Genomic DNA, 117,502 nt, shown 5'->3' on the forward strand with positions numbered 1-117,502 from the left:
TTGAACCTTGATTCTCCCATCTCTGCCTCCCAAGTAGCTAGGATTACAGGCATGAGCCACTGTGCTTGGCTTAGGTGTGGGGAGAGAATCAGATCTATTTGACCTTTCACCCCTGTATCTTCTGGACTTTCAGTTCTGTCTCTCTGTAGCAGAGAGTTGTGAGTGAGCGAAACCACAGCTCTGTTTCACAACAACGCCCCACTGGCTTGGCCAAGGGCTGCTAAACAAGCTTTGTAAGGTCAGTGACCCCTATTTTTAGGTCCTTAGCTTTCACAGGTCTCTTTTTTAGGGGGGTGGGGGGGGGGCTATTGGGGCTTGAACTCAGGGCCTGAGTGCTGTTTCTTAGCTTTTTCATTCTACTGGCATTCTACTCTGAGCCACAGTGCCACTTCTGGCTTTGTGGTGGTTAATTGGAGATAAGAGTCTCACAAAGGAAGTGGTACTGTGACTCAAGTGGTAGAGCATCAGCCTTGAGCTGAAGAGCTCAGAGACAGTGCCTGGGCCCAGAGTTGAGACCCACAACCGACACCACCCCTCCCCTCCCCCCAAAAAAAGTTTAAAAGGAAGGCTTTTTAGGTGGACGCTAGTGGTTCATGCCTGTAATCCTAGTTACTCAGGAGGCTGAGATCTGAGGATCACAGTTCAAAGCCAGCCCTGGCAGGAAAGTCCATGAGACTCTTACCTCCAAGTAACCACCAGAAAACCGGATGTGGTGCTGTTGCTCAAGTGGTAGAGCACTAGCCTTGAGCTGAAGAGCTGAGGGATAGCGTCCAGGCCCAGAGTTCAAGCCCCAAGACCAAAGAGTCTCACAGACTTTCCTTCCTGATCTGGTTTTGAACCACAATCCTCAGATCTCAGCCTCCTGAGTAGCTAGGATTATAGGCATGAGCCACCAGTGCCCGGACGGTGGCTCACACCTGTAATCTTAGCTAGTTAGGAGGCTGAAATCCAAGGATTGTGGTTCAAAGCCAGCTCAGGCAGGAAAGTCCATGAGACTCTTATCTCCAAGTAACCACCAGAAAACCAGAAGTGGCACTGTGGCTCAAGTGGTAGAACACTAGCCTTGAGCTGAAGAGCTGAGGGACAACTCCCAGGCGCAGCGTTCAAGCCCAGGACCAAAAAAGAAGCTGAATGTGCCATTTCACACCTATAACCCCAGCACTCAGGATTCGGAGGCAGAAGGATCACAAATTCAAGGCCAGCCAGGGGTACATGGTTGACCTTGCTAAAGACATCAAAAGGATTCAGGACAAATATAAATATTGACCTGTGTGGCAACTTTCCTTTCTCCTCAGGCAGCATTTTTTCCCATTTGAATTCCCCTAGCAGTCCAAGCAGGCTGTCTCCCCGGGATTGTAGTGAGCAGCATGGCATACAGGTGTAAATATCACCTTCACCTAGGCTGGCTTGGAGCCATGATCCTCCTGATCTCCACTCCCTGATTACAGGTATGAGCCACCACGGGCAGCCTGGATTAATTACACACGTTCATTAAACTTCATGGAGGTTATGTGGGACATTCTCCAGCTCTGAGAGGTTCTAGGTGCAGGAGTGGAAGACTCCTCTTTCACCCGAACTGGAAGCTTTAGTCAGAATGGAATCAGGCGACAGTGGCTCATGGACTGTAATCCTACCTACTTAGGAGGCTGAGATCCAGAGGATCACAGTTTGGAGCCACCCTAAGCAGAAAAGTCTATGAGATTCCATCTCCAAAATAACTAGCAAAAGGGAAGGCTGGAGGTGTGGATCAAGTGGTAGAACCCCAGCTGTGAGCAAGAAAGGCATGTGAGAGTGAATTCACTCAAGTGAGTGGGGGGAAAAAAAAAACTTCTAAAACAAAATTAAATCCAAAGCAGAACTGGGTGCCAGTGGCTCATGCCTGTCATCTTAGCTACTAGAGAGGCTGAGATCTGAAGATCAAGGTTCAAAGCCAGCCAGGCAGGAAAGTCTGTGAGACTCATCTCCAATTAACCACCAGAAAACGAAAAATGGCACTGTGGCTCAAAGTGACAGAGCACTAGCCTTGAGCAAAAAAAAAAAAGAGCTCAGGGACAGTGCCCAGGCCCTGAGTTCAAGCCTCACAACCACCACCACCAACAAAAATCTAAAGAAAACCTGAAAGATTTGGTGAAGAAGTTTCTGTACAATTATTGAAGGACTGACCCCCACTTTTGTTTTTTCAGGTGCATACAGATACCAAAGATAAGTGCAGCCTGCCTGACACCAGCAGGACATCTCGCTAAGCCTGGCTGTACACATTCCATCATAGGCCCAACCGAAAAGCCCTCCACCTTCCTTGACCTAGTGGCTTTATCATTAACCTCTGCCTCCTTGCTCAGACCTCATAAAACCCAGCTCCTGTCCCAGCTCTGACACACAGCTCCAAGCCCACGGGATGGCTGTGCCCCTAGCTTCTCTTTCTCAATGAACAGTCCTCGCCTGTGAAGATTGAGTCCGGCCTGTTTCCTTCCTCTCTCCTCCATTTTCCTAACAATTATAATTTATTTATTATTATATTTGTTGTTGGTGGTGGTGGTCATGAGGCTTGAAATCTGGGTCTGGGCGCCGTCCCTCAGCAATTCAGCTCAAGGCAAGCACCCTACCACGAGAGCCATAGTGCTACTTCCTGTTTTCTGGTGGTTAACTGGAGGTAAAAGTTTCATGGACTGTCCTGTCCAGTCTGGCTTTGAACCATAATCCTGAGATCTCAGCCTCCTGAGTAGCTAGGGTTATAGGCATGAGCCACCAGTGCCTGGCTTAAATTTTTTTTTTTTTAATTATATGAGTTTGATGAGCTACCAAAGTCCCAATGTTTAAAAAAAAAAAGCACGTCTTCAACGTTCTAAAGTCTGGGTGTCTAAGACCAAGGTCCGAGCAGGGTTGGGTCCTTCGAGGCCCCTCCCCTTGGCTTGTGTCCTCACAGGATCTTGCCTCCAGTCTAAGTCTATGTCCCAATCTTTCCACTTCTCATAAGGACACCAGTCTCCTTACAAGACCCACGCTAATGACCAGATTTTAACTCAATTTCCTCTGTAACGACTCTTTATCTCCAAACCAGAACTATAGTGCACATCTATAACCTCAGCAACTCAGAAGGCTGAGGGGCAGGAGGTCCTGGGGTTTGAGGCCAGCCTGTGCTGCTCAGTAAGATACGTCTCTAGATCTGGTTTTTTTAAGGTTCTGGAGTTAGGACTTCAGTACTGAATGTGGGCACCAATGGAGGGATATAACTTAATTCAAGCTTATTTTGCTCAACGTCCAACAAAAACCTTCCAAACTATAAAAGTGTAAGTGGGAGATTTCATCACAATTTTCCACTGCCTTCATCCTATCTCTGCTGTTAAATCACTGAAAAGCCTCAGCGTTTTAATTTGACATTGGATGTCTTAGAGAGTTCCCAGATGCTCCCAGTTTGAGATCTTATTTTCTCAGAGGCAGCGGCTTCGGCTCAGCTCTTAGTCACCGCAGGCCTTCTAGAACACTCTGTGCGGCATCTGCACACTTGCAAGGGCCGGGACCAGGACAGGGAGTTTTCTGAGTAATCTGACTCCTCACAGCCTTCCTCCTCACGAATGGCTGAGCTGCTGGCTTCTTCCCAGAAATAGGTGATGTTTTACGTCGGAACTGGTTTTGGGAAAAGTTGATGAGACGCGTCAAGAGATGATGAAGTACAGAAAAACAGCGCGGGCTGAGTCAGAGGCGGGGGAGGACTTCCGCGAGCCGCCGCTGGGAAAGGCACCGCGGGGCTGGGGGCGTGGCCAGCGTCGGGGGCGTGGCTCGATCCGCAGGGGGCGTGGCTCTCGCGGCAGGGCAGGCTCCGCAGCGGCCTAACCTGACTCAAGGCCCTGAGTTCAAATCTCCATTCAATCCCCCCACCCCCAGAAAGGAAGGAAAGCCGGGCGCCCGCGGCTCACACCTGTAATCCTAGCAACTGGAGGGGATGAGATCTGAGGACAGCTGTTCAAAGCCAGCCCGGGCAGGAAAGTCCATGAGACTCTTATTTAGTCCATGAGATTCCAATTAATCACCAAAAAGCCGAACGTGGAGGTGTGGTTCAAGTGTTAGAGCGCCATGTTTAAGCAAAAAAGGTCAGGCATAGTACCCGGGACCTGAGTTCAGGTCTCAGTATCAGCACACACGCAAAAGTTCTTGTTGAATGTCTACGCTGTGGCAGTTGAATTATAACCTCCTAGCTACAGTGAAGATTCAGGAAGAGGTGCAAGATCAAGGTCGGTGCATAAGGCAAAAAAAATATTAAAAAATAAAATAATGTTTATATCTATCTATCTATATGGACACTTTTTCCCCCGGATCCTGTAGCCAGAGTATCACAAACCACTTCGAGTCTCAAGCCAATACTCTTCCCCGGGTCCTTGTTGCTACCTGCCTTACCGTACCTCGCCCCGCCCCACTCGCCGAACCGCGGATGTTTATTGGCCAAGGGTTCTCAGAGCCACGCCCTCTTTGTTACCCAGGCCCCGCCCGCGGAGGGCAGCTACTGCGCCGGCGCAGTCGGGACCCCTGGGGTCCTCCATACCACCGATCTGGGCTCCTAGAGTAGCCCCGAGTAGGCGCGCGCGTCGCACCCGGAAGTGCTGGCGCCTGGGCTCGGGCATCGTCGGTGGGAGGCTGGCGGCTAGTTCCTACATCCATCCATCCATCCATCCATCCATTCATTCACTCAACAGAAGCTTGTGCGGTGGCACAGCCGTAAGTGAGGCGGGCTGTGCCCCCTTAAAAGGCCGAGGGCCAGGTGACGGACCCTGGCCTGGCCCTGCCCACCGTGGGGGCGCGGACCCCGGCCCGGCCCTGCCCGCTGAGGGGAGCCGGGGCTGGCCAGGCATCGCAGGTAAAAGGAGCCCTCCGAGCCTGTGGGGTGCGTGCGGTCCCCCGAGGTGAAGCTGGAAAAGTAAGTAGGGGCGACTCGGACGGGCTGCGTGTGCGCGGTGAGGAGGAGCCCCCGTTCCCGCGGCAGCCGGGAAGGGGTGTGGATCTGCACTTCGGAGCGGCGACGAGCCGTCGAGCCTGGGCTGCGCGGGAACGATCAGGAGCCTGCTCCCGCGCTCGCGTGTGTGTGATGGTGACACAAATCAGTATAAGGCTACTGGCTTCTTCCAAGATGTGTAAACCGCCATGACAGCAAGGACTCTTCTCTGTTTGGTTTATGCTTGGCACATAGTAAGTAAGTCCCTAATAAATGTCTGTTAAGTAGTTGGATGAGGGGCTGGGAAGGTGGCTCAGTGGTAGAGTGCTTGCCTTGCATGCATGAGGCCCTGGGTTCGATTCCTCAGCACCACATAAGCAGGAAAAAAAAAGCCGGAAGTGGTGCTGTGGTTCAAGTGGTAGAGTGCTAGCCTTGAGCTGAAGAGCTGAGGGACAGCGCCCGGGCCCAGAGTTCAGGCCCACGACCAGACCCCTCCCAGAAAAAAAGTAGTTGAATGATGGATGGGTAAGTGGATTGTGTGTGTGTGTGTGTGTGTGTGTGTGTGTGTGTGTGTGTGTGTGTGTGTGTGTTGGTAGCCAAAGCTTGAACTCAGGACCTCATGTTCTCACTTGGCTTCTTTGCTGAGGGCTGGTGCTCCACCACATGAGCCACACCTCTAGTCTGGCTTTTTGCTGGTTAATTGGAGATAGAGTCTTATGTACTTTTCTGCATTGGCTGTCTTTGAACCATGATCCTCAGATCACAGCCTCTTGAATAGCTAAGATTTATTTCAAGCATGACTTGAAATCTTGACGAAACTTCACTGAGTTGTTAGGAGAAACTGGGAAGTAGGGGTGACAGATGAAGGAAAATTGGAAGAACACAAGTAGTTCAGTCCTGGTAGTAGGGTTTTTTTTTTTTTTTTTCAAGCATTCCTCCTGAGCTAACCACTGATACAAGCTGAAAGTAAAGAAACCTAGAACCCACTCCACCTGGAATGGACTCCAGAGAGAAAGCCAGAATCTGCAAAAACAGAACAAAAATCAGTCCTAGATTGTTTTCTCAGCACCCCAAAATGTCAGCTTCCTTTCTGCTCACCCACATGACTGAATTTAACAAAAGCATAATTTCCTTTTGAATATTCTCACCTACCTGCATGAAGTCATAGGGCTGATTTAAAGCTTGTATTTTATTGCATTACTGTTCCATAATTGAATAAAACCATCATGTGGTGTTTTGTTGTTTATTTATCTTCTCCGATAATTCAGGAAAAGTAGCTTCATGACTCCTTTTTTAAAACTTTGTATTGAATATTTTGTCAAATAAATTTACTCAGCCAAATACTTTCATACCATACTGTATATTACTTTAAAAATGGCCAGGCACAGTGGCTTATGCCTGTGATCCTAGCTACTCAGGAGGCTGAGATCTGAGGATCAAGGTTTGAAAACATTGGGGCAGAAAGATATCCAAGACTCTTATCTCCAATTAGCCAGCAAAAAGCCAGAAGTGGAGGTATGGCTCAAGTAGTAGAGCACCATCCCTGAGGAAGAAAGGTAAGGAAGAACATGAAGCAATGAGTTCAAGCCCCATACTGGTATGCAAAATATTAAAATTAAAAACAAAAAGATTTCTCCTTTAAGCATGGAGCTCTCTTCTCTTACCTGCAGTGGCAGCTGAAATTAAGCAGCAGGGAAGGACTCAAGTTCAAATTCCAGCATCTCTGCTTCTAGCTCTGCTTCATTGGGAAGATGACAGAACGTTCTGGAGCCTGAGTTTCTTCAGAGTTCAAAAAGGAGCTTAAAATGGCAACTTTTGTGCTAGTCACAGGTGGCTCAGTCCTGTAATCCTAGCCATTCTAGAGACTAAGTGTTAGGAATCTGCTTTGTTTTCCCAACTCCCTGTTTTCCCATGGCATGGCCCTCTGAATATGCTTCCCCCTCCTCCCCAGAGGGACCTTCCCAGAATTTTTTTTTTTTTTTTTGCCTGTCCTGGGGCTTGAACTCAGGGCCTTAGCATTGTCCCTGGGCCTCTTTGTGCTCAAGGCTAGTGCGTTACTATTTTTTTGGGGGGGGGGGTTCAGTCGTGGGGCCTGAACTCTAGGCCTTGTCGCTGTCCCTCAGCTCTTTAGCTCAAGGCTAGCGCTCTACCACTTGAGCCACAGCACCACTTCTGTTTTTTTCTGCTTATGTGGTGCTGAGGAATCGAAGCCAGGGCCTCATGTATGCAAGGCAAGCACTCACCACTGAGCCACCTTCCCAGCCCTTTACTACTTCTTGAGTCACAGCTCCACTTTTCTGAGTAATTTATTGGAGATAAGAGTCTCATGTGGACTTTTCTGCCCAGGATGGTTTCGAATTGTGATCCTCAGATCTCAGCCTCCTGAGTAACTAGGATTACAGGCATGAAGCCACCAACATCAGGCCTGGAATTCTCCCTGGAATCCTGTCATCTAATCCCAAATGATATGAATCTAAATGTGAACACACACACACACACACACACATACATACACACATCAGCCCCAATTGACAGGCGCCTGAGTTCCTGAACCACAACCTGCACTGTAGGTTTGCACCACAGGTTCCCAGAAACAGACCTGTGTAAAACAAGTTCAGCCTCAGCAAGCCTCAGTACCCATACCAGTACCACAGACTTGCAAGGCAAGTCCTAAAACTCTTTGAACTCTCCAGCTCCCTGCAACCTTACCCCCACCCATGATCTTACTTGACGTACCCCCACTCGTGCCCCCATTATGCCTCAGATCTCCTAAATCCTCAGGTCACCTTGGTGTCCCTCGACAACCTTCATTCAAGTTGATCTGGTCTGTTTTCATTCTTCCTGCCTCTCAAATCCATCTTTTTCTCTGAGATATGAGGATGGAGGTTCAAAGCCAGCCCTGTCAGGAAAGTCCATGGGATTCAATTCTCTGATTAACCACCAAAAAGCCAGAAGAGCTGTGACTCAAGTGGTAAGAGTGCCAGTCTTGCAGAAAAAGCTAAGTGAGAGCCTAAGCCTTTGCAAACGTGACAGGTGCTTGGACAATAACCTAGGCAGGTACACTGACCTCTTTACTATTAGTGCTTTTGCCCATGTTTAAACAGCAGTCTCTGCCCATAGGGAACTTCCATTCCATGGAAAGGCTGAGTCAAGGTGAAAAGACTGCAAGTCTAACGAAGCATCACTTCACTTCCCCTTGCTTCCAACTGCCTTCCCTCTCCGGTAGACCCAAAGATGGTAAACCCAAAGACAACCCTGCAAGAGACAAGTTCCTATTGTAGTGAAACTGAAGTCCAGGAGTCCCAAGATCTCCCCACCACTTACCTCCATGTGCAAATAAAGATGGAGAAAGGCAGAGAAAGGGGGTTTTATTGCACACCATTCCTGGGAAGACATTGCTTCAGTACAAGAGTGTGGGGGTGTACAGACATTGTGTTCAGGTTAAATAGGGAAAATGAAAATGGGGGAGGGAGTGAGAAAGGCATGTATATCTCAGACAGTGCTAGGTCACTGGTCTGGCCTGGTTAACCTTTGTCTCAGTCTTTTCCTCAGAGGAGGTGGGGGAGAATTGTAACTTTGCCATTGGAATGACTGGCAGGTAGTCCTGAGTTTTTGGTTGTTTGCTGTAATATGCTAAGAAGGCTTTGGCTGTTTGAGGGGAGGGTTTGACTTCCACACAAGAGGCTCATTTGTGAAACTTGGAGTTCAAGGTGATTGCAAAGGGACTGCAGCACAGAATAGGTCAGATGAAAGGACACAGACAGCCGGGCGCTGGTGGCTCACGCCTGTAATCCTAGCTAGCTACTCAGGAGAATGAGGTCTTGAGGGTCCTGGTTCAAAGCCAGCCCCGGCAGGAAAGTCCGTGAGACTATCTCCAGATAACCACCAGAAAATCCAAAATGGCACTGTGGCTCAAGCGGTAGAGCGCTCAGCGCCCAGGCCCAGAGTTCAAGCCCCACGACCGACCAAAAAAAAAAAAAAAAAGACACAAAGTTAGGGGGCTGCAGTTCATCCACGGGGCTCAGCGCTAGCATCTTTCAAGTTTTGCAGATGCAGTAGTGATTGCTGTGCTTGGGCCCATCTCCTGCTATGCATGTGACTAATATCCCGTCCTCTATCCTGCGTATAGAAATACCTGCCCCAGGTATTTCGTTGCAGGCAGCGGGTTTCTGGGGATGTCAGGCTGCTCCCTACAAAGATGCAATCCCGGCAGGGTTTTCCATCCCAGGTTCGGTCCCGGACTTGTGGGTTGGGTCTGCCGGCCCCCAGTGCCGGCTGGAAGCAGGAGGGGCGGGGTCGCCCGGGCGTGCGCACTAGCGCCCCCTGCGGCAGGGCCGACAGGGGCAGGCGGGGCCGGGCCAGACTGGCTGCATCCGTCGGGTGCCGGAAGTGCCTCTCCGCCCCTGCACCGGACCATGGAGACCGTGGTCCTGTAGAGTCCGCGGTGTGAGGACTGCGGGGGCGGCGGCCATGGAGGCCGTGCTGAACGAGCTGGTGTCTGTGGAGGATCTGAAGGTGAGGCCTGGCCCGCGGAGGCGAAGGGGAGAATGGTGGACGGGTCCCGAGCAGAGTCCCGCGAAGGCCAAACTCACTCCCAGCCTCTGCTTTGCCCAAGGCAGTCGAACTACGACTCCCGGCAGCCTCTGCGGCGCGAGCTCCTGCCCGAAAGGCGCTCCTGGCTCTAGAGGCTGCTGGGAGTTGTAGTTCTTTCCGCCTCCGTCCGAAGGCCTGGAGTCGGGATCTGGGTTTGCAGAGCTGGGCGTTCCGGACGTCCCTTAGGGGTGAGACGGCGCAGTGCCGAGCTCCGTCCCTGCCGTGTCCCCGGCCTTGCAGCCGTGGGAGGCGGGCCCTGCCTCTGCTCCCGGCGGTCGGCTGAGATGAAAGCGCGGGCGGGCCCGGGCGCCTCCCCGAGGACTCGGGTGTCGCGGGCCAGGCTGGCGAGTTTACGGTCCCGCTGCCCGGGCGGTGCCTGGAGCCGCCAGCAGGCGGCCGCGCCGCCGCGGGGAGGGCGGGAGCAGAGCCGCGGGGTACCAGGCCCCGAGGTCGCGGAGGGGAGGAGAGTGGCCGGCACCTCCGGTTCTGAACGGTCGCCCCTCTGCTCTCCCCTCCTCTCCTCTCCTCCGGCAGAAGTTTGAAAAGAAATTCCAGTCGGAGCAGGCGGCGGGCTCCGTGTCCAAGAGCACACAGTTCGAGTACGCCTGGTGCCTGGTGCGGAGCAAGTACAACGATGACATCCGCAGAGGCATCGCGCTGCTGGAGGGTGAGGCGCCCTTCCCGCCTGCCTGCCTCGGGCTGGGCGTCCTCGCCATTGGCCTCCCTCCCTCCATCTCAAGCGCCGGACCCTACCTCGCAGCGCAGTCCCTCCGCAGCAGTGCCCAGTCAGTCCGCCAGGATGGCTAGAGCCGGCCCTCCACAGCCACAGCTTTCACACTTGCAAATTTATAGTAACCTAAGAGACTTTGAAGAAAGAAAAAAGACATGCTGTCTACTGAGCATGTACAGACATTTCTTTTTGGGGGGATGGAGAGGGGGGTCCGGTCGTGGGGCCTGAACTCTGGGCCTGGGTGCTGTCCTTCAGCTCTTCAGCTCAAGTCTAGCGCTCTACCACTTGAGCCACAGCGCCACTTCCGGCTTTTTTTTTCTGCTTATGTGGCGCTGAGGAATTGAACTCAGGGCCTTAGGCATGCAAGGCAAGTGCTCTACCACTGAGCCACCTTCCTAGCCCCAGACATATCTTTTTAATGCTGAGGCTGAAGCTTGAACTCACTGAGGGCCTGGGCACTGTCCCTGTGGTTTTTCACTCAAAGCTGACACTCTACCCCTCGAGCCACAGTTCTTTTGGTGGTTAATTGGAGATAAGGGTCTCATGGACTTTGTTGCCCTTGATGCTCAGATCTCAGCCTCCTGAGTAGCAGCTAGGATTGCAGGGCCTGGCAAGTGTCTTTGTTAATGCAAACACAGAGCCTACACTGGCAGTTGGGTTGTTCAGGTTTCCCTGATGGAGCTAACCAGTAGATGTGGTCTGTAGTCATCGATAGTCCAGCTGCAGGCAGTGCAGACCACTAGAAAGGATGCAGAACTTCTTGGGTGCAAGCTCTGGTCCCCAGGGAAAGTCGGGGGGGGGGGTCACTCAGGGAAGATGAGTTAGAGAAAAGGAATCACATCCTTTTAGGGGCCAGATGGTCACTGTTCTCAGTCAGCAGATGGTGAGGCCAGTGACTGTAGTAAGATGCACAGCAGAGCTACCCTTTGCGTGTTTTTGTTTCTTTTGATTAAAACAGGCTCTCACTGTAGCTGGCCTTGAACTCATGATCCTCTTCATCAGCCTCCTGAGTACTGGTATTAACAAGAGTGTGTCACAATGCTTGGCAAGGGTAGAACTGCCTTTGAACTTCTGTGCCTTGGTTTCCTATCGGTTCACAAGGATGCACAGCTATCAGTGATTCTGGGATGCATGTCACTGGGGTGTTGGGCAGCCCCTGCTATCATGGAGACGCAACGTCAATGGGAGGTGGAAAGAAGTCTATTGGAGCACCCCATTAAGAGAAGAGAGGCAATTTTTGCTTTCTTTTCCCTCTTCCCCAAGAGCTGCTGCCCAAAGGGAGCAAGGAGGAGCAGAGGGATTATGTCTTCTACCTGGCTGTGGGGAACTACCGGCTCAAGGTAAGGCCCTCAGGAAGGCCACCCGTGGGAAGCGGGCAGGTGTGATGCAGGTGACAGTAGGCAGGCCAGGCCCCTTGAAGGAAGGGTAGAAGATCAGGATCCTGCAGGTGTAGGTCCGCCGTTATGTCGGGTGCAGCCCAGGCCCCGTGCTCTTATCTCCCCTGGCTTATCAACCCCACGCAGTTGGGTCGTGGACTCTACTCCATTGGGTGGGGCTGCGGTGAGGGCTGGGACAGGGAGGAGGTGAGGGAATAGTGGGCATAGGAGAGGAGCCTGGGTGGGGCAGGCAGGGTGCTGGAGTCCACGCGTGCCCACGATGTGGGGCATGTTTTCCCACGAGTCCAGGAATATGAAAAGGCGCTGAAGTATGTGCGAGGGCTGCTGCAGACGGAGCCGCAGAACAACCAGGCCAAGGAACTGGAGCGGCTCATTGACAAGGCCATGAAGAAAGGTGACAGCCTCAGCCTCTGTGTGCCCTCCTGGGCCCCGGCTCACCCCAGCCTCAAGAAGGGGTGCACCCATTCCGCCTCCTGACCCCCTCTCCCTTTCTGCAGATGGGCTAGTCGGCATGGCCATCGTGGGCGGCATGGCACTGGGCGTGGCGGGCCTGGCTGGACTCATCGGGCTGGCTGTGTCCAAGTCCAAATCCTGAAGGAAACTGGACCTGCTCCTTGGCCCCGGGCACCTGGGAGACTGAGGGCACATGAGGGGCCCTGGCCATCCTTGCCAGCCTTCTCGCTTGTCATCTTTTCCCCCTCTCCCCCTATCCCCCCTCCCTCTGTGGCCTTCCATCCCCCCCCCCAAACTGTGACCTTGAGTGTAAATAAACGTAGGCCATGGGCCGTGGCTTGCGAAGCTAGAGTCTGATTTGTGGGAGGGGTGGGCTCGCCTCAGGCAGGTGTTGGTCACCCTCAGTCCTCTCCTGCCCTGGGCCCCCCGGCTCCCGCCCTCTGGGCTGCTGTGAGCCTCTGCTTTGTCCTCTGAGCTGCCCCGCCCACATCCTTCCTTCCTCTCCTCCCCCCTGCCCTTCCGTGGCTTTCTGTGGCCCGGCACCCTGTCCCAGGGGAACGGTTGAGATTTACGGCCCGGGTCTCCTCTCACCCACTCAGCTGCCTCCAACATCACCTGTGGAGTTTTCCACACCAGGAGGCCCCCACTCAGCTTCCTCCCAGGACTCCGCCCTTCCCTCCCTTTGTCTCCCTTGCCCCCCTCCTCCTCCTCCTGAGAGGAAGGGGGGGCAGGGAAGGGAGCCCTGGTGTGGGGTGGTGTGTGGGAGAGGTTGGGGCCATGGGGTATCCCAGTTCAGCCTGTGGAATGGGAGGCCCCACCCAGCCCACTTCGCCCACACCCCCTGGTGCCAGGCTCTGCATGGGCCTGTGTCCTCGCCGCATGCCTATCGTTCCACAGCCTGCCACGCCACGGGGGGCGGGGGTGGGTGGGAAGAGGCACCTGACACTGGAAAGGGGCTGGTGATGGGAGGATGGGCACCCCACAGGCACCCCATTCCCCCTCCGACGGCCCAGGTCCTGCACCAACCTGTACCTGTGACTACCCTGCCCGAAACAGGTGCTGGGCCTGGCTTCCAATCCATCATCATCAATATAGCAGGTGACAGCCGTTGGTAACAGAATGAGTTAGGCAGAGATTAGCCACACGCCCCTGGGCAGAAAGACCTAGCTCAAGACTCAAAGGTCAGCTCCCAGAGGAGGGAAACCCCAGTTGGGGCAGGTGGCTGCCCTCAGCCCTGCAGCACTCAGACAGGGACTCGGGGGGCCACTAACAGGTGAGGGCTGTGATCCCTGGAATCACAAGCCCTGGGCATGTAGCGATTGCCAGCCCAGGGCCCCCCAGCCCCCTTGATAAGGTAGCATCTAGGCTGTACCCAACTCGGATCCCCCAGCTGCCTACCCTTCACCAACCTGCTTAGTCCTCACGTGACCCAGCACCCCAGGGCTGGCTGTGCCCAGGACAGGCAGGGAGACAGTCTGAGGTGGGCTTCTTTGGGCACTGTTACCTTTCCCCTCTTTGCCAGTCCGACTCCATTCTCTGACCTCCTGTGAAGTCTGAGTCAGAGTTGGCCACTTCCCCTTGGCTGCTGATGTCTCCCTTGGGGCGCTCCTGCCCAGGCCGGGGCTGTCTGGCCTGGCGTTAGTCTCCCAGCAAGTCTACTCCCCCACCTGGCAGGGCGGGGAGTGGGGCGGCCCAGAGGCTGGGGGCGGGGATGGACTTTTGGCCATTTATTCCCTCCATCTCTTGTCAACAGCTGCAGAGCAAGCGGGGCTCGGCTCATTCCTCTGACCTGTGGGGAAGCAGAGACCCAGAAGACAGCGGAGAACCTAGAGACAGAGCGGACCTGAGGAGCTGTGGTGGGCAGGGCTCTGCAAGTCCTCCCTGGCTGGAGTCCCTTGGGGGCCCCCCAGGGGTGCTGCCCTTGCCCCTCTGTGGGGCCGCTGCCCCAGGGGGCCCTGTTGCCCAGGATGTCTGTGGCTGTAGAGGCCTTTGGCTTTTTCCTGTCAGCCCTGGGGCTGCTGATGCTGGGGCTGACACTGCAGAACAGTTACTGGCGGGTGTCCACCGTACACGGCAACGTCATCACCACCAACACCATCTACGAGAACCTCTGGTTCAGCTGTGCCACTGACTCCTTGGGCGTCTCCAACTGCTGGGAGTTCCCATCCATGCTCGCATTGTCCGGTACGGGACCCCTGGGCGTGGCGGGGCTGTGGGCATCAGGGATTCAAGCTCTGGGCCCTCGACGGCCACAGCTAGGAATGTTCTGGGCACCATCCGGATGTGGAATAAGGCCTGGGTATACTTGTGCCGCCGCCTGGAGGGGCCAGTGTGGCTCTAAGTCAAGCTCCTGCTGCTGCTAGCTCTATGCCCAGGCCACGCAATGGTGCAAGCTCCATGCCTGCCATTTGCACCCTTAGGACAGACGTATGGGGCACAGATGGCCATAGTGATGAAACCCAGTGTGTGGGGGCACTTGGTACATTTGGGGTTTCATTCTAGGCAGGACTGCTGGGGCTGGGGGTATGAGGCCATGGCCCAACATGGGACTCTGGGTGGTGGATCGACTGCCAGTGTCAGTGTCCTACCTGGGTGCCCACAGCCGGGTGCCCGGCTGCCCTGCTGAGCTCCACAGGGCTCTTGGTCAGGCCTGGCTGTGGTGGAAAGGGGGGCCAGGCAGGTGCAAATGCTGGCTGCAGAGGGCTGTGTGTGAGCATGTGTGGGTAATTGGGGGGCTCATGGTGGTTGATGAGGTTCTTAAAGGGCTGTCGCCTGGATTGTGAAACCTCTGATAGCTACACGTCCTCCTACCTCTGGCTCAGCCCATTTTTCCTGCCCTGAAAGACATGGCCCTCAAATCTGAGGATCATGGTTCTAAGCCAGCCCAGGGAGGAAAGTCCAAGAAACTTTTCTATTAACCACCAAAAAGCTGGAAGAGGAGTGGTGGCTCAAACACTAGAGTATTAGCCTTGAGTGGAAAAAGCGAAGGGACAGTGCCCAGAGCCTGAGTTCAAGTTCCAGGACTGGCACAAAACAAGATGCCCTGAGCATCTGGGTGCCCAATGCCTGCTGACTCCTGGGTTAACCATTCAGCCTTCTGTCCAGGACTGTGTATAGACACGCCCCTCTGCTGAGTTGAGGCCAGTGAGGGCCGGAGGCCCAGAGTGCTGTGTGGTGGGAGGGATACACAGCCCACAGCAGCCCTGTGTGAGGACATTTACCTGCAGAGCCTGGCACCCAAGGGGCCCTTGGGACGCTGTGAGTGTGCAGAGCTGGTGTGCAAGGGTACGGGTCTCCTTACCTTCCCCTTGGCCCTTACCTGTGAACCCCCTGTCTGCAGGGGTGGTGGGCACAGAGGCTGGGCATCCCTGCAGTCCTGGAAGCAGCTGGAAGGAGCTGGGACTCTGGGCTGTGATGTCCTGGGGAGGGGGCCAGGCTGTCACCCCTCCTGGCTGTATCTGCAGACTCCTCCAGGGGGGCACAGAGTTGGTGGGGGACTCTGGGACTCTGAATGGCTTCCTAGAGAACTTTGTCCCCCCCCCCCCCCCCCCGCTCCCCAACTTGGGCCACTTCACTTCTTCCTGGTAGGGATTCAGCCTTTCCCCTTCAACACATGCTTGGGCCCCACCCGGGAAAGGGGTGCAAGGTCCTTGAGAATGCTTGGCAGCGAACAGAGACAGGAGGAGTAGCAGAGACAGAAAGGAAGCGGCAGCTGCTCTCAGTGTTGAGAAAGGGGAAACTAAGGTATCCTAAAACTATGAACGGATAGGTCCTGGGCCAGTATCCCACCTTTCCAGATCAGAAACTCCCCTGACCCTCTGCCATGGGCCCCTACTGCCCCCTACTGGTCATTCCAGGAAGGAACTCAGGTCCTACACTAGGCACTGGTGGGGTTTGGAATCAGGAGTGAGGTTAAATGGTTTCCTGAAGCCTTGGCTCCCAACAAGAGGTGATTTTTACATTGCCACTGCCATAGCCTGCGGGAGGAGACTGGCCAGGGGAGAGGTTGCAGAGGTCTAGGAGGGTGTTCCCAATAACTGAGTATGCAGGTGTGCCAGATGGGACCCCGTAACAGGATAACAGTGAGGCAGAGGGGGGCCTGTGGTCTTCTAGGGACTGGGAACTAGAGGGACACAGGTGCCTGGGGCCAGAGGGGCAGCCCCAAGGGTAACAGCTGTGCCCCCACCCCCTCTCAGGGTATGTCCAAGGCTGCCGTGCCCTCATGATCACTGCCATCCTCCTGGGCTTCCTGGGCCTTGGCCTAGGCCTGCTGGGGCTGCGCTGTACCAACTTTGGAAACATGGAACTCTCCAGGAAAGCCAAGCTGGCGGCCATCGCAGGCGCCTTGGACATCCTTGCTGGTAATGGGGGAGGGGGAGGGATGATCTCTCTGCCTTCATCTCTTTGTCACCTTCCTTTTGGCACTGCCATCTGGCCTCCCTGGCCCCCTCCACCCTCCTCTGTTCTCAAATCTCTGGGGAGAACCAGGGGCTCCTATGGAGTCAGGTGTGAACCAGCTGGTGGCACTGACCCCAAAGCCAAGTAGGCCTGGAGAAGTCGCACTGCTCAGGAGGCAGAGCTAGGTCAGGGAGGGGTGCATGTCACCTACACTGGGCAACACGCCATCCATTCTGGGCCCATGTCTCCCATCCTGGTCCCTCACAGTAAGCCTGGGAGGCAGGTGGGGATATGGTCAGAAAGGCGACAGCCTGGGGTTGGAGGGCTTTGTGAGGCCAAGCAAAGGACCAAGCCCTGGACCTTCAGGATGCCTGGGATTGGGACCGGCTCCAGGCCCTAGGGGTGAAGAGTGAACAGGGCAAGGTGGAAGAAGGAAGGCCGTGGGGTGGAGGGCCCCCAGTGTTGGGACAGGGAGTGGAGTGGGAGGAAGGGATTGGGTAGACACATGCCCCCCAACCCCCCCACCCCGGCTCCTCGCACTAATGCAGCCTCCTCCGCCTCCCAGGGGCCTGCGGGATGGTGGCCATCTGCTGGTACGCGGTCAACATCACCCAGAACTTCTTCAACCCTCTGTACAACGGGACCAAGTGAGTGGGAAGCCGCCTGCTCCAAGGTTGGGAGAAGCACCCCACTTTCCCCCCTCTCCCCTGCTTATTACCACACCCACCCCTTCCAGGTATGAGCTGGGCCCCGCCCTCTACCTGGGCTGGAGCGCCTCCCTGCTGTCCATCCTGGGCGGTGGCTGCCTGGGCTCCAGCTGCTGCTGCGGCTCCAAGGAGGACCCAGCAGCCCGGTGAGGAGGGGGGACAGGATGAGGAGTGATTGGGTGAGGAGGGGGGTGGGGGATGGGGGACGAGGAGGGGGGATGGGGTGAGGGGGCATGAAGAGGGAGGGATAGCTTGAGGGGGTGGCGGGGAGCAGGTCCCTCTGTGACACGCCACTCCCACAGGCCCAGGCTTCCCTACAAGGCATCCACGGTGGTGATGGCGCCTGGCCCCTCAGATGAAAGCGATATTAGCTTTGGGAAATACGGCAAAAATGCGTACGTGTAGGTGTTGGAGTCTCCGCCTGTGGACCCCCCCACCCCTGCCCAGTGGGGGCAGGGACCCCTTCCCCGCCCAGGGACCAACAGCCCCTTAAGAACCTCAGGGAAGTCCTGCCCACCCACAGCCCTCACTCCTTTAGTCTCCTCCTCCCTCCTACTCCAGCCCCAGGGAGGGTGACTCTCATCCTCCGGACCCTCCCAGGCCCAGAGGGGCTCTGGAGAACTCCCCTCGGGCCCAGTGGTTGGAGAAGTCCCTCCTGTGTGCATCCTATATAAATGTATAACTACGTGCATCTATAAATGTGTATTATGACTGCCAGAGCTGCCCACTGCCTTTCAACTTCCTTCTCCAGCCCAGCAGTGTAGCGATTTCACAGTGGGGCCGAGGGGCTTGTGAGCATGGGGATGGCTCAGGATGTGGGGATGCGCGGTCCCACTGTGTGTGCAGCAGACTGGCTGGGTCTGGTGCAGGTGCATTCCTGAGTCCAGAAAAGGCTGGGGGGCAAAGGGGGGCAGGGCATGGCTCTATAAACAGCTCAGACCCAGGAACTGGGTGGTGGGCACGCTTGTCACAGGCAGGCCCAAGTGAGTACCAAGTGTGAGGCTGCTAGATAGAAGCTGGCACCCAATGGAAGCCTGAGGCTGAGGCCCAGGCCCATGCGTGTCCCTCCCCCCTCAACCACATCCTAGTTGGTGAGCAGACCCTCTCCTCTCCCCACACCAGCCCTCCTGCCTCCTGCCATCCCTTCCACTCAGGAAAATGATGGAGCACCCAGCTCTCAGGTGTGTGCCTGAGTGCAAGGCCTGGTCCCCTTGTCTTCACCCATCACATGCTGCACAGCTGTGTCAATCTGTGGACACACTGGCCCTTTTCTGCTGTGCTTTCCAGACTGTTTTTTCTTTTATTGTGTGTGTCAGTCCTGGGCCTTGAACTCTGCCTCAGCACTGTCCCTGAGCTCGAGGCTGGCACTCTGCCACCTGAGCAAAAGCTCCACTTCTGGCTCTTTGCTGGTTAACTGGACATAAGAGTCTCACAGACTTTCCTGCCTAGACTGGCTTCAGATTGCAATCTTCAGATAGATCTCAGCCTCTGAATTGCTGCAATTACAGGCATGAGCCACCAGCGCTCAGCATGGCTGGTAACTTGCGGGGAGCACCTTGCATCCTGACTTGGGTATACAAGTAGTGTCAGCCCCACACCTGGATTATCCTTAAACGTGCCACAAAGTGTGTAGCCCTCCCACCCTGCGCCTCCCACCCCGCCACAGGCCTCCTGAGAGAGAAAGAAGTCCCTGGGTGGGGACAGCCTCAGATGGTGCCAGCATGAACACATAGGATCTCAAGAGTAGTTCACTCGGGTCATTTATTCAAGAGACGGCTGAGGAAGTCCAGCACCTGGGACGGCCAGAAACTCCTGTTACAATAGGGGCCGCACAAGCGCCACCGCTCCACAGGCCTGTGGCCCCAGGACAGGCCCACTGACCACTCCCCTCTGGCTAAGTGCCAGAGGACAAAGACAGGATCGGCTCCTCAGCGGAACCTCTGAGCCCCGACCCCCACCCTCACCCCACTTCCTGGCCACCCAGTTCTCAAACCATTGGGTCTCTGAAATGCTCAGAGAAACTAAAAGGAAACAGACAATTAAAAAAAAATAGAAATTGATAACCAAGCAAAGACAGAAGCTAGGCATTGTGCAACTGTAATCCCAGTGCCTGGGAGACAGGAGCTCAACTTTGAGGTCAGCCTGATCTACATGGCAAGACTCTTAAAAAAACAGTAACTAAGAAAAGCAGTGTCTTGGCAGGGGAGTGAGGGAGTGGTGGCAGCTGAGTGCGGATCTGTCCTGGAGAGGGATGGGGAGGTGGGGGGAGGGACAGGGCAGGGCACAGAGCAGCAGGCAGCCTGTGGCCCTCACACAAGGTCTTTATTCCCATAGCAGCCTGTGGGCAGGACCAGCCCTGGTAGTCAGTCCTAGTCTTCCTGGGCCAGGCGGCCTTCCCTGCTCAGTCTTCCACTCCTGCCTCTGTCTCTGCATGGTGATGAGGCTCCGCCCCACTCACACAGTCCACTTCAGACACCTGTGGACAGAGGAGGCCAGGGGAGGAGCCAGGACTCAAGAAGCAGTGGGGATGGGGCAGAGCAGCAGGGGGTGTGGTGGTGGGGCCCCAGCTCACCTGGTCTCCTGGTGGGTGCCCAGACAGCGCACGGTACAGTACCGGGCACCACAGCTCACGCAGGTGTAGGGGGACGGGAAGCCACACACGGCGCAGAAGGGGCGCTGAGGCCGGGCCGGGGGTCCCGCACAGGCCGTCAAGTAGTTGGGGCCCTCAGCCACACTCAGGTTCTGCAGAGAAGTGCGTGACGCTGTGCTGACCGAGGCGGCTCTCTCTTTCTGTGTCCAGGTCTGTCCAGGCTCCCTGCTTCCTTCCAACGTCCCCCTCCCCCTCCCAGCCCCTCTCTTACCTGCTCCTCCCCCTCCCCCTCCCAGCCCCTCTCTTACCTGCTCCTCCAACAAGGCCTGGAAGTTCTTTCGGAAGCGGAGTTTAAAATGATCACCTCGGGTTTTCTTCTTTTTCTTTCCTGGCAATGAGTTTAGGTGACACATGGAGGTGGCCACCAAGCCAGGGATACCCCTGCCACACCTCCCTGCAGCCACCTGACCCCACTTCTCCAATCTTGGTCCCTTGTTGTTCCCATCCACCCCAGTCTAAGGCTTGCTTCTCCAGCCCCTATTGTACACACGAGGAAAACTGAGGCAGACAAAGGGGAGAGGGGGTGCTATCACATAAGCCAATCACTGGCAGGGCCAAGGGCCACTAAAAGGCCCGCTCCCACCCCAACCCCACACCTCAACAGTGTCTCCTGGAGCCTCACCTGTGTCTGCGTCGTCATCAAACTGGGGCAGCCTCTTGGCGAGCTGGGGAAGGCCAGCGTGGGGGTCGTCCTGGAAGTTGTCATTCTCCAGGGCCTCGAGCTGCCGGTCAATGCGGCGCTGGCGGGCGGCTCGATCCAGCACACGCCGCTGCCCAGGGTCCTGGGAGCGAACTAGATAGAGTGGGATAGAGAAAGTTCTGGGCCAGGCACCAGTGGCTCATGCTGTAATCCTAGCTACTCAGGAGGCTGAGATCTGAGGATCACAGTTCAAAGCCAGCCCAGGCAGAAAAGTCCATGAGATTCTTATCTCCAATAAAGTACTCAGAAAAAACTGTAGTGGCGCTGTGGCACAAGTGATAGAGCCCTAGCCTTGAGCACAAAGGGGCTCAGGGACAGTGCTCAGGCCTAAGTTCAAGCAAAAAGAAAAAGAGAGAGACAGACAGAGACAGGAAGGAAGGGAGGGAGGGAAGAAGGAAGGGAGGGAGGAAGAAAGGAAGGAAGGTAGGAAGGAATTTCTGGTAATCACACTAGTGGCTCAAGTAAGCCCAGCTACTCTATGATCTCAGCCTTAGCAGAACAGTTCACTAAATTCCTCCCAAATAATCAAGTAAAAAGTCAGGCTGGAAGCATGGCTCAGTCATAGAACACCAGCCCAACAAGCTTGAGGTCCTGTGTACAAACTCCAGTACTTCCAAAAGATAAAAAAATGCACCTCTACCGAACACACATAGAATTTCTGTTCTTGTTATTATTTCTAAGTAATATTGGGATACTACTGACGTCGATAGCATTTGCATTATATTAAGTATTGCCTGTAATCTAGAGATTTTTAAAGTACAGGGAAGGAGCCTCTATGCAAATATGACAGCATTTTATATTGGGGCCTTGAGCACCTCAGAGAGGTCAGTACCATAGCAGAGCGGTGGTCTTGGAACCCATCCCCTAGGAGCACTGGAGGGGAACTGTACTAAGCTCTTTACCAGGCATGGTGGTGCACATTTAAACCCCAGCCTTGGGGAGGTAGGAGCAGAGGATCTTGAGTTTGAGGCCAGCATGGCCTACCATGATGGAACACTACCTTAAAATGAAAAAGAGGGCTGGGAAGGTGGCTCAGTGGTAGAGCGCTTGCCTTGCATGCCTGAGGCCCTGGGTTCGATTCCTCGGCATCACATAAACAAAAAGAAAAAAGCCAGAAGTGGCACTGTGGCTCAAGTGGTAGAGTGCTAGCCTTGAGCTGAAGAGCTGAGGGACAGCGCCCAGGCCCAGAGTTCAGGCCCCATGACTGGACACCCCCTCCCCCCCAAAAAAAAAAATGAAAAAAAGAAGCCAGTGCTGGTGGTTTATGCCTGTAATCCCAGCTACTAGGGAGGCTGAGATATGAGGATCATGGTTCAAAGCCAGGAAAGTCCATGAGACTCTTATCTCCAATTAACCACCAGAAAACCAGAAGTGGAGCAGTGGCTTAAGAGGTAGAGTGCTAGCCTTGAGCTGAAGAGCTGAAGGACAGCACTCAAGCCCAGACTTCAAGCCCCATGACCGACAAAAAGAGAAATAAATTTAAAGCACAAAGTTTTGGTCACATCTCTGTATTTCTTCCTTTGCAAAGGTCAGGCAGTGCCCAGGTTCTGAAACTGCAGGAGTTTATGGTCTAGTCAGAAGAGAAATGATTAAGCAAACAGGTCCAGTGCTGCAAGACACGGAAGCACAAAGCAGGAGAGAGCACAAGAGCCTTGCTTTGGGGTGGCCGGTCAGGGATTTCTAACAGGTAAATCTAGGCTGAAGCCTAAGTCTTGAGCAGCCTGGGTTGGGGAGAAAGGAGAATGCTTAGGCCTTGGTGCCCTCTTGCATGAGGGAAGCCAGAATGGAAGAATGGGTGTCTTTTGTAAGCCCATTGGTATTCAGCCTGGCTGGCTGTCAGGTTAAGGCAGGCCAGATCTCACAAAGTCCTACCTTTACGTATGTAAAGGGGTTGGGATCCAAGGGTTTCATAAAGATCAAAGGAGAGCCAGCTGGAGAAAAGGGTGATATCACTCAATGTATTGCAAGTCAACCCACAGCATTCACACTTTTATCTTTTATTAAAACCTCTAAATGTAGGTCTAGACAAATCAAGATTCAGTGAATTAGAGCCAGGTGGCAGGTGCTGGTGGCTCACATCAGCAATCATAGCTACTCAGGAGGCTGAGATCTGAGGATCACAGTGGTCCAAAGCCAGCTCAGGCAGGAAACACCATAAGACTCTTCTCTCCAATTAACCACCAGAAAATAAAACGTGGAGCTGTGAAGTGCTGGCCTTGAGCAAAAAGAGCCCAGTGACAGCACCCAGTACCCATGACCAACAACAAACTAATTTCCTCAGGTGGCACTAGCCACATGTGCCTCATTTCCCACTGCTAACACACAGATAAAGAATAGTCCCATCATACTAGAAAGTTCTGCAGGACGGCACTTTTACACCACAACTGCTTTGCTAAAAGATGAACACATGAGCTAGGTGCCAGCGAGCGGCTCATGCCTGTAATCTTAGCTACTCGGGAGGCTGAGATCTGAGGATCCCGGTTCTAAGCCAAGACTGGTCAGGAAAGTCTGTGAGATTCTTATCTCCAATAAACGACTCAGAAAAGGCCAGATTTGGTGCTGTGGCTCGAGGGGGAGAGCGCTACTCCGGAGCAAAAAGCTTACGGACAGTACCCAGGCCGAGTTCAAGCCCCGGGACAGGCAAAAATAAAACAATTCTGCTGCTGCCACACGCCTTCGTCCCACGCCTCTGAGGACCCGGGTGGTGGCGCCCTCCTGCCATCCAGGAATTGAAGAGTTCAAAGCCAGCCCGGGCTACACAGTAAGACCTTGGCCCGAACAGCCTTCGGTGGCTTCTCCACCGTCTCTGCGTGGCCCTCTGCCCAAGGCACGTCTCACTCCGCCATGCAAGAGCGGATGCGCAAGTCCCCATCCCAGAAACTCGGTTTGGGGGAGTCTTTTTCCCCCACTGCATCCGCAGCCAGCGCCGGGCCGGAGCAGGAGTGAGAGGCTCGGGGCTTCCCTGCTGCCGGTAAGACAGTGAGACCAGGAGATCCCAGCTAGGTTTGCACCCCGGTGACAGCGGCAGGAGAACCGCTGGGGATTCACGTACCAGAAGTTTTCTTTTCCACCATTTGTGCAACACAGCGGCCGGAAGAGCCCACTGCGCATGCGGACTAAGCCAGCCAACCAAGCGGCGGCAGAAGCACGCTCACTTCCGGCGGCGCACGCGCAGCACAGCCTTCCCGCCGGCTTTCCCCCCCCCCCCCCCCCCCCCCCCCCCCCCCCCCCGGCACCGCCTGGCGTTCCCTCGGAGACCGGAACGCTTCCCGCCATGTTTTTTAAGGGCAGTCCTACTTCCGACCTCAATATGGTTGCCCCTCCTTCTTGAAGGAGCCTCGAGATGGGTTAAGGAGATGGTGCCGCTGGCTCTGCGAGCCATGTTCTTTTCCTTGGGTACTTGTGAGAGCGCTTTTATAAATGAGGGCGGCCCCCGGCGACGAGCTCCCCAAGCCCAGCGAGGGCAGGGCGGGCGGGGGTGGGGCGCGGGCCCCGAGTGGGCACACCGCGAGGGCCCCGGCGCGCCGTCCCGCCGCGGGAAGGGCGCCCCGGCCCCGCGCGCCGCCGCCCCGCGCGCCCCGGCCCCGCGCCCCGGCCCCGCGCGCCCCGGCCCCGCGCGCCCCGGCCCCGCGCGCCCCCGCCCCGCGCGCCGCCGCCCCGCGCGCCCCCGCCCCGCGCGCCCCCGCCCCGCGCGCCCCCGCCCCGCGCGCCGCCGCCCCGCGCGCCGCCGCCCCGCGCGCCCCGGCCTCACTTCCCGTCTCCGGCTGCGGCCTCGTGTCCACGGTGCCAAGCGGCCCGCGAGCCGCGGACCCCCGGCCCCTCCCCGGCCCCGGCCCGGCCCCAGCCCGGCGCCCCTCTCCGCGCCTCGGGACAATCCTTGCCTTGTCTCGCCGCCTGCATCTCGGGTTCTCCGTGGCCTCAGGCTACGCCTTTTTTCCAGGGCGGAGCCCCGGGCCTGCCCCGCTGGGCGGCCCGGATCCCGCTTCTAGAACCTTCCCAGCAGTCGGATTCCAGCCCCGCGTGATCCTGCGCTCAGCCCCCGGCCCGCTGCCCACCATGGCCGCGTGCGGCCTGCGACCCCGGCTCCTCCTCCTCATGCTGCTGCCGCTGCTGCTACTGCTGCTGCCGCCCCCCACAGTCCGTGCCTCAGCCTCCGACCGGGACCGGCCCCGGGGCGGGAACGTGGTCAACCCCGGTGAGAGCCCGAGGTTCAGGCCTCCCCTACCGGTCTGGAGCGCTGGGAGGACCCCCCGAGGGCTCCCGACGCTCCTCGCCCCAGGGCGGGAAGATTTAAGAGGGAATGGTCATCCTAACTATCCGGAGGCTGAGATCCGAGGATCACGGTTCGAAGCCAGCCAGGAAAGGCCATGAGACTCTTAGCTCCAATTATTTACCAAAAGGCCAGAAGTGGAGTTGTGGTTCAGGTGGTAGAGCACAAGGCTTGAGCATAAAATACTAAGGAGCAGTGCCTAGGACCTGAGTTCAAGCTCAAGAAACAAAGGGTGGGGGGGCCCTAGGGGAACTGGGGAGGCTGGAAAGCAGAAAGAAAAGGACAGCATGGAATTAGGGGAGCGTGGGGAGCAGTGGGCAGGTGGGCCTCAGATATTTGTTCCTGACTGATGACAGAGAAGCTGTTGGTGATCACCGTGGCCACAGCAGAAACAGAGGGATATTTGCGCTTCCTGCAGTCTGCAAAGTTTTTCAACTACACTGTGCGAGTGAGTCAGGGTCCCGGGGAGGGGGCTGGAGGCTGTGTGCAGGGGTCCTCATAGTAAATCTCCTCAGTGTTGTCTGTGCCTGAACCCCCTCCTGGCATGGCCGGTCTCTCCCACAGACCCTGGGCCTGGGACAGGAGTGGCGAGGGGGCGATGTGGCTCGGACAGTTGGTGGAGGCCAGAAGGTCAGGTGGCTAAAGAAGGAAATGGAGAAGTATGCAGAAAGAGAGGACATGGTCATCATGTTTGTGGACAGGTCTGGAAGGGCTGAGGGGGTGGGGTGGGGAGAGGAGTGAAGAAAGCAGGGAGGAGGGAGCTGTGGTCCCTAGCAGCCTCCTGCTCATCCTCCCTTTCCTTTACCAGCTATGATGTTCTTCTGGCGGGCAGCCCCTCAGAGCTGCTGAAGAAGTTTATCCAGACTGGCAGCCGCCTGCTCTTCTCCGCAGAGGCCTTCTGCTGGCCCGAGTGGGGCCTGGCGGAGCAGTACCCCGAGGTGGGCTCTGGCAAGCGCTTTCTCAACTCCGGTGGTGAGTGACAGGGGGCCCAAGGCTGAGGAAGGGGCCCAGAGTTGTGGGTGGGATGTGGGGTCCTCTAGGCCTGAGGCTGGGTCAGGTCCTAGGGACCCTGGGAGGTTTGGGGTCAACTCCTCTTCCACCTACCAGGCTTCATCGGTTTTGCCCCCACCATCCACCAAATTGTCCGTCAGTGGAAATACAAGGATGATGATGATGACCAATTGTTCTATACTCGGCTCTACCTGGACCCAGGGCTGCGGGTAGGGAGGATTGGGGGAGGATTGTCCCTGTAAGGGGAGGAGGGGGGCTCGGGCTGAATGGGAAAGAAGGTTTAGAAGGGGTCAGGCTGGACGCTGATGGTTCACGCCCATAATCCTAGCTAGTTAGGAGGCTGAAATCAGGATTTCAGTTAGATACCAGCCTATGTGGAAAAATCTGTGAGACTCTTCATTTCTAGTTAGCCAGCAAAAAGGTGAAAATGGTGATTGTGGTAGAGCACTAGTGTTGAACAGAAAAAGCCAAGGGAGAGTGAGAGGACTTGAGTTCAAGCCCTGGTACCAGCCCCTCTCCAAAAAAGAGAAGAGGAAGAGAGGATTGGGAAAATGTAAAGCATGAGGAGCAGGGCGCCCTGCGCTCTGTGGTTAACCGCCCCATCTTACCCCATCCAGGAGAAACTCAGCCTTAATCTGGACCATAAATCCCGGATCTTCCAGAACCTCAATGGGGCTTTAGGTAAGGAGGAGGCGCTGGGGGTGGGAAGCAAAGGGCCCTGCTTCTGGCCAGAGCTCCTGGTGGAACTCAGCTGGTATCCACCTGGCCTGCGTGTATACATCTGCGTACGCACACCTGTTCCCTTCAGCTTCGTGTTCACATCTGTGTCTACCTCATCTGTACATGTGTGTATGTACCTGTGTGTACCTCGCCTATATATTGACATCTGTGTCCCTCACCTGTGTATCCACACTGTGTACACCTCACCTGTGTGCTCACACCGGGTGTACACCTCACCTGCATATTCACACCTGTGCACACCTCATTTGTGTTCATACCCGTGTACTCCATCATCTGTGTATTCATACCTGTGTGTATCTCACTTGTGTGTTCTCACCTGTGTATACCTAACCTATGTATTCACACCTGTGTATACCTTATCTGTATGTTCACACCTGTGCACACTTCATCTATGTGTTCATACCTCTGTATACCTCACCTGTGTGTTCACATCTGCGTATTCCATCACTTGTGTATTTATACTTGTGTACACCTCACCTTTCTATTCAAACCCGTGTACACCTCCTGAGGTCCATCATGCTGCAGTGAAAACATCTGTCGGGAACATGCCGTGTGCTCAGTTATCCAAGAGCTTTAGGTCCTTGGTCACACCCTGTATAGCACAGGATCCCATGAGGGAAGGCCCCCCCAGGGGGAGGGTCTCTGGCTGTCCATCCTGAATGGATGCTTGGGGAGGGGAGGCAGCTACAGCCCATCCCAGGTCATTGCAGATGGTGGAGCTCTCTAGGGTGGCAGCAGCCTGCCCAGACCTACAGAAGAGCACCAGCTCCATCTGAACCACAATCATTAGAAATCACCCTATGTTGTGTGTGTGTGTGTGTGTGTATACATGTGTGCATACACTGTGCCAGTACTGAGGTTTGGACTTAGGGCTCAGGTGCTGTGGCACTCTCCCTTAGCTTTTTTGTGCAGGGTTGTTGCTCTGCCACTTGAGCCACAGCTCCACTTCCTACTTTTTGGTGACTAGTTGGAGATAAGAGTTTCACAGGCTTTCCTGCCCAGGCTGGCTTCAACCTGTGATCCTCAGATCTCAGCCTCCTGAATAGCTAGGATTACAGGCATGAGCCACCAGCAGCCAGTGACACCCCATATTTAGAAGATCCTGTTGCTTTCTTCCAGAGAAAAGGAGTCTAAACACCCTCCCCCCCCCCCAATTTCTTTCCCCAGATGAGGTGGTCTTAAAGTTTGATCGGAATCGTGTAAGGATCCGGAACGTGGCCTACGATACGCTTCCTGTAGTGGTCCATGGAAACGGCCCCACGAAGGTGCCCTCCCTCTGGCCTCTGCCTCTGCCAGTCCTGAGCCCTGGTTGTCCCCGGCCTCCTCTTCCCTGCTGCTGGGTGTCTGTGGACATCTGGGCCTTGGCTCACCACCGCTTCCCCTGCAGCTGCAGCTGAACTATCTGGGCAACTACGTCCCCAATGGCTGGACGCCCCAGGGGGGCTGTGGCTTCTGTAACCAGCATCGGAGGACTCTCGAGGGAAGCCAGGTGAGGCAGGCGCGGTGGGCTGTGGGAGCTGTCATGAGAGCTTGCCAGGTGGGGCCAGGCAGCGTGCAGGGACCCCCTGAGCCCCTCCCTTGCTGTGCTCCACAGCCTGCGCCCCGGGTGCTCCTGGCCGTGTTTGTGGAGCAGCCGACCCCGTTCCTGCCCCGCTTCCTGCAGCGCCTGTTGCATCTGGACTACCCCCCCGACCGTGTGGCGCTCTTCCTACACAACGCTGTAAGATGCCGCGGCCTCCGGGGGACCCCCTGCACCCCTCACCCACCTCGCACCCTCACCTCCCCTCTCCGCATCAGGAGGTGTACCATGAACCGCATGTCGCCGACGCCTGGCCACAGCTCCAAGACCACTTCTCAGCCGCGAAGCTGGTGGGGCCGGAGGAGGCGCTGGGCCCCGGGGAAGCCAGGGACATGGCCATGTGAGCAGCGCTCCCACCCCACACCAGGGCAGAACCATGAGGCCGTGCTTGCTCTGTTCCTTGGTGGGGGTAGGGGTCCCACCTGTCCAGCTGACCCTTCCTCTCACCCTTTGGCACCCACTTTGGCTCACACCACCTCTGGGGATGGGGGGGTGGGGTCTTATCGCTCTCCAGGGACCACTGCCGGCAGGACCCCGAGTGCGAATTCTACTTCAGCCTGGACGCCGATGCCGTCCTCACCAACCCACAAACCCTGCGCCTCCTCATTGAGCACAACAGGTCTGTCCTGTTCAGCCTGAGCCTCTGACAGCGAGCACCGGAACCCCCTCCACCTTCCCCCTCCACCTTCCCCGCCCCCTCAGCACCCGCATCGGATCCCTCTCCCCCACCCCGCCATAGGATCTGAGATCTTGGGACGAACCTCATCTTGTCTGCAGGAAGGTGATCGCCCCCATGCTGTCCCGGCATGGCAAGCTGTGGTCCAATTTCTGGGGGGCCCTGAGCCCCGATGAATACTACGCCCGCTCCGAGGACTATGTGGAGCTGGTGCAGCGGAAGCGAGTGTGAGTCCTGCCTGCACTGTGGCCTCTGCTTGAATCCCACAGGCCCTGCACCTTCCCCAGGCCCTCCCCCCTCCCCCCGACTCTGGTTGGGACTTGTGTGCTGGCCATGGCCAGCTGTGGGGTCGGGCCTGACCCAGGCTTTGAGCAGCTCAGCTTGCAGGGCTGTGGGGCCTCAGGCTCAGCCTTGGGATGCGCTTGTCTGCAGGGGCGTCTGGAACGTGCCCTACATAGCCCAGGCCTATGTGATCCGCGGGGACACGCTGAGGACTGAGCTACCCCAGAGGGACGTGTTCTCAGACAGCGACACAGACCCCGACATGGCCTTCTGCAAGAGCCTGCGGGACAGGGTGAGTGGTCAGCTGGGGAGGTCATCGCGTGTCACGGTCCTCACATGCCACCGTCAACCATGGAGGGGGTCTCCGCGTGTTACCTGTCCTCACATGCCACCGCCCCCTAGGGCATCTTCCTCCACCTCAGCAACCAGCATGAGTTCGGCCGGCTCCTGGCCACTTCCCGGTATGACACAGACCACCTACACCCCGATCTCTGGCAAATCTTCGACAACCCTGTGGTACGTGGGCCCAGGGACACGGCTGCAGGAGGGGTGACCCTGGGGGAGGTGGCCCAGGGGTGGGCAGGAAGAAGGCTCCACTCAGTGACTGTCCCCACCCAGGACTGGAGAGAAATATACATCCACGAGAACTACAGCCGCGCTCTGCACGGGGAGGGCCTGGTGGAACAGGTGAGCCCCCAGACCCTGACCCCTGCAGGCCCCCAAGGCCAGAGCCTCGGGTACATTGCTGGGCTAATGGTCACTGCGCCTGCCTTGAGGCCTGAGGGGTTTCTACTCAGGTGAGACTAGCGGAGATAGCGGGAGGCGTGGCTCAGTGGTAGAGTGCCGGCAGCAAGCCAGAGGCCCTGCATTCAATCCCTGTGCCATCAAATAGAAAGGAGAAACGAAGGCAGAGCAGATGGGCCGCTCACTGCCACCGGGGGCATTAATCAGTGATTCTTCTCTGTCCACTGAGGACACAGGCACTCAACCTTCCATCCTGTCCGGAGAAGCCAGTCCCAAGCCCGAGGCCAGGCTGTGTGGGTTGGCTTCTTCAGGACAGATTGTGTTGTTGGCAGTGAGTTTGAAAAACTCTGTCAGGGATGCTAGCCCCGGGCCCCTCCTTTCTTCGCACACAGCACCGCACTCTTCCACACTAGCCTCTCCCCTGCAGCCCTTCTTAGGCCTGGCCTGTTCCCCAGCTCCTTCCCTCTCCTCTCTGGCTCTCCTCCCTCCTCTGTCTCCCCCTCCCCCTCCCCTGAGCCCTTCCCGCTGCTGTCCCCAGCCCTGTCCAGATGTGTACTGGTTCCCGCTGCTCTCGGAGCAGATGTGTGACGAGCTGGTGGAGGAGATGGAGAACTTTGGCCAGTGGTCAGGAGGCCGGCACGAGGTGAGGGCTCTGGGAGAGGTGGGCCTTCATTCATTCATGCATTCATTCATTCCTGGGGTATTTCCAGGTACTTTGGTGTGGGCAGCACAGGTTCTGTGGACAGGCGTGGGAGGGCCAGGGGCTTTGCAGGAGGGGGCACTTACGGCCCAGCGTGGCCCTGCAGGTATGGGGGGCTGTGCCCAGGGATGTGGGCACTCAAGGCCTGCTGCCCGCAGGATTCAAGGCTGGCTGGTGGCTACGAGAACGTGCCCACCGTGGATATCCACATGAAGCAGGTGGGCTACGAGGACCAGTGGCTGCAGCTGCTCAGGACCTATGTGGGGCCCATGACCGAGAACCTCTTCCCAGGCTACCACACCAAGGTGGGCTGCCACCCCGCCACACCCCAGCCTCTGCACGGAGCCCTCTGGCATTCAGGGTAACATGGAATCTGGTCCTGGGTTCAAGATACTACAGGAAACAGCCGCTGGGCACCAGTGGCCCATGTCTGTCTTCCTAGCTACTCTGGAGGCTGAGATCTGAGGATTGGGGTTTGAAGCCAGCCCCGGCAGGAAAGTCTATTAGACTCTCATCTCCAGTTGTCTACCACAAAAGCCAGAAGCAGAGCTGTGGCTCTAATGTAGAGCACAAGCCTTGAGGGGAAAAACCAAAGGGACAGCACCCAGGTCCCCAGTTCAAATACTAGCACACACACCAAAAGCCCCCCATTCCCTCCCCCCACCCCCACCCCAGCCTTCCTTGCAGCTTCTCCCGTGCCCCCTATAGACCCGGGCCGTGATGAACTTCGTGGTCCGCTACCGGCCAGATGAGCAGCCCGCGCTGCAGCCCCATCACGACTCCTCCACCTTCACCCTCAACGTGGCCCTCAACCACAAAGGCCGGGACTATGAGGTGACGCCTGCCCCGCCCTCAGCTGGGCCTCTTCCTACTCTCCAGCTAGGTGTGGGCAGCTTCCCAGGGTGCCTACTGTCCTTTGCTCCTGTCCCCACCTCTCTTCCCCTCCTCCCCCTCTCCATGTCTACCCCCATAATTGCTGCTGCTCCTCCCCTCCATGTCTGCCCCCCTCCTCCTGACCCCTGTACCCCCCCATGCCCCCCCCTGTCCTCCTGCTCCATATCTGCTCCCTCTCCTTCTCTAGGGAGGCGGCTGCCGTTTCCTGCGCTACAACTGCATCATCTCGTCCCCGAGAAAAGGCTGGGGGCTTCTACACCCAGGCCGCCTCACCCACTACCACGAGGGGCTGCCCACGACGCGGGGCACGCGCTACATCATGGTGTCCTTCGTTGACCCCTGACACTAACCACGCTGCCAAACTTGCCCTGCCATTGTGCCTTTTTGGGGGGCCCTGCCCCCATCCTCAGAGGGTTCTATCCGTCTCCTGCTTCCTGACCCTGAGTCCTGTGTGCCTGGGCCGAGACGCCTCACCTCCTCCCCATCTCTGGCCCTTCAGGAAGCTCCTGGCATCCCCTGCCCTCCCCACCACAGCCGGGGGGGGGGGAGTTCCAGGGGGCTCCCCGTGTATTAAGTTATTACAGTTTTTCAGTCTCCCTCTCAATAAAGGAGAGTTTGTAAGTGGTGAGCTCATGACATTGGCTTTGGGTGGTCTTGCATCCACCTCCTGCCTCTGCCACCCACAGCGGGGGCCCTGATGGACGTGGTTTTGGTTTTGTGCCCATACTGAGGCTCGAACTCAGGGCTTTGTGCACTGAAAAGCTTGGCTTTTTCCACTCAAGGCCGGCACTCACCACTTCCACTTGAGCCACAGCTCCACTTCTAGCTTTTTGCTCGTTAATTGTGGATAAGAGTGTCAGAGTTTATGTGCCCAGGAGCTTCCGACTTCTCACCTCTCAGCTTCCCGAGCAGCTAGGAGGGCAGGTGTGAGCACGGGCGCCCGGCTCCTGCTTGCCTTCAGAGGGATGGGGGGAGGAGCGGAGCCGCTCGCTCCTCACTGCCAGCCTGGAAAATGCATCAGACGGGCTGAGCATAGGAAGGGCAGCACGGTCAGGTGCAGACGAGAGGCCCCCATGTTTTGTCCTGGCCCCCACTTTGAGGAGAGTAGGAGGGCATCTCTCTGGAGCAGGGCTGCTGGGATGGGTGTGTGTGTGTGTGATGGGTGTGTGTGTGTGATGGGTGTGTGTGTGTGATGGGTGTGTGTATGTGATGGGTGTGTGTGTGTGTGTGTGTGGTGGGTGGGTGGGTGTGATGGGTGGGTGGGTGTGTGTGATGGGTGGGTGTGATGGGTGGGTGGGCGTGTGTGATGGGTGGGTGGGTGGGTGTGGGTGTGGCAGCAGTGGGAAGTCCTGGAAGCCTGGCTCCTGTGGCAGAGCCTCTATGTCTGGGTAGAGGCATCCCCAGGAAGGTTCCAGAACTGGAATGTGGAGTAGGTCCAAAAGGAATGAGAACAGATCTGGGTCTCCAAGGAACCATGCTGGGGCCCCTCGAGGCCCTCTGGGGAGAATAGACCTTGCTCCTTTGGTGTGCCTTCCCCAGCCTTGCACTTAATATTCAATTTGCCTCTCAATCTTCCCTTTTGGAGGCCTTTTAATCCACCCTGTGCAATATGTCATGAATATTTGTCTTAGGCTTGGGAAGGTGGCTCAGTGGTAGAGCGCTTGCCTTGCATGCATGAGGCCATGGGTTCGATTCCTCAGCACCACATAAGCAAAAAGAAAAAAGCCAGAAGTGGCGCTTTGGCTCAAGTGGTAGAGCGTTATCCTTGAGCTGAAGAGCTGAGGGACAGCGCCCAGGCCCAGAGTTCAGGCCCCACGACCGAACCCCCCCCCCCCCAAAAACAGAATATTTGTCTTAAAATTCAAAGCCACAAAACAAAATGTTATGGGGTTAAAAAAAAAAAAAACAAAAAAAAGCTGGGTGCCTGTGGCTCACACCTGTCATCCTAGCTGCTCAGGAGGCTGAGACCTGAGGATTACACTTCCAGGCCAATCCCGGCAGGAATGTGAGACTCTTTATCTCCAATGAACCACCAGAAAACCAGAAGTGGCACCATGGCTCAAGTGATAGAGTGCCTTCCTTGAGCTGAAGAGCTGAGGGACAGAGCCAGGCCCAGAGTTCAAGCCCCAAGACCAACAAAAGTAAAAAACAACACCGAACTAATCTTGCCAAATTCACTCCCTGTCAGATTGTTGATAAATATCTTATGTAAATAGCTTTTTTTGAAAAGGAAATAAAATCAGCTGGAACTGAAGAAGTGTGACGTGGAAGTCTGGGCATGGTAGTGCACACCTGTCATCCCAGCGTTAGGCAAGGCCAGTGCGAAAGGGTTGTGAACTCCTGCAGTCTGGCCACATCAAATACATTTCTCAAAAGGTAAATAATTTTATTTATTTATTTGGTCATTTGTGGCACTTGAACTTGGGGCCTGGGTGCTGTCCCTGAGCGTTTCTGTTCAAGGGTAGTACTCTATCACTTTGCCCTACAGTTCCACTTTTCTGGTGGTTAATTGGAGATAAGAGTCTCACAGACATTCCTGTCCTGGCTAGATTTGAACCGGGATCCTCAGATCTCAGCGACCTGAATAGCTGGGATTATAGGCATGAGCCACTGGTGTTAAACATATATATATACAGGTTACCTGGTATGGCAGAATACAGCGTAGCCCCAGACATTTGGGAATGCTAAGCTGGGAAGCTACTTTAGGAGTTTGGGTCCAGTCAGCACAACATAGAATGAGCATGTCTGTGTCAGTGTGTGTACTGGTACTACAGCTTGAACAGTTGGCTTGCTTGCTCATGGCTGGACCTCAACCACTTTGACCCACCCCACCAGCCTGATATTTTGCATGTTAATGGCAGTAGAGTCTCTTAGACTTTTCTGCCCAAGCTGACTTCGAATCTGATCTCAGCCACCCCAGTAGCTAGGATTACAGGTGTGAGCCATTGGTGCTTGCTGTGGGACAGTCTTAAAAAAAAAAAAATGGGAGGGGGAGAGTATAGTTGAGGAGGTGGGAGGGAAAGGGATGGTAGGGGAAAAACAAAGGAGGAGGCAACAATGCTTGATAAGAAATGTACTCATTACCTTGCTCATGTAACTGTAACCCCTCTGTACAGTATTTTCACAATAAACATTAAAAAAAAAATTGCCAGCCAGGTGCCAGTAGCTCACACCAATTCCTAGCTACCCAAGGAGGCTGACCTCTGAGGATGGAGGTTCAAAGCCAGCCCAAGCAGGAAAGGCCAGGAGACTCTTATCTCCAATAAACCATTAGAAAACCAGAAGTAGTGCTGTGGCTGAAGGGGTAGAGCACTAGCCTTGAGCTGTAGAGCTGAGGGACAGGGCCCAGGCCCAGAGTTTAAGCCCCACAACTGACCAAAAAAGAAAAGAAGCATACTCCATATCTGACGTACTTAACTGTACATCACCTTTATAATAACAATAATTTTTTTAAGCTAAGGGACAGTGCCTAGGCCTTGAGTTCAAGCCCCAGGGCTGGTACAAAAAAGAAAAAAGGTACAAATCAGGCAAGCCAATCCTTTTCTGCCTTTTCCATCTCCCCAGCCCTGCACACATGCCCAGGAACGCTTCCTGTGTGCCTCCATCCCAGAAGAGAGCAGGTCATGTCAGCATGCGCCAAGCATCACTTGGCCATCTGGGGCCTTGCACCTGCCAGGCCAGCGCTGTATGAGTCACCCTGCCCACCGTCCACTTTGTCCCATGACCTGTGAAAACCGGGAGAAAGCCTCTTCGCAAGGTCCCTGGATGGGGACAGGGACGCTGGCGTCGCCTGCCTGTCCAGGCCCACTGTTGTGGTATTGATCGTGCTGTACATTGGGTACCATGAGTCATGGCTGCTTGGCCCCAGATGCCTGCGTACCCAGTGAGTCATGTCATTTGTCCTCATTACCAAGGGCCCAAGAGGATGACCTGAAGGACAATGTCACCCTGGGGAAAGCAAGGATGAAACCCACACCTCCGGGGCCTGGGATGGGGACATGCCTAGGGACATGTCTCCCCAGGCTCTAGCCAGTACCTGAGAGGCCAGGGTGGTGGTGAGGTGCTTGAGAGCAAGTCCCGAGGCTCACGCTGAGGGCCTTGTCTCAAGGGGCTCTCCAGTACTCAGCCTCCTGCCCCTCCCCCCCAGCAGAGCTGTCCCCTAAGCTACTCCTGGAGGAATAGACTCCCCCGAGTGCCAGATACCAGACAACAGTGGGACTAAGCATGTTTGTTTTCTTTTGTCAGTCCTGGGGCCTGAACTCTGGGCCTGGGCACTGTCCTTCAGCACTTCAGACTAAGGCTAGCGCTCTACCACTTGAGCCACAGCACCACTTCCGGCTTTTTCTGCTTATGTAATGCTGAGGAATGGGACCCAGGGCCTCATGCATGCAAGGCAAGCACTCTACCACCAAGCCACCTTCCCAGCCCCATGTTTGTTTGTTTTTAAAGACAATTTCCATTTATCCACATCCAACATTGATCAGGATTTATCTACATCCAACATGCTTCTAATATACAGAACATATAAAGATGTCTTTGGACTCAGGAGACTGAGATCCGAGGATCGTGGTTCAAAGCCAGCTGGTGCAGGAAAGTCTATGAGACGCTGATCTCCAATAAACCACCAGAAAATCCAAAGTGGCCTGTGGCTCAAAGTGGTAGAGCACTAGCCTGGAGCTGAAGGGCTTAGGAATAGTGCCCAGGCCAAGAGTTCAAGCCCCACGACCAACAGAAAAAAAAAAGATGTCTTCGACTGAGTGCTGGAGGCTCATGCCTGTAATTTAACTATTCAGGAAACAGATTTGAGAATCACGGTTCAAAACCTGGGCAGAAAAGTCCATGAGACTCATTTTCAATTAACCACCAAAAAACTGGAAGTGGAGCTATGGTTTAAGTGGTAGAGTGCTAGCCTTGAGGGGGAAAAAAAACTCAAAGATAGCACCTATGCCCTAAGTTCAAGTCCCAGTTTCAGCATCCAAAAACAAAAAGTTGCAATTCAACAACAAAACGACCCTTTTTAAATTAGTTTGAACTCAAAGCCTTGTGCTCTTGCTCTGCTTGCTTGCTTGCTTGCTCTTGGTTGGCTCTCTACCACCTGAACCATGCCTCCAGCATAGTTTTTGCCTTTTCTGCCCTTACTGGCAATGACATCTCTTGGGCTTTTCTGCTTGAGCCAGCCTCAAACCACAGTCCTCTGTATCTCAGCCTCCTGAGTAGCTAGGGTTATGGGCATGAGCCATAGCTCAATCTTTTTTTTTTTGTCAGTTGTGTGGGCTTGAACTCTGGGCTTGGGTGCTGTCCCTGAGCTCTTCAGCTCAAGGCAAGCGCTGAGCCACAGCACCTCTTCTGGTTTTCTGGTCCTTAATTGGAGATAAGAGTCTCATGGACTTTTCTTTTTTTTTTAATCCGATCGTGGGGCCTGAACTCTGGGCCTGGGCACTGTCCCTCAGCTCTTCAGCTCAAAGCTAGTGTTCTACCCTTGAGCCACAGTGCCACTTCCCGTTTTTTTGTTTATGTGGTGCTGAGGAATTGAACCCAAGGCCTCAGGCATGCAAGGCAAGCGCTCTACCACTGAGCCACCTTCCCAGCCCCGAGCTCTACTACTTTGATCCACAGCTCCACTTCCTGTTTTTGAGTGGTTAATTGGAGATACGAGTCTTTACAGACTTTCTTGCTTGGGCTGGCTTTGAACCTTGATCTTCAGATCTCAGCCTCCAGAGTAACTATGATTACAGGCATGAGCCTTTGGGCACTGGGTGAAGGGATTTCTTAAGTCTTTTTTGTTGTCATTCCATTACTGGATTTAAACTCAGGACCTCAGGCTCTCACTTGGCCTTTTTGCTCAAGGCTAGTGCTCCTGTGTAGAACCCCCAGCCCTACACCACCAAACCCTCCTCCACCTCCACCAGCACCAGCTCAAGCACCTCCCCCAGGCTTCTGGCCACACCCCTAACCATGCACGTGTGATCCTATTGGTCCAAGTGTGTGAGTTCTGGTGTTATTGGTCCAAGCCCGGAGTGATGACTCCCCCACCTCACCCAGATCTGGAGGCTGGGGAAGAGGGGGGTAGTTTGGGGACCGGTGGACACCAGGACCAGGAGTGGGGGGGGGTCCCTAGGCTTAGGAGTACCCCTGCACCACTCCCCTGCGCCTTTGGAGACCTCAGCTGCAGGAGTCTTGGCTGCCTTACTTTGTATCTTTTCTTTCCAGGCACTTGGTAAGTTCCCCAAGCCTGGGGACTCTGTTTCCAGAAAGAAGCAGGGTGAGTTCTCCTCCCCAGGGTGAAGAGAGCCCTGGGGAGGAGCCTGGCAGACACCTAGATCTGAGAAAACTGAGCCACGGCCGGCCTCACCGCCCAGGGCCCGGCCTGGGCTCCGGTGGCCCCTGACCCCGCCTGACTGTGGGGACCACGATGCCCAGGAGGGAAGGCCGTGCTCTGGGTCGGAGACACTGCCAAAATGAATTCTGGGGCTTCAGAATAGACACTTGGCCTGTCACCCCCAAAGCCTACCTGCAAATGGGGGTGCCCGTGGTCTGCTCCCCAGCTGGTGAGAAGCACGGAGCGGGATCTGTCCCAGAACAGCCTGCTTGCCTTCCATCCTTATCAGGGCCCCCAGGATTGGCACCTTCGCCCTCTTCTACACCAAACCACGGGCTTCCGGCCTCCAGCCACCCTGTGGGGTTGCCAGCACCCCTCTTCTGCGACCCTCTGCCGTTGGGGAATTCCTTGGGCCACCCATACCCATACCCCACCTGACTGCTTGCCAGGATGCACCCTGACCCCAGCCTCTGCCCTCTGCTCCAGCCAGCCCAGAACGCCTGGCCCAGCCTTGACCTCTGACCTCGTGGGCCCCACCAGAAGGTACACTGGGGAGCACCATGGGCCCCGTGGACCCCCTGCAGTGGGTGGCCTGACCGCAGGAGGGGGCAAATTAAGGAAGGAAGACACCCCAGGCTCTGTGTGTGTGAGTGTGTGTGTGTGTGTATCTATGCCAGTGGCTTTGACGTTTGACGTTTCCAGTGACTTGCAGACTTTGCTGTGTGTGCCAGCACAGTGCTGTGTCCAGGTCCTCAGCCCTTCAGCTGGGGCTGGCCCTGAGCTTTTACTGCCCAAAGCTGGCACTCTACCACTTGAACCACTTTTGCTAGTTAACTAGAGATAAGAGGCTCTCAGAGTTATCTGCCTGGCCTGGCTTCACACAACAATCCTCAAATCTCAGCTTCCTGAGTAGCTAGGATTACAGATGTGAGCCACTGTGCTTGGCTTAAATTACTGTTTTATCCAAGGTTATTAAGGGGCTCCCTATATCATCTCTTGTCCCACGTAGCTGATCCAATCACCCCCATACTGGGTGATTTCCGTTCCAATTGGAAGGGTCTAACTCCAGAACTGTCTGTGAACTTTGGAAGTGTGAGTGGCACGGGGCACATCCGGACTGCCTCTCCCTGCCATCCTCCATGTGGCCACCAGGGGTGTCTCTGCTCAGAAGGTGGATCTGTCCTTCAGCCAGCTGCTGCCCATTTCCCTGCCGCAGGTGGCCAGCCCACCCACTGAGATGGGCCCAAGGTCCAGCCACAGAACTGTTCGAGTCTGGGCTCAACCCAGGCTGATCCCTCCTGCCCTGGCCACAGTACAGCACCAGGGCCTCCACCTCCCTCATCCAGGTTCCCCTGACCTGTGAGTGGTTCAGGGCTTTCCTCTGCATCTCTGGATCTCTTCCCAATCCTAGCTACTCAGAAAGCTGAGATCTGAGGATCTCTGTTCAAATCCAGCCAGGGCAGAAAAGTCTGTGACTCTTATCTCCAATAAATCACTAGAAAACCAGAAGTGGCACTGTGGCTCAACAAAAAAAAAAAAGATCTCCCTACTGTAACCCTCCATGTGGCCTCAAGCACCAGCTGACGGATTGGTAAGGAAGATAACTGCATTAGATTCCAGCACATTGAACATCTTCCAATCCATGGGTTCATAATCCTACTGGAAAAGGATAAGTCATCCTAGTTATTCAGGAGGCTGAGATCAGGAGGATCACAGTTCAAAGCCAGCCCAGGCAGGAAAGTCCTGTGAGATTCTTATCTCCAAAGAACCACCAGAAAAATCAGAGTAGTGCTGTGGCTCAAAGTGATAGAGCACAGCCTTGGGCAAAAGAGCTCAGGGACAGCACCCAGGTCCTGAGTTCAAGCCCCACTAGTGGCAAAAAATAATAAATGACCCACAAAAAACTGGCTAGAGGTGTGGTTCAAGTGGTAGAATGCCAGCTGAGAAACCAAATTGAGCACGCGTGAAGCCTTGAGTTCAAACCTCAATTCCACAAAATAGTAATAATAATGAAAAAAGAAAAGGCTGAAGGTATGGCACAAGTGGTAGAGTGCTTACCTCGCAAACACAAGGCCCTGAGTTCAAACCCCAGTGCTGCACTATAAAGGATGCCAAACAATGAAATTATTTTTCACTTTTTTTTTTTTGTCAGTTGTGGGACTTGAACTCTGGGCCTGGGCTTTGTCCCTGAGCTCTTCAGCTCAAGGCTAGCATTCTATCAACTTCAGCTACAGGGCCACTTCTGGCTTTTTTTCTGCTTATATGGTGCTGAGGAATCAAACCCAGGGCCTCATGCATGCAAGGCAAGCGCTCTACCACTGAACCACCTTCCCAGCCCCCTTTTTCACTTTTTTTGAACTCACAATCCTCCTGCCTCAGCTCCCCAAGTGCTGGGATTACAGGTGTGTGCCACCATGCCCATCTCTGGTCTCTGATAAGGGTACCAGTATCCTTCATGAAGAGCAAGATGGAGGGGAACCCCGTGTGGCTGTTTCTAGACTCCTCCAGTTCTTTGTATAGAATAAACAAGAGGGGCGCCCCTAGGCTTGAGCAAGCTCTACAGCATCGCATGGGAGACTGGTGACTGCGGCGGGCTGGATCATCAACCGGACTTCTGTGCCGGAAGTGCTGTGTCAGGCGCTGCTGGCATCATCTCAATCGGTCCTTCCTGGAAGCACCGTGCTGCGTGCTTTTATAAATAGGGAGGATGGAGCCTCGTGATTCACGGCCAGCGAGCGCGGTATCCCAGACAGCTGCCTTCTGGGATGGTTTTCAGTAAGGCTTTCATTCCAGTCCTTAGGGCGTTCCTCAGCAGTGACTTGAGGCCAGTTATTTAACCCTTTGATCTCTGGTCTCTGTCTTTATCTGTGACGGGGAGAGCAGTGGCTTCTTTTTGTCGATTCCCACCCAAGTGTACCCAGCCCTGTATACTCAAAGAAAAGGGGGAATCGCCCAAGGAAGTCTCTGGATGAGGAGAAATAAGGAAGAAGAGAGAGGGCTCAGCCTCAGCCTTGAGAGCAGAGGAAGAAGAGGCGTCCATGCCTACATCCTAGCTACTCTGGAGGCTGAGATCTGAGGACCAGGGTTCAAAGCCAGCCCAGGCAGGCAAATCCATATGTGGCTCAAGTGATAGACGCTAACCTTGAGCAAAAGGAGCCCAGGGACAGTGCCCAGGCCCAGAGTTCAAGTCTCAATACAGGCACACACACACACACACAGGCTGAGACCAGGCTGGACGCTTTATATTGGGGTCAAGTTATTTCCCCTGGTTTCTCTCATGGCTTCTCTGAGGAGCCAATGGGCCGTAGCATCCCATGTGCAGACAGAGGCCAACAGTGTCCCTCATGAATGGCAGGTTTACGGGCTGGGAAGATGGCTCCGTGGTAGAGTGCTAGCCTTGAGCTGAAGAGCTGAAGGACACCACCCAGGCCCAGAGTTCAGGCCCCACGACCCACCGATGCACACTCACACACACACACACACTCACACACACACACAAGAATGGCGGGTTTATGTTAGTCATATTTCAATCCAAGTAAACAAATGAAAAGGGAGAAATGCTGGCAGGTCAGGTGGTGCAGGCCTGTAATCCCAGCACCCAGGGGACTAAAGCAGAAGGAGGCTGAATTGAGGGTCAGCATGAGTCACATACTCAAGGCCTCTTTAAAAATAAAAAACAGGTAAAGCGAATCTTCTTCCACTGTTTCACAGGTTGCAGCCAGTGTGTCTTTGGACCTGCGGTGGCTTCAATGGCAGAGGAAGCCAGGATCTCCCCACTTTTCAAGGCCGTGCTCCCAATCATCTAACTTCCTTCCACCAGGCCCCTCCTCTTAAAGGTCTGACCACCTTCCCAGAGCACCAGCACAGAATAGCAAGGAAGCCTTCAACAAGCCAGGAGCCTCCGTGTTACATTTCCCATCCTGATCACCACATTTCCCATCTGGCCCAAGGTAGGGAACCGCCCAGAATTTACTTTCCTCACTTGTGAAGTGTTCATACCACCCCACACCCTGTAGCACCATGAAAATATCCAGCGTGGTTCTGTGGTTCACACCGCATTACCCCTCCACAGCGGTGGTCCTGGAGGCCTGTGAGCCTGGACTTGACTGTCTTCTGGATCACCCCGCTCCAGGCTATGGGGCCTGCCTTCCCGGCAAGCCCTGGGCCCCGCAAGGACACTGAGAGCCCCTGGTTTTCTCTGATGGGCAAAAGCAGTCGTGGGATTATACTCATCTTTTCTTTCCTTGTATGTGTGTGCCAGTACTGAGGCTTGAACTGAGGCCTGGGTGCTAGCCCTGCACTTTTTCACCCAAGGCTGACACCTCTACCACTCGAGCCACAGCTCCACTTCTGGCTTTTTGCTGATCAATGGGAGATACACAGTCTCACGGACTTTCCTGCCTGTGCTGGCTTTGAACCTTGAGCCTCCGATCTTGCCTCCTGAGTAGCTGGGAGGAGACAGGTGTGAGGCACGGGGCAGGTGGCTGGGTGTCCATCTCCTCTGTCTACGTTTTGGGGCTGCCCAGGCCTCTTCCAGGTACTTTCATACCTCCAGCAGCTGGCTGGAGTCAGAGGGTTTCTTGGGAGTGGTGGGAGGTGGCTGAGAAATACCCAGATTGAGAATGGAAATGCTGGGTTTGCTGGGGCGGGAGTGTGGCCATCACTAAGCCAGCAGTCACCCCTCCTCCCAAACTTAGGACACCCCTCGCTGTTCTGCTCCCCAGATGGGACAAGAAGAGGCTGCAGCCCCATGGCTGCCTCTCCTGGGCACCCTGGGCCTCCAGTCCTCTTGATCTACGGCCACCCCAGGTTTTCTCGGTGGCCCTAGGGTCTCTGCCCCTCTGAACAGCTACTGGGGAGGAGACTGGATGGGTTCAGGTTCACGTCCTCTGAACCCAAGCCACCAGCACTCCACTCTGGGCTCCCTAAGCGCCGCCTTTTCTTTCTACCATCTCTGCGCCTGCCCAGCCTCCTCTGACACCCAACATCTGAGCTCGTGGCTCAGGTGAGGAGGTAGGCACCCAGTAGGAGTGGGGGGGCACGGGGTCAGGGTGGCCTTCTCTTGCACAGCTGAAAGGCACACACCCCTGGGCTCAGCCTCTGTGTTCTAGATAACTTAGATAATGGGGTACTAGGGTGTCCCAGGATGCTCTGATCTCCGGCAGGAGGACTTAGAATCTGCTCTGGTTTCCAGCCTTGCTGCCACCCCCCAGGCCAGCGCCCTCCCTGCTGACTGTCCACCCTGGAACCACACCCTTCCTCTGCCCCCTGGGCCATCTTCTTTCTCCCCTCTGATTACAGGGTGTCTCTTCCCGTCCCCGCCCTCCTGCAAGGCACCCTGGGGAACAGGGGTGCAGCACCCAGCTGGCTCCTTCCCATTCCCTAGGAGCGACTACTGTTAGGATTTATTTTGGCCCATGCTAGTGGGGTCAGGATATGTCTTAGGTTTCACCTCACTCCCCCGCAGCCCACTCTCCTCCCAGCCCGTACCCCTCTATCCCCCTTTGTTTCCTTTTGTCCTTCCTGCCCACCCTGTCCTCAGGGTGTGTTTGCTTCCTTTGTCCCTGCCTGGCGCTATCTCTTCTCTGTTCTCTCTTTTTCCTCCCCTGTTTCTGATACACCCATCCTCCCAAGGACCCCAATATATTGTGCGTGGGGCCCAACAGGGGTGTTCCCAGCAGTGATTGCATGGATGGATCATGCAGCACTGGTAGCTCACGCTTGTAATCCCAGCTAGTCAGGAGGCTGAGATCGGAGGACTGTGGGCAGGAAAGTCTGTAAGACTTGTCTCCAATTAACCAGCAAAAAGTTGGAAGTGAGCCAGGCACCAGTGGCTCACACCTGCAATCCTCGCTTCTCAGGAGGCTGAGATCTGAGGATTGTGGTTCAAAGTGAGTGCAGGCAGAAAGTCTGTGAGACTCTTACCTCCAATTAACTACTCAAAAACTGGAAGTGTCACTGTGGCTCAAGTGGTAGAGCACTAGCCTTGAGCACGGAGAGGTTCAGGGACAGCACCCATGCCCTGAGTTCAAGCTCCACAACTGACCAAAATAAAGCTGGAAGTGGAGCTCTGACTCAAGAGGTAGAGTACCAGCCTTGAGGGAAAAATGCTAAGCAAGAGCCCTAGGCTGTGAGTTCAAAGCCTAGTACTGACACAAAAAAGGGAGAACAGGTGTTAGAAGCAAAGGGGTGGACTAGAATGTTCTTCTTCTTCCTTGGGACTCAGAATGCCCAGCTGGGATATCTCACGCCCCAGTGCCAGTCCTAGCAGCCCTGTCTGAGATGCAGGCAGGTCCTGTGTGTGTAAGCATGTGCACGCATGTGTGCATGCATATGCGTCTGCTATACTGGGACTTGGACTCAGGGCCCAAGTGCTGTCCTTAGAGATAGAGTCTCAACAATTTTCCTGCACAAGTTGGCTTTGAACCCGGATCCTCCCATCTCAGTCTCCTGAGTAGCTGCTGGGCCTGAGCCGTGGGTGACCGGATGGATGGAGGGCCAGGAGCCGACCGGGTGCCATCAAACGGCTGCCTTTCCCTTACCCGCCGTCAGGCACATCACGCCACCCCCACGCACGAGGGCATCACCCTGACGCACGGGGCGTCACATCCACGCACGCACCACTACCACGCACGTCATGTCACGTCACCACGCACGCCTTGCGCAGGGGCAGCCTCCGTAAGCCCCGCAGCGCCCGCCGCTGCTCGCATCCTCCACGCCGGGCTCCGGCGCTTCCTGGCGCCCCAGTCCCCAGGGCAGCCCGCAGACCTCAGCCCGGCTGGCCAGGGGCTTCCCGTTTGGCCCGGGGCTGACCGAGCTGGGCCTGCTGGACGCAGGGTCCAGCCCTCTCCTTCCTGGGGAGCACTGGCACTTCCCGCATGGCGTATGCAGACGCGCGCATGCGCCCCCGTCCCCCTGCCTCGCCAGAATCCCCCCTGGAGACTGTGGAGCCTTGGAAGCAGGTTCCCTGGCCAGGCAAGGTGAAGGACTGGGAGCCTTACTTCCCAGTGTTTCTGGACAGGGCTCCCTTCTTCCGGATCATGAACGCTCTTTGAACCTACCCCCCTCCCCACACCTCTCTTTTGAGGCAGGGTCTTGCTTTGTAGCCCAGGCTGGCCTAGAACTAACTCACAGTCCTGGGCTAGGATTAAAGTAATGTGCCATTATACCTAGCTTGGCCTATAAATGCATCTTTTTGTTGTTGTTTGTGTGTGTTCTGGTCTTGGAGCTTGAACTCAGGGCCTGGGTCCTGTCCTTTAGCTTTTTCACTCAAGGTTGGCTCTCTACCACTTGAGCCACAGCTCCACTTCTGGTGTTTTTGATGGTTCATTGGAGATAATAGTTTCATAGACTTTCTCATCCGAGCTGGTTTTGAATGGAGATCCTCAGATCTCACCCTCCTGAGTAGCTAGGATTACAGGTGTGAGCCATGGGCACCTAGCTCTGTAAGTGCATTTGTCCAGCACTGTATCCCATGCTGCAGGATCCCCACACCAATGTCAGTGAGGAAACGTTCAAGGGTCTTAGTCGTCTGCCAATTGCAGGGACTAGAAAACCCGGGTATGCCGAACTCAGAACCCGCTCAGGGCTCCATAGAATGTCCCACCTCAGCTTGAACTGTTTATTGGATGGTGGACGTTCATTGCTTGCTGGGGATGCAATCTGAGATATGGGTATAATGGGGAAAGTGGGCACATCTCCCAGTTTGGGCTTTGCTGCTGCATAGCTCTGGCTGGCTCTGGCACCTGATCACGCTGGGACAATAAAGGACCATTTGCCCGCCCTCTGTGTGTGTGTGTTGTGTTCCACTTGGGGAGGGGCGGGGATGTGAGGCATTATCGCCCCCCTTCTCCAGAGTAGTGTTGGAAGGGTCTCTAAGCCCTTTTGCTGTGGGGCTAATGACTTCCTGCATGGAGGCGGCGGAGGTGGCTGGACACTGCCCCCCACCTCCACCCATCTGATCTGGGAAATAAGCAAGAGTTGGCAGCCCTGCTTCCCCGTCAGCCCAGGGATCCGGCTTTCTCTCCAGGACGTGAGCAGCTGCTAGCCAGATCCGCGTGGGCCCTACCCTCAAGCTCACCCCTGGCGCCCAGGACCAGCCTCCCTCAGCTCCAACGATCTGGGCATCTGAATCTCAGCTCTCCATTCGTTTCTCCCATTCCAGGGTGGGGGAAGCCGTGGGAAGAGCCTGGGTACCCCGTCTCCCCTCCCCACCTTCACAGTGCCCTCTCCTTTCCCCCCTCCCGCCCCCAGCAGAGCTCAGGGAGCAGCGGAGTCTGCAATTCCCAGATCTAACACACGGGGGCGCCAGGACAGGTGGGCGAGGCAGCGCAAGGTGTGTGAATGTGTGTGTGCACACGCGCGCGTGTGTCCGTCCATAGGTGTCTTTGTGTGTGTCTTGGTTTCTGTCCATGTACACTCGAGTCAGGGGATGTCTGGGTGGGATGTATCCTGGACAACATGCCTGGTGTCCCATCCCCCCGCGCCCCCATGCTTGCCGTGTTGCTATGTGATGGCTGGGGAGGGAAGCAGGTGACTTGTGAGTGTGTTGTCCGGTGCAGTTGTGAGTCCCCGAAACCGCGTCTCCTTCCTTCAGCAAGGGCTCTGACCACTGCCTGCCACCCTGACAACACGAACGGAAAGCTCTCCAGGCAGACCTCCGTTTCCCTGGACACAGTCTGCAGGACTGGGCTTCAGCTAGGTGTGACATTGTGCTTGTGAAGTGGGTGTGTCCAGCATCTTAGTGGGGTGTGTGTGTGTGAATGTGTGTGACAGATGGATTGTGGGGGAGGGGAGGATCTGGAGGGTGGAAATGCATACTTTTCTCTCTCTGGTGAGTTTCTGGATACTACCTTCATGGTGTGTGTGTGTGTGTGTGTGTGTGTGTTCCTTCAGTCTCTCTAGTCACACTCCCTCTCTCTCTCTCCTCTCTCTCTCTCTCTCCTTTTCTTGGTGACTCATTTCTGCGGCGTTGCCCTCCCCCGGCTTGCTGGGTCTCCCCTCCCCCTCTCAGGTGGGTGTTGGGGTCTGATAGAAGGGAACCCTGGGACTAAAAAAATAATAATAAGGTGGGCACCCCTTTGCCCCCCTCACCATCTCAGACCCTGCAGTGCCCCCCATGCTTCTCCCCAGTCCCTTCCACTTCTGGGATGACCAGAGATTAAGGCAATCATATCTACTAAATGGGGTCGTTTTCAGGAGGGTCTTCAGCAGCTACTTTCAGTTTGAAGTGGAGCCCCTGCCCCTCTCTCAAAGCACCCCCTCCCTGCTTGTCCCCCCTAAGGCTGACGCAATGAATGAATGGCTGCAGAGGTGAGTCACCGGTTGGGGGAGGGGGAAGAAGGGGACGGTGGTGAGGTGCCAGAAGGAGGGGGGATCTCAAGCCCCTGCCTCCCCCCCTCCCTTCCACATCTTAGGGAAAAGACCCCTCTGCCCACCTCCCCTGGCTTTCCAGACCTTCTGCTTTGGATCCCTGCTCTACCAGACCCATCTCCTGCCACTCTTTGGGGGGGAACAGAAGAGAATTCAGAAACAAAGATGGGTGGATTCATACCAACAAGCCAGCAAAGCCCAGGGGGTCCCCTCCAGCTGCTCACTGCCGCTGCGCTCTCTCTCCCAGCTGTCTTCCCTATTCCAGAAACCTTTTCCAGAATCCTCTAGAGGCAGCAGGGCATGAAGGACACCACGACTCAGCCCCTGGGAGATGGAAGCATGTGGGAAGGAGCTAGCTCAGGTAGGAAACAGGTGGGAAAGAGGCAGAAACAGACTCAGCGCGGAGAGGACGCGCGGCACAGGGGTCAGGCTATGGGATCGCCAAGCCCTGTTACTTCTTGTGCCAAGGTTGCAGTCTTGCCTTCCACCCCCCCCCCCCGGGGCTTTGGCAGGGCATGTGGGCATGTGGGCTTCTGAGAAACTCCCTGGGCATCTCAATAAGTAGGAGTTGGAAGGGGTTCTGCTGGAAATGGAGGATGCTCTGAAAAAGAGCCAAGGACCCAGAACCTGGTGTGGGGGGGGGGGGGAGGGGGGGTGGCTGCCAATGAGTAGCATGGACTCCCAGCCTTTATTCCACCAAGATCTAGAAAATGAGCAGGGCACATGGAAATCCATATAAACAATCACATACCGGTAAGCCATAGAAGGACCCCAAGAAATTCACAGGCACACACTCCCACCCACATGCATGCATGCGTGAGTGCGCGCGCGCGCACACACACACACACACACACACACACTGAGTACTACCTGGAATCCCTACCAAGTCACACATGACCCACCAATATGTCCAGAACTGGATTCATTCAAAGACTCAAAACTTCATGGGAATCCAGGAAGAGATCAGATTCCACACAGACACTCGGGAGCAGGCACAGAGGGGGAGAGAGACATACAGATCCCACACTCGTGCCCTTCTTGTCTTAATTTGTTTACCAACACACACCCCCTCCCACGTTTCTATTCCTTCCCCGGGTCTCCTTCAGCCCTGTCCACACACATACATGCATCCACATGCATGTACACGCACGCCAGGCTGCTGTGCACACACCAACCCACAGGTATGCCGCTTTTTCCGCACTGCCCACTTAGGCTCTTCTTCCCTTCAGCCAGGCCCCCCCCCCCTCTGCTGGCTTCCCCTCCCCCTCTCCAGATGTCTGAGCCATCGCTCTGATTCATCCTCAGGAAGGTAACGTGACCCCTCCTCATCCCACTGCTCCCCGAGAAGCAGGCTGAGATGATGAAGGAGCCGTGGAGGTGGGGGGAGGGACTGGGGGGACTGGGGGGCCAGGGAGCGGGTCCTGCATCGTTGTGTGTGTATGGGAGGGGGTGAGGCCCTGCCTCAAGAGGTCTCTGGGTCTCCTCTTCTTCCTCTTTTCCCTCCACTACCACACAGCACCTCCTCTTTTCTTTTCTTTCTCCTTTTTCTGCTCACCCCTTCCACCTGCTCAGGTCCCTTCTTTCCTTCCCCTGCCCTCATGGCGCCTCTCCACTCCCCACCCCTTTCTTTCCCCGCAGCGCTGATGGCTTTCTTCTGGGAAAGTCTAGCCTCTGATGGATCAAGCCACTTCTCTGGTGATGGAGAAGCCGCTCTGCTGGCTGTAGGGAGAAAGCACGTGAGTGTGTGTGAGTGCGTGAGGGTGGGCTGCGTGAGGGTCAGTCACCACCTGCGATGAGGAGGGGGCTCAGGCTGGTGGGACACCGGCTCCGAGGCCCTGTCCTCGCCCTCCAGCGGCTCCGGGCGCCGGTGCCCTGCGTGTCGGTGCCCACGGCCACCCATGTGTCCGCAGTTCTTGCGTGTCCGGTGTGTGTCATTGGCTCTCTCCCCCCTCCCCGCCCCCGCCCTGCACCGCACCGCAGCCCCCTCAGCCCTTCCTCTCCCCTCCCCTCCATTCCCGCAGTGGCGGCTCCCCGGGCCCCCCTCCCTCGTCCCCTGCCCCCCTCCCCATTTCCGTCCCCCCTCCCGCCCACGCCCGGTCTCCCTTCGCCGGACCCGGCTGGCAGATGGATTTTCTCTGCGCAATCTGTGCGTCATCGCCCCCCACTCCCGGAACCTCGAGCCGTCCAGGCCCCCAGCCCCGACCCCTGTGTGGCAGGAGACACGGTCGAGGGGGGCTGGCGAGCCAGGGTCTGTCTCTGACGTTGCTGCCCCCCCCCCCCGCGACCCGCTCGCGCCTCCCCTGTGAGCGGTGAAGACTTGGAGTTGAGTCACCCCCCCCCACCTGCGTAACCCCCTCCCCACCAGGTCTGGTCTCGCCCTCCAAACGTCCTTGGGGGGGGGAGGGAGGATGGAGAGGCAGGGGAGGTGGGGGAGGGCGGGGAGGGGTGGGGCCCCGACGCTGCCGAGTCCACCGGACAGAAGGACGGACACACCTTTTTCCTGGAGAAAAGACATGACCCGGAGGCCAAAGCACACATCCTCAAATCTCTCCTTCCCTTCCCCCTCCCCCCCCACGCTTCGACTCGGACCCTTTCCAAGGTGATTACCCAAACCCCAAGATCCGCCCCTTAGCCCGGCCCCGGTGCCCGCACCCAGCCCCGCACCGCAGATCCGCAGGCGGCGCCCGCATTCCGCCCCTCTGTGCTGGGGTTCAGGCTGTCCTTGGGCGTGTTCCCTCTGGACCCGGTGGCCGGATGGGGCGCCCGACGCCCGCGGCCGGCAAAGCCCTGTCCTCCCCTCCCCAGGGTGGATCTACCGGTGCCCAGGCCGAGGTGTGTGTGGGGGGTCCCCCCTTTCTATTTTGCTCGGCAACGCGGGCTCCTGCAGGTTGCTTTGTAACCCACCCTCCCGCCTTCCAGCGCGCCTCAGCATCCACCCTTCCATTCATCCTCCCATTCATTCATTCATCCTTTTCTCCTCGTCCCTCCTTCATTCATTCACAGCCCCCCGCCCCCCTCAACATTTCATTCATTCATTCATTCACTCATTCATTTCCCGGAGCTCGGCTCGCTCACGCCCCTCCAGCCAAAGGTGTCAGTGCGCAGGCGCAGGCCGGGAGAGGCGAGCGCCGTCCAATCGCCGAGCGTCTTCCCTTCACTGGGCGCCCGCCCGCTTCCCCATGAATGAACACTGACGTCAATGGGGCGGGGCGTTCCCACGTGACCTGCGCGCTCCCCCTTTATAAGGTGGAGGCGGCGCGGGCGCTGTCCAGCGTGCTGAAGCCGGAGCGAGCGAGCGGCTGGGAGCAGCGCCGACTCTGCCGAGCCCAGCCCAGTGGACGACAGACCGCGACCGCCTCTCGTACTCCTGCCGTCGCTCGGAGCCAGGGCAGACCGGTCGCGATCTCCCCCCCCGACCCCCACCCTGCCCCGGCCCCGATCCTCCTCTCCACTTTCCGCGTCGTGACACCGGCTGGTAAATACTCCGCTGTTTGTCCCCGCAACCCCCGGTCGTGGGTGCGAGGGAGGGAGGGTTCTCTCTCTCCTCCCAGATGGGGTGGTGGTGGTGTGGAAAACACAGCGGGGTGCCCCTCGTCAGGGTCCCCGGTAAATGGGGAGGGGAGTCGCAGCATTTTTTTCCTCGCTGCTGAAGTCGCCCACGCACCATCCGGGGAGTCCTGCGGGGAGCGGGCAGCGCTCCCCCCTTATCCGTGCTTAGTACGTGGGCGCTGGCAGCGAGGGGGCTCGGGGAAGGGGGCGAGGTGGCCCGGGGTGAGCGAGGTGGTGGGTGGAGACTCCAGAGATCGGCGCATCTTCCTCGATTGCTCCTACCCGTCCCTCTTTTGGGTAAGATTAAGCGGGATGAGGGAAGCCCCGGATTTCCCTGCTTCAAGGTGGGGGGAAGGGAGCACAGGAATAAGAGAGCTGGGAATTCTTACAGAAATCCCCCCCCTCTTTCTCCCTCTGGCCCCTTCTATTTTCCAGTCTCCGGCAGCCCCTCGGTCATGAAATCCCTGAGATTGCGGGCTTCCGTCCTCTTTTGCTTCTTTCTGCTAATCAAGGGGGTGGGGGCCGCGCCCCCCGGGCGCCCAGAGGCGCAGCCGCCTCCTCTCAGCTCTGAGCATAAAGAGCCGGTAACTGGGGACGCAGTGCCCGGGCCAGGGGATGACAACGCTCCCGAAGTCCGAGCCGTTCGGAATTCCGAGCCGCAGGACCAGGGAGAGCTCTTCCAGGGCGTGGATCCTCGGGCGCTGGCCGCGGTGCTGCTGCAGGCACTCGACCGCCCGGCGTCGCCCCCAGCGCCGGGTGGTTCCCCGCAGGAGCCAGCGGGAGAAGCGGCAGAAGCTCTGCTGACCGAGACGGTGCGCAGCCAGACCCACAGCCTCCCGGCGCCGGAGGTCCAGGTGCCCGCAGCTCCGCCTCACGCGCAGACCCAGGAGAACGGCGCCGAGGCCGGGGGCCCTGCGGACGAGCTGGAGACGCTCGCGGCGCTGCTCCAGGAACTTCGCGATTTCAGCCCGAGCAGCGCCAAGCGCCAGCAGGAGACCGCAGCGGCGGAGACGGAGACCCGCACGCACACGCTGACGCGAGTCAATCTGGAGAGCCCGGGGCCCGAGCGCGTGTGGCGCGCGTCCTGGGGAGAGTTCCAGGCGCGCGTCCCAGAGCGCGCGCCCCTGACCCCCTCGCAGTTCCAGGCGCGCGTGCCCGAGAAGGGGCCCCTACCCGAAGCCCCTCAGTTCGGGGAAGGACTGCCCTCCCCCAAATCACACCTGGGCGAGGCTCTGACACCCTTATCGAAGGTATACCAAGGCCTGAGCGCCCCCTTTCCCAAGGCGCGCCGGCCCGAGAGCCCGCTCCTGGGCGGTTCCGAGGCCGGGGAGCGCCTGCTGCAGCAGGGGCTAGCGCAGGTCGAGGCTGGGCGGCGGCAGGCGGAGGCCACGCGCCAGGCCGCAGCCCAGGAAGAGCGTCTGGCCGACCTCGCCTCCGACCTGCTGCTCCAGTATCTGCTGCAGAGCGGAGCGCGGCCGCGCGGCCCCGGGGGTCGGGGGCAGCCGGAGACGCAGCCCGAGCGCGAGCGGGAGGAGGCGGAGCAGGAGAGGCGCGGCGGGGAGGAGAGGGCGGAGGAGGAGGAGGAGGACGAGGAGGCGGCGGAGGCGGAGGCCGAAGCCGAGGAGGCGGAGAGGGCGCGGCAGAACGCACTCCTGTTCGCGGAGGAGGAGGACGAGGAGGATGGGGAAGCCGGGGCCGAGGACAAGCGCTCCCAGGAGGAGACGCCGGGCCACCGGCGCAAAGAGGCGGAGGGGCCGGCGGAGGGCGGGGAGGAGGACGACGACGACGAGATGGACCCGCAGACCATCGACAGCCTCATCGAGCTGTCCACCAAACTCCACCTGCCCGCCGACGACGTGGTCAGCATCATCGAGGAGGTGGAGGAGAAGCGGAAGCGGAAGAAGAACGCCCCCCCAGAACCGGTGCCGCCCCCCCGTGCCGCCCCCGCCCACGTCCGCTCCCCGCAGCCCCCGCCCCCCGCGCCCGCCCCCGCCCGGGAGGAGCTGCCGGACTGGAACGAAGTGCTGCCGCCCTGGGACCGCGAGGAGGACCCGGCGTTCCCCCCGGGGCCCTACCACCCTTTTCCCAACTACATTCGGCCGCGGACGCTGCAGCCGCCCGCTGCCTCCCGCCGCCGCCACTTCCACCACGCCCTGCCACCTTCGCGCCACTATCCCGACTCGGAGGCCGAGGCGCGGCGCGCGCAGGCGGAGGCGGAGGCGGAGGAGCGCCGGCTGCAGGAGCAGGAGGAGCTGGAGAATTACATCGAGCACGTGCTGCTCCGGCGCCCGTGACTCGCCGGGCTCCGCCCCCGCCGCGCGCGGCCACACCCCCTCCGTGTCGCCCCTCCGCCCCTGTGTTTGCATGCGCCCCCGCCCCTTCCCGGACCGCCAGGCCCCGCCCCTCCGGGGCCCCGCCCCCGTCCAGACCACGCCCCCGCCGCGCCAGGCCGGGCCCTGCCAGACCTCCTCCCGGCTCCGACGCCTCCACTCCCCGGCCAGCCGGGGTGGGCGGGTGGTCCGGGCGCGGTCCCTCCCCCCGCAGGGCCCTGTCTCCCCCCTGGTTGCCCTCGGGACGTCCCCGTCCGAAACCGGTAAAAGCAGCTCTGATCCTGTGATGGAAGTGTGTCTGTCTGCCGCCCTCCGGGCCTCCCGTGAGCCTCTCCACCTTCTCCAAATCGCTGTGAACTTCTCCCTCTCCTTTCTCTGTTGTAAATACCCCTCACGGAGGAAATAGTTTTGCTAAGAAATAAAAGTGACTATTTTATTAGGACTTTGTTCTCCGTTATTCACCCGTCCCCTTGGGCCCAGCTGTGGCCCTTCCCAAGGGGCGGTGAGGGGAGCGCCCGGTGGGCCGCCCAAGGAGAGCAAGCTCACCTAGGGGCCGGAGGTTTCCCGCTGAGAAACCCCACTGCGTCAGACGCAGGTGTCTCGCGCCTGGTAATCCTAGCTACTCAGGAACCTGAGATCTGAAGATCCAGGTTCGAAGCCACCGCGTCAGAAAAGTCTGGAGCGACTATCTCCAGCTAACCAGCAAGAAGCTGGAACCGGCGTGTGATTTAAATGGCAGAGTACCAACTTTGAGCAAAAAGCTAAGGGAGCGGGTGAGGCCCCGAGCTCGAGCCCCAGGATGTTGGGGTGTTGGGTGGTGAGGTTGGAAAACATTGCCCAGCATTTGCTCAGCATTTGCCCAGCATTTGGCAGAAGAGAAGACTACCAAGAGCCAGTTGTTGGCAGTGAACGAGCTCAGGAAGCTGGTTCAAAAGGAAAAAGGAGGTCTGGGAAGGTGGCTCAGTGGTAGAGTGCTTGCCTTGCATGCATGAGGCCCTGGGTTTGATTCCTCAGCACCACATAAGCAGAAAAACCTGGAAGTGACGCTATGGCTCAAGTGGTAGAGCGCTAGCCTTGAGCTGAAGAGCTGAGGGACAGCGCCCAGCCCAGAGTTCAGGCCCCATGACCTCCAAAAGAAAAAAAAAGAAAAGAAAAAGGACTCAGCACTGCACCTCTGGGGACTTGGATCTTTTTATGGTCCTGTTCCCACAGGCCTTGCTCCAACTAGTTGTACCCCCACTTCACTAAAGCTCCCCAGTTGCCAGGTATCTTCCCAGAATGTGGTGAAAGCTGTCAGGCCGCTGGAGGAAGTGGGGGGTGGGGGGGACAACAGGCTGCTGCCAAAAAACCATGTCCCTATCAAAAACACCATCTGAGTCAACCATTCTTTGTGTGCATCGCCTAAAACCGTTCAATGGGCAAAACAAGCTACATGCTACAAGTCCCCATTGACTACAAGTTCTATTTATACCCAGCCTATAAAAGCTCTGCTAAAACCAAACTCAGTGCAACCTCTCTGATCCCAACCAGGTAGCCAGCCGGGGTGCGGACCCCAATAAACTTTCCTGTCAATCTTTTTATTATTTTCTGTGCGGTCCTTTTCTCACCTAAAACCTTACCAAAGCCTTGTTTTGGTTACTTATCAGCTTCCCAAGCTGATATAGCCTTGGAATGGATAACCTCCAATTAACAAGAATCTGGGCACCGGAAATCCTCTAAAGAAACCGGAAGTAGAGCCCAGGACTTGCTCCCCCCTAGCCCTGGGTGAGCAGTCCTGCCAGGCACACAGCCAGCAAGGCAACCTGCCAGAGAAAAAACAGGAGGAGAGCTGAGGATGGAGGTTCCATGCCAGCCAAGGGCTGTTAAGTCCACGAGGCTCTCATCTCCAATTAAACACCAAAAAGCCAGAAGGGGAGCTATGGCTCAAGTGGTAGAGCACCACCAGCCGTGAGTGAAAAAGACAGAGGACAGCGCCCAGGCCCTGCGTGCAAGCCTCTGGACTGGCACGAGAAAAAAAACAAACAAACAGAAAAACCTAGTGTGACATTCATATGTAACTTTTTTTTTCCTTCCTAAATCTGGCAACCCCAGCGTTGGAGAAGAGGCCAACGGGCAGGGTGCCCTTGGCTCCACTTCTCGTGGACAGCCGAGGCCCTGTCTGCCTTCACAAAGCCCAGGACACAGCAACTCCAGAAATGCTTTTTCCTTTTATTTCAGAAGAAAGGAAATGAAGGCAAAGACTTGGCCCACCCCACCCCATCCCACCCCTCCAGCCACACCCAGAATATGGAGTGGAGGAGACAGCCCAGGCCTGTGTCCCACAAAGGCCCCCCCCTTCCCTGGTCCCTTCCCTCAGCAGGGGCAAGGTTAGAAAAAAATGAACTATGCTGTTCCTCCTGGCACCATGCAGAGGCCCGACCGCAGCTGAGGAGGAAGTGGGGGTGGTGAGGGAAAAGGACCCCCCCTCCGAGGCAGAGAAGCTGCCCTGGCTGGCTAGGGGGAGGGGTGGAGGTAGGTTTTGGGGCAGAGGGGGCAGAAGAGCCCTGAAAACCTTTTCCCTTTAACCTGATAATATTTATATATTTACAGTGATTGTTATGGGAGGGAAGATATTTTTTTTTGGGGTGGGGGGGGAATAACATTGGTTCTTCAAAGGCAGGGAATGGAAGCCAAATAGCACCCCCTGTCTGGGTCACATTTCTTCAGTGGGAATGGCAGGTGGTGGCGGGAGGGAATGCTTCAAGGGCCTGGGCCCACAGCCCCTTCCAGAGGTGAGGTGGCCGAGGAGGGACAGCTGGGTCCCACCAAGAGAAAGGCGGGGCAGGGGTGGGGTGGGAGGGAAGGTGGGTGAAGGCTCTTTCCTGGGCTCCCTCATCTCACAGGGCCGGGCAGCAGGGGCTATGCCAGACCCATTTCCTCCAGCACACTGCGCGGCGATTCGTCCTCCTGAGACACACAGTAGGGTGGGTAGACGGTGGCAGACACAAAGGGGTGGAGAGGAGGAGGGAGGCAAAGAGACACAGGGTTGGGGGAAGAAAAGCCGACATGAGCCAAGGCAGGAGCAGGGGGAGCCCTGGTCAGGGGGCTCACCCACCTCCCAGCACCACCCCCAGCACCCAAAGGGGCAGAGGCAGCATGGAAGGGAGAGTCCACCAGCACCCAGAACCCGAAGCCCAGAGCTGGGGAGAGAGGGGAGGGTACATAGGGGCTCAGCCTCAGGGCCTAAGCTGGTATGGGGGCAGAAGCCTACTTTCCAGGGGGCTGCAGGGGCCGAGAGCTGGGCCCTGTTTGTTGGGGTGTGCTGGGGGTGGTCGAGGGCAAAAAGAGGTTGGCATCCAGTCCCCACACTGCAGAGATGAGTCATTAGGACTGAAAAGATTACTAGTAATCAGGGGGGTGGGGTATGCCAGGCCAGGTATGTGTGTGTGTGTGTGTATATGTGCACATGTGTGTGTGTGTGTCTGTGTGTGTGTATGTGTGGCTGGACCAGCAGGGAGGCAAGCTCTCCCTCCTCCTGCAGTGATGACCCCACACTTCCGCTGGTCTCCCCCTCCCCACAGACAGCTCAGGCCAGCTCACTCAGGCACTGCGGATTCTGGTGACTCATCGCCCTGCGGCAAGGCTCACCGGTGGCAAAGCAGAGCGAGGGGGCAGGCAGGGTGGGGAGGGGGTGCGGGCGGGGGCACACAATGACAAGGAGAATGTCCCCACATCTGTGCACACACACCCCCTTGCCCAGCCCCAATCTCCAGGCTTTTAAGTAAGTGTGTGCGAGTGTGGGTAGCTCCGTGGTGGGCTGTTTGCCTACCCTGTGCAAGGCCCTAGGCTTGATTTCTAGCCTCACCAAAATAATAATAATGTAAATAAACCAGAGGGAAGATTGATTTTTTTTTTTCTTTCTGGCTGTCAGTGCTAGAGCTTATACGCAGGGCGGCCTGGTTCTCTTGCTTGGCTTTTTGGCTCAAGGCTGGCACTCTGCCCCTTGAGTCACAGCTCTCCTTCCAGCTTTTCGGTGGCTAACTGGAGATAAATGTCTCACAAACTTCACTGCCTGGGCTGGCTTTGAACTGTGGATCTTCAGATCTTAGCCCCCTGAGTAGCTAGGATTATAGGCATGACCCTGAAGAGACTGATATTCACTGGGGATATGGTTAAGTGCTAGAACACTGGCCTGGCAAGCCCAAGACCCAATTCAGTCCTTACTACCATAGGTGGGGAAAAACAAAGACTGATCTACCAAGAACCCCCCCCCCAAAAAAAAAAAACCCCACACTGATCTACCAGGAGCCCCAGTTCTCTGAGTAAGAAACTGCAGGCCAAGAGAAATATTAAAAGCAGTCAAAAAAGGGAATTTAGCCAGGACCTGACACCTTGAGTCCCAAAGGACAGAGAATGTGGTAAGAAAATAGGACAATTAATAAGATGCCTGATGGTCTTTCACCCCTGTCCATACTCGAGGGGGAGGTGTCAGAGACTGGAGGCCAACTGTGCAGCCCTGAGTGCGGGGGGGCCACACACCGCAGGGAAGAGGGCCCCCCCAGCGACGAGCAGGGCGTTCAGGGCGGGCAGGGGGCCCTCTGCCACCGCCGTCTTCCTCCTCCTCCTCCTCACTGTGCTGGGCCCGTACCTCCTGCAGAAGGTCAGCCTGCTCGATGGCTTTCAGCACGCTCTTCTTGGAGGTGTCCTGCACGTCCCCGCCCATCAGGAACTCATCCAGGATGAAGTAGGCTTTCTCGAAGTTGAAGATGATGTCCAGCTCGCATACCTGGGAGGAGGGGAGGAACGGAGAGTTGAGGTATACTCCCAGCCCCTCACTTTTTCCATGACATTCTTCTCACCTTGTTTTTTGTTTTGTTCTCCCCTCGAGGCAGGTGCTTTACCACTTGGGCCACAGCTCCAGTTCCACTTCCAGATTTTTGGAGTATTATGGGCTTTCCTGCTTGGGCTGGCTTTGCAATGCAATCGTCAAGCTAGGCACCGGCGGCTCACTCCTGTAATCCTAGCTACTCAGGAGGCTGAGATCTGAGGATCACAGCTCAAAGCTAGCTAGGGCAAGAAAGTCCATGAGACTCTCTTCTCCAATTAACCACCAGAAAACCAGAAATGGCACTATGGCTCAAGTGGTAGAGTGCTGGCCTTCAGCTGAAGAGCTGAGGGACAGTGCCCAGGCCCAGAGCTCAAGCCCTACAATTCCCCTCTTCCCCTTCCCCCCAAAAGCAACCCCCAGATCAGAGCCTCCTGAGTAGCTAGGATAACAGGTGTGAGCCAAGGTGCCCGGCTCCACCATGTGTTTTAATACTGGTCTTGGGTGCTCCCAACCCCCAGGCCTTAATACTTATTATCCTTATTTTGATCTTCTCCCACTCCTGCCTTTATTTATTTTTTTGGTTGGTTGCAGGGCTTGAACCCAGGGCTTGGGCATTGTCCCTTAGCTCTTTTGCTCAAGGCTAGCGCTCTACCACTTTAACACACAGCTCCACTTCTGGGCTGACTTTGAACCACAATCCTCAGAAGATCTCAGCTTCTTCAGTAGCTGGGATTACAGATGTGAGCCACCGGGGCTCAGCTTCTTTTTAAAAAACAACAACAAAATAACAGACAAAAACAGGGTCTGGCCATGTAGCCCAGTGTGGCCCGGAACTCCAGGTCATCATGCTTTAGCCCCAAGAGCTGGGATTACAGGCAAGCCCCACCATGCCAGGCCTTCTTCCCTTCCTCCTGCCTTTCTCTCTGAACATGCAATATTACGTTCTAATCTATCTTCGTTGTAGTTCCTTCTGCTTTTCCCCTAATTCTACAACACCATTCCTACAAGAGGCTGGGGTACCTTCCCCTCCACACACAGGCACTGTGGGGGGAAGGAGACTTGAGTCCAAGATGGGCTCTACCTATAACCAGCTGTCTATACAATCACAGAATGTCTCTGAAACTCAGTTTCCCCACCTGAAGATGAGGATATCAGCATCTACTCTCACAGGGCAGATACAGACCAAAAAGAGAGCTCTGTCAGCTGCCAAGTGGGAGATGAGCTGTGAAGTCAACTCCACTAATACACATCTAAGATCAGAGCTGTCTACTAAAGCCTGGGCTATTCCTACATGACTTAATGTGGAATCTCCATGCATCCATATTTTGAAAAACTCTTCAAGGCCAGGCACCAGTGGCTCATGCCTCTAATCTTAGCTACTCAGGCTGAGATTTGAGGATTGAGGTTCAAAGCCAGCCCAGGCTGGAGTCTGTGAGGCTCTTGTTTTTTTGTTTTTGTGCTGGTCCTGGGGCTTGAACTCTGGGCCTGGGCACTGTCCCTGAGCTCTTTTACTCATGGCTAGCACTCTACCACATGAGCCACAGTGCCATTTCTGGCTTTTTCTGTGATTAATTGGAGGTAAGAGTCTCATGAACTTTCCTTCTGAGCTGGCTTTGAACCACTATCCTCAGATCTCAGCCTCCTGAGTAGCTAGAATTATAGGTATGAACCACCGGTATCTGGCTTCATAAGACTCTTATTTCCAATTAACCACCAAAAGAAAAAAAGCTGGAAGTGGAGCTGTGGCTCAAGTGGTTAAGCTCTAGTGTTGAGCAACTAAAAGCTCAGGGACAGTGCTCAGACCTGGAGTTCAAGCCCTAGAACTAGCACAAAACAAAACAAAAAAAACAAGCAAAAAACCCTCTAACACCAGGCTCTAGTGGCTCATGACTGCCATCCTACAAACTCAGGAGGCTGAGATCTGAGGATTGTAGTTTGAAGGCAGCCTGGGCCAAGAAAATCCAAGAGACTCTTATCTCCAATTAACCAGCAAAAAACCAGAAGTGGAGCTGTGGCTCTGGTGGTAGAGCAGCAGCCTTGAGCAAAACAGCTCAGGCACAGCATCCAGGCCCTGAATACCAGCATAAAATAAATAACTAAGTAAGTAAAAGCTAGCAAACAAACAAACAAAAAACCTCCAGAAGATTCTAATACCAAGCCAAAAGCAGGAACTACTATCAAAATCAGAACTGGGTCTCTGTCCTTGTATGCAGAAGTGTGAGCCAAAGTGGGTACCTGTGGCTCACGCTTATAATCCTAGCTACTCAGGAGGCTGAGATCTGAGGATCGCAATTCATGATTGAAGCCAGCTCAAGCAGAAAAATCCTTGTGACACTCTTATCTCCAATAAACTACTCAAAAAAGCTGGAAGTGGCACTGTAGCTCAAGTGGTAGAGTGCTAACCTTGAGCAAAAAGAGGCTCAGGGACAGTGTCCAGGCCCTGAGTTCAAGCCCCAGGACTGGTGCAAAAAAAAAAAAAAAGAAAAGAAAGAAAAAAGAAAAAAGGAAAAGAAAGAAAAAGAAAAAAAAGTGAGAGCCAAGCACTAAGTAGAAATTAAGTACTGGACTCATGCTGGACACTTCCTTCCTTCTCCCTGATCCCCGCTCAAAGCCTCAGGGCCAATTAAGGGACTTGGCTAATAGGCTTAGAGCTTAACAGGGGAGATTAATTGGGGTTCTCGCTGCTCCAACTTTACCTCCCCCATGAGATTTCTAGTGCAGAAAATAGCTGGACGGGCTTTCCTTAAAGTTCATCAGAAAGAAGCCAGGTACTGATGACTCATACCAGCTACTCAGGAGGCTGGGATCTGAGGAGCTCAGTACCAAGCTAACATGGGCAGGCAAACCTGTGAGACTATCTTCAACCAACCACCAAAAAGCTAGAAGTAGAGCTGTGGCTCAAGTAGTAAAGTGCTAGCCTTGAGCAAAAAAAGCTAAGGGACAGCACCCACACCCTGAGTTGAAGTCCTGGTACTGGCACTAAAAAACAAAACATGTTTAGCAGGAAGAGACACCTGCTGGGAAGGCAAGCCAGGGAAGGAGGGGGGACTCACGCTGCCGAAGTACTTGTCCAGGAGTTCCACGTATCGGTGGATGAGCTCCAGCGTGATGAGCTCGTTGTCTTGGCCCTCGATGGCACAGCAGAAGTAGAGGCTGGCATATCTGAGGAGGGGACACAGGGGACAGCTGGGAGCCAGCTTCCAGACCCCAACGTTGTAGGTGCACCCCTCCCACCAGCCCAAGGTCTGAGCGCCAATTGGACACAGCAGGGAATCCAGAGTCCAAGTGTTCTCTCTCCTTTTTGCCCTCTGACCATCTCCATTTGACTCAGCAAAACTTTGAGCCAACTTATTCACCAGTTCACAGAAGGAGCCTGTGTGCGGGGGTGGGAGGGGTTATTGTGAAAAGTGGGGCAGGGCCTTTGAACGGTGAGTGTTAGTGCAAGACAGGGACCAGACAGAGGCTAGTGGGACAGAGGTTATATGTAGGAGGCAAGAATCAGGTTTGAGTGGGGTGCTGGTGGCTCATGCCTGTAATCCCAGCTACTCAGGAGGCTGAGATCTGAGTATTGTGGTTCCAAGCCAGCCACAGCAGGAAAGTCTGTGAGACTCTTATCTCCAATAAACCACTCAAAAAAGCAGCAAGTGGAGCTGTGGCTCAAGTGGTAGAGCACTAGTCTTGAGCAAAAGAAGCTCAGGGACATCCTGAGGTCTTGAATTCAAGCCCCAGGACTGGCATTAAACAAAACAAAGCAAAACAACACAGCAAGCCAGGCACTGGTGGCTCTAATCCTAGCTACTCAGGAGGCTGAGATCTGACTGAGGATCACAGTTTGAAGACAGCCCAGGGAGGAAAGTCTATGAGACTCTTATTTCCAATTAACCAGTAGGAAACTGGAAGTGATGGTGTAGATCAAATTGTAGAGTGCTAGTCTTGAGCGAAAGAGCTCAGGGACAGCACCCAGGGCCAAGTTCAAACCCCATGATGGACAAAACAAACAACAACAACAAAAAACAACCCCACAATACAGCAAAAAGCATGGCTGGAGTGGCTCAAGTGGCAGAGCACCAGCCATAAGCAAGCAAACCAACCAAGCATGAGGCAAAAACAGAAGCAAAGAAGTTCCTGCCTGGCAAGGGCAAGGCCCTGAGTTCAAATCTTAGTAAAGTAGAAGAAGATAGATGTTGCTCAAGGGGGATTTGGAAAGCATGGGATGCTGGTGTTTATCACTGGTGTGTATGTATCCTTAGCACCAAGCTCTCCTTGACTAACATATGCTTACTTTTCAGCCCCCTAACCCATTTCTGAACTCCAATCCAGCAGGATCAACCCAAGGGGGTCTGAATCAGGTGGAGTGTCACCTCTTATAGACAACTTTGAGATCCCTCCACTCCAGGAAGCTGCACATCTTGGGTTTGCGAGCCAGGACAACCTGCATGAGTTCCCGCACCATTTTCTTCCGTTCCTTGTCTGATGTGGCCAGGTACCATTTTTGTAGCCGAAGTTTTCCCTGCCGGCTAAACAGCAGCATGAATCGCATCTGGAGGAAGAAGGGGCACCAGAGCTAAGAGGCAGACATTTGCTGCAGAGCCTTTTCTTCTAGCTAAGGGACAGCAACCAGGCCCTGCGTTCTAGGCACATAAACAAAACTTCCACAAACCCAAACCCTCCCTGCTAACTCTGGATCTTGCCAGGAGGTGTCTATCATTCAGGTTCAAATCCTGACTCTTAAATTGGGTATGGCCTTGAATTACTTAAATCTTTGGCCTCAGTTTCTTAGATTAAAAAAAAATAAAAATCAGGGCTGGGAATGTGGCTTAGTGGTAGAGTGCTTGTCTAGCATGCATGAAGTCCTGGGTTCGATTCCTCAATACTACATAAACATTAAAAGCTGGAAATGGTGCTCTGGCTCAAGTGGTAGAGTGCTAGCTTTGAGCAAAAGCAGCTCAGGGACAGTGCGCAGGCCCTGAGTTCAAGCCCCAGGACTCCCCCCCCCCCCAAAAAAAAATCATAAAACATTTCTTTAGCCAGGTACTGGTGGTTCAGCCTGTAATTCTAGCTACTCAGGAGGTTGAGTTCTGAGAACTGTGGTTCAAAGTCAGCCCAGACAGGAAAGTTGGTGAGACTCCACCAGCAAGGAGCTGGAAGTGGAACTGTGGCTCAAAGTGGTAGACTACTAGCCCTGAGCTCAGGGCTAGCACCCAGGCTCTGAGTTCAAGCCCCAGGACCGGGATACACGCACACATGCACGCACACACACACAATCTCCTTAAGAATTGTTGTTGGGGGGGTTAAATGAGTTGATATACACAAGTTTCTGACACATGGTGAGTACTTTGTACTTCACCTCACGGCAACTGGGGTTTTCTGTGTCTGCCACCTCAGGTTTTCCACCCTGTCCTGGCCATAAACCCCCTGGATCTTTCTCTGCAGAAGCCTATCTACCCAGCCAGGGCCACACCTGGTTAATGGGAGCTCAATTCCACCCTGGCCTCCTCAGCCATCTTAACATTCCGTCCCTGTAACGACCTGTCACTTTTCTTCCATGACCCCGACCCCTGCCCCCCCACCCCGCATCTGGACCCCCTTTCGGCCTCTCCCCGGGACGAAGCACTCGGGGTGGCACCTTGGGAATGGCGGTGGAACAAGGAGCGAACTTGGAATGCGCTGGGGTGCGGAGCGCTCGGTACCCGGCGCACCCCAGCTTCCCCGTTCCGGGGACTCGTGCGCACAGCCCAGGGCGCGGGCCGCGGGGCTGGGAGGCGGCGGGGGGCCGGGGCCGCGGGACTGGTTCGCAGACTTGAGTCAGGGTTCGGGAGAACCGGGTACCCCACCCCCGACGCCCCCGAAGGAGGGCACCGAGGGGCGCCCCGAGGTCAGGGGTGGGGGGTCAGCAGGAAGACGGAAGGCCTGGGGTGCGGAGGGAAGGCATGCTGGGTGTTGGGGGGCTGCTGGGTGGCTCACAGCACCGAAGGGGGGGGACCCCGCAGCCTGGGTCCCCGACCGAAAACCCGCAAGCTCAGGCGGGCCTTGGGGCGCGCATGGTCCGAAGTGGGGCCCGACCCGGAAATCCGCGGCTCCCCGCCCGGCCTCGCCCCGTGGGGCCGCACGGGGTGGGGGAGGGCTCTGGGGACCCCCGCACCCCGCTTCTCCACGCAGCTCCCTGCGCCCCAATCCTTCGGGCGGCTTCCCCGCGGCGCTGGCCGCGGTCCCTGGGACCCAGATCCGAGTCCCCCGCCCCCGAGCGCTCCTCCGAGCCCAGGACGGCCCCGTCGCCCCGCCACCGGGCCCCCCGCACCCCCAAAACGCGCCCCCTCCCGCCCCTCTCCGCCCCGCTCCCGAGGGCGATTTCCAGCTTTTCCTCCAAAGGCCGGCTCGCCCACCTGTTCGGGGAAGTGGGGGTCTCGGAGGACCAGAGGGAAGACTGAGCGACCCCCAGCCCCCGAGGACGGCCCCTAAGGCCCCCTGCGGGTGCAGCCCACGCCCCTCGGCCCCCCCTCCCCCCGCACAACCTACCATCCTGCAGCCTCCGGCTCGGCGTGTCCCTCTGCGGCCTCCGTAGGCGCCCGCGCCGCTCCCCCTCCGTTCCTTTCTCTCTCCTCCCGCCCCCGGGTTTGAGCCCCGCCCCGTCGCGCAAGGCCACGCCCATCTATTCCCGCCCTCCGGGCTCCGGGGTCCCTCGCGAGACTGCGAACTGCGCAGGCGCGAACGCTGCACGGCGCGCGGGCGGGGCCGGAGGCGGAGAAGCGGAAGCCATAGCAACCAGGTCCTGGACTTCAGCGTTGAGAGGCCCCGTCGTCATGGTAACGGGGCTGTCGTGGGGGTCGGTGGGAGGATGGGGGGGGGATGATAACGCGGTCCTTGCGCTTGGGAGCCTTATGGGAGGGGGCAGGCGGGAAAAGGGGTGAGCGACGGATGGGGGGGTTTGTGAGGCGCTTGTGGGGGGACTGATGAGAGGGACGTCGCGGGGTGCAGGGTGGGGATTCGGGGTGGAAGGTTGTAGAGACTAGGACACAGTATGGAGTCCAGGGTTTTACTGCGAATAGGCCAGGCCAGATACAGCCGGGCTTCGTGACTCACGCCAGTAATCCCAGATACTCAAGAGGCTGAGATCGGAGGATCATGGTTCGAAGCCAGCCTGGGCCAGAGGGACCATGAGACTCCTATCTCCAAATAACCACCGGAAAACTGGAATCGGAGCTGTGGGTCAATGTGTGGTAGAGCGCCAGCCTTGAGTACAAAAGCTCAGGGACCAATCCAGTCCCTGAGTTCAATCAAGCCTTAGTACTGGCACAAGAAAAGCTGTGTGGGAGGGAACACAGAGAATCTTAAAAGGGTAGTAGGGTTCAAAACAGAAAAGGGACAGGTGGAAGAGTAAAGATGAGGAGGTTCTAAATTGTAATAGTAGCTTTTAGCTCTGTATGTGTTTATGTGGGTGCACGCATGCACAATCAAGGTGTAAGACTTCAAAAGAAATGTATTTTGTTTGGCTGAAAAAATTCTATAGTTCTCCCTCCATTATCTCTAGGAGATATATTCCAAGAACCCTAGCAGATTTCCTGAAACCTCATATTTTACCAAACCTGTACACACGATGTTTTTACTCTGTATGTTACACAGCCACATATTTAACCTATGCTAAAGTATCTTGCCAGTAGTTATGAGCATAGAAAGCATCTAACAATAGTAGCTGTTAATCAAATGGAACAATTAAAACTCTATGATTGGGCTCAGTGGTAGAGCGCTTGCCTTGCATGCATGAGGCCCTGGGTTTGATTCCTCAGCACTACATAAGCAGAAAAAGCTGGAAGTAGTGCTGTGGCTCAAGTGGTAGAGCGCTACCTTTGAGCTGAAGAGCTGAGGGACAGCGCCCAAGCCCAGGGTTCAGGCCCCACGACTGGCAAACAAAAACAAAAAAAACTATGCTTGAACTAAATAGTCAGCTCTACTACTCTTGTGCTTTGGAGCCAATAGAAGAAACTTGACCACAGTCCCTGGGGGTTAGGGGCATGGTTGACCTAACAGCTTGGATGTGTATCACATGACTCAGGGTAGGCATGGTCTTCTGTGTGGGTATGCTAGGCAGAGGCTTGCTTTGGAAGGGAGATAGATTACACCTTAATGGTGTTCTATTGAAAACTTGTGAATGGGTTTATTTGTAGGAGTTTTTGTTGAGTAATTCCTGGTTGCAGTTGGCTGTGGGTAACTGAAACTATCAAAAGCCAACACCCATATGGCAGAGAACCATAGCATCTATTTCTACACAGTAGTTGACAACCCATGTTGTTAATTTTGAGCAACTCTTTTGTGGCAAATTGTCAGGAAAGGGTTACCTGCGTTTAGCTGGATGTCACTGGCTCACACCTGTCACCCTGGCTACTCAGGAGGCTGAGATCTGAGGATCATAGTTCAAAGCCAACCTGGGCATTAAAGTCCACTGAAACTCTTTATTTCCAATGAACCACAAAAAGCCGGAAGTGGAGCTGTGGCTCAAGTGGTACAGTATGAAGATGAAAAAGCTAAAAGACAGGCCCTAAATTTAAGCCCCAGCGTGCGCGTCGTGCACACACACACACACACACACACACACACAGAATCGTGTAGCAATATGTAGAATAATTTGAAAGGAGAACTGTGAGAATCCAGGTACCAGGAATGGAGAAGGAGCAATGGACTGAGGTTGATCACTTATGTAGGTAATATTATTTGACCGTGAATTGGTGGTGGTTCAGGGAGGAGATCTCCAAATGAGAGAAGAAGGCCTCTTCCTGGCCTTGGGCATCAGAGTTTGAGGACACCTTAAAATAGAGAAGAAAGATTGAAGAATAGCGCACAACCAGACTTTGGTGTTGGGCACTTGGTGCTGGGAGTGCTCTGCCCTTGTGAGTCTCATGGCAGGAAGGTCCTTGGGGGTTGGGCTCTATTTCCCTTTCTAGGCTCAGATTCCAGAATTGATTCACTCATTGACTTTGGGTCGTTGGAATGTAGATGCTTTAGCTTCTCCACCTTTTTGTTTGTTTGTTTGTTTATTAGCATATATTATCAGTAAAGGGATTTTATTGTGGCATTTTGCTACATGTTTACAAGGTTCCTTTTTTTTTTTTCTTTTTCCTTTTTTTTCTTTCTTTCTGGTCCTGGCTCTTGAACTCAGGGCCTGGGTGCTGTCCCTGAGCCTCTTTGTTCTCAAGGCTAGCGCCCTACCATTTGAGCGACAGCGCCAATTCCAGCTTTTTGGTGATTAATTAGGAATGAGCTTCATGGACTTCCTTGCCCAGGCTGGCTTCGAACAGTGATCCTCAGATCTCAGCCTCCTGAGTAGTTCGGATTATAGGTGTGAGCTCCTGGGTGTGCCTCAGGTGTCCATCCCTGAGATAAATATTTTTCTTTGCAAACATGTTTTGTGCCCAGAGGAGACATTTTCCCAAGAGTTTCTTCCCCCTCCGGGGTAAGTGTCTTTCTTTAAGATATTGTTGCTCAGTTCCCAGGGTGCACTAATTATTGGGCCAACAGGTGAGGTCAGAGGGAGAGACTATACTCCCCTCCTCCTCTCCTTGCCCCCCCCCATCCATTTACTTTTTTTTTTTTTTTAACCTATGAGAGAGTGTGTAAGGCTGAAGGCAAAAGCAATGCCTGTGTGCTGTGCTCTGTGTGTGTGTGTGTGTGTGTGTGTGTGTGTGTGTGTGTGTGTGTACTGGAGCTTGTACTCAGGGCCTGGGGCATTGTCCCTTAGCTTTTACATCCAAGGCTGGCACTCTACCACTTGAGCCACAGCTCCACTTCTAGCTTTTTGGTGGTTGACTGGAAATAAGAATTTCATGGACTTTGCCTGCCCAGGTTGGCTTTGAACTATGATCCTCAGATCCTCCTGAGGCGCACCCAGGGGCTCACACCTATAATCCGAACTGCTCAGGAGGCTGAGATCTGAGGATCACTGTTCGAAGCCAGCCTGGGCAAGGAAGTCCATGAAGCTCATTCCTCAGATCCTCCTGAGTAGCTAGGATGACAGGTGTGAGCCATCAGTGCCTTCTTAAGGTTTGGAGCTGCACTTCTTGAGTGTGGGGACTGTAAACCATCTCTTCCGCCAGTGTCCAGGTTTTGTCTTTGCAGCCTTATTAATGGGTGCGCAGTGGGCGCTGCCCAGCCCGATGCTCAGGGGATGGGGGGTGTTAAGACTCTGGAAGAGGGTCAGCATGTGGAGGTGCAGTGGCCCGGAGGGCGTGGCACATGTCCAGTGATGGAGGTATGATTTGTGCCATTGTTCCTCGCAGGAGGCCTGGTCCTCTGGCTGTCTTCCTCGCCCTGGGAGCTCAGCAGCCATCTGGGCTTCAGTCACTGGCGCTGGCTTATGATCTGTGTAACCAGGAAACCCTGCACGGCTCACCAGTGTCCCTGGGTCAGCTACGTCTGCTCCGCTGGGTGGTGCTCCTTCTAGGATGGTGGCCAGCCACCCTTCGAGCTCTAGTCTATAAATGATTGTTGTTATAATTTGCGTGTATCCCCTAAAACTTCCTGGGATGCAATCTCTTGCTTTTTCCTGGCAGTACTGAGGTTCAAACTCAGGGCCTCTCATGCTTGCTAGGGAGGAGCTTTACCACTTGAGTCATGCCTCCAGCCTCTTGTGCATTGATAGTTTTTGAGATAGGGTCTTGCTCCCTGCCTGGGCATACTCCTGGACTTCGATCTTCTTATTTTAGGCTTGCCACTGGGAGGAAAGGGATGTGAGACCATGCTTAACTTCTTTCCATTGAGATGGGGTCTCAAAGCTGTTTCTGCCTGGAGCTGTCATCCTTCTGATCTCAGCCTTCCCTGTAGCTTGGGATGACAGGCACACACCATTGTGCCCAGTTATGAGCTGAGAAGGGCCCTCACAAGCTTTTCTGGTAGGGCTGACCTCAAATTACAACCCTCCCATGTGCAGCCTTTTAACTAGTTCAAATTACTGGTGGTAAGGCACTGGTAGTCTGGCCATATTTTTCTTTTCTTTCTTTTTTTTGTTGGTTGTGGGGCCTGAACTCTGGGTCTGGGCGCTGTCCCTCATCTCTTCTGCTTAAGGCTAGCACTCTACCACTTGAGCCACAGCGCCACTTCTGGCTTTTTCTGCTTATGTGGTGCTGAGGAATCGAACCCAGGGCCTCATACATGCAAGGCAAGCACTCTACCACTGAGCCACCTTCCCAGCCCCACTTTTCATTTTTATAATGCTTTTTATTTTATTTTATTTTATTTTATTTGAAAACATACTGTACAGAGGGGTTACAATTACATGGGCAGGAAAATGCATACATTTCTTACCAAGCATTGCAGCCTCCTCCTTTGTTTACCCTTCACCTCCCTTCCCAGCCTCCCCCCTCCCCCCCACCCAATCATACCCCCCCTCCCTCCCCCCCACCGACATCATTTTTATAATGCTTTATAGTAGCCTATTGGCCCTGAACTTCTTTGTTCAAAACTGGAGCTCTACCACTTGAGCCACAGCTCTACTTCTGGCCTTTTGGTTGGGTAAGTGGAGATAAGGGTCTCATAGACTTTCCTTCCTGGGCTGACATCTAACTGGGACCCTCAGATCTTAGCCTCCGGAGTAGCAAGGATGACAAGCATGAGCCACAGGCACCTGGCTTCAAACTTGGCAAGTCCCAGCCGCTTTGCTGCAGAGACCCTTCCATTAGAGCTAGAGTGCCACCTGGTGGCTGGGGGATAAAAGCCTGACAACCAGGAAGCTGGTACTCAGGTTGTGGGTTTAGGCTGTGGAGGGCTTCCATTTAAGTCTGGCTGTGTCTAAGCCCTTCTTGCTGTCCAGCCCTTCTTGTTCCTATGCACAAGTGTCATAGCGAGGCCACATGAAGCTGCCCTGCAGCATGGGGCTGTTAGTAGAAATGAGAATAGCAGGAGGAGCTGTGGCATGGTGGTATCAGCTGTAGTCTCAGCCACTCAGGATGCTGAGGCAGGAAGCCTAGGAGCTAGAGACCAGACTGGACAATGTATAGAGTCCGCGTCTCAAAAATAATACTCCAGGGGCTGGGAAGGTGGCTCAGTGGTAGAGCGCTTGCCTTGCATGCATGAGGCCCTGGGTTCGATTCCTCTGCACCACATAAGCAAAAAGAAAAAAGCCGGAAGTGGCACTGTGGCTCAAGTGGTAGAGCGCTAGCCTTGAGCTGAAGAGCTGAAAGACAGCACCCAGGCCCAGAGTTCAGCCTCCACGACTGGACCAAAAAAAAAAAAAAAATACTCCACAGCCAGGCGCTTGTAGTTCACACCTGTAATCCTGTAATCCTCAGGAGGCTAGGATCTGAGGATTGTAGTTCAAAGCTGGCCCAGGCAGGAAAGGCTATGAGACTCTTATCACCAGTTAACCAACAAAAAGCAGAAAGTTGAGCAGTGGCTCAAGTGTTAGAGTCCTAGGCTTGAGATAAAAAAAACAAACCCAAAACCCAGGGACAGTGCCCAGGCCCTGAGTTCAAGCCCCAAGAGAGGTGTGTGTGTGGATGGGCATGCACGTGTGTGCGCACGCACAAACACATACCCACAAGGTTTAATTGGGTCTGGTGGCACACACCTGTAATCCCAGCACTTAGGAGGGCAAATCAGGAGCATTTCAAGTTGGGCTACATAGTGGGGACCCTCTCTCCCCAAAAGGGTGGTGGAAAGTAGATCTCCTTGGGAAAATTTTGTCTTTAATAGAGTATTTTTACCACCAAGGGCTACAACATTTTATCCTCCCAGCCTGCCCTGGGGCAGATCAATGATTCTTTTGTGCAAGGGCCTTCAAGGAGTCGGCAGGAACGCAGATCGTGTTTGCTTTTCATCTCTAAAGAGACAGAGGACAGGAGGAAGCACTTTGAGCTGTCAAGGAAGGAGGCCAAGGAAGTTAAACAGGGCAGGGAGGCCCCGTGCGGTCTCTGCCACCTTTGTCCTCACTGCAGCTTTGTGTGGAGGGGGTCTTTGAAGACACGTCTCCTCCTGAGCTTTCTCAGCAGGCATAAGCCATTTTTGAACTGTGTATTGCAAAATTAGACCTCCTTTGCCCCGCTTTTGGAAGCGTTTTTGTGCAGCTTCTCTAAGAAAATCTCTTAGAAATGGGTCAGCCCTTCAGCCTCCAGCCGGCTTGAGGCCTAGAATCGGGTCATATTTTTAGGGTACAAGGAGATCCAAAGATAGACTCGGGTCCTCAATTATTGGGACTGTTGGCTTCGTGACCCCACTACGAGCGGGTGAGGCAGGAAAGGGATCACATTAGTACACGCTGAAGTTTGGGCTACAAATCTCAGTGCAGACCTAGTTTGTCAGTCTGATGGGGCCTTATCCAGTGTTTGCATCTCTGGGCTCAGACAGGTTCATGAGCAAGTCTAGTGGCTTCGAGGACCTTGGCATCTGTGGTTCTGCAACCATATCCCAACCCTCCCCAGCTTGGTTGCGTAGTCAGAACAACGGGGATTCAAATCATGAGCTTCCAAGGCAAGCTTTTCCCACCGTGGAAAGTAGCATTAGTGAGTAGCCCATTCTAGCTTTCATGATGTATGCAACTGTGTGTGCTGGTACTGGGACTTGAACCCAGGGCCTCATATTTCACTTGGCATTTGTGCTTAAGACTGGAGCTCTATCACTTGGACTATACCTCCACTTCTGGCTTTTTGGTGGTTAATTAGGACATAAGAGTCTTGGGGAGTTTTCTGATCAGGCTAACTTTGAACAATGATCCTCCAGATTTCAGCCTCCTAAGTAGCTAGGATTACAGATGTGAGCTACCTGCACCTGGCAAGTGTGTGTGTGTGTGTGTGTGTGTGTGTGTGTGTGTGTGTGTGTGTGCGCATGCGCGGGCACACGCACGTGTGCATATATATATGCTAGCACTGGTGCTTGAACTCAGGGCCTGGACGCTGCCCCTGAGCTTTTTTGCTTAAGGCTAGCTCTCTCATCGCTTGAGCCACACTCCACTTCTAGCTTTTTGGTGGTTCATTGGAGATAAAAAATAGACTTTCATCTCCTAGTGATCTTTAGATCTCAGCCTCCTGAGTGCTTAGGATCAAGCCCAAGGACTCCTGCCTGTGCACTCCCTCTGCGCTAGCTTGCCTCTAGCTTGTTTTTCCATCCCAAGAATAATTCCCAGGGGGAGAATCCCCCTCCCTGGCACCTACTTGCACAGTGGTGCTGCCCTGTTTTGCAAATGACCCACAGCAGGCCAACACCCCTGGTTCAATGCGATACCCCCACCCCAACAGTTCTCCAGACCAATAGGGTCTTTATCGCTTCTACCTGTGAAGCAGAACGTGGAGGTAAGGGTTGCTTTGCCATAATCTTTTTTATTTTATTATTTTTTTTTATAAATAATAATTTTTACTTATATATCAAAAGTGAAAAAGCATTTATAATCAACATAGTTTCAATGACAGGTGATCCCATATTTGGGGACCCCTCCTGTCCCCTACCTAGGGAGTACAGGGGTAATCTTGTCATGATTCAGTGCATAATGAGGAAAAACAAATGCTACAGAAGAACAGTTTTTCAGTGAAGAGCCAGGGGCAGAGATGGTGACAGGTGTACAGATGGGTCCATTGTCACATCCGCATTGATCACTCAGAAATTGGGCTGCAAGCCACAAACCCTGAGCTAGGAGGTTTGCAAAAAAAGAAAGAAATACTAATGGAACTCAGATGACTGAGTCGGAGCTGGCTGTGTTTCCTTCCCTCTCTCCTCACGTGTCCACGCATCTCCCCACAGCAGCCGGAAATGACACACTGGCATGAGTCACCAGTGGGGCTGTGACTCAGCCTGTAATTGGGAGAAGTTCTGTCCTGGTAGGTCATGAAGTTCCTTACATTCTGCTTCTAAATAGACTGGGAAAATGGGATCGGCTCGCTCCTTACTCATCTCTGTCTTCTACTGCGTCCTTTTGGTCTCTAACTTGGACTGCTATGAGAACACTTTTACCTGGGACTTTCTGGAAAGAGGGAAGTAGGGAAGACAGCAGCCACGGGGCTCGGGCTGCCACGAGGTGGCGTTATGGGCCCCCTCACTCCTGCCACCTGGAGAGGGTGGCGGGCCACGCTCCTGAGATTCCATGACACAGATCCAGAGGGACAGGATGCCGACGCTTAAGTAATTCTTAATGTCTTTCTAACAAGCACACCAGGGCAAAGCCGATGATCACCATCCAAGCACACCTCTGGCGCCCTATCTTCCTCCATCAAGAGACTGGGGTGAAGAGCAGCTTCCTTTATTGCTGCAAAACTGAAAGTTTTTTTTTTGTGTGTGTGCCCATCTGGGATTTGAACTCGGGGCTTGGGCACTGAGCTTTTTTTCCCCCTCAAGGTTGGTGCTCTACCACTTGAGCCACAACTCTACTTCTGGCTTTTTGATGGTTCATTGGACCTAAGAGTCTCATGGACTTTCTTGGCTTCAATCCACAATCCTCGGATCCAGCCTCCCGATTAGCTAGGATTACAGGCGTGAGCTACTGGCTCTTGACTAAAAAGAAAAGTTTTTAGGAAGCAAAAACCTGCTTCTATGTGTAAACAAGTTACCTACACTCCAAAGTGATATATGTCTGCCCCGGCTGGGGGAGGGGAGGGTCTGTGGGAGGTGGGAAGGGGTGGGGAAGGGCTTTGCTTGGGTGGTCATCAGCCCTTCTGAGCGGAGGGGGGCGGTCAGGACTGGGGTGTCCTTTGAGATGAGTCTCGTGGTGGCCTTGTCATTCTTCAGGGTGTGAGTGGAATGTAAATCGTTTGGCCAGGCACTCAGAGTCTGCAAGTTCCTTTTGGTGTGCCTGGGGCCCGGGAGCCAGATGTGAGGAGAGATGGGTTCCATCCATCCCCTCCAGCCTGGATCTTTCTTGTTCTCTGCCTAGGGAGAGCCAATCCCCCAACTCCTGAGAGAGGCTGACGCCCAGGTGACTGGTGGGGAAAGTTACCATTGGGAGAGAAAGGTGGGTGTCTTTGCTTTCTCTGGAGAGAACCATGCAAGGGGAAATTCTTCTCTTGAGAGTTTCTTGGCGTGTGACACAGGTCCAGTCGTGTCCTGGGGCAGGGCCGCTCGCTAAGGCTCCATCACTTGGCCCATGAAAAGGATTGTCCCTGTGGATGCATAAGCACAGTGTTTGTGGGTGACCTTGGGGCTGCAGGGATGGGGAGCTCACTGAGTCGCAGCTGCTGGGGTAACTAAGTTAGATGGGGTCCAGCACTGCTTGGCTCTGACACTCCTGTCTCTCTTTGGGAGGGGGAATGGAATTGGCTTCCCACAATCCTTGGGGGCTAGAAGGGCATCTGTATCTGTCTAGACAGATGGTAGCTGGGTGTGGCAGTGCAAGCCTGTAATCCTGGCAGGGAGGAGGCTTCTGAGTTTAAGAACAGCCCGGGCTATATAATGAGATTCTGTCTCAAGAAAGCCAAGGGATGATGATGTAGCTCAGCGGTAGAATTCGTGTTGTTCAGCTTGTGGAAGACCCTGGGTTTGATTCCTGGCAATACACACACACACATATGCATGTTGCACATGCGCACACACACACACACTGGTGGGAGAGTGGGGGATGCTTACCTGTGGGGTTGTGCCGAACCACAGTTAGGAACGGTCGGTCCATGATCACCTCCTCAGGGGCCATGCGGGCCGACACCACGGCGACTGCAAGAGGAGGGACAGAGTGTCAGGACAGACAGACAGACAGACATCAGCGCCAGTGCCCAGATGGATCCCAAGGGCTCCGGCGACCCCAGCCTTCCAGCCTTTCACGTGTGGACCACACAGGGTGGGCAGGGGGAGGAGGGCAGGAGGGCACAGGAACGTTCAGGAGCCTCCTTCATTCTTCTGAAGGTTGGCCTTGGCAGCTTAGGAGAAAACCCAGCTTTTTCCAAGAATTTAGTGGCGATCTATTAGTTGTTCCTCACAAATATGCTTAGAGCACATTATTATTACTATTATTACTATTATTGTTATTATATTAGTGCCAGCACTGGGCTTGAACTCAGGGCCTCACACTCTTGCTTGGCTTTTCTTTTTTTTTGGCTCAAGGCTAGCCCTCTAGCACTTGAGCCACAGCACTACTTGTGTCTGGCTTCTTGCTGGTGAATTGGAAGGAGGTAAAGAGTCTCAGGGACTTTCCTACTGGAGCTGGCTTTGAACTACGATCCTCCAATCTCAACCTCCAGAACAGCCAGAATGCTGAGGAATTGTTGCTAAGCAAACTCCTTTAGTTTGCTTCCAGTGTGGCAAGTCAAGGGCGCAGGGACTGTCAGCTGCATGGACGTGTGGAGAGGGGCGGGGGGGGGGGGGGGGGGGGAGTCCATGTGGGGCGTGGGCGGAGCCTCACCCGTGGAGGAGGAGGCCACCGTCCCGCTCTCGTCTACCTCCATCTTCACTTTCTGCAGGGCCTGCGACACATGGAGCGATTCTTGATCTAAAAAAGGGACAAGAAGGATCAACTGTGGATCTTGGGTACCCTCCTCTGCCCCTCTTCACCACGCAGGGCAAACTGCAGGGCAGAGTGACGCAGCATGCAGGCCGCCACCCACCTGAGAGGCTTGTGAAGTCTGCCTCAGCTGGATTGAACATGTCTGTCATTCCCAGATTTTCCAGGGGTGTCCTCAGGTTGATTTCAGTCTCCAGGGAGAACCTGGAAGGCAGGAGTGGGGGGCCCTCAGCTCAGGGGCCCTCTTTCTGACCGCAGCCCCTGACACAGGCCCCCCCACAGGGCGCCCTCAGATGAAGATGCAGTAGGATTTAATTTAACCTTGGAAGATGGAGGTCATTTTTTTTCCTCTCCCAAAACTATTTGCAAAGTCTCTGTCTTTGTCAGAGGTTTCTAATATTAATGAATATTCTTCCATCTCTCCACCCCCTCAAAGCTATGACTAATTACTTTCTTCAGATAAGGCAAGTATTTTAGCATAATTTTATTTAGCACAATGGGGCAGAGGGCAGGGTTGGAGTGGGGAGAAGAGAAAGAAATTCTCCCATAAAGATGTTTAAATGAAAATCTGGTCTATAGGTTGTGGGTTTTTTTTTTTTCTCTTTTCTCCTTCCTTCCCTCCCTGCTTCCCTTCCTTCCTCTCTTTCTCTTTTTCTCTTTGTGCCAGTCTTGGGGCTTGAACTCAGGCCCTGAGTGCTGTTTCAGAGCTTTTGTGCTCTTGAGCCACAGCACCAATTTCTGCTTTTTGGCGGTTCACTGGAGATGAGAGTCTCACAGACTTTCTGCCCTGGCTGGCTTTTGACCACGATCCTCAGATCTCAGCCTAAGTAGTAGGATTATAGGCATGAGACACCAGGGCCCAGCTAGGTTGTATTTTTGAGATCTTTTTTTTTTTTTGGGGGGGGGGTCCAGTCGTGGGGCCTGAACTCTGGGCCTGGGCGCTGTCCCTCAGCTCTCTTCAGCTCAAGGCTAGCGCTCTACCACTTGAGCCACAGCGCCACTTCCGGCTTTTTTTCTTTTGTGGTGCTGAGGAATCGAACCCAGGGCCTCAGGCATGCAAGGCAAGCGCTCTACCACTGAGCCACCTTCCCAGCCCCGTATTTTTTGAGATCTAAGCCTGAAAAGGATTCAGGCAGAGAGAGGGTTTGGGGTAGCCTTCTTCATGGGCAGAGGGAGGGAAAGGGAGGAGGAAGGCGGAGCAGAGGGGCTAAGGGAGAAAGAAGGAGATGGAAAAGAAAGGGAGGGTGGGGAGAATGTGGCCACACCAGCTAGCCAACCGCATGTCTTCTCTTCCCACTAACTTAGCATTAAAGCATCTGGAAGTTTAGGGGAAGCCTGGTGGGTGGGAGCTTCCTGTGATTCTGGAATTACCCAGCCGCAGCCTTCTGCACCCCCTTTTGTTTCTGCAAAAGGACTGAAATAACAAATCTGTTCGGTTGGAACCCTAGGCAGAAGCTGTAGTTGGGGCTGTCTCATCTCCCAAGTGGTGTGTGTGTGTGTGTGTGTGTGTGTGTGTTGGTCCTGTGGCTTGTGTGTGTGTGTGTGTGTGTTGGTCCTGTGGCTTGTGTGTGTGTGTGTGTGTGTGTGTGTGTGTGTGTGTTGGTCCTGTGGCTTGTGTGTGTGTGTGTGTGTGTGTGTGTGTGTGTGTGTGTGTGTGTGTTGGTCCTGTGGCTTGAACTCAGGGTCTGGACACTGTCCCTGAGCTTTTTCACTCAGGGCTCAAGGCTGGCCACACATAGCTCCACTTCTGGCTTTTTTTTTTTTTTTGGCCACTAGTGGGGCCTGAACTCTGGGCCTGGGCACTGTCCCTCAACTCTTCAGTTCAGGGCTAGCACTCTACCACTTGAGCCACAGCGCCACTTCCAGCTTTTTCTGTTTATGTGGTGCTGAGGAATTGAACCCAGGGCCTCATGCATGCAAGGCAAGCACTCTACCACTGAGCCACCTTCCCAGCCCCTCCACTTCTGACTTTTTGGTGGTTGGTTGGAGAAAAGAGTCTCGTGGACTTTCCTGCCTGGGCTGGCTTTGAACTGTGATCCTCAGATCTCAGCTTCTTGAGTAGCTGGGATTACAGGCATGAGCCACCAGACACTGGCAGTGATTCTTTTCACTGTGCTGTGAGGGTAGTGACTGGTGGAGATGGGGGTGGAGTCCAGGGATGAATGGATGGAGAATGATTCAGCCTCCCTACCCCATCATTTCTCCTGCTTCCCTCTGGCTGGCTCTTCCTGGGGTTTCTGGGGGTGGCCAGTGAGGTAGGTGGATATGGTCTACAGACTCAAGCAGCAGAAGCATACAAGAGAGATGATGCAAGGAATTCTAATCAAACCCAGACAGGACAATTTCCCATCAGCCTCCCCCACATGCCCCTGTCCCATGGGCATCTGGGAAACTCAACTTGGGAACAGTGATTTCTGAAAGCTAGGAGACAGGGAAGGGTGGGTAGCAGAATGCGGGCATGGATGACTTACTTGGGTAGGACCAGGAGGCGGGGCAGTCTGAGCATCTTGGCTTTCCACTGGCTGATAAGCTGGGCGTCTAGGATGCTGGTGATGGTGGAGAGAGGCACTTCTTTTCTGAAGGGAGCTGCGATAAGCATGCTGAGGGTTTCCCCGTGGTAGGGCAGTTCCAGGATGTCATAGATATGGCCATCTGGGGTGGTGAATTCAGCTGGGGAGAAACCAAGATGGTGCCTTGGAAATGACTCCAACTCTGCTTTGTTCTAATGCATAGCTCTGTGTTCAACTGATTCTTCTTGTCTTTCTAATCCTTTCTGGAAGCTAAATGCTCTATTTGGTTTTTGAGTACCTGTCCTCCATCAGATAGGTAGGGAGGTAGGTAGCTATCTATCTATCTACATCTATATCTATCTATCTATCTAGATAGATAGATATAGATATATGGATTTATCTCTATAAATATATCTAATTGTGTGTATGTGTATGTGTGCATGCACACACATGTGCACCAGTACTGGAGCTTGAACTCAGGGCCTGGGTGCTGTCCCTGAGCTTTTTCCACTTAAGGCTGGTGCTCTACTACTTGAGCCACAACTCTACTAACAGCTATTTGTGTGTGTGTGTGTGTGTGTGTGTGTGTGTTTGTGTGTGTGTGTGTGTGTGTGTGTGTGTGAGAGAGAGAGAGAGAGATTAATTGGAGATAAAAGTCTCATGCAGGGCTGGGAAGGTGGCTCAGTGGTAGAGTGCTTGCCTTGCATGCATGAGGCCCTGGGTTCAATTCCTCAGCACCATATAAGCAGAAAAAGCCAGAAGTGGCGCTATGGCTCGAGTGGTAGAGCACTAGCCTTGAGCTGAAGAGCTGAGGGACAGCGCCCAGGCCCAGAGTTCAGGCCCCATGACCCGCCAGAAAAAAAAAAAAGTCTCATGCAGCTTTCCTGCCCTCAGATTTTAGCCTCCTTCGTAGCTGGGATTATAGGTGTGAGCCACTGGTACCTCTCTCCCATTCTGTCCTTTTATTCCTTGTTTTCTTCTACCAGTTCAATATCTCTGGTTTCTTAGTCTCTTAAAAAATTTTTTTTTGCTAGTACTAGGGCTTGAACTCAGGGTCTAGGTGCTGTCCCTGAGCTTTTTAGCTCAAGGCTAACATTCTACCACTTGAACCATACCTCCACTTCCAGCTTTTTTCGTGGATAATTGGAGATAAGAATATCACAGACTATGGTAGAGCGCTCGCCTTGAGCTGAAGAGCTGAGGGACAGCACCCAGGCCCAGAGTTCAAGCCCCATGACCGACAAAAAAAAAAAAAAAAGAATATCACAGACTTTCTGGCCTGGGCTGGCTTTGAACTGTGATCTTCAGATTTTAGCTTCCTAAGTAGTTAGGGTTCCAGGTGTGATATGGGGAGATACGGGGGAAAGGAGGATCTTGGACTTACTGTAGTTGAACTTGTTCATCTGCGCCATCATGGGTACAGGAATGGTGCTGCCGTCAGACTTGTGGAAGACGCGGTAGTGGGTGTTTGACTCAGGAAAGGGCGTTTTCCACCGGCCATTGAAGTAAAGTGCGTTTGCCAGCACCAGACGCGTCAGCGGGTCCACGGCCCCTCTGCCCAGCAAGTCATTGATCATACCTATAAGAAAGTCAGATGATCAGGATGTTTCGTCTACCTTTAAACCTGGTAGTGGTCCCCTTCATCTCCCACTACTGAAATGGAGGTGTGTTGGGATGAGGCAAAGGACAGATGAATGAATCCATCTAGTTGCTTTTGATTTGTCTGGTCTTTCTGTGAGCCTGGGGGCGTCTTTCATGTATATTCATTTCCATGTTCTCTGAGACCCTGCCCATAATATCAGAGTTGGAAGCTTAAGCCTTTCCTTACTTTCTGCTTTCCTTTGCTCTGTAAGGTGTGTGTGTGTGTGTGTGTGTTTTCTGGTTAATTGGAGGTAAGAGTCTCACAGTCTGTCTTTGAACCTCCATTCTTAGGTCATAGTCTCCTGAAGAGCTAGGATTGCAGGTGTAACCCTCTCAAATGATCCTCCTGCTAGTCTCCTGAGTATCTGGGACTACAGGCATGCCCCTCAGCTTTTCCACAGGCTGGGATAACAGGCCTGTGCCGCCATACTCACTCTGAATTGCTTTGTGGATTGGAAAGCCTAATCAGGAACACCAATTTACCCATTATGCTTTGGTTTGAAAAGTGCTGGGTCTTTCTGAGAAGGTAATGCTGGAAACGAGAGCTTACCCCCGAGTTCCTCTTCCCAGCTCACCTTTCGTGTGCCTCTTCACCCAATCGTTGATGATGAATCTGGCTTTCTCTGCCTCTGAGAAGTCCACTTGCTTCACAGTGGTCCGGAACAGCTTGAAGAAGTGGGGCATGAAGCCCTCGACCAGCCTCATGTCGCGCTGGACAAAGATGGCATCCGTGATACTGATCTCATCTTTGTTCCAGGGCCCCAAGAGCTCCCCGTGCAGTCCTCGGAGGCCGGGGGCCACGCCCTTCTCTGTGTGGAGGGAGAGAGGAAGGGTGCGTTAGACTCACCTGGAGCCCTGGGCTCCTGGCTTTCGCCTAGCTGGCTTCAGACCTTGATCATCCTACCTCTGCCTCCTGTATAGCTAGGATTACAAGTATGCACCATGCCACTTGGTTTATTTTTGTGGACTTTTGTTTGCCCTGGCATGATCCTCTTATCTTTGCCTCCAAAGTAGCTAGGATTACAGGTGTGAGCAACTGTACTGGACCTTATCCAAAAGGCTGGGAAGCGATGCGCTATAGTGAATATCTTCTTAGAATAAATAGTTAGAACAACAACTTCGCATTTGTGATTCTACGTAGCATTTACACAGTTCTGTGCAGCGGGCAGTGTTGTTAACCCCATTTGATGGATGGTGAAGCAGCCTCAGGAGTTAAGGTCACACAGTTAATACGGGGTATCTCTCTGTCTGTGACACCCTGAGCAGGACAAGGTCCAGAGACCCAGAAGGTGGGAGGAAGAAGACGGACAATCGTACATGATGGACTTGGCCGAGCTAGAGCCAGCCTTCTTCCCCCAGCTGTTGTCTTGGCCCCTGGTTGGTCTGTGAGGAGCCCCTGGCCCCCACTTCCTGCTCTGCCCTGTCTCTCCCTCTCACCTTCAATTTTGAACCCCATCGCGGCTTGGATCTGCTCTCGGGTTTTCCCTCCTGCGGTCAGCTGCAACATGGCCAGCACAGAGGCCACCCCATAGGGTGAGAAAACCACGTTGCGGTCCTTGGCTGCCTGAGCCACTTGCTGGAACACCTTCACGCCGAAGTCTGTGGTCAGTTGGGCCAGCTGGGGCTCAGTGAGCAGCCCATACCCTTCACCCAACGCCAGGGCCAGGACCAGGGCCAGGCAGGCAAGGGCTGGAGACGTCCGCATCCTAGAAGCAACGGAGATGAGAAGTTCCAGAAAGTTCTACGAGTCTGCCCAGGGATGGGGGTGGGGGGGCTTCTCATGTTTGCAGATGAGAAGTGGAAAGAGTAAGTTCATGTAATTACAGATCCTACTCTACCTACTTCTACTAATTCCATGGTTTTTTGTATGTGTGTGCCAGTCCCGGGGCTTAAAGTCAGGGCCTGGGCACTGTCCCTGAGTTTTATCTGCTGAAAGCTAGTGCTCTACCACTTGAGCCACAACTCCATGTGCAGTATTTTGGTGATTAATTGGAGATAAGAGTCTCATGGACTTTCCTGCCCAGGCTCTTTTTGAATCAAGTACCTCAGATCTCGTCTCCTGAGAAGCTAGGATGACAAGCGTGAGACACAGGCTTCTGGCTTTGTTTTTGAGGCATGGCCTAGACTGGCCTCCAATTCTCCATCCTCCTGCCTCAGTCTCCCTAGTGCTGGGATCACAGATGTGCTGGTCCTGGGCACTGTCCCTGAGCTTCTTTTGCTTAAGGCTAGCACTCTACCAGTTAAACCACAGCACCACTTCCAGCTTTTTCTGTTTATATGGTATGGAGGGATTGAACCCAGGGCTTCATGCACGCTAGGCAAGCACTCTACCACTGAGCCACATTTCCAGCCCTGCAAGAAGTCTTAAATACATTTTTTCTTAGAAGAATGTTGGAAGATGCCCTAATATATCACCCTTCCCCTCCAGGGGGTTGGAAAAGCTAAATTATAATGGCATCTTTTTTTTCTTTTTGTCAATCGCGGGCTTGAACTCAGGGCCTGGGCACCATCCCTGATCTCTTTTGCTCAAGGGTAGTGCTCAACTACTTTGAGCTCCACTTCTGGATTTCTGGTGGTTTATTGGAGATGAGTCTCATGGACTCTCCTGCCCTGGCTGGCTTTGAACCACGATCCTCAGATCTCAGCTTCCTGAGCAGCTCAGCTGCCAGCCACCAGAGCCTGGCCATAATGACATCTTTGATTTGCATGGCGTTTTTCTGTTGTTGTTGTTGTTGTTGTTTTGTTTTTAGTATCTTTTTTTTTTTTGACTCATTAGGCTTTCTCCAATTACTGTTTGATGAAAATTGGAGGAAATTTCTGAGGTTGGGGGAGGAGAACAGGTGTTGCTGGGGAAAGATGGGGCTGAGGTCGGGTCTTGGTAATGGTCTTGATGGTAGGGTCCCACCCGCCCTACTTGCCTGTCTTTGAGGACGGGGCAGGGTTCCAGGAGAAAGAACACAGAGGGAACATAAGGATGGGGATGGACGGAGGAGATTCGAAAAACTTCCAAAGAAGTCTACTCCCCCGCAGGGAAAAGCCAGAAGGAAGTTACCTTTCTCCTACCTGACAGAGGCTCCTTGTAATTGGCAGTTTCTCCTGCTTGGTAATTGGTGGTTTCTTCTGCTCTGTGGAGTGGGGCGGCTTGAGGAGCCCTGGCTTTGCGCTGCTAGAGGTGGGTAGGTGGAGTGTGCGCGGCTCCTGCTCCCGGCGCTGCAGCCACAGCTGTGCTGCCTCTGGGCGGCCACCTCCCTTTATACCGATGAGGCAGGAAATATGAACTCATGGCCAGCCCCACCCCCTAGCAGGCGCTGGCTGGCTGTCTGGGCCGGCCGCCATCCAGCCCCCTTGGCACCTCCCGCTTCGAGAACTCGCCGGGGGCGTGTGCGTGCGTGCTGTCCTGTGTGTCTGTGTGTGGCAGTTGAGCAAACTCTGATTGCCTCGTCCCCACGGCCTCCCTTGCTCCCCCCCCCACCCCCCATGTTCTTGTCCAGCACAGGCCTGGCCACGCTGTGTGGCTCACAGGCTCACCCTTCCAAACTTGCTTTCCTAGTGTGCAACTTGAAAAGAAAAAAAGGCCCTTGGTTCCCCCCCCCTCCCCTTGCCCCTCTCCCAAATTACCAAAGAAGCTGGAGATTTTTCCTACCAGGCCCGTCTGCCCTGTGTGCGCCCTGCCACTCTCTAGGGAAACCTGTGTTCCCTCCTGTGTCCCCAGCCCGGCGGCCAGCGGGCGCGCAATGTGCGGGTGACCGGCTGCGTTCTGTTTGTCTTAGACTTGGGCACAACAGAGGATGCCAGGCCTTTCCCTCGTCCCTGCCACGTGCCCGATGGCCTGGGGTGGACATGCTAGCTCCCCTACCCTGTGCCTGGCTCTGGCTCTGGCTCTCACTCTCTCTCTCTCTTCTCTGCCCCCAAGGGCTCTCCTGATGGCAGTAGCCCTGTCTGAGTTAGGGTTTGCAGTGGGGTGGTGGTAGCAGAAAGGGACCTGAGGTTGCCATAGGAACAGTATGGCACAGCATTGGGTGCGTGGCATGCGGATCTCATTTCTCGTCACTGTCTGTGGCAACTGGCAGGGAGGGCTTGACCCTTATCTTCTTCCTCCAGGGCACACAAACTGGCAGACGGAGCCCACAGGACTAGGGAAAGAAGGAAGTAGAGGTTTGGGGTGTTTTTCGCGGTTAGAAAAGGAAGAGTGACAAATGAGTGTGTGTGTATACATGTGTGTGCATGCATGCGCACACGTGTGCACCAATACTGGGGCGTAGACTCAGGGCCTAGGCACTGTCTCTTAGGTTTTGTTTTTTTTTTTGCTCAAGGCTGGCGCTCTACTGCTTGGGGCCACAGCTTCACTTCTGGCCTTTTGCTGGCTCATTGGACATAAAAGTCTTAGAGGTGGCCCTGACTAGACTGGCTTTGAACTGTGATCTTCAGCTATCAGCCTCCTGAGTGGCTATGATGACAGATGTGTGCCAGCAGCGCCTGGCACCAGTGGATTCCTTAGAGGATAGCTGTGGCTGGCGGCTTGTTATTGGGGGGTTGGCAGACTTGGGGTCCCATTGGTTACAGCTCAGGTGCCATAGATGGAGGTCCTGGGAGGGGAGAGGAAAGGAGGAAAAGGGGAGAGGGGAGGAGGGAGGGGAGGGGGAGGTCGGTGGACTCCCTGTCATGCTTCTCGTGGGTGGGGGTGTGTAACCGGTGGTAGCCATGGAGATGATTGAGGGCAAAGGCAGAGGAACTTTGAAGTGGGTGGGATCATCAGGATGTTTGTTTTGGATTTTCAGTAAACAGATGCCAAGGGCAACCACAGCAGAGCAGTTTTCTCATCTGAACTGGAGGTGGCTGGGGAGGGGTGGGGGCAAGAGGGGAAACCTTCCATGGAAAGACAGGATCAGACGCAGTGGAGAGCTGTTCCCAGGCCTCCGCCTCCTGTTTATATGTCTTCCCTTCCATGGTCTTCTTTGTGGCTTGGAGGATGATTTGCCACAGGAAGGAGCGAATCACCCTGCCTTCACCAAAGGTTGAGACACAAGTACAGACCCAACCACATCTCCCTCCCCCCTGCCCCAAAATACCCCTCCATCCTCAGGGCTTGGCGCAACCCAAGGTACCTAGCCCCAGGGACCAGGAAGGCCGGCGGGTATATACCCCACTGGCAGCCAGCCTTCCAGAGGCTTCAGCCCTGCTCCTGGGTTGAGTTAGCTCAGTCTTCCCTGGTCCTGTTTTCTGTGGCTGGCCTGATCCTTGGCCTTGCCAGGCAGAGACTAATTCCATCCCCATCTAGAGATCTAGTGCCATTCTGAAAGTGACATCCATTTGGGAGTATGGGGGGGAGGAGGGGGGCGCTGAGGGAGGCTCTGTGTCCTGACTAGGTGGGGTCAAGGGGCATGTTTCCCTTCAGAAAGAGAAAAGGTGAAGAAACATGTAGGAATCTCCCCAAGCTGAAGAAACATGTGGGAATCTGGGAATTAAAGCCAAACCTAGTGGGACGGGGGAGGGGGGAGGGGGGTCTCATGCTGAGCCTTCTTCTTCTTCTTCTTCTTCTCCTCCTCCTCCTCCTCCTCCTTCTTCTTCTTCGCTGCTGCTTTTCTTCTTTTTGGTTGGTTGTAGGATTTGAACTCAGGGCTTGGGTGCTGTCTTTGGCTCTGTCTGTCCTCAAGGCTAGCACTGTACCAGTTAAGCCACAGTGCACTTCCATTTTTTGAGTGGTTAATTGGAGATAAAAGTCTCACAGGGACTTTTCTGCCTGGGTGGGCTTTGAACCACAATCCTCTGATCTCAGCCTCCTGAGTGGCTACTAGTAAGCATGGATGCCCGGCTTCATGCTGAACTCTCTGATCGTCTGTTTGGTTTGGAGCTGCTGGGGCTGCCTAGATGCTCTGGGGCTAGACATGACCGTGGTCCTGGCTCCCTGCATACCCAAGGCTTCATCGGCCCTGGGACATGGAGAAGAGCTGGGTGTCCACAAACAGAGTACAACTTTCTGTAAGCTTCCATTTTGTGCTGCTCCTGGGTCTTGAACTCAGGTCCTGGGTGCTGTCCCTGAGTTTCTTTTGCTCAAGGCTAGTGCTCGGTGATTTGAGCCACAGCTTCACTTTTGGCTTTTTGGTGGTTCATTAGATAAGAATCTCATGGACTTTCCTTCCCCGGCTGGCTCTGAACCTTGATCCTCAGATCTCAGCCTCCTGAGTAGCTAGGATGACAGGTGTGAGCCACCAGCGCCCAGCGAAGGCCTCCTTCTTGGGGAGAGACAGTAAGGGGTTTACTCCCCGGGAGATCTCTGCAACATGCTTCTCAACATCTAGCCTGACTCATAAGGCTTTGCTCACTTTCCCTTTCTTCCCCCAAACACCAACTTTCAAATAGATAGAGAAAAATCCCTGCTGTTGAAATAATTGGATCTCTGATTTCCGGAGAGTTGGAGATAAGAGAGTGAGTTATGGGGCCCTGACTTTCCAGGGGAAGTTCCAGCCACAGTTAGCTGGGAAAGATGGCTCCCCAGGCTCCTCTTGCAGGTGATTTGTGACTGAAGCAGGAGTCACATTTTCCATGACTGTCCCCCGCCCCCAGCCTCGTGTAGACACAGCCTCCACTAGGGCCCTGGAGTGATGATCATTCATGACCAGCCTTTTGCCTTTTTGACCGCTATCTAATCTTCCTCTTTGCTTCTCTCTTACACTCTCCTGCTGGCTTCCTTTCCTCCTGTCTCCCCAGACTCTTCCTGTTCCTGTTTTTCTCCTCCATGAGGTGATTCTTCCTCCTGTCTCCTCTCCTCCTCCCTCTTTTCTATTCTCTGACTCAACCCCTCTTTTCCCTCTCCTCTCCCTTTCCAGAATCCCTTTTACAGGCAAACTCCGATGAAGAGGCCTTCCGGTGGGAAGAGCCCTGTGTGTCCTATCAGTTACACAGCTCAGGCTCCCTGGAATGCTGGCTGATTTTCTGGGAGAGCTGGGGGTGGGAGCAAAGTCCTGCTAACTCATGTCACTATTTCTGGCCTGGTGGCTTTCCAAATAAGACAGCACCAAAAATAGCCTTGTGTGTTGGGCTGGGCTCCCTCCGGCCGCTCCAGGAGTGAGCCAGGCCCAGCTTTCTGTGGATCTGGAGCCACGGTCCTGAGGCTGTCAGGCGTGGCTCTGGCCATGCTGAGCCAGAGCCTTGTCCCTTGACTGGCTTCATGTCTGGCTGCCCCTTTTCAGCCCACATAGCACCCCAGTCCCACTGCCCTCTTCTCCCCAGCCCCTGCCTAGCCTGTGTCCTTAACCTTGTGTAAATCTCAATACCAAACCTGCTCTGGGCTGGGCGCCTGTGGCTCACGCCTATCATTCTTGCTACTCTTGAGGCTGAGATCTGAAGATCATGGTTCAAAGCCAGCCCAGGCAGAGATCTGAAGATCATGGTTCAAAGCCAGCCCAGGCAGGAAAGTCTGTGGGACTCTTATCTCTAATTAACCACCAGAAAATCAGAACTGGCACTGTGGCTCAAGTGGTAGAGTGTTTGCCTTGAGCTAGAGAGCTTAGGGACAGTGCCCAGGGTCCAGAGTTCGAACCCCATGACCGACAAAAACAAAACAAAAGATGGCTCAGTGGTAGAGTGCTTGCCTTGCATGCATGAGGCCCTGGGTTCCATTCCCCAGCACCATATAAGCAAAAAGAAAAAAAGCTAGAAGTGGCGCTGTGGCTCAAGTGGTAGAGCGCTAGGCTTGAACTGAAGAGCTGAGGGACAGCGCTCAGGCCCAGAGTTCAGGCCCCATGATGAACAAAAAAAACCCAAACTTGCTCTGGGCTGGGTGCTGGTGGCTCACACCTGTCACACTAGCTACTCAGGAGGCTGAGATCTGAGGACTGAGGTTCAAAATCATCCCCAGACAGGTAAGTTCGTGAGACTTTTATATTTAATTTACTAGCAAAAAACCTGGAAGTGGAGGTATAGTTTAAGGGGTAGAGCACCAGCCTTGAGCAAAAAAGCTAAAGGACAGAACTCAGACTATGGGTTTGTCAAGCTCCAGTACTGGCGCGCATGCACACACACACACACACACAGACACACACACACAGACATGCGCACACACACACACACACACACACACACACACACACACACTGATGTAGCCTCTGCTTTTCTGAGTTCATAGTGTTTGCAAACAGGTAGGGCTATGAGAATCATTTGAGCCTATCCCAAAGCCCAGGCCCGAGGGGTGGTGAGCATGGGGCCATGCAGAGATTTGAGAGAGTGGATCGGGGAATGTGGTCCTGGAACACACGTCCGGCCTCCAGACAGGCATCTCTGTCTTAAGGAAAGACTTAAATGTTCCTCCATTTTCTCTCTCTCTCTCTCTTTTTTTTAATGCCATTCATGGGGCTTGAACTCAGGGCCTGGGTGCTGTCCCTGAACTTTTGTGCTCAAGGCTAGTGCTTTACCATTTGAGCCATAGCTCCATTTCTGGCTTTTTGGAGATAAGAATCTCAGATTTTCCTGCCTAGGCTGGCTTTGAACCACAATCCACAGATCACAGACTCCTGAGTAGCTAGGATTATAGTCATGAGCCACTAGTGCCTGGCTGGTACCTGGCTGTCACAGCTTCCCCTCCCCTTATTATTATTATTTTTATTGTTGTTGTTGGGCCTGGGCGCTGTCCTTCAGCTCTTCAGATCAAGGCAAGCACTCTACCATTTGAGCCACAGCTCCACTGCTGTTTTTCTAGTGGTTTATTGGAGATAAGAGTCTCACAGACTTTCCTGCCTGAGCTGGCTTTGAACCATGATCCTCAGATCTCAGCCTCGTGAGTAGCTAGGATTACAGGCGTGAGCCACTGGTGTCCAACTTCCTCCCCTTATTTTTTAGTGGTACTTGGGACTGAACTTCAGGTCTCAAGCTTGTGTTCTACAACTTGAGCTACATATTCAGTCCTTCTGCTCATTTTTTAGATAGAGTCTCATGCTTTTGCTTTGATTGATCTCAGATAGCAGTCCTTCTATTTTTACCTCCTGAGTAGCTGGGATTATAGTAATGTGCCATCAGGCTTGGTGGTTTTGTTTTGTTTAAGGCAGGCCTTAAACACACGATCCTCCTGATTCAGCCTCCTGGGTGGTGGGATGACAGATGTGTGCTACCATACCCATTTAACTTTTTATGAGCCCCAAGGGTTTTTTTTGGTCAGTCATGGGGCTTTAAACTCAAGGGCCTGGGAGCTATTCCTGAGCTCTTTGCTCATGGCTAGTGCTCTACCACTTTGAACCACAGCACACTTCCAGTTTTCTGGTGGTTAATTGGAGATAAGAAAGTCATAGAGGGGCTGGGAAGGTGGCTCAGTGGTAGAGCGCTTGCCTTGCATGCCTGAGACCCTGGGTTCGATTCCTAAGCACCACATAAGCAAAAAGAAAAAAGCCGGAAGTGGCGCTGTGGCTCGCTAGCCTTGAGCTGAAGAGCTGAGGGACAGCGCCCAGGCCCAGAGTTCAGGCCCCACGACTGGACCAAAAAAAAAAAAAAAAAGGAAGAAAGTCATAGACTTTCCTACCCAGGCTGGCTTTGAACTGTGATCCTCAGATCTCAGCCTCCTGAGTAGCTAGGATGACAGGTGTGAGCCACCCATGCCTGCCTCTAACATGGATCCTGATTCCTCAGACCAAGGAGGAAGTCGCCAGACCTTTCATATGGCGTCCTTTCTACCCAGTCTTTGCCATCCACAGCTCCCATCTCTCTCCACCCTCCCTCCCCCTCTTTCCCTTTTTCTCCCCATCTCTTCCTCTCTCTCTTTCTCCCCACCCCTCCCTCCCTCTCTCTCTCCCTCTCCCTGTCCCTTCTGGACTTTTCTGTGTATGTGGTACTGAGGAATTGAACCCAGGGCTTCATGCATGCTAGGCAAGCACTCTACCACTGAGCCACCTTCCCAGCTGAGCTCCCATCTCTTGTTGAATCCCTGGAACATCGCATAATACTTTCGCCTCCTTTTCCATTACACCATCTCCTGTCTTCTAATCCTTTCTGTCCTTGAGCTGGGACCACTGTCATGTCTTACGTGTCTGTGGGCATGTAAATGAGTGACCCTCATGGGCCTCAGGCAAGAATGATCCTCCTGGAGCCCCCAGTGTGGCTCCCAGAGAAAATCAGACCTGCGGGAAATACAGGATAATGTGGCCATGTCAGTCTGGAAGCAGTTAAGCCTCCAGGCCACCACCTCAGCCTTCCGCCTTATCCACTTTCTTTATCCAGGAATCTGGACTGCCTGACTCTGATTCACTTTCCTACATCATTACCAACACTGCTTCCGCATGCTTCTCATTCTCCCTTTATACCCTTCTTGGGACATGTCCTGTTTTTCATTTATTCTGGCTAAATTATGAATCTTGGCTTTCCCCATCACTGTGGAAGCATTATGATGATCTTGTTTGATGGTATGCTACAGAGAAAGATAAACTGCTTTCTTCTCTAAAGGATTTTTACACGTATACTGGAAAACAAAGATTTGTGTACAGCCAGGCTTCCAGTGGCTCATGCCTGTAATCTTAGCTACTTAGGAGGCTGAGATTGGAGGATCATGAGCCAAAGCTAGCCCAGGCTGAATCTCCAATTAACCAGCAAAAAGCCCAGCTAGAGGTGTGGCTCAAGTGGTAGAGTGCCAACTGTAAACAAGAAAACTGAGAGGGGCTGGGAAGGTGGCTCAGTGGTAAAGCGCTTGTCTTGCATGCCTGAGGCCCTGGTTTCAATTCCTCAGCACCATATAAGCAGAAAAAGCTGGAAGTGGCGCTGTGGCTTAAGTGTTAGAGCGCTAGCCTTGAGCTGAAGAGCTGAGGGACAGCGCCCAGGCCTAGAGTTCAGGCCCCACAACTGACAAAAAGAAAAGAAAACTGAGAGCACACAGGCCCTGAGTTCAAACCCATGTGCAAAATTAAAAAAAAAAAAAGACTGGTGTTCATAGAGTAATTAGAAAAAAGCTGTCTTATGGTAAATAAACTGTAAGGCCCAGGGTGGAAATGTGCGAGGGGAAATGAGGCAGATTCTGGAGTATTCATATTAACTTCGTGGTCTTAACAGAGAAGTAGGGACCAATGGGGTAGTTTTGGGAGGCACAAAGCTGGTACTGGGGTTTGAACTTGTACTCTCAATTGGCTGTTTCCTTGCAAGTCTGGCTCTTTACCATTTGAACCATAGCTCCATTTCTGGCTTGTGTGTGTGTGTTTGTGAGCGTGCGCACACACACACATGTATGTGTGCACATGCATGCTGATCCTGGGGCTTGAACTCAGGACCTGGGCTTTGCCCCTGAGCTTTTTCACTCAAGGCTGGTGTTCTACCAGTTGAGCCATAGCTTTACTTCTGGCTTTTTTGATGGTTCGTTGGAGATAAGAGTCTCACAGACTTTCCTATTCCAGCTGGCTTTGAATTACAATCCTTCAGATCTGTCGCCTGGGTAGCTGGGATTATAGGCATGAGCCATTCACGCCTGGCTCCTAAACTCTGCTTGTTGAAGCAGCAGTTCTGGTTCTAGTGTGGATGCTAGCAGAGGCCATGGGTCTGGTCAAGCTCTCCCTGAGTTGGGAAGACACTCGAGACGGTGACAGGAGCTCTGTGGGTGGTAGAAGTCCCAGGGACCAAAGGAGCCCACATGATACAGCACAAATGGAATTTGCCATGGGTCTCTGGGGACTTTCTGGGTCACTCCCATTCCCTTCTTCCTGGCTTCCTTCTAGGGAACAGGATTCTCACGTATTGTGTGTGTATGTGTATGCGTGTGCTGGTCCTGGAGCTTGAACTCAGAGTCTGGGCACTGTCCCACAGCTTTTGTGGTTAAGGCTGGTGCTCTCCCACTTGAGCCACAGTGCCACTTCTGGCTTTTTCTGCTGAGGAATGGAACCCAGGGCCTCAGGCATGCAAGGCAAGCACTCTACCACCGAGCCACCTTCCCAGCCCCGACCCTCTGCAATTTTACAGCTGTAAGGCCAGAAGAGTAGGTACGTGTTATGAGGAGGGAAATGGGACCCTCACAGGGACTGAGAGGTAACAAGAACATGTGGAGGAGCAGGGCACATTGGCTCACATCTCTATCCCAAGATGCCCAGGAGGCTAAGATCTGGAAGATGGTAGGTTGAGGACAGTCCAGGCAGAAGAGTTCACAAGATCCGTTCTCAATCAATGGTGAGGCACAGAGGTGCCTGCCTGCCACCCTGGCTTTGAAGGAAGGCAGAGACAGGGAAGGTTGAGGTTGCAGGGTATCCTTTAAAATAGACGTTCATCAGATTCCACCTCAGTGGAAGAAGCTGGATACGCTGCTGTGCGCCTGGCATCTAGCTACCCCAGGACTAGTCAGGTATGTATGCAACAAAAAGACTCTGTGTCAAATAAGTGGTGAAAAAAAATAATAGGTTAGTAGCTGGGAGCTGGGAGCTTGCACCTGTCATCAGAGCTACCCAGGAGACTGAGAGCTAAGGATCTCAGTTCAAAGCCAGCCTGGGCATGAAAGTCCCTGAGACTTTTGTCTCCAATGAACCAGCAGAAAGCTGAAAGTGGAGCCATAGCTCCAGTGGTAGAGCGCTAGCTTGAGTGGAACAGCTGAAGGACCGCACCCAGGATCTGAGTCTAAGCCGCAGGGCCTGCGGAATGCGTATGGTCGGTACTGGCTTGTGTCCTAGAGTCCGTGTTCTCAGGGCAGTGTCCTGAGCAGTATCCCCCCCACACCCCGGGGAAGCTGGAGGTGGCCTGGAGGGCTTCCTCCTGTCCCACCTCCTACTCCCACGCCTGGCCTGTCACTTCTGGAGCCCTGCCATCGCCACATTGTGATGACTTTTCCAGGATGGCCCTGCTCCTGGAAACCAAGGGGTTTTCCTGACCCAGGATTGTGCCGTGGTTACTGTGGCAACCAGAGATGCCGCCTCTCTACCTCCATCCCTGGGCGGGTGGGTGGTCCTGAACAAGTCCTTCTGCTTTCTAGAGCTAGCCTCCTCCTCCTCTCACAGATGCAGACGTGATGACATGACCCTAACAGTACTGCTAGGAATTCAAACGGCATGTGTGAGATGGCTGGCTGTGTCTGTCCATAAAAATCCATCTGTAGGTTTCCTTTGACTTTAAGAATTTCTATTCATTTCTGTGTTGAGTCAGAGTCTTGTTATGTAGCCCAGCTAGCCTCACACTCATAATCTTCCTGTCTCGGCTTCTAGTTGTAGCTGTGATTACAGGCTTGTGCTCCTGTGCTGGGTGCTTTCCCTCTTTCTCTCTCCTGGTCATATGATGGATTGATCCATTTTGCCCACCCAGTCTCTCTTAAGGACAAGCTGATCCTTAAACACTTCTCTCTTTACCACTTCAGGCATGTTACCTGCCTTGAGTTTTGGCTTAGAAGGATAAATGTTACCTTGGTTTCTGGGCGCCAATTGCTTTTTGGAAGGCAGAGTTTCACAAGATGAAAGCCGGAGAATCACTCAGCAAACAACGCAATGACTCAACACAACGGTAATGACACAGGACTGGCCAAGAACTTTTCAGGAGTGCACACGTAGGGATTTAAGTTTGTTTTTTTGTTTTGTTGTTGTTGGTCATGAGGCTTGAATTCTGGGCCTGGGCGCTGTCCCTCAGCTCTTCAGCTCAAGGCGAGCGCTCTACCACTTCAGCCACAGTGCCACTTCAGGGTTTTGAGTGGTTCTTTATTGGAGATAAGAGTCTTACAGACTTTCCTGACTGGGCTGCCTTTGAACTGAGATCCTCAGATCTCAGCTTCCTGGGTAGCTAGGCTTACAGGCGTGAGCCACCAGTGCCCAGCTATTTTTTGGTTTAGACTTTCTTTTCCTTATTTTTTGACAGCACTTGGTCAAGACATGTCATAAGTCTTCAAATGCACCAAATTTACTGTTTGTCAGATAGCGTCTCATGCTTTTGCCTGGTTGGCCTCAAACTGATATCCTCCATTTACTTCCTAGATAGCTGGGATTACAGATGTGTTCCACTCTACCTGTCTCTTCCTCCCCTCCTCTTACAATGTATCTCCCTTTGAGCCTCTTAATTTCCTGAGGGTAAAGATGAGGACTTCTGGGCTAGACAGAGAAGGGGATTACCTAATTAGGACTTGGAGTAAGGAGAGAGATCCAGAAGGTAGGCAGATGGGGCTGGACTTGAAGTCATGATCCTCCTGCTTCTGCCTCCCAAGTGGTGGGATCGCAGGCTAGGGTCCTGTTGGGGCCAGAGAGGACTCGGCCTACATGTGGATGGCTGGACCAGGGTGCTGCTACTGTGCTGAGAACTTGGGCAAATCTTACTGCTGAGATGAATGCCGTGTTCTCCTCTGGGATTCCTTCCTGGAGGGGTGGGGGGAGATGGAAGGGGAGCTCTGCTGCATTCCTGCTGTGCTCCCATGTGTGTTAGGATCTCAGACCGAATGAGTAAGAACTGATGCAGTCAGGCGAGTAACCGTTATTCACATGACAAAGTTGCCTTTCCGGGGGGCCCTGGGGAAGGGGGCTGGGCTGCTGGGGTGCAGGGAGCTGAGGTGGCAGGTATGAGACACCCCACACTCAGAGGGCCTCAGGGCCCCTTCTGTGCCACGACTGGAAGAGCAGGCTGATCTGGGGTGCAAGAATCAGGCCGGGGGCTCTATTTTTTTTTTCTTGTAGGAATTCGTGTGTGAACTGGAGCATGAGACAGGAGAGGGAAGTCTGGAGTCAGTTCTCTGCCTGTCTGTGTCCTCAGGGAGTGCTGGCAGAGCCCGGGCCCGGCACAGGTCCTACACAGGCCCAACCCTGCCTGGTGGTGACAGCTCCCAGCCCCGTGTCTTCCTCTTGAACAGAGAGAACTTGGCATCAAATGGAAAGACAAATGATTTGGAGTTAGGATCAGCCCCTACCTGGGTGACTCTCACCTGTCGACCCCAGGCCTGCCCCCTGCCCCCACTGCATAGGGGATACCTGCCCACAGGGGCACTGCGGGCCTCTCCTGATCCCAGACAAACTTGTGTGCACGTGTGTCTGCATGCACGTGCGTGTGCGTGTACCCATGTGCACACCAGCACTAGGGTTTGATCAGGACCTGGGTGCTATTTCACTCAAGGTTGGTACTCTACCACTTGAGCCACAGCTTCACTTCTCATTTTATGCTAGTAAATTGGAGATAGTTCCTGGCCTGGTTGGCTTTGAATCATGATCCTCAGATCTCAGCCTTCTGAGTAGCTAGGATGACAAGTATGAGCCACTATGCCTGACTAACCCTTTGCTGTCTTCAACCCCAGGCTGCTCCACAAATGGCCAGGCCACTGGCCCATGGCCAGCCTTGTCTGGACAGGAGGAAACCGTTTTGCATGAAGCAGACTACTAAATCTTGAAGAGAAGAAATTCCACCGGAAAGAACACAATGAACTGGGGAGAGAGAGTCACTGTCCAAGGAGTCAGGGACAAGGAGAGAGGACCCAGCCTTCCTGCCTGTGGGGTAAACAAGGAGGCCGGGGGCAGTCCCACCCCTGGCAGCCTCGGGGAGTGCATGCTGGAGTCCCTGGTTCAGGGCCTGCTCTGGTTCTCTTTCTCTGGCCTTTGCAGACAGACCAACTCCTACATGTTGCATCAAGGTGGGAGGAGGGGGAGGGGGACTCAGGAAAGTCAAGTGCAGAATGAAAGGAACATCTGATCTGGATGTGGAAGTCTAGCCTGCCAGAAACGAAGGTAGCTCTAGGCTGTTTATTTATCTGTAGATGGATAGATAGATATCTCAATCTGTCTTTCCCTCTGTCCCTCTGTCCCTCTGTCCCTCTATCTATCTATCTATCTATCTATCTATCTATCTATCTATCTATCTATCCATCCACCTGTCTGTCTGTCTGTCTATTGTGCCACACTGGGGCTTGAACTTGGGCCTGGACACCATCCCTTAACATTTTCACTCAAGGCTGATGCTCTACCACTTGAGCCATACCTCCACTGCTGGCTTTTTTGGTGGACCATTGGAGATAAGAGTCTTCCTGGAGCCTGGCTCCACTGGTTCATGCCTGTAATCCTAGCTACTCAGGAGGCTAAGATCTGAGGATCCAGCCAGGGCAGGAAAGTCTGTGAGACTCTTATCTCCAATAAACTGTTGGGGGGAGGGGAGGGGACAGAAGTTGAGCTGGTGGCTCACGCCTGTAATCCTAGCTAGTCAGGAGGCTGAGATCTGAGGATCATGGTCCAAAGCCAGCCCAGGCAAGAAAGTACATGAGACTCTTATCTCCAATAAATCATCAGAAAAGTGGTGCTGTGGCTCAAGTGGTAGAGTACCAGCCTTGAGCTGAAGAGTTGAGGGACAGTGCCCAAGCCCAGAGTTCAGGCCCCATGACCGACAAAACAGCAGCAACAACATTGTAACAACAAAAACCCAACAAAACAAAAGAAAAACCGGAAGTGGTGCTGTGGCTCAATGGTAGAGCAATAGCCTTGAGTAAAAGAAGCTCAGGGACAGAGCCCAGGCCAAGTTCAAGGCCTACGACCAGCAAAAAAAAAAAAAAAAAAAAGTCTCATGTACTTTCCTGCTCAGGCTGGTTTTGAACCATAATCCTCAGATCTTATCTCAGCCTCCAGATTACAGGTGAGTCACTGGCACCTGGCTTTACTTTTTCATGTGTCATTCTGCGCTTTGATCAAATGGTGTCCAACTTTCAGTACACATTTTACACACACACACACACACACACACACACACACACACACAGAGGAGCTGTGGAAATGCCCAACACCAGCATCCCCCTGTGATAATTAGAATAGAGTTGTTTATATGCCTGTCAGAGACAGGGTCTCACTGTGTAGCCCAGGCTACCCTTGAACTTGTGATCTTCCTGCCCGAGCCTCCTGAGGCTATGACCACAGGTGTGCATCCCTGCACCCAGTATCCCAGGACTGGAATCCTAGGATACGGATGTTTGATTTTGTTTTGCTTGTTAGGCTGTGTCTCTATGGTTAAGCTTGTTGTCATCGGTGGGGAATTTTCCTGCTCCTGTGGAGGAGGTTGAAGGCAGGGTCTTAGCGTGCTGAAGCACCTAGGCTGGGTTGCCTGGAGACAGAGCCACAGTCGGTGGAGGGGGTGTGGAGGAGAGCATGTTCCATTGTTCTTTGAGCCATTTCCTTCATCTATAGGCTGCTTTGTTGTTGTTGTTGTTGTTGATGATGATGATGATGTTTTTATTTATTTTTAACTGTTTTTTTTTTGTCTTTTCTTTCTTGGAACTGGGGATCGAACTGGGGATGCAACAGTTGCTAGGCAAGCACTTTGTCACTGACCTACATCAGCCATATTTTTAATTTATTTTGTGTGTGTGTGTGTGTGTGTGTGTGTGTGTGTGTACACGCACTGGTCCTGGGGCTTGAATTCAGAGCCTAGGGTTCTGTCCTTGAGCTTTTGTGTTCAAGGCTGGTGCTCTACCACTTGAGCCACAGCTTCACTTCTGGCTTTTTGGTGGTTATATGGAGATAAGAGTCTCAGGGACTTTCCTTTTTGAACCATGATCCTCAGATCTCAGCCTCTTGGAGTAGCCAGGATTACAGGTGTAAGCCACTAACACCTGGCCTTAAAATTAATTTTAAAACAAATTATATAAATAGCTGGGCACCAGTGGCTTATTCCTCTAACCCTACCCACTCAGGAGGATGAGAGCTGAGGATCACCGTTGGAAGCCGGTTCAAGCAAGACAAGAGACTCGTATTTTCAGTTAACCAGCAAAAAAGCCAATACTGAAGGCATGGCCCAAGTGGTAGAGATGCCAACTTTGAGTCGTAGTGCAAGGCTAGAGCATGTGCATATACACACATACAGGCATGCGCATATGTACATGTGCACCTGGAAGCAACATCTCCAGCACGGAGGTGGATGTGCAGTAGAGCTGAGAGATGGAAGGTTGTTATCACAGCTGTCATCTGTAATTGTAGAACATGCTTTCTTGTAGCCTGGGGCACAGAAAGAAAAAGTAAGGCCTTTGTAAAAGACAAGAAGCTGTGGGTGCCAGTGGCTCATCCCTGTAATTACCAGCTACCTTGGAGGCTGAAATCTGGGGATCATGGTTCAAAAGCCAGCATGGGAAGAGAAGTCTGTGAGACTCTTATCTCCAGTTAACCACTGAAAAGCCAGAATTGGAGGGCTGGTAAGGTGGCCTGGTGGCAGAGTGCTTGCCTAGCATGCATGAAGCCCTGGGTTCGATTCCTAAGTACCACATACACAGAAAAAGCCAGAAGTGGTACTTGTGGTGCAAGTGGTAAAGCCAGGCCCTGAGTTCAAGTCCCAGGACTGGCAAGAAAAAAAAAAAAGCCAGAAGTGGAGCTGCTATGGCTCAGGTGGTAGAGCACTAGCATCCAGGCCCTGAGTTCAGATCCCAGTAGCAGCGCGTGCGCGCACGCACACACACACACACACACACACACACACACACACACAGTTTCTGAGAGGGGTGTGTGTCAGATGTTTCTTGAGTGACACAAGAGAAGGAGTACCAAGAAACTTGAATCCACAGACTTTCCCTGTGACAGGCCGGAGGGGACGCGGGCAGGAGGGAGAGGACAGTGCAGCTGAACTCCAGGACCTGCCTTCTCGGGCTCAGAGATGGGAGGCCCGCCTGGAGGATTTGCGCATGTGTGTGGGAGCCTGCTGCTGACTCCCGCCCGCCCAGACCTGCCGTCTTAGTCAACACCTGGTGAGGTGCTCCCTCCCCGGCAGCTGCCCCACAGGGCATCGGTGAGGCGCCCCTTATTCACAGCCTGAGCCACAGTGTGTCCCCCTGGGCTGCCTTCCAGGGTACAGCCGTCCTGCCAGCTCATCACTCCATAGGGCAGTCCAGACTGCCCAGGTGTGCCTGTTCAGCCGAAGCCAGGCTCTGCAGGAGAGCATCTCAGCCTGCTCTGGTTTCAATACATCCAGCCACTGCACCTCAGGCAGCTCTAAAGATTGTGAGGTCCAAGAACTCGAACTCGAGGATCTCCTTTGTGTGTGTGTGTGTGTGTGTGTGTGTGTGTGTGTGTGTGTGTGTGCATGCCCACGTGCGTGCCAGTGCTGGAGCTTGAACTCACAGCCTTACCATCTCCCTCAAAAGCTGATGCTCACCTGGGTGCTGGTGGCTTACACCTGTCATCTTAAGAGATTTGAGGATGGTGGTTCAAAGCCAGCCTGGGCAGGAAAGTCCCTGAGACTCTTATCTCCAATGAACTAGAAAACCAAAAGTGGTGCTATGGCTCAAAGTGGTAGAGTGAAAAAGCTCAAGGATAGAGCTCAAGCCCAGGGTTCAAGCCTCACAGCCAACAAAAAAATAAATAAAAATAAAAAAGCCGGGGGCCAGTGGCTCACGCCTATAATCCTAGCTACCCAGGTGGCTGAGAGCTAAGGATCATCATCCCACGCCAGCCTGGCAGGCAAGTCTGTGAGACTCTTACCTCCAATTAACCAGCAAAAAGCCAGAAGTGGCGCTGTGGCTTAAGTGGTAGAGCACTCACCTTGAGCTGACGAGCTGAGGGCCAGGGCCCAGGCCAAGAGTTCAAGCCCCACGACTGATAAAAATAAAAAATAACATTAAAAAAATTAAAAACTGATGCTTTACCATTTGAGCCACAGTTCCACTCCTGGCTTTTTGGTGATTAATTGGAGATGTGAGTCTCATGGATGTTGCTGGCAGGGCTGGCTTTGCACTTCAATCCTTAGATCTCAGCCTCCTGAGTAGCTGGGAATACAGGCACAAGGCCCCAGAGCCAGCTCCTTTGTCTTCCTGAGACCTGCTTTTATACTTGCACTTATGAGAAGGTTTCTGCTGAGGATCCATCGAGTGTCTGTCTCGTCCCTGAATCTGAACTCCTAGACCTGGGCTTAAGCAGCCGTTGTCACCAGGAAATGGCAGCCTCAAGTCCATTCTGTTTCAGAAGTGGCGCTGTAGCTCAAGTGGTAGAGCACTCGCCTTGAGCTGAAGAGCTGAGGGACAGCGCCCAGGCCCAGAGTTCAAGCCCCACGACCGACAAAAAAAAAAAAAAAGAAAAAAAGTCCATTCTGTTTCTACTCAGCTGGAACAAAAAAGCCAGTGCTGGAAGGCGCAGTTCATTCTTTCTGAGGCTCCTGAGGAGCTGGAAGGTGAGAGGTCGTGTTATGTCTAGAACACCTGGCTGGCCTTCAGGGCTGAGTCACAGCCCTGGCCAGCAGCCCCGGGGCAGAGGAGAGGTGGCAGAGCTGCCCATCCTGGCATACAGCCAGGGGCGTTCCTTTACCCTCTCTCCAGACAGGGCTTTCCTGCCTGGTAGACAGATGTGTAAATGTGTGTGTGTGTGTGTGTGTGTGTATGTTTGTGTGTGCGCACACACTCTTGCCAGTCTTGGGGCTTGAACTCATGGCCTGGGTGCCATTCCTGAGCTTCTTTTGCTCAAGGTTCTACCACTTGGAGCCACAGCTCCGCTGGTGTTTCATTGGAGACAAGTTTCTCATCGACTTTTCCTGCTTGAGCTGCCTTCAAACTGATCTTCAAATCGCAGCCTCTGGAGTCATGAGGATGATAGGTGTGAGCCACCAGTGGCCGGCTTGTCCTTCCTTTTAACTTGGCCTCTTGTACGTGTGTATACGCCAGGCTTGAACTCAGAGCTTAAGGACTGTCCTTTAGCTTTATTGCTCAAGGCTGATGCTCTACTACTTGAGCCACAGCTCCACTCCCACATTTTTTTTTGTTGGTCATAGGGCTTGAACTCTGGGCCTGGGCGCTGTCCCTCAGCTTTTCACCTCAAGGCTAGTACTCTACCACTTGAGCCACAGCGCCACTTCCAGTTTTTTCTGTTTACATGGTGCTGAGGAGTCGAACCCAGGGCCTCATGCATGCAAGGCAAGCGCTCTACCACTGAGCCACCTTCCCAGCCCCACTCCCACATTCTTAATATCAGTTATTTACCCTGGAGTCCCCTGGTGTATTCACACTCACATTCCACCAGAAGAACGCAGGGTGAGGACAAGCGGCAGTTCACGCAGAGGCTGTTGAGCAGTGTACGGTGGGGCTGGGAGACGAGGTTGCTGCACGCACCCCCCTCCCCCGGCCCGGCCTGGCAGGGGATGAGAAGGGGGGCAAGGTGCCTTCCGTGGGGGACACAGGCTTCTGCATGGGGGGATGGACAGGGCTTAGAGTGCTTGTGGAGACCCCGGCATCTCATCTATGCCCCAAATTTGCCCCCCCTTACTTCATGCTTGGGCCTGGGAGCTTCTGGCCCAGTCTGGGGCGATGGGGCGCCCTGGGTAGCCAGGTTCGGCAGTGCTGAGCTTTCAGCCAGGATTAAATCGTAGCAAATGAACTCTGGGGGAATTTCCAGTCTTGATTCTTTGAAGAGGCAAGATCTGGCATGGTGCCCTGCCTGGGAACACCCGGGCAGATCAGAGACACACCCCTTCTTCCGTCTCCGCTCCGCCGAGCCGCGCTGCGCTGCCCATGAGTACCGCAGAGCAGTCTCCCACACCTGGACACAGGTTCCCCCACGTGTGTATCCTCAAGTCTGCAGCCTGCCCTGTGTCTGTGTGTGTGTGTGTGTGCGTGTGTGTGTGTGTGTGACTACTGGAGCTTGAATTCAGGGCCTGGCACTGTCCCTGAGCTTTTTCTCCAAGCTTGGTGCTCACCACTTGAGCCACAGCTCCATTTGCAGCTTTCTTCTGGTTTATTAGAGATTAGAGTATGAGGATACTTTCCTGGCTGGACTGGCTTTAAACCTTGATCCTCAGATCTCACCCTCCTGAGCAGCTGGGATGACACCTGGGTACCACCAGCACCCAGCTCAGGATCTCTCATTCTTTTCTCCATACACACAGGAGTAAGTAGCTGGGAAGAGGCCCCGGCCCACACTGGTCACCTTGGGCCTGCTCTTCCCACAGCCCGGCCATCACACAGAAGGTTTTCCTGTGCTGCCACATAATCTAACCTGGCCAATGTTTTCTGTCAGCTTCTCCCATGATCCCAAACCACACATGAAATTGGGGAGACATATTCAGTCTAGACCCTGTGTTCCCTGTTATTTTCCTGCCAGGAAGAAAACTGTTCCAGCTGAGAACAAGTTGTCCTTCAGGGAACAGAGTTATTTTGGCAAGTGGGTGGAGAGAGAGGGAGAGGAAAATAGGGACCGAGTAGTTGAGGTAGAGCCATGTCTTCCCAGAAGCCAGGAGAGCGGCATATGAGTTTGGCTCTGGTGGGCTTTGCCGGTGGCCCATCCCCTCTCCTACACTTTCCTCAGCATTGAGACACTTGTGTTGTAACGTCTACCTTACAACTCGAAGGGAACTAAAAAGAATTTGCATACACAGCAGGTAGAAAGCACACTAGCTTAGAGTAGGGACTTATAGTCCATCCGTTTATCTGCCATTCTTCCTTCCATTCATCCACCATCCATTCACTCAACCATCCATCTATCTACTCTTACCTATTTATCCATTCATCCTTCCATTCAGTCATCCATCCAACTACCCACCTGTTCATCCATCCATCCATCCATCTGCTCTTCCATCCTCCCATCCATCTACTCATTCATCCATCTTCTCACCTGTCTACCCATCCATCTGCTCATCCACCCATCCATCTATTATATCCACCATCCATCCATCCATGCATCCATCCATGCATCCATGCATCCATCCATCCATCCATCCATCCATCCATCCATCCAGGATCTACTATAATTCAGCCACTATTCTTAGGGCTTACCATCTCTCTCTCCATGAATAAAAGCACATCCAGGGTGGAAATGGCAGAGGAGACAGGCAGTGAGCATCAGAACAAATCATGAAAGGATACAGTCTAGTAGAAGACAGATAACCCCTACCCAAGGTGAGAGATTATCTTTTTCTCTCAGACTTTGAGCAGCTCAAACTCTTCTTTGTGCTTTCCCTTCTCAGAAAAAGAGCTTTGGACTCAGGTCTCACCCTGTGGCAGCCACTTGTCAATTTTCTACCCCCCAAGGTTAAGTCTAAGTTGAATGACCGAGACTAGTTGTGACATAAACTCATCTTTGTTCTCAGTCAACAGATCTTTCCAGAATACCTGCTTGTGGTGTGCTCCCTGTGAATCAGGAGCTCTCATCCTGAAGGGTGTTGAAGGGGAGGAATCAGCTGTGTGGAGTCTTCCATTAGACAGTGAGCAGGACCACTAGGAATGACAGGCCACCATGGCTGGAGGGCAGAAGCCTGGCCACAACCTTTGTGGTGACAGTTCCCTTTTCTGGAGGAAGGGAGTTATTCACGTCCACTCCCTGTGGCTATTTTTCTTCTGGTAAGTTGATGGGCCATCTCTGTCCTACTGGGTAAGAGAAAAATAGATCCGGCTATTTCTAAATATGGAGAGATGTTTTCAGAGTTGGCTCTTGAGCCACATCAAGCCCAGAAAGCCCCATTCCCTGGCTTCTCCCCAAAAGCAGGGGAGGGGTATTTTGAACATCTGTGTTACTGTGTGCTCAGCCTGCAATATGTTCCTTCTCTGCTCCTCAGCTGGCCCAGGCAAAATGGGCAGTGGAACATGTTTTTGTGGAGGGGAGGGGGTCAAGGAAAGTGGGGGACAGACCGATGGAGAGGAGAGGGACGGCAAACAGTCATTACAGTCAATGTCCATATGTGAAAAATGGAAGCAGGTAACTTGAGGGGAGGGGTGCGGTTGGGAGAGGTGGAGAATGAGAGATCACGATGTATTGTCTTCACACACTGCTTAGTTCAACTGAAACCCCTTTGTATGATTACTTAAAGGTATTTTTATGATAACTAAAAAGCTAATAAAAAATGTACAGAGGAGGGAGCCTAGGAGTCTGTGTCCCCAGCCTCCTGCAGCGGACATGGCTGATCCTCAAGGCTGTGGGTGGCAGAATGGTGGTGACTTCTCCAGGAGAGGAGGTTTGGATGGAGGGAGGAGGCTCAGGCCTATCCCCCCCTCCCCCCAGCACCCCGTGGCTGGGAGCATGAGGCCTATGTAGGGCTGACCGCAGGGGCAGATGCTCCACCTGGGGTTTGGCACTGGGAACAAGCTGTTCTCACTAGCCTTGGCTCACATGGACCCCGGCGCTCTCCTGCTGCTGGGCCCTCGGCTGCTGAGTCACGCTCCCCAGGGTTCGCCCAGGCGCCTGCTCCGGAGCCCTGAGTCATGAGATGACAAATTGTGGAATTCTTCTGCAGGCTGTCACCACTGAAGAAGCTGGGGGGCTCTGTTCCCTGGACAAGCTATTCAGAGCATTCCTTCCTTCCATCATAACTTTTCTATCCTGGGGGCCCTGGGAGTGAAGTCAAAAGCTGGAGAGAGGCCCCAGGGGCTAGCTTAGTGCTCTCCTCCTGCTCCTCCACTCCAGATTTTCTCTAAGGGACAAGATCTGGTGTGTTAAAACCAGGAGTCTCTGTTCTCTGCTATTCACTGTCAGTTTATGAACAGGAAATGGAGACCCAGACGGGCTCAAGTGACCTGGATCAGATCCAGAGTTGTTTGGGATGGCAGAGGACCTGGGAAAGGAAGCTACAGAATCAGATGAAACTTTAGTCTGAATCTAAATCATGTGCAAGCCTCAGTTTCCCTATCTAGAAAATAAGGCAAGTGGAGCCAGGTTCTGGTAGCTTATGTTTGTAATCCTATCTAATCAGGCTGAGATCCAGAGGATCAAAGTTCAAAGTCAGCCTGGGCAGAAAAGTCTTCAAGGCTCCAAAATAGCCAGCAAAAAGCAAGATAGAATGTGGTTCCCAGGGTAGAAGGCCAGCCTAGCCATTGCCAGGCCTTGAGTTCAAACTCCAGTCCTAAAAAGACAGTAAGGAGGATGGCTCCCACTTTGCAGGGATCCAGGCTTTGCTGCTGTTTGACCTCCCATGTTCCCCGGGGAGGCCAGGCTCAGATCTTTCCTCTTCCTGCTCAGGAAATCTCACTGGGGAGATGGAGGACGTGCCTTGAGCAAGGGCAGTGGGTTTGGCCAGCAGACAGAAATGGCTAGAATCCTGATGCCCTGCAACCCTCCCTGCAGGGAGGATCAGAAATCTGTGCAGGAAGGTATCTACAGATGCTTGTTTGGTTTCCCCAAATCAAATGACTGGCAGAGACCAATAAATACAGTGGGTCCAGCCACCCTCACCTGGGCCTCCCCACCCCAATTCCCACACACCACCTCTCCAGGCAGTTGCACACCACGTGCGCATGCGCATAGCCACACGCCGCCTTTGTGTATGTGTAGTCATATGCCAACCTTGTACACACATCGAGCTTGTGCGCATGGGTGTCATCACACACACAGAGCCCTTTGCACATGTTGTCATATACCACTCTGTGTACGTGTGGGCCTTGTGTACTTGTGTTATCACACAATCTTTTGTGCACACATGTCATCATACACAGCCCTTCGCACATGTGTGGGCATACACTGAGCCTGTGCACCCTTTGCATATGTGTGGACATGAGCATCATCCCTGTGCACAAGCGCGCCATCGCATACAATATCACCTACGCGTGCGTGTGCGTGTCATACACCAGCCTTGTGTGCAAGCCTGTCATTACACACCGTCTTGGCACACGTGTATTCTGAGCCTGGGTGTTGAAGGACTCCATAAGGACAGCATGAACTCACCAAAAAGAGGGTTCAACTCTGTCAAAAGAACTTTATTAAGAACAAGAAGAAAGAGACAAAAGCCCATCACCAAAGGCACGAAAGGATTCACAGCAGATGCTTGTTCCCATGGCAACACTGGGGAGTGGGCGGGGCCGGCACAATGGAGGGAGCCGGGGCCCTACATTCCTTCTTTCAGCCCAGTCCATCTTGGACACTGAGCCAAGAGGCTCCAAAAACCTGGAGCAAGTTGTTCCCCAAACAGAATTCAATCCTCTGTCCACACAGGCCGGTCCTCAAGATGTCTCCCTGGGTCTGCCCTGAGGCCTTAAACGACATCTCTGCCTTTTCCAACACTCAAATCACAGAAGCCTCTGGTCCCTGCGAGGCTTGGCTCTGCTCCCCGTAGACGCATTGGGTTGAGCAAGTTTTCACCTTCCACCAACCCAGCTCCTTTCCTAGGCCTGCCTCCCAGCCTGGCCTCTGGCCTGCAATGCACGTCACCCACTTCACCAATTCCCTCCAAAACAAACCCCCAAACAAAGCTTCTTTTCCTTTTTAGACTTCCGTGCCTTTGGAATTCTGTCTCTGGATTTGGAAGATGACATCATTTTATGTATACGGCAATAGTAAACAGCGGAAAGAGCGATTCTATCTCTGTAGATTTAGAAAATGCCATGATTTTACACGTGCGGTAATAGTCACTGTGGAAAAAGCGATTCTCATTCTAAATGCAATCATCTCAAAACTATCAAAAGACCGGGGCCACTCTTGCCTGCTTTAACTTTTTCAAAATGTCTGGAGTAATCAGCCCTTTCTTGTTCGGTCTGCTTCGCCACTGGCAGTCAGGGCTGGCCTGGAATCTCGGCAAGAGGCCATTGGTCCCCACAGCTCGGCCAGTCCCTTCTGTCCTTTGCTAGAAAGCAAAACGAAGCAGCCTGCTCCCAGCGAGACAGTGTATGGAGGGAGCGCCACCCAGATGTGCTGGAACTTTATTATTATTATTATTGTCGGTTGTGAGGCTTGAACTCTGGGCCTGGGCGCTGTCCCTCAGCTCTGCAGCTCAAAGATAGCACTTTACCGCTTGAGCCACAGCGCCACTTCCGGTTTTCTGGTGGAAATTGGAGATAATGAGTCTCACGGACTTTCCTGCCCCAGCTGGCTTTGAACCGTGATCTCCAGACCTCAGCCTCCTGAGTACTAGGATTACAGGCAAGAGCCACCAGCACCTGGCTGGAACTTTATTTTTGTACTCTGAGACAGGGTCTCAACATAGAGCGATGGAATTACAGGTGTGCTCCACCACACCAGTCTCTTCACCTTTTGTGTCACAATATATACGTGCCATATCCCCATTCGAGCTTACAGGAGAGATGGGTCATGACAAGTCAGTTGGCCTATTTCCTAACCAATACCTTGGAGCTGAGCTTTCAGGTATACAAGATACGTTCCTATACTTTTCCTCTAACTCTCACTGCAACGCTGTGAGGTAAGCATGGGGGACAGCACCATCCCCAGGTTACTAATGTGCAGAGACTCAGAGAAGTTAAGGAACTAGAATGAAATCACACAGCTAGTTAATGAAACACCCAGCAATCAACCCAGGTCTCTGCTACTTCATTCTTCCCCCTTTTCTCAACACACGTGCTAGCTTTTCTACCTCCTCCTCTCCCCTCCCAAACGACACTCTCCTACCTGTCAGGACAGAGACGGGAACTGAAACAGAACCCCTCAAGTTGAGGGTCACAGTCTATGGTGGGGTGGGGGTATTTATAGTCTTCTTGTTGAATAATGCTTCCAGTGTCATTCCCTAAGACTTCCAGGTCACAGTGTTAAGATTTTACTCCTAAATTGGGCTCCATTTCCAATTCTTATGTCATATCTTGCCAGCAGCTTGTACCTTCCAAACCCTTAACCTTTGTGTGTGTGTGTGTCTGTACCACTACTCAGGCTTGACCTCAGGGCCTCAGTACCGTCCCTGAGCTTTTGTGCTCAAGGCTAGCCCTCTACCACTTGGGCTACAGCACCACTTCTGGTTTTCTGGTGGTTCATTGGAGGTAAGAGTCTCACAGACTTTCCTGCCTGGGCTGGCTTTGAATTGCAGTCCTCAGATCTCAGCCTCCTAAATAGCTAGATTACAAACATGAACCACCAGCACCCACCTTCTCCCTAATTCTTGAAGAAAACTTTGTGTTTCCGTCTGTCTTCCAATGCCCCCCGGAATCTCCATGTCACCAGTCAGGCCCTTTACCCTGCTTCTCCTTGAGTCTCTGGTGAGCTTCTGTTGCAGTTGGCTGGTACCTGAGCCCACAGGCAGGACACAAAACCCCTTCAAGCTGTGTCCCCCAGATTCCCCTTCCACAAACAGAGATCTGGGTTCTGACACAAAGAGCCCAGCTCTGGGAAGCCCGCGGTGGACTTCCCACAGCTCCCTGTGCCTACAGTGCCCCCTGCTGGACACCCTCCACCAGCCATGATTTGTGAACACCTTGACGGGGAGCCTGAGGCTGTTAGCGATTTTGAGGCTGGAAATTTCTGGAATCAGAACCAAGCTCTGGCCCCTTGCTAGATATAAATTCTCATTCCACAGATGTTTACCAAGCATCTCTGATGAATGGCCATGTGCTGGCTCTGCAGAGCAAGCTGCCACAGACACCCCCTCCCCCAGAGCACCCCTGCCTTGTGGACCAGAGGGGCATATTCTCTTTAACAAGCACGTATGTTAAGTCATGGAAAAGCGAAATATCACACAATAACTAAATAGGAAAAAAAAAGTCTCCCAAATCATCATCTATTTACAAATTCAGAACCTTATGCCTGCGTGACCATTACCCAGCCTCATCGCTATTACGACTATGTCATCAGCATTCCAAATTCTCTCTTTTCTTGGCCTATGATTGAATCATAAGCGATTTCTTCCAAATAGTCTGCATAGCTGTCATATAACCCTACAGACCACAATCCACCAAGCTGGCACTCTGCCAATCCAAAGCTTACAGTTCATCACTCTGTTGCCTTGGGCAGCCACAAATGTCTCTTTGCAGATGGTTTTTCTTCTATTGGATTATTTTCCCGGAATATATTGCCTAAAGAGAAATAACATTCACACAATCACTGTTTTTTGGGGGGGGAGGGGAGGAATGTTTCTCAAGTATTGCCAAATTTCTCTTCAGAAAGCACTATTTTATACTGTCAGGAGTCCGGCAGTTCCTCCAGACCGTATTTTTGTTGTTGTTATTTTTGAGCTAGGTGCCAGTGGCTCACGCCTGTAACCCTAGCTACTCAGGAGGCTGAGATCTGAGGATCAAAGTTCAAAGCCAGCCTAGGTATAAAAGTCCCCATGAGACTCTTATTTCCAATTAACCACTCAGAAAACCAGAAGTGGCACTGTGGCTCAAAGTGGTAGAGCGCTAGCCTTGAGCAGAAGAGCTCAAGAGACAGCATCCAGGTCCCAAGTGCAAACCCCACAACCAACAGTTATTATTTATTGGCAGTACTGGGGTTTGGACTTAGGGCCTTTCACTTACTAGGCGAAACTGTACTATGCCTCCAGCCCTGCTTTTTGCTCTTACTTTGGGGATGGAGTCTAGAAAAATCTGCTCTGGCTGTCCTCAAAGCTGAGTCCTTTGGATCTCAGCCTGCTGCTTAGCTAGGTATGAGTCACTGCAGACCAGCTTTTCTTTCTTTTTCCTTTACTAGTTTTTGCCTTTCAGTTTCTTCCTGGGTACATGGCTTATTTGGTTCTTTCTCCAGGAAGTCTTAGTCATTCCTATATGGGAGACATAGCTTTTCCTCATCAAATCAATTCTATATAGTTTAATAATCGCCTTATTAGTTTTCATTTTCATTCTACATAGCCTAATCATCTTGCTAGGTTTCACTTTCGTGCTATACAGTCAAATCATCTTGCTAGTGTTCATTTTCATTATTCTTTGTTGTCCTCCACCCCCAGGGCCTCCATGGATGCATGCTAGGTAATTGCTCTACCACTGAGCCTTACCCCTAGCTCTATATATGTTTTTATTTGTGCCCTACTGAGGCTTAAACCCAGGGCCTAGACACTGTCCCTGAGCATTTTTGCTCAAGGTTAGTGCTCTACCACTTGAGCCTCAACTTCTGCCTTTTTGCTGGTTAATTGGAGACAAAAGTCACATGGCCTTTCCTGCCTGCCTGGCTTCAAACCATGATCCTCAGTTCTCAGCCTCTTGAGTAGCTAGGAGTACAGGTGTGAGCCGCCAGTGCATGGCTTATATTTTAAATACACTTAATCAACGATTTCTCCTATTATTTCAACAAACAAGAAATATGCTCGTCAGAAAAGGATTTTCTTCTCTGTACCCCTAACGTCTAACTTTTCCTGCTCTACCTGTCCCAGATTTCTCTGGCTCTCATCAGCCAACCTAACAATTCCCGCTGTGTCCTCTCCCCCACAGCCTACCCAGGCCGGGCACCCCTGCCCAGCCCCCACCATGGAAAGGACAATGGCTGCCCTTCACCACCTGCTGAATCCTTCTCTCACATTCTCTGCCTCCCTCCTGCCCAGCCCTCTTCTCAGATTCACCCGCTGGCTTGGCACCCCAATCTCGCTGACCGCTGGGGTTCCATGGCTCCTCCAGCCATGGTGTCCAAAAAGAAGGACGTGCATCCTCATTTTAGTTCAACCGGGTAAAGCTGAATGTGTCTTAAAAGGACTTAGCTAAACAATTAGGAGAACAAAAACAAGAAACAAACAGGAAACACTGGAATGGTCACATGGTCATTGTCCATCATCCATGCGCCTGGCCTTGGATTGGCAATGGTGTGGGGGTACGCTGGGGGGGCTCCCCTCCTTTGCCACCAGGAATGGCCTGATTTTTTTTGGGGGGGGGTATTCCCTTTACAGCCTCTAGGCTGGCATCTATAGCTTTTACCCAGTCTGAACACTCAGGGTCTTGAGAAAGCACCCAAGAGAACAGATTATTGTCATTTATCGTCACATGGAGCTCTTGGCCTCTGGTCCTGCGTGGCCTGTGTGTGGCGTGCCCTAGGGGGTCTTTCTTGGTCCTGCAGAAGTGTGCCCACCTTGCCAGGGCCCTCTCTCTCAGTCTCTCTAAAACTCCATCAAGTTGGTGCCAATCCTGGGCTTTGAACTCAGGGCTTAGGTGCTGCCCCTGAGGCCCCCCTACAAGGCTGGCACTCCATTTGAATGTCTAATTGAAGTCTTTGGACTTTTCTGCCGGAGCTGGCTTCGAACCTTGCTCCTCCTGAGTCGGTAGGATACAGGCGTGAGCCACTGGTGCTCGGCAGTTTTTTGTTTTAAAATAGGGTTTGGGGCTGGGAAGGTGGCTCAGTGGTAGAGTGCTTGCCTTGCAAGCATGAGGCCCTGGGTTCGATTCCTCAGCACCACATAAACAGAAAAAGCCAGAAGTGGCGCTGTGGCTCCAGTGGTAGAGCGCTCGCCTTGAGCTGAAGAGCTGAGGGACAGCGCCCAGGCCCAGAGTTCAGGCCCCATGACTGGCAAAAAAAAAAAAAAATAGGGTTTTTGTCCCCCAGGTTAGCCTTGAACTCTCTGTATACCACAGCTAGTTTGGAATGGCTTTGAAATACACAAATCCGGACAGGTTGTTCCTAGAAACGCAGACACCTAAATACACAGTGGCAGTCACAGCTTGTAGGTGTCACTCACAAACAAAACAAAACAACAAATAGACCCAGGGGCGTTGTAGCCCCTCCCTGCCCGGGAGCCCCCCAACCCTTGGTCCCCCACTTCTGCATGTTAGAAAAGCTGGCCATGTAGCTACGGGCCCTGTCCTGAGAGAATGTCCCAGGCTAGCCCAGTCCTGCCCTACCAGCCTCCCCCGCCCTCCCCCACCCCCTTAACTATCAGCTGACCGGATACGAAAAACCCGGATGGTTCCATTACTGAGTGACACCACCAGGTACCTGCCATCTACCACACTGATGACCCTGGGCTTTTCTAGGCCGTGGTAGGCCGACATGAACTCGCTAAGATAGGACCCCTTTGGGTCCAGGATCACCACTTGGTTCACTCCGCGAAGGGTCAGGAAGATGAAGCCGTCCTTGTCCACGGCCACGGAGCCCGGCTGGCAGCCCTGCAGGCCAGGCCCCTGGCACTCCCCAGCCACGCGGCCCAGCGCGTCGCACACAGCCACGCTCTTCTGCTGCCAGTCGGACACCACAAAATGGCCCTGTGGGCTGGTGGCTAGGAATACCAGGGCCCGCTGGCCACGCTGGGCCTTGCCGCCAGGGATAAACCGCGTGGCTAGGCTGCCTTCTTCATTGTAGACCTCCACGTGGCTGCCCACGGTGACAGCCACCCGGTCCCTGCTGGGCAGCGCGGCCACTGCGTGGCTGGACTGTGTGTGGCTCACAGCCCGGCGCCACCGCACTTTGCCATCGTGGCTGATGAGGTACAGCCGGGCGTTGGTGGAGAAGGCCACGGCGTCCCGCAGGGCGGCCACGCTGCAGGGGAACTGGCCCTCGGGCACGGGCACCTGGCCTCGGTAGTCGCCCTTGAGGGAGAAGCGCTTTAGACGTCCGTTCTGCTCATCGGCCACCAGGATCTCCTGAGGACCAAAGGCACAGAGCCCCGTGATGCGGGGGGCGCACGGGTCCCCCGGCATTCGCGTGGGGAAGCTGCAGACGAAGACAGGCCGGGGGAGAAGGCCAGAACCTTCCAGCTGGGGGCCCAGGGCGGGGCTGGGCTCCCGGGAGGCTAACTTGTGTCGGCCTCGGCTTCTTTTCTTCTTGGTGGGCTGGCCACTGCCTCTTTCTATTCGGGCTCGTCCACCTTCTTGGGGTGTCTGGGCTCTGTCCCCTCTGGGAGTGTGGGCTCGCTCATCTTCTTGGGGTGTCTGGGCTCTGTCTTCTGGGGGTGTCTGGCCTCCATCTTGTCTCTCCTGGCTGGCTCCATCGTCTTCTCCCTGGCTCTGAGTTCCGTCCTCTCCCTGAGCACCGGCTTGCTCTTCGTCGCCATCCTGGCCCTCTTGCTTCTCGAAAGAAAGGCTGAGCAGGTGACAGTTCTTATCCCGGACCCCCGGGTGCAGTGTCAGCCGGGGCAGCGGGCAGGAAGCTGGCGCCGGGGACCAGGGGCCGTCTTGGAGTTGTTGGAGCCTCTGGGCAATCGCCCCTTCCAGAGATAGGATCTCCGCCTCTCGCCCCAGGCTGAGCACCCGCCGGGCAAATGTGGCCGCCGCCCTGGCCACCTGTTCTTGGCCTTCCAGTTTGGCCAGCCTCTCTCGAGCAGCCTCCTCCACAGCCTCCACGTGAGCCCGGAGTTGCCCCAGCACCTCGTGCTTCTGGGCCAGCAGAGCCCGGAGGATGGCCTCGGCGGCTTCGTCCACCTGGCTGCCCACCCTGGCCGCCTGCTCCTTCACCCGGGCCAGGGCGGCCTTCTCTGCCTCCCTGGTGGCCTCCAGGCCGGCGAGGTTGGCATCCACGCCCGCCAGCAGCTGCTCGAGGCCGGGCCTGCGGGCGCGCACGGCCTCGGCCAGGGGCAGGCACGGGTGGTCCAGGTGCGGGTCCAGGCGGCACTCGCGACACAGCAGCTGGCCGCAGGGCTGGCACAGGAAGCGCAGCGCCTCGCCCGGGTGCTGGGGACACTGGGCGGCCTGGCGCTCCCGGGCCTCCTCGTCGTACCAGCCAGCCCGGTAGCCCACCAGGTCCACCACGCGGTGCGCGTGCGTCTGGCGGGTGCGGCGGTGGCCGTCGGCGCAGGCCTGGCACAGGTCATCGGCGCAGTCCAGGCAGCGGGCGGTGGCTGGGCCCCCCGCGCTCGCGCCCCCTACCAGCGGGCAGAGGGCACAGGACGGCCGGTCGGCCCCGCAGGTCCCCGCACGTCCGCGCCTTCACCAGGTCCAGGAGCCCATTGACAAAGAAGTTGGTCTTAAAGGCGGCCACGCCAGCGCCCGGCACGGGGACGGTCTCCCGGCACTCCGGGCAGCGCACAAGGCCGCCCTCGGCCAGCTGGGCCAGGCAGTCCTGGCAGTAGGTGTGCAGGCAGGGCAGCGTCTTGGGCATGCGCAGCTGCTCCAGGCAGATCTTACAGGCCAGGAAGTCGCTGCTCAGGGCCTCCAGCAAGGAGGGCGAGGAGCCCTGGGAAACCATTGCTGTCCAGGAGAAAGGTCAGAGGTCAGAGGTCCTTCCCTCCCTCCCTCCGCAGCAGCCCTTTCCTTCTTCACATCCCCCAGCTACACAGTCTGTGTGGGGGAGGGGGGAGGAGGGTCTCACCTGGCTGGGGAGGAATTTCCTTCCTGGTGTCTGCAGCTGGGGAGGGGGGGCACCCTCTTCCTCCTCTTTCTTTGGAAATATCGCACAGAAGGTGATCGAGATTGTGTGTGTTGGAACAAGAAGCTCCTGAGGCCGGGCTCTGGTGCTCACATCTATAATCCCAGTTCTTCTGGAGGCTGAGAGATGAGGATCCTAGTTTGAGGCCAGCCTGGGCAGAAACTCCTGTGAGACTCTTCCCGCCAATTAGCCACACACACACACACACACACACACACACACACACTGCTGGAAACGGATGTGTGGCTCAAGTAGTAGAGCACCAGCCTTGAGCACAAAAACTCAGGGATAGCACCCGAGTCCTGAGTTCAAGCACACATGTGCGCACACCCATACGCACACCAGCCCCTCAGTCTTAGAGGAGGGGGCAGTCCAACCTTCAGGACACCAGTATGGACCCGTAGTCCTATGTGACTGGTTTCTAGGGGGTCTGGCTGGGTGGGACCTGTGGCGGGGGGAAGCACACGGTCAGCTCTGGTAATGGGGGGGGGCCCTGCCATGGTCCAGGGGCCCCAATTTCTCTAGTTCTGCCTGCCCATCTGCCAGACTCTGAGTGGGGGGCACTTCTTGCCCCGATTCCCCCTCCCCTCCCCAGTGATTTCTGGAGCAGAAGGAAAGTAAGGCAGGGGAGGCCTCCAGGGGCCTCTGCTAGACTCCAGGCCTCCCAGCCTGGGCCTCGGCTCTCAGCCTCCCGTATCTTGAGTCTTTCCAGGGAAGAGTGGGAATCCTGAATTCCCAGCTCAGAGATTTGGCAGTCCCCTCCCCTGAGGGAGCTGGAGGGGGGCTCAGGTGGAAGAGGAGGGCGGGCTCTTCCTGTGATGGGGGGACGCAGGCCCGGCCTCCCCTTCCTTCCAGATCCCTCTCTTCTCCTTCCTCTCCCGCGCTCTCCCTCCCTCTTCCTCTCTTCCCACCCCCCCCACCCCACCCAATTCAGCCCCAGCTCCCATCGACCCCCCCCCCCAACCCTCCTTACCCAGCCAGAACTGACTTGGGGCTCCAGAAGCACCGCAAGACGTGACCCCCGCGGCTGCAGGGGACCTGAGTGAAACAAAACTGAAAGCAACGGAGGCAAAGGCAACTTCCGTCCCCAGGCGGGACACCAGGCTGGGCGCCGCCCTCTCCCCCGCCCGCCCGCCCAGCCAGTCCCTCCGCCCTCCCCTTCCTCATTCCAGCACACACACACCCTGATCCAGCAGGAAGCCCCCAGGGCAGGGCGGGGGCGCTCTGGGATCCCCTCCTTCTAGCCCAGCCCACACCTTCCAAACAAGCGGGGCTCAGGGCTGTGGTTTCTCAGTGTTTGGTGACTTTGGGATAACGGGAAGGGAGGAGGGGCAGAGTAGCAGAACTCTGAGCCCCTGGAAACACCCAGCCTGGGGGTCCAGGCCTGACTGGAGGACCCCTCAGGGGTCTCCCTGACTCCCAAGGTACAGCCAAAAGTTCCTGGAGGGGCCAGGACACCAGTGCGCATGCCTATAATCACAGCGACTTAGGAGGCTGAGATCTGAGGATCGTGATTAAAACCCAGTCCCAGACAGGAGCGTCCATGAAACTCTTGTCTCCAATGAATCAGCCCCAAGCTGGAAGTGGAGGTGTGGCTCCAGTGGTAGAGTGCTAAACAGAGAAAAGGGATCGGCAGGGGCGAGGGCGTGGGGGGAAGGGGGGTAGTTGTGGAGGTGGGAAGGAAGGGGTGGTAGGGGGGAAAACAAAGGAGGCAACAATGCTTAATAGGAAATGTACTCATTACCTTGCTCATGTAACTGTAACCCCTCTGTACAGCATTTTCACAATGAAAAATGTACATAAAAGAAAGAAAAGGCTCTGGGACAGCACTGAGGCCCTGAGTTCAAGCCCCAGGACAAGAAAAAAGACAATAGTCAAATGAACATTTTGTGTTCCTCCCTTCCTTTGGTGGTGGAAAGGTGTGGCCGAGCCTTTCCTGACTGCAGGACCTGGATCTACCTTGTTTTTCACTTAAGATCTGAGGACAGTTTTCCCAGGCTGGGACACGTGACATGACTGGCGGTCTCCTGAGGTTCCGGGATCACGAGGTAGACACTCACACCATAATTAAGACTGCAGTGCGCAGCGTTGCTAAGCTACCGATGTGTTGTCTCAACAGGAGATTTCAACTTGGAAATGTCCTAAGGCCTGACACCTGTGGCTCACACCTGTAATCCCAGCCACTCAAGAGACTGAGGTCTAAGGATCAGGTTCAAAGCCAGCCTGAGCAGGAAAGTCCGTGAGACTCTTATCTCCAATTAATCAACCAAAAGCTGGAAGTGAAGCTGTGGCTCTAGTAAAGCACTAGCCTTGAGCGAAAAAGCTAAAAGTGATTGAGAGGCACTGAATTCAAGTCCCAGAATACACACACACACACACACACACACACACACACACACACAACTATCTCCTAAGGATATAACCTCACGTGTGTATGTTGATTGTGGGGCTTGAACTCAGGGCCTGGGCACTGTCCCTGAGCTCTTTTGCTCAAGGCTAGAGCGCTACCACTTTGAGCCACAGTGCCATTTCTGGTTTTTGAGTAGTTCCTTGGAGATACAAGTCTCAGGAGGACTTTTCTGGGCTGGCCTTGAACCATGATCCTCAGATCTCAGCCTCCTGAGTAGCCAGGATGAGAAGCGTGACTCACCAGTGCCCAGTCCAATTTAATTTTCCTGGTAACTGGGCATGGAGACAAGTTAAGTTACCCCAAGTCCAGTGAAATGCTCTGGGAACACGAAGGCTTCCTGGCAGAGGTGGCATTAGGGTCACCCCCCCACACACACACATACACACTCTGAACAATAGTGAGCCAGGCCCGGGGGAGGGGAGCATCTCCCCCCAACCCCAATCAATCAGCACTCTAAGTCCTGACTCCAGCCTGTGATGTTGCCATGGTTACCTGTAGCTAGGAGCCTGGAGGAGGAGGGGGAGGGTGGGGATGCAATCTCACCGGATTCTGGGGCTCCGTGGGGATCACACGTGGTCTGTTGGATGGGTGGAGGAAGGCGGATGGTCTAGCACAACAAACTTTAGAATTCCCTCCAAGCTCGCAGAGCTGCGGAGAACAGCGCCATTTGCTTTTCATGGGGGCATTTTATAGGAAGGGGGTTTTTATAGGAAGGGGTTTCATGGAGGTGATGTTTGCTAAGGAAAGCAAGCAAGGTTACAGAAGCAAAACAGCCTTGAATTGCAAAAAGCATAGGTAAAACAGTCTTGGCTTGGTCAGCATGACTGATACTATCAATGCAAAAAGTCAGAATATAGCCTTGGATTACAGAGGTCAAAGCATTAGAAACTCATTCCCACAGTTGGGGGTACACTGAAATTTTCTTTACGGAAATGATTCTTTTTTTTTTTTTTTGGTCAGTCATGGAGCTTGAACTCTGGGCCTGGGCGCTGTCCCTCAGCTCTTCAGCTCAAGGCTAGTGCTCTACCATTTGAGCCACAGCGCCACTTCTGGTTTTCTGGTGGTTAATTGGATATTAGAATCTCATGGACTTTTCTGCCTAGCTGGCTTTGAACTACAATCCTCAGATCTCAGCCTCCTGAGTAGCTAGGATGACAGGCGTGAGCCACCAGCACCCAGCTACTATGAACGTTTGTATACAGCTTTTTGTTTGGCCATAAGCTCTCCTTCCTTCCTTCCTTCCTTCCTTCCTTCCTTCCTTCCCTCCCTCCTTCCTTCCTTCCGTCCTTCCTCCCCTCCCTCCTTCCTTGCTTCCCTCCCTCCCTCCTTCCTCCTTCCTTCCTTCCTTCCCTCCTTCCTTCCTTCCGTCCTTCTTCCCCTCCCTCCTTCCTTGCTTCCCTCCCTCCCTCCTTCCTCCTTCCTTCCTTCCCTCCCTCCCTCCCTCCTTCCTTCCTTCCGTCCTTCCTCCCCTCCCTCCTTCCTTGCTTCCCTCCCTCCCTCCTTCCTCCTTCCTTCCTTCCTTCCCTCCTTCCTTCCTTCCGTCCTTCTTCCCCTCCCTCCTTCCTTGCTTCCCTCCCTCCCTCCTTCCTCCTTCCTTCCTTCCCTCCCTCCCTCCCTCCTTCCTTCCTTCCTTCCTTCCTTCCTTCCTTCCTTCCTTCCTTCCTTCCTTCCCTTTCTGTTCTTTGCTTCGTCTCTTTTTTTCTCTTTCTTTCCTTCTTCAATAGAGTCTCTCTAAGTAGCTCCAGCTGGCCTCAAACTCCCCGTCCTCTGGCCTCGGTCTCCCAAGTGCTGGGATTATAGGCATGTACCCTCACGTCTGGCTTCAAACTTTGTGTCTTGTGTGTGTCAAGCAAACATTGCACCACCAAGCTATATCCCCAGCCCATATGTTTTGTTTTACAAGAAATTACTAAGCTTCTTGCTTCCCACCTAGTTGTACATTGAAGC

The 117,502-nt window shown here is 54.2% G+C and overlaps 8 protein-coding genes and 1 long non-coding RNA gene across 13 annotated transcripts; 5 read left to right on the plus strand and 4 right to left on the minus strand.

The window, feature by feature from the left end:
• The first annotated feature begins 4,601 nt into the window (after positions 1-4,601).
• LOC122113822 lies at positions 4,602-6,170 on the plus strand. The gene is made up of 2 exons (XR_006148468.1): positions 4,602-5,178; positions 5,855-6,170. It is a non-coding gene; the product is annotated as an uncharacterized LOC122113822 (long non-coding RNA).
• Positions 6,171-9,303: 3,133 nt separating this feature from the next.
• On the plus strand, positions 9,304-12,571 carry Fis1 (fission, mitochondrial 1). Its single transcript, XM_042686547.1, has 5 exons — positions 9,304-9,439; positions 10,052-10,184; positions 11,511-11,587; positions 11,933-12,038; positions 12,142-12,571. The coding sequence occupies exons 1-5, from the start codon at positions 9,395-9,397 to the stop codon at positions 12,237-12,239; spliced, it is 459 nt and encodes a 152-aa protein (XP_042542481.1). The 5' UTR covers positions 9,304-9,394; the 3' UTR covers positions 12,240-12,571.
• Positions 12,572-13,086: 515 nt separating this feature from the next.
• Cldn15 (claudin 15) lies at positions 13,087-17,906 on the plus strand. Of its 2 annotated transcripts, XM_042686543.1 has the most exons (6): positions 13,087-13,195; positions 13,851-14,281; positions 16,294-16,458; positions 17,061-17,142; positions 17,232-17,348; positions 17,505-17,906. In XM_042686543.1, exons 2-6 carry the CDS (start codon positions 14,065-14,067, stop codon positions 17,605-17,607), a joined length of 684 nt encoding a protein of 227 aa, XP_042542477.1. In that variant the 5' UTR covers positions 13,087-13,195; positions 13,851-14,064; the 3' UTR covers positions 17,608-17,906. The 2 variants fall into 2 exon arrangements, with proteins under 2 accessions (XP_042542477.1, XP_042542476.1); XM_042686542.1 differs by lacking the exon at positions 13,087-13,195 and having other exon boundaries at positions 13,804-14,281.
• Positions 17,907-18,946: 1,040 nt separating this feature from the next.
• Znhit1 (zinc finger HIT-type containing 1) lies at positions 18,947-24,519 on the minus strand. 2 transcript variants are annotated; one of them, XM_042686546.1, is made up of 5 exons: positions 24,434-24,519; positions 20,475-20,645; positions 20,101-20,180; positions 19,775-19,944; positions 18,947-19,678 (listed from the first exon to the last, which is right to left on the minus strand). In XM_042686546.1, exons 1-5 carry the CDS (start codon positions 24,450-24,452, stop codon positions 19,657-19,659), a joined length of 462 nt encoding a protein of 153 aa, XP_042542480.1. In that variant the 5' UTR covers positions 24,453-24,519; the 3' UTR covers positions 18,947-19,656. The 2 variants fall into 2 exon arrangements, with proteins under 2 accessions (XP_042542480.1, XP_042542479.1); XM_042686545.1 differs by lacking the exon at positions 24,434-24,519 and adding an exon at positions 23,605-23,706.
• Positions 24,520-24,608: 89 nt separating this feature from the next.
• Plod3 (procollagen-lysine,2-oxoglutarate 5-dioxygenase 3) lies at positions 24,609-47,265 on the plus strand. 2 transcript variants are annotated; one of them, XR_006148450.1, is made up of 20 exons: positions 24,609-24,747; positions 25,179-25,270; positions 25,387-25,523; positions 25,631-25,794; positions 25,930-26,042; positions 26,451-26,514; positions 27,742-27,839; positions 27,962-28,063; positions 28,169-28,294; positions 28,372-28,493; positions 28,668-28,772; positions 28,931-29,056; positions 29,262-29,403; positions 29,514-29,627; positions 29,730-29,798; positions 30,394-30,498; positions 30,714-30,860; positions 31,264-31,389; positions 31,637-31,871; positions 47,253-47,265. XR_006148450.1 is itself a non-coding variant. In XM_042686541.1 (19 exons), exons 1-19 carry the CDS (start codon positions 24,609-24,611, stop codon positions 31,790-31,792), a joined length of 2,247 nt encoding a protein of 748 aa, XP_042542475.1. In that variant the 3' UTR covers positions 31,793-32,077. The 2 variants fall into 2 exon arrangements, 1 of the variants encoding a protein (XP_042542475.1); XM_042686541.1 differs by lacking the exon at positions 47,253-47,265 and having other exon boundaries at positions 31,637-32,077.
• A 3,879-nt stretch (positions 47,266-51,144) lies between these two features.
• Positions 51,145-52,983, plus strand: Vgf (VGF nerve growth factor inducible). The gene has a single exon (XM_042686484.1). The coding sequence runs from the start codon at positions 51,145-51,147 to the stop codon at positions 52,981-52,983; it is 1,839 nt and encodes a 612-aa protein (XP_042542418.1).
• A 2,638-nt stretch (positions 52,984-55,621) lies between these two features.
• Ap1s1 (adaptor related protein complex 1 subunit sigma 1) lies at positions 55,622-64,420 on the minus strand. Its single transcript, XM_042686947.1, has 5 exons — positions 64,343-64,420; positions 62,188-62,366; positions 60,880-60,988; positions 57,647-57,784; positions 55,622-55,965 (listed from the first exon to the last, which is right to left on the minus strand). The coding sequence occupies exons 1-5, from the start codon at positions 64,343-64,345 to the stop codon at positions 55,918-55,920; spliced, it is 477 nt and encodes a 158-aa protein (XP_042542881.1). The 5' UTR covers positions 64,346-64,420; the 3' UTR covers positions 55,622-55,917.
• Positions 64,421-73,146: 8,726 nt separating this feature from the next.
• On the minus strand, positions 73,147-82,579 carry Serpine1 (serpin family E member 1). 2 transcript variants are annotated; one of them, XM_042686967.1, is made up of 9 exons: positions 82,439-82,579; positions 80,813-81,081; positions 79,951-80,184; positions 79,119-79,313; positions 77,696-77,894; positions 75,328-75,428; positions 75,126-75,212; positions 74,357-74,440; positions 73,147-73,893 (listed from the first exon to the last, which is right to left on the minus strand). In XM_042686967.1, the coding sequence occupies exons 2-9, from the start codon at positions 81,078-81,080 to the stop codon at positions 73,856-73,858; spliced, it is 1,206 nt and encodes a 401-aa protein (XP_042542901.1). In that variant the 5' UTR covers position 81,081; positions 82,439-82,579; the 3' UTR covers positions 73,147-73,855. The 2 variants fall into 2 exon arrangements, with proteins under 2 accessions (XP_042542901.1, XP_042542902.1); XM_042686968.1 differs by having other exon boundaries at positions 82,428-82,579.
• Positions 82,580-110,355: 27,776 nt separating this feature from the next.
• Trim56 (tripartite motif containing 56) lies at positions 110,356-114,182 on the minus strand. The gene is given in 4 exon segments (XM_042686983.1): positions 110,356-112,679; positions 112,681-112,967; positions 113,089-113,264; positions 114,119-114,182. Coding segments are annotated over 2 exon segments (2,250 nt in total). The 5' UTR covers positions 112,966-112,967; positions 113,089-113,264; positions 114,119-114,182; the 3' UTR covers positions 110,356-110,714.
• Between the last annotated feature and the right edge of the window lie 3,320 nt (positions 114,183-117,502).

Source organism: Dipodomys spectabilis, unplaced genomic scaffold (genome assembly GCF_019054845.1).
Source record: "Dipodomys spectabilis isolate Male_0828 unplaced genomic scaffold, ASM1905484v1 ptg000098l, whole genome shotgun sequence".
In the NCBI taxonomy this organism is placed as follows: Eukaryota; Metazoa; Chordata; class Mammalia; order Rodentia; family Heteromyidae; genus Dipodomys; species Dipodomys spectabilis.

What these genes read in the sequence shown, in the direction of transcription:
- Cldn15 (XM_042686543.1), top strand. Translation starts at nt 14,065, where the DNA reads ATGTCTGTGGCTGTAGAGGCCTTTGGCTTTTTCCTGTCAGCCCTGGGG. An exon ending in ATCCATGCTCGCATTGTCCG is followed by an intron (nt 14,282 to 16,293) that starts GTACGGGACCCC and finishes ACCCCCTCTCAG; the next exon opens with GGTATGTCCAAGGCTGCCGT. An exon ending in CCTCTGTACAACGGGACCAA is followed by an intron (nt 17,143 to 17,231) that starts GTGAGTGGGAAG and finishes CACCCCTTCCAG; the next exon opens with GTATGAGCTGGGCCCCGCCC.
- Fis1 (XM_042686547.1), top strand. Translation starts at nt 9,395, where the DNA reads ATGGAGGCCGTGCTGAACGAGCTGGTGTCTGTGGAGGATCTGAAG. An exon ending in TGGGGAACTACCGGCTCAAG is followed by an intron (nt 11,588 to 11,932) that starts GTAAGGCCCTCA and finishes CCACGAGTCCAG; the next exon opens with GAATATGAAAAGGCGCTGAA. An exon ending in TGACAAGGCCATGAAGAAAG is followed by an intron (nt 12,039 to 12,141) that starts GTGACAGCCTCA and finishes CCCTTTCTGCAG; the next exon opens with ATGGGCTAGTCGGCATGGCC.
- Vgf (XM_042686484.1), top strand. Translation starts at nt 51,145, where the DNA reads ATGAAATCCCTGAGATTGCGGGCTTCCGTCCTCTTTTGCTTCTTTCTG.
- Ap1s1 (XM_042686947.1), bottom strand. An exon ending in TGGACAAGTACTTCGGCAGC is followed by an intron (nt 57,785 to 60,879) that starts GTGAGTCCCCCC and finishes CCCTCCTCCCAG; the next exon opens with GTATGCGAGCTGGACATCAT. An exon ending in AGGCTGACCTTCTGCAGGAG is followed by an intron (nt 55,966 to 57,646) that starts GTACGGGCCCAG and finishes TGTGTGTCTCAG; the next exon opens with GAGGACGAATCGCCGCGCAG.
- Znhit1 (XM_042686545.1), bottom strand. Translation starts at nt 23,626, where the DNA reads ATGGTGGAAAAGAAAACTTCTG. An exon ending in GGTGGAAAAGAAAACTTCTG is followed by an intron (nt 20,646 to 23,604) that starts GTACGTGAATCC and finishes CACTCTATCTAG; the next exon opens with TTCGCTCCCAGGACCCTGGG. An exon ending in AGGCCTTGTTGGAGGAGCAG is followed by an intron (nt 19,945 to 20,100) that starts GTAAGAGAGGGG and finishes ACTTCTCTGCAG; the next exon opens with AACCTGAGTGTGGCTGAGGG.
- Plod3 (XM_042686541.1), top strand. Translation starts at nt 24,609, where the DNA reads ATGGCCGCGTGCGGCCTGCGACCCCGGCTCCTCCTCCTCATGCTGCTG. An exon ending in TTTTCAACTACACTGTGCGA is followed by an intron (nt 25,271 to 25,386) that starts GTGAGTCAGGGT and finishes TCTCTCCCACAG; the next exon opens with ACCCTGGGCCTGGGACAGGA. An exon ending in ACCTGGACCCAGGGCTGCGG is followed by an intron (nt 26,043 to 26,450) that starts GTAGGGAGGATT and finishes TACCCCATCCAG; the next exon opens with GAGAAACTCAGCCTTAATCT.
- Serpine1 (XM_042686967.1), bottom strand. Translation starts at nt 81,080, where the DNA reads ATGCGGACGTCTCCAGCCCTTGCCTGCCTGGCCCTGGTCCTGGCCCTG. An exon ending in AGACTTCACAAGCCTCTCAG is followed by an intron (nt 75,213 to 75,327) that starts GTGGGTGGCGGC and finishes TCCCTTTTTTAG; the next exon opens with ATCAAGAATCGCTCCATGTG. An exon ending in GGTGGCCTCCTCCTCCACGG is followed by an intron (nt 74,441 to 75,125) that starts GTGAGGCTCCGC and finishes CTCCTCTTGCAG; the next exon opens with TCGCCGTGGTGTCGGCCCGC.